The sequence below is a fragment of the Euleptes europaea genome, chromosome 17 (genome assembly GCF_029931775.1).
Source record: "Euleptes europaea isolate rEulEur1 chromosome 17, rEulEur1.hap1, whole genome shotgun sequence".
Lineage (NCBI taxonomy): Eukaryota > Metazoa > Chordata > Lepidosauria > Squamata > Sphaerodactylidae > Euleptes > Euleptes europaea.
In genome coordinates, this window is record NC_079328.1 from 17,325,853 (window position 1) to 17,470,031 (window position 144,179).

Genomic DNA, 144,179 nt, shown 5'->3' on the forward strand with positions numbered 1-144,179 from the left:
TCTTGTATTTGGAGGCAAAGTTTCACATTCTAAATAAGACATTTCCTATTTCAGTGTTAAATGGCGAAATTGGAGGTTTCAGCAAGTTTCAAATATTTCTTTTTTTTTTTTACTTCACTATTATTAGAAAGATGTAAGGAAGCCCAGTGGAAGAAGGATGTTAATATATATGCAGCAATCCCACTAGAATAAATTTCTGCGTTGTCATTTTTTCCTGTGAGCTTCATAATAGTTTAGACTATTGCTGGGCAGAGATAACATGCCCCGAATCCATCTAGGCTTCATTGGGTCCAAGCCCCATTGAAATCATTAGGAAGAATTTTCTAACAGTTAGAGCGGTTCCTCAGTGGAACAGGCTTCCTCGGGAGGTGGGGAGCGCTCCTTCCCTGGAGGTTTTTAAGCAGAGGCTAGATGGCCATCTGTCAGCAATGCTGATTCTATGACCTTAGGCAGATCATGAGAGGGAGGGCATCTTGGCCATCTTCTGGACATGGAGTAGGGGTCACTGGGGGTGTGGAGGGAGATAGTTGTGAATTTCCTGCATTGTGCAGGGGGCTGGACTAGATGACCCTGGTGGTCTCTTCCAACTCTATGATTCTATGAACAAGTAAGGCATGCCTAACCTAAGTCCCATTTTTAATGGGTCTCACTTTCAGGCCTTTTATGCATGGCTGTTTCCCTCACGGTCACCCCTCTGACAGCTTGAGGTCTTTGTTTTGATTATACATGCTGTTTCCAACTATCAGACGTCACCTCGGTCTCCCCCTACGTTTCCCCACATTTTGCCTGCATTTTCAAATTTGAGATAAAACAGGTCCCTGAAAATGCGGGCAAAAGGTGGGGAAATGCAAGGGGAGAGCAAGGCGAGTTCTGACGGTTGGAAATGGCATGCATAATCAACCTAAAGACCCGAAGTCGTCAAAGGCGTGATGGCGAGTGAAACAGCCACGCATAAAAGACCTCAGATAACTTTAGCTGGGATGGACAAATATGTTCTAAGGATAGATTTGCTTATACATGGGCATATGCTCAACAAATTCCTCAGACAGGTTTGATATACATTGGGGCTGTTAATCTCTTTAAAAGTGTTTTCATGTGTGAACATGAGACTGGGTTATTGTGAGACCATGCAGGTGCCAATAAATGGCTTGCAGCAATCAGTGTTTGGGCTCTGGAAGATTTGTGTACTCTTAATCAACATGGCAATTATTAGTTGTATGTTGTCACAGTTATGCAAAGAGGCTTTCTTTGCATAACTGAGAGCCAGTGTGGTGTAGTGTTTAAGAGCGGTGGTTCGGAGCGGTGGAATCTGATCTGGAGAACCGGGTTTGATTCCCTGCTCCTCCACATGAGCGGCGGAGGCTAATCTGGTGAACTGGATTTGTTTCCCCACTCCTACACATGAAGCCGACTGGGTGATCCTGGGCTAGTCACAGCTCTCTCAGCCCCACCTAACTCACCGGGTGCCTGTTGTGGGGAAGGGAAGGTGATTGTAAGCCGGTTTGATTCTTCCTTAAGTGGTAGAGAAAGTCGGCATATAAAAACCAACTCTTCTTCTTCTTCTTATACTGGCTCCTCGTTGTTCTCTTGCTCTGCATTTTGTCATATTCTGTAAAGGGCTGCAGACCCTTGACCTAAGCAGTTAGTAATAATGGACCACTCAAAGGCAGGAAGCGCAGTTCAGACGCACCAACGGTTCCCTCTTTGAGTGGTCCAACAGGTGGAGCTGTAGGAACGCTCTTCAGGTGTGTGAAGTCCCTTCCCCCTCCTCCCACCAACCAAGTCAGCCAGGCTTGATCACTGAAGATGTGATGCCTCTAACTGTGATTCAGTGGGGAGCCTGCTGCCAGACATGGAGCTGATGGCTCAAATATTTGGTTGACGGTGGTTTGAGCTTTCCTCCCAAGCAATATCTGTTATTGCTAGCCTTTCCCCAACTTTTCTTTCCCTCCTCAGTTGGCCAGGCATAGTTGCAGCAACATTTTTGATCCTTGGCATTTGTCTGGGTGTTTTCTACTCCGCCGATTTTGAAACTGATCGAAACAAACGACTTCACTTTTTTTGTTTATACTGCACCAAACCGAAGGTTTAGAAACGGTACGAATCCCGCTTCATGGGGTATGGGATTGGTCTGAAAAAGTATGAAAGCCAAAGGGTATAATGCTCTCACTTGTCACTGACTGCCCCTATGAAAAAGGAGAGGAGACAAAGTTGAAAGAAGGAAAGAAGCAAGGTAAGAACAACGATGAAACGGGGCATGTGAGAAGGCACTTGGTTCAGAAGGGCTTAACTAGCTTGGTGCAAGAGCTCTAGTTCTCCCCTCCTTCTGTCTGGCACATTTCCCCTTACATCTCCACCAAGCAAGGAGTCTAGAGGTGTTTACTCTTTTTCTAAAATGAAAGCTGGGAATCCAGTGGGGGAATGGCATATTTCTAAGTGGGCATTGCCCCCACATGACCCCTGTTTAATTGGGCCTTATTAATTCTGACAGAACAGAAGTGGTTGACGTCTAGGGTTGCCAACCTCCAGGTGGGACCTCGGGATCCCCCAGAATTACGGCTCATCTCCATAAGAACATAAGAAAGGCCATGCTGGATCAGACCAAGGTCCATCAACAAGGTTGCCAACCTCCAGGTACTAGCAGGCGATCTCCTGCAATTACAACTGATTTCCAGCCGATAGAGATCAGTTCCCCTGGAGAAAATGGCCGCTTTGGCAATTGGACTCTATGGCATTGAAGTCCCTCCCCTCCCCAAACCCCAACCTCCTAAGGCTCCGCCTCAAAAACCTCCCGCTGGTGGCAAAGAGGGACCTGGCAACCCTATCCATCAAGTCCAGCAGTCTGTTCACACAGTGGCCAACCAGGGCCCTCTAGGAAGCCCACAAACAAGACCACTGCAGCAGCATTATCCTGCCTGTGTTCCAGTGCACCTAATATAATAGGCATGCTCTTCTGTTCCTGGAGAGAATAGGTATGCATCATGACTAGTATCCGTTTTAGTGCTTATATCCCTCAAACACTAGAATTAAAATTATGCTGCTCAAGATCAATTGGCTCAAGGAGCTTCTAAGAGATAAAGGAAAGTATCCATTTTTACTAATAGCAATTAATAGCCCTCTCCTCCATGAACATGACCAATACAGAGATCAGTTCCCCTGGAGAAAATGGAGGCTTTGGAGGGTGAACTCTATGGAATTGTACTTCACTGAGGTCCCTGTCCTCCCCAGTCTCCATCCCCAAATCTCCAGGAGTTTCCCAGCCACTTGAATCTGGCAACCCGACCCCCCATCCCCCACCAGTGGCCAGGGGGACCTGGCAACCCTACTGACATCTCTCTGCCTACCAGCCCATTCCTTTCCTTGCTTTCACCAGTTTTAGTGTGGGGTTGAATCAAAGTCCCACTTCCTTCAATAGACAAGGGAGAAGTATGAACAACAGGATCCTGGAAGGAGCAGAGCTAGGGTTGCCGGGCCCCTCTTTGCCACCGGCGGGAGGGTTTTCGGGCAGAGCCTGTGAGGGAACGTCATATTGTAAACTTGTCTGAGCAACTATATGAATTGGATATCCTATTATTGGAATCATTAATGTGAAAAGACACCTGTGGTTGCTATTTATATCCTGTAAAAGGATTAAGAATTGTATGAAGAAAGATTGAAGCTATATCAGCTTATATTGAAAAATAACAAACATAGATGATTAAACGGGACTGAGGAAGAATTCATATAATTGAAACGATCGTATCCCAGTTTACTTTTCTGCTCATTGAAGACTTCAACCTCAGAGTGAATTGTAACTGTACTTGTATATTGCCACTACCTGGCATTTTAATTGGCTGAATGCAACTTGTTATTGTGAATATAGATTTGTTATAATGTGCTATCAGTAGCATTTTCAGCTATTTTCTGTACTTTCTTTCTAACCTTGGGAATAGGTACAGAGGCGTTTATTTGGATTGCTTAGTGCCTGGAGGTTGGCAACCCTAAGCAGAGCAGCTCTCCTGTTGGCATTGCTACCCTGAACGGGAAAAGCTGATCATCCGGTTTGCAACCTGGCAACTAAATGTGATCTGTGTGCTTTCTAAGTAAGAAAGAGACGCTTAAAATGTAGGTTGGTATATATACAAACACAGAGAAGTCAAAATAGAAGACAAATCTTTTAAGAGCAGAGATCAAGAGGAGGGAAAACCAGAACTTGTCAACAATGTATATGTAGTGTTTTTGAAACATCCAGTGTAGAACTATGATGGCCAATTATGGAAGTGCAAAGTGTTCCTCGGTTTGAAATGGTTTGGGGAGGGGGAGAAAGATCAAAAATATCCCATTAAAGAGAAGCCAATTCATTATTTCTTTCCTTTACAAACAAAAGGGCTGGGGGAAGAAAAGCGTTCTCGTGAGAAACTGTATGCTTTTCTTTAAGAGGGTACACTTTAGATCAAGGATAGACTAAAGTCTGTATGATGTTGGGGTTACTAAGGTAACAATGCATTTTTATGAATACCAAAGCAAACAGATGAATAAACTTCCAGTCAATCATTAATTCATATTGCTACTTTTTTAGTTTTGCTAGAATGATTTAGGTACCACACTTCCTCTTCATTTGATATTACAAATGGTGTTATTTGATTTAAAAGCAAACACTTAACGTTGCCTTTAATACACCCCCCAATACCATTGCTTTTCTTCGCATATTACACGGCTTTTGGAAGGTAAATTTACTGATCAACATTTTTTAAAAATTACTAAAAATAGTTTGTGATTCAATACAGCATTGGCAGTTGACGAGAGGATAATAAACTTTCCCCTTAAATTATTACTGGACCAAATGCAAGCTCTGAATGAATGATGTAGTTATATTCTAACAAAAGAGCAAATGTTGCCTTGCAATTTAGTCACATCACATGAGATCAAATACGTTTTCACGGATACTTAATTTATTTTTTTGCCATCAAGTCACAGCTGACTTATGGTGACCCTGTAGGGTTTTCAAGACAAGAGCCCTTTGGAGGTCATTTGCCATTGCCTGCCTCCACATCATGACCCTGGTATTCCTTGGAGGTCTCACATCCAAATATGAGCCAGGGTCAAGGCTGAGAGTGTGTGAGTGGCCCAAGGTCACCCAGCAAGCTTCCATGGCATGAGTGGAGATTTTAACGTGGATTTCCCAGGTCCTAGTCCGACACCTTAACCACTACACCATGCTAGTTCTCAATTTTTAAATGTTTAAATACTGCTGATAAATAAGATAAAATTGGAACACTCATCTATGGCGGTATACACTAAGGACATAAGACATAAGAAAAGCCCTGCTGGATCAGACCAAGGCCCATCAAGTCCAGCAGTCTGTTCACACAGTGGCCAACCAGGTGCCTCTAGGAAGCCCACAAACAAGACTACTGACGGCAGCATTATCCTGCCTGTGTTCCACAGCACCTAATATAATAAGCATGCTCCTCTGATACTAGAGAGAGTAGGTATGCATCATGACTAGTATTCATTTTGACTAGTAGCATTGGATAGCTCTATCTTCCAGGAACATGTCCACTCCCCTCTTAAAGCCTTCCAAGTTGGCAGCCATCACCACATCCCGGGGCAGAGAGTTCCACAATTTAACTATGTGTTGTGTGAAGAAATACTTCCTCTTATCTGTTTTGAATGTCTCGCCCTCCAGCTTCAGCAGATGACCCCACGTTCTGGTTTTATGAGACGATCAAAGACTGCATTCCCAGAAGCTGTGTCAAATTATGTTGTTTCAAATTTGCGCTCAACGGTATAAGACGTGGAAAGTATTAAAGTAATATAAAGTTGCCCTTTGCAATGGAATAGTGAAAAGAGCAGTGTAGGGAAAGTTCGATGAATTAATGACATTTTATTCTGTGTCCTCAGAATGGGGCAAGCTGTTTAACGGCCTGCTGTCAGGAAGTGATTGTGATATCATGTAATGGGTTGTGCCCAAATTAGGGGTATGCAATCAAATAGTGCTGACTCGGGTTGCCAACTTCCAGGTACTAGCTGGAGATCTGCTATTACAACTGATCTCCAGCCGACAGAGATCAGTTCGCCTGGAGAAAACGGCCGCTTTGGCAATTGGACTCTATGGCATTGAAGTCACATTCCCAAACCCTGATCTCCTTAAGCTCCATCTCAAAAACCTCCCGCCGGTTGCGAAGAGGGACCTGGCAACCCTAAAATAGCACCTAAAAGACTAACAAAATCTCTGGCAGGGTATGAGTTTCATGAGTCACAGTTCACTTCTTCAGATACTCACGAAAGCTCATACCCTGCTAGAAATTTTGTTGTCTTTAAGGTGCTACTGGACTCTTGCTCTTTTCTACTGCTACAGACAACTAACGCAGCTACCCATCATGATCTTTTATGTGTGGTAAATGAGCCTCTGTCTGGGATGGGGTGGGGAGGAGGGATTTGGGTAAGATGAGATAAGGCAGGTGCGTTTTCATCCAGTGTTGTAGGTGTGTGTCCTGTGATGTAGCCCTGTGGCATGCGTGGTGCCACAATTCACCTTGTCTTTAATGCGGAAAGGAGGAATGAGTAATATGAAGTTGCCGGTGCACCTGACCTGGCCCCTTTCCATGCCTTGCTTCTCCGTGTATGTATATTTTGGAACAGATTGATGAGTGGTTACAACCCTACTCCCCAAAGCTGTAAAAACTAAGAAGACACATTCAGATAAAAGTCTGGCAAAAAAATGAGCAGAAAGGAGATAGGAAAGTACTCATTCATCTCCACAGAGCAAAAGCTCCCAAGCCTTGCATGGTATCTTTGCTGTACTGTGTCAGTATTAGTAGTTCCTTGGATAGATTTTTCCATGAGTAATTAACCCTCCAGTTGCATGAATGGGCTAGTTTTCCATCAAGAGACTATATTTTAGCTGACAAATTCTCTCAGGCAATGGCTATGCAGCTCTGTGGTTCAGCATTTAAACACATGATTTATAACAGAGTCCTGTTTTCTGGGTCCTCTTTTCCCCCCAAGGAATGAAACCCTTACTGTGTCTTAGATCTCCTAATTTACGTGGTAATTCCTGTGACTGGATGTTTAAAACATGCATGCGGTATGCAGTGAGAGACACTGCACAGAAACAGAAAAAGAGTCCCCCAAAAAGTGAACTTCTGCTATTCAATTAAAAACTGTCATTGGTGGTTATTGTCTATGGAAACAGAGTGGTGTATCACTTTCTCTGTGCTGTATTCAAGTCCAGTAACACCTTAGAGACCAACAAGATTTTGAGGGTATAAGCTTTTGACAGTAGGGTTGCCAACCTCCAGGTACTAAGCAAATATAGACACTTCTGTGTACAATGTAGTTACAATCCAAAAAAACAGAGTCAAATTTAGTTATAACCCCAGTATTCAAGGTAACAACTATATTAATACAATCTCCACACATGTAGAAAAAACATCATGCAGAAAAAGCCAACAATAGTGAGAGACTACTATTTCCTATAACAGGTAAGAATATATAGCATACAATATTACACAACGTAATGATCTTAAATATGTCTTCTTCCAGATGTCAGGCAGAAGAGGAAGACGATCGTTTCAGTTCTTCTTCAGTTCCTCCTCTGACACCTATCATGAAACAATATTATCACCCATCTGCCTATTAATCTCAAGTTTAAATATTTTTAAGTGCTTATTTAATTTCTTTTTAAATTGTTAAATCTTAAATAAAAGTAACTTCAAAATTCCGTTGGTATTATTTTGTAATAGTCTAATTTTCATGAGCTCCTTATGGGTAGTAACAGTTACCTATAATATAAAAACATTCACAACTATTTATTAAACCATTTCTATTGCCTATACTTATCAAACTAAACACATTCTGTTTGTTGGGAGTAACACTTACATCTTATCTGCCATCCACTGGCTAGTCGGATTTCATAAGGATATAGGGTTCCCCTTCGGGATACCTGCTTATCCTAGTCAACTAGTTAGGTATATAGAGCTGCTCCTAACTATCCTCAGGTGTATAATGTTACCTCTATTTCCTCAAGTCCCTCCAGTGTTCAATATTACCAAACCTCACTACCTAATCACCTACGTAGCAAGAGAGATCGTTTTCCATATTCAATCCTTGAGGTGCAATTGACTGGAATAGATGGATTAAAAAAAGCTTCCTTCTGCTTTAGGATTCTTTCAACATTAATCCTATCAATTGCCTTAGAACGTAGATGCCAAATAACAAAATATTGGAGATCGTTTTCAGAGTGCCTGGAATTGCAAAAGTGCTCCACTAGGGGGGGCTCAAATATTTTTGCCCTAAATCTCGATCTGTGCTCTAAAATACGGCTTTTAACTGCATGTATGCTGGTCCCAATATAAATTTTATTGCAAGGACACAAGATACAATAAAAATTCTTCATGTGTTGCAGTTCGTTAATTTTTTTAATTTAAATGTGACGTTCGAATCAGCCTTCTTGAATTCTTTCACTTGTAAGCATAAGGAACAAGCAGCACAATTGTTGCACCGGAAGGGTCCTACTGGTTTATTGTCTGGTGCTCTCATTCTAAAATCAGCTTGTACCCATTGGTCCCTTAGGGAACGGGTCTTTCTAAGACCTATTCGCAGTAGTGCATGGCATTCCAAGATATTTTCCACCACATGCCAGTGTTTTTTTTAATAATTTGAATAATATGATGGGAGAAATGTGTATACTGGAGAGCAAAATTTAAACCTCTCCGTGGTTCTCTTCTCCATTTTTTTAGGAGTGTGGCTCTCTCCACTCTTTCTGCCTTGGCTAACTTATCGCTTGGATATCCTCTGTCTCTCAAAGATTTACTTAACCCATTGGCTGCCTGTTTGTAATGTGCATCCTCAGTCGAATTACGTTTGAGGAGCAAAAACTGTCCAAAGGGGAGATTCCGTCTCATATGGACAGGGGTGAAAAGATCCAAAATGTAAAAGCGAGTTACGATCTGTTGGTTTTTTATAGGTTCTAACATAATGAACACCTAGCTGTTAGAATCCTAACATAATGAAAACCTAGCTGGAGGTTGGCAACCCTACCCAGCAAGCAGGCAGGTCCGAAGACATGAACAGTTGCCAAGTCAAGGCTGCCTGCTGGGACCTTGTTTTGGGCTGCCCTTGTCACCAGGATCTTTTGTTGCAGGCATCTGTGCAAAAAACAACAACAACACTTGCTATGGGCTGAGAGTTTAATTGGCACAAGCTGCTCTGCTTTTCATCTGCCTAGGTTTTCCTCTGTTCAGTCTCAATTGCTGCATGAGATGTTTGTGCCATGTAGTGGCCATTGTGAGTGGACACTGAAAATAATACACCCCATGCCGCCGCTTTCCTCAGCCAGCCCCTTTCCCAGGGGAAACCTGTTTGAATGTCTCACAATTCAAGTGACATCAAGGTTGATTTTATAAAGAGTAGGTTCAAGAGAGCCAGCGTGGTGTCGTGGTTAAGAGCAGTGGTTTGGAGCGGTGGAGTCTGATTGGGAGAACTGGATTTGATTCCCCCCTCCTCCACATGAGCGTCGGAGGCTAATCTGGTGAACTGGGTTTGTTTCCCCACTCCTACACATGAAGCCAGCTGGGTGACCTTGGGCTAGTCACAGAGCTCTCAGCCCCACCTACCTCACAGGGTGTCTGTTGTGGGGAGGGGAAGGGAAGGTGATTGTAAGCCGGTTTGATTCTTCCTTATGTGACAGAGAAAGTCAGCATATAAAAACCAACTCCTCCTCCTCCTCCTCCAAATGGGTCCTGACCTGGATGGCCCAGGCAAGCCTGATCTCATCAGATATCAGAAGCAAAATGGGGAGATCAGTTGTAATAGCAGGAGATCTCCAGCCACCACCTGGAGGCTGGAAGGAAAGATACACCTATGCTATAACGTAGCGGTTGGCAAGAAAAAACAGCACAAAGCTCTATATGTTTCTCAATTACAAAAACTATAATAAATTGAAAATGCTATACATGACAAACAATGTGACAAATGTGAAAACCACCAATAGTGTACAGACAATACAAACATGAAAGGTCATCTCTCAATTTACATCAAAAGGATTATACTTTCTTCTTTGCACTTAGCATCGTTGCAAAGTTCTTTAAGTAGTGCTTCAATTACAATTTTCTTCTTTTCGCCTATAAGGCTCCAGAGGTGAAATTAAACAAGCTTCTCAAGAAGTCTTCGCACCCAGAAAGGAAAATAGGAACGCCTTCCGGATTGTTTTGAACGTTTTCGCCACTAGAGGGCTTCATCAGCGTGTCTACAGCACAAATCGCCCGTAGGGCTTGTCGTTTTGACACTGCCTCTCAGAGCTGGTTCTATTAGCAAATCAAAGCTTGTAATCAAATCAAAGCTTGTAATCACCACCTGGAGGCTGGCAACCCTACCTCCACCCTATGCAAGAGGATGCCCTGCTCATTGTCCAACCTAGCCACCATCCTCTTCCTTGTCTTCTTTGTCTGCCACTTTATTTCTCCCTTGCTTGGCAACTGGGTTTGTCTGCAGGACCTCCTCTCTCCTTTCCGCACTGCCAGAACAGGATGGCTGCCTTTAAGGAGAAGAAGAGTTGGTTTTTATATGCCGACTTTCTCTACCACTTAAGGCAGAATCAAACCGGATTACAATCACCTTCCCTTCCCCACAACAGACACCCTGTGAGGTGGGTGGGGCTGAGAGAGCTCTAACAGAGCTGTAACTTGCCCAAGGTCACCCAGCTGGCTTCATATGTAGGGAAACAAATACAGTGGGGGAACAAATACTGTGCTCCAGATTAGCCTCCACCACTCATGTGGAGGAGTGGGGAATCAAACCCGGTTCTCCAGATCAGACCCCATTGCTCCAAACCACTGCTCTTAACCACTACACCACGCTGTGTATGTGTTTAGTTATGCCAAGTCCCAAGCGTGCCCTGATCAACAGTCCACATCTCACAAGGCAAATTTTCTTTCTCCATTTTCCATGGCAGAGGAAATGCAACCTGCGACATAACACCACAGAAGCAGCCCCCATTCTTCTTCTGATACTTGCATCACTGGTCTAACAGGAACCTTTCCCTGTATTGCCTACAGCACTTTACAGCTGCTCCCCCCCTTCCAAATAGTCATGCCATAGAAAGAAAAAGATTGTTTTCACTGTGAGTGTAGCAGGAAGAAATAGGGCTGCTGTCAGTGTTGGGAGGGGCGATCCCTTGTAAAGAAGAGATGGGGAATTTTCCCCATACATTTGATTGTGTAGATAGTTCCCTAATGTGAAATCCTATCTCCATTGTGAAGAAGTTCTCTTGCATCAAACTGGCCTGTATGTAGATAACATCCAGAAAAGTCCCATCCTAAGCCAACATTTTGATCCTTATCTGCATCTGACAGCAACATGACCTGAATGACTTCTTGTGTTAATAAAATACAATCAAAGTTTAATTTTATGGAACAAGCGGGGAGAGCGCTGTGATGTGGAACGGCTGAAGGGAAAGAGGATGGGGAAAGAGTGGGGCGAGGCACACTGATGAGAAAATCCAGGAGTGAAGTCACTGTGGATCATGTTAAAACAACCAGGAGATATTTTCAGCTTGAGTGTGGGAGAGGCAGCATCTGTGAAATGTGTGGAATGTCACTTACCAGAAAGGTGTGGGTGGGAAGAATTATGCATATGAATGAGATTGTTGTACAAGTGAGGCCATAGGCTGTCTACCTGCCAGCGTGGTGTAGGGGTTAAGAGCGGTGGTTTGGAGTGGTGGAGTCTGATCCGGAGAACCGGGTTTGATTCCCCGCTCCTCCACATGAGTGGCGGACGCTAATCTGGGGAACCGGGTTGTTTTCCCCACTCCTACACATGAAGCCAGCTGAGTGACCTTGGGCTAGTCACAGCTCTCTTAGAGTTCTCTCAGTCCCACCTGCCTCACTGGTGTCTGTTGTGGGGAGGGGAAGGGAAAGGTGATTGTAAGCTGGTTTGATTCTCCCATAAGTAGTAGAGGAAGTCGACATATAAAAACCAACTCCTCTTTTTCCTCCTACTCTGAATGCCAAGGGGTTCTCCAAGGACTCAGGAGGAGGCCTTTCCCAGTCCTGCTACCTGAGCTCCTTCTAACTGTAGATGCAACCTAAGACCTTTTGTGCATTTGCATTTATTTATATCCCGGTTTTCTCCCCAGCTGAGACTCAAAGCAGCCTTTAGAACACTGGTCTGCCCTCATCCATTTTGTGAGGTAGGCCAGGCTGAGAGTTTTGTGATGGACCCAAGGGTCACGTGAGCTTCCATGGTAGAAGTGGGGATTCAAACCCGGCTTGCCCAGGGTCCTAGTACGCTGCTGTATCCACCAAAACCCTCTGGTTCTCCTGCTTTGTGTGCAAAATAGATGCTCTACCACAGCGGTTCCCAAACTTTTTGAGTCATGGGAGTTTTCAGGAGAGAAATTAATCACGGACCACTTTCACCTAGCACCTATAGGGCCAATATGATGGGTGACAGATGGCTAACTTTGAGTTTGGCACAATGAACGCTGACTAGCCCTTTATAGTTACTGCTTCACAGCACCCTGCATGAGCTAAATGATTTCTACTCGATACTTACCTACACACAGTTCATGGCAGCAAAAATTCAATTTTGAGAACTTGTCACATTTATTTTTCTTTCCAATCTATTCACAAGAAAATGTTCACGGAGTACCAAGTGCTCAATAGAGCACTTTGAGAACCACTGCTCTACCACTTGGCTGTGGCTCCTTGGTGCTCCTAGATTTGGTGTTGCAGGTAGTTGCTGTGATGATCTTTCACCCCCTTTCCTGCTCTCCTTCCCCAAGAGGTGGTGGGGAATCTACGTGTGTGAGGGCTTGCATTTCCCCCTCAACCCCCCCCGTCAGGTAGCCCCCACCACTTACACCCTACCCTTTCATTTGCTGTGTTTTGAGGCAGAGATAGAGGCTATACGCCTGTGTGAGCTGCTACAAGCCTCCTCTTCTCCTGCATGCTAATGGACCTTAGCCCAGTCAAGAGTTTTTGGTCTATGCGTGAACAAGTAGCCAGAGGACCCCAGGTGAGATCTTTGAACACAGTTTCAGATCTTTAGAAGAAGAAAATAATTTTATTTGCTAAAACACACTGTATTCACTAGTGCACAGGAGCACTGAAGAACTATATCAAAACACTATAGGGGTGTTACAGAACTAAGAGAAAGAAATAAAACACGAGGCTAACTACGTTCTACAAGTCACAAGTTTTATTTTGGCATTCTGTTTCGAGGAATAGACACAAGCAAAGCTGGAACTTTGAAATAGGCAAACTTCACTGGATTTCTTCCATTCCCAGATTCTCGGCTTGCCTGCTTCCAGGGAAGTGTTAAGTTTTTTTTTTTTTTAACTCTTATTCTCCCAGCTGGATTTCTCCCTGACCAATCCTAGAATTGGGTTTGAGTTCCCACGTATGTTGCCTTGCACCCTTCTTCATTCATACTAAGGCACACATCCCCATACTTTTATTGCCCTAACTCAGGAGATCCAATTTTGTTTTTTTCTGGCAGGTGGGCAAATGGTTCTGTTGACCTCACTGTTTGTCACCACAAACAGGGAACAACCTCCTCCCTGTCTGAAACCCAAGGCGTTTACGACTTTGCAGGGCCTCTCTAATGTTGATCAAGCCATCCTGCATTCCTTCGTTGTAACTGTTGCTACTGGAACAAACCCCAGGAAGCTCCTGTATTCTAAAAATGAGATTAAAGCTTTGTACAGCTCAAGAATGAGGTGTAAAAAATGGTATATTGAGAGAAAGGGAAAAAAAAGTAGAGAACATTTTGCTCATACTGATACATATCTTCAAAGAACTAGCTAAAAGATGGTAATGGAGGAGCATAATAGGCACAGTGGTTCCGGAGGTTTGTGGGTCCTTAGCCATGAAGGGCTTTCTAGGTGATAACCAATAGAACTAGCTGCATATTTGGATAGTGAGTTGGAACTTTTATCACACTGAAAATATTGTACTTCTCAATTTCATACTATCATCATGCAAATTACAGAATATTGTGGAAAAAGTCACACTTAACAAGAAGTGTATCTCTAACGATATGTTGCCCGTGTCTGTAGTATATACAGGAAAACAAAGCAGAAATGTATTCCAGCATCAGCTTTCATGTACTGATGTACTGATTCCCATGCAAAGGACGGGCCCTCTGTTGGGCCTGATCTCTGTACCCAACAGAGCTGTCAACACAAAATGCACGGGAGGTTTTGCCTTGAAGTTGCCGATCTCTAGATGCACATTTCCTCCATCCAAATTCTCAAATCTCTGCACGGGGGCTTATTATGGGGGCTGAATTATGCATTATGCACGGGAGGTTTTGCCTTAAACTTGCCGATCTCTAGATGCACATTTCCTCCATCCAAATTCTCAAATCTCTGCACGGGGGCTTATTATGGGGGCTGAATTATGCATTATGCACGGGAGGTTTTGCCTTAAACTTGCCGCTGTCTAGATGCACATTTCCTCCATCCAAATTCTCAAAACTCTGCACGGGGGCATATTATGGGGGCTGAATTATGCATTATGCACGGGAGGTTTTGCCTTAAACTTGCCGATCTCTAGATGCACATTTCCCCCATCCAAATTCTCAAAACTCTGCATGGGAGCTTATTATGGGGGCTGAATTATGCATTATGCACGGGAGGTTTTGCCTTGAAGTTGCCGCTGTCTAGATGCAAATCCCCCCCATCCAAATTCCCAAAACTCTGCGCGGGGGGCTTATTGCCGAGTTCTGAGAATTTGGATGGAGAAAACGCGCCTCCAGAGAGCGGCAAATCCAAGGCCAAACCTCCCATGCACGAAATAGGAGGAAAGTCGGCGCAATAGGAGGAAAGTCGGTGCATGAGTGTTTATGTGGGGGAGGGGGGGGGTCCTGTACCCTGCGTGGGGGGCGGGGCTTATTTGGGCGTTCGGAGAACTTGAGCGTGCCTCGAGACAGCGGCACGACGTCCCGCGCGTAAAGGGCCAAACGCAGCAGGCCCGGGCGGCCCCGGCCCCTCAGGGCGGAGCAGGGACGGCAGACCCGGGTTCGATTCCCCTTCCCGGCCTCGCCTACCGCGCAGGGGTGTTGAGAAGGCAAAACGGTGGCCTGCGCCGAGGAAGCCAGGCCTACGCCGGAAGGCTTCCCCCTTACCAGCCCCGCCGCGTCCGAGGCCCGGGCCGCAGAAGGGCCTCCTCGGCCCAGTCCCCGCCTCCCCTCGGCCCAGTCCCCGCCCGCCCCGGGGCGGAGCCTCACGGAGGCGGCCGGCGCGGCTGCGATGGCGGAGCCGGCCGGGGAGGCGCTGGGCGGCCTGGCGGCGCGGCTGGGCCAGGCCGCGGCGCCCTCGGGTTGCCTGGCAACGGCGCGGCGGCTGACGGGACTCTTCCGGGAGGCGCGCCACAGGTAGGCGCGCGACGGCGCCGCGACGCGCGTCCCCTCGGCCTCCGCCCAAGGTGGCGGCTGCGGGCCAGGCCCGCGCGGTCTTCCCCCAGTCGCCAGGCCCTGGGCGGGAGGAGACACTCTGGAAGGGGGTGGTGGCGGTCGCCAGGGGGAGGGCGGCGTGTTTCCTTTGTGGTCTCAAAGATCCCGGAGGGCCTTCAGGGACAGGTGCGTAAGAACAGAAGAAAGGCCCTGCTGGATCAGACCCAGGCCCATCCAGTCCAGCAGCCCGTTCACACAGTGGCCAACCAGGTGCCTCTAGGAAGCCCCCAAACAAGACGACTGCAGCAGCACCATCCTGCCCGTGTTCCACCACACCCAAAATAATAGGCATGCTCCTCTGTTACTAGAGAGAATAGGTACGCATCATGACTAGTATCAGTTTGGACCAGTAGCCATGGATAGCCCCACGCTCCATAAGAACATAGGGAAAGCACTGCTGGATCAGACCAAGGCCCATTAAGTCCAGCAGTCTGTTCACACAGTGGCCAACCAGGTGCCTCTAGGAAGCCCCCAAACAAGACGGCTGCAACAACACCATCCTGCCTGTGTTCCATGGCACCTAAGATAATAGGCATGCTCCTATGATCCTGGAGAGAATAGGTATGCATCATGACTAATATCCATTTTGACTAGTAGTTATGGATAGCCCCATCCTCCATAAGAACAGAAGAAAGGCCCTGCTGGATCAGACCAAGGCCCATCAAGTCCAGCAGCCTGTTCGCACAGTGGCCCAACCAGGGGCCTCCAAGAAGCCCAAAGTCCATGGGTGCGATAATGAGGAAGGGTTGTTGCAGCCCGTGCCTCTGATCTCAAATACTACCCAATCAGAACCCAAATTTTAATGATTTATAGCCCATCCATCTTCCAAGCCACTCACGGCAGAAGAGCTGACCCATTATTTGGGTTGTGTGAAAGTGCCTGACTGTCATCCTTCCTGTGAACTTTCCCCTTTCTGCCTGCATCTATCCCTACACTGGCTGCCCATGGTGATCTGTCTGTATACAAAGTTGTTCATGCAGTTCAGGGAGTCCAAAGATGGTTGTTTACTGTATACAAAGTTGTAGACAGGAGCAAGAGTTGTAGAAAAGAGTAAGAGTCCAGTAACACCTTTAAAGACTAACAGCATTCATGACAGGGCTCACTTTTGTGAGCTGTGACTCATGAAAGCTCCTACCCTGCCAGAAATTTTGTTAGTCTTTAAAGGCGTTACTGGACTCTTGCTGTTTCCTACTGCTAGTGGCAGACCAACATGGCTATCCATCGTGATCTATCTGCATACAAAGTTGTTGATGCTCCCATAGTGGAAGTGGATATTAGCTAGTCTGGACTTTCTTGTTGGATTGGATAGCGATGAAATGGGCGGTGAACCAGGGGGAGCATTAGGGTTGCCAACTTCCAGGTAGTTATACCAAAAAATCAGCACGAGGGCTCTGCTTTTAAACATAAGATTATATTCACCAATTGCCAGTTGTAAGTTTCTCTTATTTAAGTAACACTATATACATTGAAATCAAAATAAACATTTAAACAAGATAATACAAAGTGTTCAGTCACACCATTCAATTTCAGAATCAGTTACTCAAGTGTAAGCTGTAAAAGAGTCCGTTACTCAAGTGTAAACTACTAGAGCAGGGGTGGGGAACCTTTTTCCTGCCAAGGATCATTTGCACATTTATGACATCATTCAGGGGCCATACCAGGTGTCGATCCCCCGGTGGGGGGGGGGAGAGGCTAGGGTTGCCAGGTCTCCAGCCACCACCTGGAGTTTGGCAACCCCAGGGGAAGCCACACAGAGAAGGCCTGCAGGGTGCCCCCCCTCCCCCCTCCCAGGCGGAAGGGCAGCCAGCAGTGCGCCCAAGCAAATGAGGTGCCAGGGGGGCACAGCCCACAGTTGATCGGCAAGGGAGGAAGGAAAACAGAGAAAGAGGAAAAGGGAGGAAGGGAGAGAAAGGGAGAAAGAAATGGAGAGAGAAGGAGAAAGAAAGAAAAGGATGAAGGGAGACAAAGAAAAGGACGGAGGGAGACAAAGAAAGAGACAGAAAAAGAGGGAGAGAAAGGAGAAAGAGTGACAGAAAAAGGAAGAAAAGAGAGAAAAGCCTTCCCCCCCCACACACACACGCTGGCCCTGCGTGACCGGGCCCCAGCCTCCCCTGCCCACACACACACCCGGCGGCGCACAGAGCCCCACGCGACTGGGCCCCAGTCTCCATGCCCTTTCCTCCCCAGAGTCCACAAAAGCCCCCCCCCCAGAAGCCCAATTGGCTCCTGCATGCATGCTCTGCCGCTGGAAGCCGCCAGCCTCTTTCCCCCTTCCTCTCGCTGCTCAACAGCCGACAGTCGGCGAGAGGAGGTCCAAAGGGCACCGCAGCACCACTGTAAGCCGTGGCACCAAGAACACCCTCTGGGAGGGCCGCCCTGCGCCCCGCCTCTGCAGCAGGGCCCCGGAGCTCCTGAGGGCCGCAAAAAATGTCCTCGGGGGCCGCATACGGCCCCCGGGCCTGAGGTTCCCCACCTCTGTACTAGAGAGTCCAAATGAAATTCAAAAACAAACCAAGGTATAAATCATGCTGTGGCTGTCTTCTTGCAGCCAAAAGTCAAACCAAGGTGTAAATCACGCTGCGGCTGCCTTCCTGCAGCCAAAAGTCAGGGATTCTGTATGGCTTGTGAGCATCAAAGTTCAAAACAAAAAGTCATACCGGAGTTCTCCCGGTCAAGAACACAACACTTGTATTATCTTGTTTAAATCTTTATTTTGATTTCAATGTATATAGTGTTACTTAAATAAGGGAAACTTACAACTGGCAATTGGTGAATATACAGTAATTTTATGTTTAAAAGCAGAGCCCTCGTGCTGATTTTTGGGTATAACTGTGGTTAATACAGCATAGATCCATTGTTTACATAAACTTCCAGGTAGTAGCTGGAGATGTCCTGCTATTACAACTGATCTCCAGCCTACAGAGATCAGTTCCCCTGGAGAAAATGGCCGTTTTGGCAATTGGGCTCTATGGCATTCAAGTCCCTCCCCTCCCCAAACCCCACCCTCAGGCTCTGCCCCAAAAACCTCCCGCTGGTGGTGAAGAGGGACCTGGCAATCCTAGGGAGCATAGCGCAGGCTGGTGGCAGCCCCGACACAGAGGAGCCACAGATCCTCTGGCCACTGGGGCTGACAGAGATCCTTGAAGCAAGGATTACTTAAGCAGGAGAGCAGCACTAGGCCACGGGACTGGATCTCCCAGGCTTTGCCTCGAGTTTGAATGAGGGTGAAGATGAGGAAGAAGCAGGGCATCCTTTGCTCTTCACCTCTTGCAGTAAATAGTAGCAACATCACGTCAATTTTCAGACTAGCTTCAATGATGACAGTGAAAAGATGCAGTTCAGCGAGTCCAAAGATGGTTGTTTACTGTATACAAAGTTGTAGAAAAGAGCAGGAGTCCAGTAACACCTTAAGGACTAACAAAATTTATGGCAGGGTATGAGTTTTCTTGAGCCACAGGTCACTTCCTCAGATTTCTATTGCTAGTGACAGACTAACATGGCTACCCATCGTGATCTTATCTGTACACAAAGTTGTACATGCTTCCATAGTGGAAGCGGAAATAGTCTAGTCTGGCCTTTCCTGTTTGATTGGATAACCATGAAATGTTTGACAAGATTAGGACGCTGGGTTTGTAAATAAATAATTTTATTTGTGGCTAGTATGAAAGCTGGACAGTGAAGAAAGCTGACAGGAAGAAAGTATACTTCTTTGAAATGTGGTGTTGGAGGAGAGTGTTACGGATTCTGTGGACTGCCAAAAAAATCAGTGGGTTATAGATCAAATCATGCCTGAACTGACCCTAGAAGCTAAAATGACTAAAGTGAGGCTATTGTATTTTGGTCTCATTATGAGAAGGCAAGAGTCGCTAGAAAAGACAGTCATGCTAGGAAAAGTTGATGGCAGCAGGAAAAGAGGAAGACCCAACAAGAGATGGATCAACTCAATAAAGGAAGCCACAGCCCTCGATTTGCAAGATCTGAGCAAGGCTGTCAAAGATAGGACATTTTGGAGGACTTTCATTCATAGGGTTGCCATGAGTTGGAAGTGACTTGACGGCACTTAACAAACACACAGTATGCCAGATAAGCTGGGTTTGTATTTTGTATTTTGCTTGTATTTTGGTGCTGCTGGATTTGTTTATGTTTGATTTTGCCCTGTTTGTGCATAGCCTAATGCCTGGCTTCTAAAAAATGTTGGGTATTTCTGGCAAGAAATAACTAATGGAGAGTACTTAAAGGACAGGAGGTCCTTTAAGTGGTCAACTCAGTTGGTTCCATTTTGCAACATGATTTCCAGATTCTGTAGTCCCACCATGTTCTTAATTAGGATTGAGTCTCTCAAATCACTGTTCATAGCATGCATATCTGGACTGGGGTTGTCATGGCTGTGCACCTGCCGAGGCCCTTTGTTACATATTTAGGGTGCCGCTGGACTCCTGTTTTATTTTTCTGCAATTGACTAACATGGCTACCACCTGGAATTATTGTGTCCTAGTCAGAGAGGTGCAAGTGAGAGTAGAACAGCGACTCTTTCAGGCTCTTTTCAGCCCTTCTGTCTCCCACCTCACAGCACTTAGAGTGTGCGAGGTTATGAGGGGAGGTGGATGGAATGGCACAGATGAGGAAGTGGAGGTTCAGTAGTGGGGAGCTTAAAGTACCAGTCCACAGAGGAGTCTACTCACTGTTCTCTGCATGATATACTGATCTGACCCTGTTTCCTTCCTGCTGGTCTCTTGGGAGCAGGTAATTTTTCTGTGTTTCTGCATGGGGTATGGTTGAATCTGGAATTATCCCTAAAAGCAACAGCACTAACTACCCTCAGAAGAGGTACACCTTGAAAAATGACTTGGGCAAAAAACACCAGGTGAGGGCTGCCTTGCTGGCATCTAATTGTTATTTTGCACTCAAAAATAAATCTCTTGAAGTGCGTTTCCAATTTTTATTTGGAAAAACTGTGCTTCAGCTGTGACCATAAGTTTGGGAAATGCTGATAATACGAAACACATTTCTTATTTAAATTATAATACCAGATCTTGAAAAGCTCCTATCCAGGCCCTCTTGAAGCCTGAGAAATTTCTTGAGTTCCTGGATACCTACGTATCCTTTCATCTGTTGTCTTTCCTCTCCTGCCCAAGTCAAAACAACTTGGATTTTAAACATTTATTTTAACAAGGACCTGTGTCTGGTACAAACAGCATTATCCGCCTTTGATGCAGATGTTTTATCGCTGTGTGGATAATATTCTTTCTTTTTTATTTTATTTTTTAATTTCAGAGAAAAAGCCACAAAGAGTGTGTTCCAAAATCTCCTGCAAATTTTGAGGAAAGTGGCCAGTGAAGTCGATGTGGCCTGCAAGGACGTCAGAGCGCTGGATCATCTGGATGACCATTTGTTGCTGCTCTCAGAATGCTTCCGATGCCTGCGGAATGCCTGTGTTCAGTGCACCAGTAATCAGAACATGATGAGGTATAGTCGTGAGCAAGGCTTAAGAAGGTTTTTTTAGTACTTAAGTCAGCAGTTACCAAACTGTGCTCCACAGAGCACTTGGTGCTCCATGAAACATCTCTGTGAAGAGATTGGAAAGAAAAATACTACTGTCATTTGGTTTAGTATATAGGTGCTAGGTGAAAATGAGTGCTCTACGACAAATTTATCTCCTGAAAAGTGTTCCGTGATTCAAAAAGTTTGGGAAACTCTGATTTAAAGCATTTCTCTGCTGCCTTTCCAACCAGGTATGGTCCCTGAGGTAGCAGACATCAGATATTTAAAAAATTCAACATTTATTTAAAATAAAGGCTAGCCTAGTCTTGTCAGATCTCGGAAGCTAAGCAGGGTTGGCCATGGTTAGTATTTGGATGGCAGACCACCAAGAAATACCAGGGTTGCTACTCAGAGGCAGGCAATGGCAAACCACCTCAAAGTCTCTTGCCTTGAAAACTCCATGTGAGTGGGGAATCACAAAAGTCAGCTGCGACTTGATGGTTAAAAAACACACACACACATACAAACACAAAATAATTCAAAACCCAAATAAACAGACATAACACCAAAAATCATGGCGGAGTCCAATAGCAGTTATTGGGGGTATACCAAACAGAACAAAAAGGTCTTCACCTGCTGGTGGAAGACAACAGTGGAGGGAGGCAGATGAATCTCCCTGGAGAAGGAGTTAAGTTTTGTCACCACAACCAAGAAGGCCCGTTCTTGGGTTGCTATCTATGTGGCTTCAGATGGCAGGGGTACCTGAAGCAGGGAGTTTACAAGTAGGTTCATAAGAAGAAGAAGAGTTGGTTTTTATATGCCGACTTTCTCTACCACTTAACGAAGAATCAAACCAGCTTATAACCACCTTACCTTTCCCTCCCCACAACAGACACCCTGTGAGGTAGGTGGGGCTGAGAGAGCTGTGACTAGCCCAAGGTCACCACGCTGGCTTCATGTGGAGGAGTGGGAAATCAAACCCGGTTCTCCAGATTTGAGTCCACTGCTCCACACCACCACTTTTAATCACTACACCATGCTGGCTCCCTGGAGAAGGTGGTCCCTGGAGTGATATGGTGCCTACAACCTACTCCAGTCAACATTCTGGCTGCAACATTGTGTACCAGCTATAGCTTCCAGACAGTTTGCAAGGCAAGAAGCACATAGAGCACATTGCAATAATTTAGTCTAGATGTTACCAGGGCGTGCAACACAATAGCAAGGTCTCCCCAGGAAAGGCTGCAGCTGGCTCACTAGCCGAAGCTGGTGAAAGGAACCCCTGGCCACTCTTGCCACATATTTATCCAACAGGAGGCCTGGGTCCAGGAACACCCCCAAGCTATGAACCTGCTCCTTTATGGAGAGTGCAACCCTATCCAGAACAGGAGATATCCCAGTTCCTGGGTTAGACCTTCTCCCCACCAGTAGCACCTCTGTTTTGTCGGGATCAAGTTTCAGTTTCTTAGCCCTCATCCATTCTAAAATTGCCTCCAGGCATCTATTCACAGTTTCCACTGGCCCCCTGGGATCCGCTGGAAACATAAGATAGAGATGAGTGTTATCTCTGTGTTGGTGGTAACTCAGCCCAAATCACCAGATGACCCCTCTCCCAGAGGCTTTACACAGATGTTGAAAAGCACAGGGGACAAGATGAAACCTTGGGGAACCCTGTAGGCCCTAGGCCAAGGGACAGAGCAGCATTTCCCCAGAATCACACTCTGAAACCTGCCTTTGATTCAGGACCGGAACCACCACAGAACAGTGCCTCCCAATCCCAAAAGGCGGTCCAGGAGGATACCATGACTAAGAGTATCAAAAGCCACCGAGAGGTCCAGGAGAATGAATAGGGTCACACTTCTCCTGTCCATCTCCCAGTGTAGATCATCCATCAGGGCAACCAAGGCCATTTCAGAAGTTAGCTGCAATAATTATTCAACTGTCCTGGGTCTAGAGTAGGTTTCTTTAGGAGTGGATGCACCACTGCCCACTTCAAATGAGCATCGACCACTCCATCTCTCAGGGAGTCGTTAACTATCTCCCAAATCCAACCTGCCAGCCCCCCTTTCTGGCAGAAGACTTACTCCAGTCTAAGCCCAATGAAATGAATGGGCTTAGACTTGAGTAACTCTCTTCAGGATTGCACTGTTAACTAGCCAGCAGTGGCACGGGTTGTAGAAGCAGGTGGTAGAGGTCTCAGACTTCCAGGAATCCTGTCCAAAAAATGGGCAGATCAACACCCTGGAATAATTTGATCCTGTCACTGCTAATGTAGAGTCCAAGCCGGAATAGATGCAAGAGATTTTATCTGCAAAGTGCTTATCAAAAGTATTGCAGCAGGCTGCAGAGCAGTCCAGCTTTTTCTGTAGGCTGGAACCCAATAGGCCCATGACTTCCATTAAGAGTTCCACAGGTCTACACTATGCCATGGTGATGGAGAAATATTGTTTCTTTGCTGCCATCACCACCATGGATTAGGCTTTAGAATGAGCTCTAACCCATGCCTAGTTGGATTCATCCTGACTCTCCTCTGTTACTCAAGGTGTCTCCCTTGTCTTTTCATCGTCCATAGCCCCTCAGTAAACCAAGAGTCTGCCCAGGGTCTTAGACCTGAGAGAGGGCACCTAGGTGCGATTGTGTCCATTGCCTGAGTCATTTCCTCGTTCTAGAGGTCAACCGGGGCATTGACAGGAGCAGCAGCCATATCAACAGGAAAATCCCCTAATGCCATCTGAAAACCAATTGGATCCATCAGGCTACAGGGGTGGATCATCTTAGCTGATCCTCCATGCTTGTGGTGTTTTGGTGGTTTATCTAGAGACTGGTCAGTGATCATGATTATCATTGTTTATTATATCACAGTCTGGTTGGATGGTTAGATTATTTTAATCCTTTATTTTAAGGTCCCCCCTGTGCAAGCATCGGGTCATTCCTGACCCATGGGGTGACGTCACATCCCGACGTTTACTAGGCAGACTTTGTTTACGGGGTGGTTTGCCATTGCCTTCCCCAGTCATCTTTCCTTTACCCCCAGCAAACTGGGTACTCATTTTTACTGACCTCGGAAGGATGGAAGGCTGAGTCAACCTTGAGCCGGCTACCTGAAACCAATTTCCATTGGAATCGAGCTCAGGTCGTGAGCAGAGCTTGGACTGCAGTACTGCAGCTTACCACTCTGTGTCACGGGGGTCTTTATTTTAACCTTTTGTTTAATCCCAAAATATGGTACATTTTATATATTTCATACTTAATTGTATTGTATACTCTGTAGGGGCCCTGGTTTGTTCATCAGGGATTTGTGTGATCTGTTTTCAATTGTGAGAATCTGTATGAGCTGTCTTTTGTACTATGCCTATTAAAGGTTATTGAATTGAATTGGTGTTTCGGTTCTCCTTTGGCCTGTGGTTAGGAGAGGTGGGTCTAATACTCTGTCACTGGAAAATAGACCATCAGTGAGAAGGAATTGGCTCTGGCTGCCCTGATGTATTACTGTTGTGTGCACAAGGTCAGCCCTGGTTAGTATTTGGATGGGAGCCCTCCAAGGAATACCAGGGTTGTGACATGGAGGCAGGCCATGGCAAACCCCCTCTGAAGGTCTCTTGCCTTGAAAACCCTACGGGGTCACTGTGACTCAACAGCACTTTCTACCACCACCTAAAGAAGTATTTCCTTTTGTCTGCCCTCATCCTATTTCCCAACAACTTCATTAGGTGCCTACTCTGTCACTCTAGACATCAGGGAAGCTGAGCCAATCATTGTCAGAAAACTTTTAGTATACAACAATATGCCTTCACGTAGTGATACAGCCATAGCTTTGTAGAAAATGGTGGTTTCTCTGTTGTTGTTTTGATTAGATGGGCTTTATTATTAAAATTGGCTTTTCATAACAGGAGCTTGGGTCTGATTGATGTGTCTGTCCACCTGATCCAGTTGCTTCAAAAATTAGAAACTGACCTGGAGTCATCATTGACAGGTAAGATATTGGAGCAGGGTGGTGTTGTTTGTGAAGGAATGGTAGCACAAGTCCCTGTCTGAGGTTGGGCTTTCTCTTACTCTAGCGGAAATGGAATGTGCTCCCATCTCTGTTTTTATTCTCAGTTAATGACAAAAGGGAGGCACTCAGTGATCCGATTTCATACAGTTTTGTTTATTGAGGTATTACTGGAAGCTGCATTACCCTTTTCGGACTCACGATGCTATTGATCGGAATCTGTTGGCCGTTGTTTCCCCCTTCTTGATTTATGCCTCTACAAATAAAGACAGATGCGTCTAATGATTTAAAAACTGCAACTTTTTTTTTTTTTTTTTTTTTTTTTTGAAACCACAACCTCAGACTCCTTTAAATAAAGGATGGCTACTGGCTTGGATGGATTTAAAATGGGGGTGGGACAGGTTTATGGAAAATAGATCTCTTGTTGGTTGTTAGCCATGACAGCTAAATGAGGCCTCTGGGTTCAAAGGCAAAGTGTCTGGTTGTCAGGTGTCGGAGAGTAATTGGCAGGGGAAGGTTTGTTATCCGTGGACCCTGCTTGTGGGCTTCTCTGTGGCAGCTGCCTGGTCAATGTTGGAAACAAGGTGCTGGCCTAGCTGGTGTGTGTGTGTGTGTGTGTGTGTGTGAAATGCCTTCAAGTCGCAGCCGACTTATGGCGACCCCTTTTGGGGTTTTCATGGCAAGAGACTAACAGAGGTAGTTTGCCAGTGCCTTCCTCTGCATAGCAACCCTGGTATTTCTTGGTGGTCTCCCATCCAAATACTAACCAGGGCTGACCTTGCTTAGCGTCTGAGATCTGATGAGATCAGGCTATCCTGGGCCATCCAGGTGAGGGCAGCCTAGCTGATAGTGGTACTTAAAGCACATGTATACAGAAAAAATACCACTATGCAACTGAATGTGACAAATTATATAATTTCAAAAAGGTGATTTATAATATAATATAATTCGAAATACCTATGTCCAAACAATGCAAACTGTACAACAAAATCGTGAAACCTTGTTGTATAGTTTGCATTGTTTTGGACATAAGTATTTTGAATGCATAGTTTGCATTGTTTGGACATAAATATTTCAAATATTATAAGTCTATATGAGGAATTTTATAGTTTGCATTGCTGGGATGTAAGTATTTTGAATATTATAACTCTATGTGGTATTATAAATTACCTTTTTGAAATTATATAATTTGTCACATTCAGTCGCATAGTGGTATTTTTTCTGTATACATGTGATATCATCTAGCAAAGATGCTCCTGTGTTGAAGATCTCATGATGGCAATGACAAGAATTCAGGCTCTAACATACCTAAATGTTCTCTGTTTGTATTAATTTGGAAATTGCATATGTTCTAACCAGGAAGGGAAGAGAGGGAACACTTGGAAAAAATGAAATCAGAAATATTTATTAAGTCGGTTATCTTGACGAGGATGTGTGCGTTCTCTCTAATTTCATCCAGTAGCATCTATTTTAAGTGCTCGTTGTGGTGTTGGTAAAGTGGGTAGGAAAGTCCAGAACGTCCAACAGTTTGGAACTGGTTTAAAAAAAAATGTGGTGTGTCTTGTGTGCCTGGCAGATGCTTTTACCGCATGTGGCCGGGTTGTGGAGAGGAGTTTATTTTTAACGGCGTATTAATGAATAAAGCAGCAAAAAAGGAAATGCCATGCAAAGTGCTGGGTCTTAAATAACTGGTCTTAAGATTGTTTAGATTAAACTTCCATTTGTGCCCCATCTTCTGTGCAATGTGACATGACTTTTTTAGTATAAGTGAGCACAAACCATTCTGACAGGCCCTGGTTTTCCTGTAGTCACAGCTTCCTTATTTCGTTAGTTAACATTTATAACCCACTACCCACTCTTCAAAGCCTTTTATATATAACCTCACATCTCTTTTCTGCAGATCGAATCCTGCTCCAGGCAAGGCCCTCCCCTCCCCCATTAGCACAGTGTGGTTTGGGCCCTGCTCTAGGATGGATGTACTTAAAGGGCTTTGATGGTAAATTTCCAAGAAAAAAGTGTTTTAAATCAAGCTTCCAATTTTCTGATTAATGTACTTTTCTGAACAAATGTGCATATTAATGGATCGCGATAGCACAGCAGAAAGTTTATATGGAACTAAACAGACTTCTTATCTAGGAGCCTAATCTAAAATTTTTGCTCATACAGACTTTTTTGTGTGCCTTTTCAACTATGGAATGTCATAATTGCTTGGGGAAGTAATTTTGACATTAGGGCTTCTTGCTCTTAGCACAGGTGATTCCACCCAGTGGGTCAGGAGGCAGCTCCTGGCTTTAACTTCTCGTCTCCACTGGAAGGAGGCACCCTCCTCTTTTGGGTTTCTTCTGCCTAGGAAAGGTGTGTCCTTCATCAAGCCCTTCTACCCCACTGTTCTAATAGCTTATACTTTGCTTATTTGTCTCATCGTTCTCTGTCTGCTTGCAGTTCCACCCACCTTTTTTCCCCTTTCTCTTTTCTTGCCTTTGCACTTCAGCCAAGGCAGGGGAAACAAAATGCCTTGGAGGCCTAGGGTCGCTGCTTGTCCTCTGTGGATACAGCAGCCATATCCGTGCTCCCCAGAGGCAGGGGAGATGGGATGCCCTGCGCAGCAGGATCGGTCAGCATGGCTCTTCTGAGTCCTGGCTAGCAAACATGGGCTGGGGAAGGCTGCTGTCCGAATTAGAGGCCGAGCAAAATTTCCTTTATTCTGTTCTTTATGCTCGCGGACCAACAGGTCATGAGCAAAACGAATTCAATAAAGTCAATAATACAGAAAGAACCAAACATACAAAAATACAATATGTGAGCAGGACAGTTAAAAGGAGGTATCATTAAAAACCCTAGATAAAATTTTGCCACTGTGAAGGTTACATTCGGATCAGTATCTGCCAATAGCTTTGCAACTATCTCTTGCTTTAGGGCAGGTCCCCACCTCTCAATGTATACTGTGATCCATTTGTCTCTGGCGAGATCATGCTTTTTACAGTCAACAAAAAAATGCCAAACAGTGTCCAAACTCCCTGACCACAATCACAAAATGGCTCGGAAAAGGGGACCCCTGAAAACCTGCCTGCTAACTCCCCCAATGGCAGTGCATTTAATCTGGCCTTGGAGAAAAGCACTCTGTATTTGGGAGGAGTTAAAAATTGACAATAAGCAGGTAGAATCCTTGGAATGGGGAGGCCCAGATGGTACAAGGAGCTCCATTTGTCAAGTTATAACACTCCAGAGAGGCCAAGTACTGGCATACATTTGAAGGGGAGAGTGACAGTGTCCTGTACCATGTCTCAGAGAGCTGGCGTGGTGTAGTGGTTAAGAGCAGTAGACTCTCGTCTGGAGAACCGGGTTTGATTCCCCACTCCTCCACATGAACGGCGAACTCTCATGTGGTGAACCAGGTTGGTTTCCCCACTCCTACACATGAAGCCCCCTGGGTGACCTTGGACTAGTCACAGTTCTCTCCAAAATCTCTCAGCCCCACCTACCTCACAAGGTGTCTGTTGTGGGGAGAGGAAGGGAAGGCGGTTGTAAGCCGCTTTGAGACTCCTTAAAGGTAGAGAAAAGTGGGGTAAACAAACCAGCTCTTCTTTTTCTTCTTCAGTGCATCCACACAGGACCTGTCCCCTGTTGTCCCTAGGAATCAGTGTGCTCCACAGAGGTCAGAAATGTAAAATTTGGGGGACCCCAGTCGTATGCCCGGGTTCCCCCTGGAGTTGTCGGATGGCTGTAGAGTTAATTAGTCTGAACAGGCTCAATCCAAGCCAGTCGCCAGAGGGCGCAAGCGTTTTAGGTAGACGTTCTCTCCCCCACTCTTTGCAAAAAATCTGGCGTGAAATAACAGGCAGAGGCAAAGGAGCCCTGCAAATGCCGGCCAGGCAGCTCAGACCACAGCAAGTGCTTTTCATATTACGAGAAGCCTTGGGTAAAAAGAGATGTGTCTACAGCAGTGCCATGCCTGAAAGAATGTGGGTTTCTCCTCAGCGAAGAAGAGTTGGTTTTTATATGCTGACTTCCTCTACCACCTAAGGAAGAATCAAACCGGCTTACAATCACTTTCCCTTCCCCTCCCCACAACAGATACCCTGTGAGGTAGGTAGGGCTGAGAGAACTGTGACTAGTCCAAGGACACCCAGCTGGCTTCACGTGGAGGAGTGGGGAAACAAATCCAGTTCACCAGATTAGCCTCCGCTGCTCATGTGGAGGAGTGGGGAATCAAACCCGGTTCTCCAGATCAGAGTCCACTGCTCCGAACCACCACTTTTAACCACTACACCACGTTGGCTGTCATGCTGCTGACGCATTCATCAGAGGTTGGCTGTGCTGGTGCTGAGATCAAAATTGGCCCATGATGTTCTTAGCACACCTCTGGGGCTTTGATAGTGTGCATGTGGTCTGTTCCATGGACATGTTCCATGCAGGAACATTGTGCGGGGGTGGGGGGCTCTGCTACCATCTCAGTACAAGATCACAGAGAAGCGCAGCCTGCTGTGAAGGCCCCCCCCCCCCCCGGTCGCATACTCTTGAGCCAAATAGGGCCCTGGCACTCTTGGAAGTCGTAGATTCCCAGTATCATATATTTTGGCATGGTTGGGGGAATTCTAACTCAACTTGTGTCGCAGGTAATGTGTTATATGATCATAAATAATCAACTGTGAGAAGCAGGGCTGTTCTTGTAAACCCCTGAAGGTGTCGGGACGTCATCCCTGAAGAGGTCTAGAAATATTGTTCGCTTTTTGTCTTTTGAGAGCAAACGTGGTATAGTGGTTAAAAGTGGCAGACGCCAATCTGGTGAACCAGGTTTGATTCCCCACTCCTCCAAGTGAGTGGAGGACTCTAACCTGGCGAACTGGGTTTGTTTCCCTGCTCCTCCACCTGAAGCCTGCTGGGTGACCTTGGGCCAGTCAGTTCTTTCCGAACTCTCTCAGCCCCACCTACCTCACAAGGTGTCTGTTGTGGGGAGAGGAAGGGAAGGCGATTGTAAGCTGCTTTGAGACTCCTTATGGTACAGAAAATCGGGTATAAAAACCAACTCTTCTTCTTTTGAATAAGGTGCAAACATTATTTTAGATCTAAACTGGGGGTGCAAATTTAGTTTAAAAAGTAATCATAATGACTAAAAATGATTCCGTTTACACATTCATAAATTCAAAAGCTTTCTTGTGAATTGGCTCCTTCTTCCATGCTCCGTCTCAAAGACTCTGTATGTGTCATGGGGGAAAGGCCATCCTACACTAAAGAACGAGGAGTGTGTGTGTGTGGGTCCACCTTCTCACCACTCTTCCTCCAAGAGCGACAGCCAGGAAAGTTGTCTGGATGCCTGGGATGCAGCTCTGTCTGTGCATTTGCCTCCGTTCCAGGCTTTCTGCCTTCCTGCACCTTTTAACATTTACAGGCAGATGAAAATGGTAAAATAATCCTCGTTGTTTCCTCTTTTACATCCCTAACTGATATTAGTCATTGTGAGAAACACAGGATTCAGATAGTCTAAATCAGTGGTTCTCAACCTGGGGCCATATGCCCCCCGGGGTCCCACAGGTGAAAATTGCATAAATGGGGGGCCACAGAGGGAAGTGAGAAGTGAAGAAAACTGAAACACATGAAAACCTAACACATGACTTTCTTCATTGCACTTCTATGCATCGTTTGCAACTGTGGATTTTTGTATCGCTGTGCAATGGTGGTAGAGACTTTGTTCTCCCTTGTATGTGAACATTGTTGTTTATTAGCGTGTTGTATTCCCTTTTTGTGGGGTATTTTTTTGTAAATTTCAGTTTCCCAACGAACTGCATATGTGCATTTTGTGTGGCTGTTTATGCTTCTTTGTTCCTTGGCTATTTGCAAACAAAACATTAAAAAGCTACCTTTCTACTGGTAGGACAGGGGGGACACAGGAAGGAAACAAGGTCAGAAGGGAGCCACGGTTGAAAAAAGGTTGAGAACCACTGGTCTAAACGAGACGCAACGGCAGTGAAGACCTCAAATCAGATTTTGCAGGATGTGATTGATGAGGCAGATGTGCTGTAGCAGCTCATTGAGCTTGTTCCAAAGCCTTGGGGCAGCACAAAGGAGGCCCTGCTTGTATGTGACACATTGGCATTGACTTCCTCTCGTATTCGCAGTCCATTTTATAAGGAGATTTGTGCTAAATTTATTCTGCCCTGGCTCAATAAACTTCCAGGCTGCTCAGATGAACAGTGGGCTAAAAGGCTGCTCACAGATGAAAATCCTGGGGTCTCTGTTGACACTGCTAAGTTTTGTGCCGCCGCTATTAAAATCCGACAAAATTTGTTCGGTAAAGTGGCTACAAATAACTTTTTGATAAACTAAAAACTGATTTTTCATAGCAAGTGTTTTAAGGAACAATTTGTGTAGCTTTGTTGTGGGATCACTCTTGTTTTATTGTATTTGTATTTGTTTGGGCTGTTGGAAATCATTGTTTATATATTCTTCTGTATATATTTGGCTGTTAGCCGTATTTTTTAATAAAGAAAGAAAGCATTGACTTCTTCTGCAGAAAGTCTTTCCCCTTCCTCTTTTGACAAAAACCTATTTCCTGCTGCAAAATGCATCTGGGAAGCCCTCTTGGGCTGACATACTTCCTTACCTTGCTCTACCCTGCTACAGATTTTTGCTCTACTGCAATACTATTGTTGTTCCTGATTGTTCCTAACCCTTCTGTGGTGTGGTGTGAAAATTACTTTTGGTCACCCTGCTCGCCCATTGAGGGTTTGTGGGAGCAGGCCGCCTCGTAGTGGCTCCCATGTTGCAAAAGTCATGGTTATATCTCCCCGAGGACCTCTCTGTACCTAATCAACATTCCTTGCTTGGATGAACTGTGAACTTAGGGGAGAGGCCGTGGCTCAGAGGTAGAGCATCTGTTTGGCATGCAGAAGGCCCCAGGTTCAATCCCTGGCATCTCCCGCTAAAGGGACCAGGCAAGCAGGTGATGTGAAAGACCTCTGCCTGAGACCCTGGAGAGCCGCTGCCGGTCTGAGTAGACAATACTGACTTTGATGGACTGAGGGTCTGATTCAGTATAAGGCAGCTTCCTGTGTTCATGTGTGTTCAACTTTTAACTGTTTTTGATAAAATGCCCCAAAAATAGTGGGATTAATTTTAGTTATTGCATGGAATGTTGGAAGAGAGGCTTAACTGCATGAAATTAAATCCCCAACGGTTGCTGCAAGTAAGCCAGTTCAATATTTTCCTCTTCTGTAGGTTTTCTTTTTGAACTTGGGATCTCCTTCTGGCTGGTCAGTGGTTCAGTTGGTTACCTGTCTGGCAGGCAAAGTTATTGCAATATTGGTTTATGGAGGGTTTTCTTAGTTACAAAAGAACCTGATATTCTTTGGTTTAAAAGTTAGTTATTTCCAGCATTGCTTTGTCTCGCTCTGCTCCTAAGACAGGGAATTGGTGCCAGTACTTTTCTACCACGGTTGAAGCAGAAACTGTAATTACACTGTCAAAATAATATTTACAGTATTTTTTTCTGGGAATAATTGCAGGAGGATGACGAATATATTATATTCATCAAAATTTTACGTAAACATATGGATGCATTTTTTTATGATATTGGTGGCGTGTTTGGGACCCGCCTTTTCCACTCTGTACAATAGTACCTCTATGGCAGTTTAATGTTGGTAGCGCTATGAAATATCTGGCATAAGTAAACTGTGACTACTGCTATTGGCAATATTCATTCTGTGTTTTCCTTTGTATTTTCTGCTAATTGCTGTATTATAAAGCTGAGTGAAATGTCCAAGTTTTTTGTTTTTGGATATAATTGGATCAGCATGCTCTTGAAACAGTTATTACATTAGCATGTCGGTGTATTTATGTAGAAGCTGAAAGTTATCATTAGAGCTTGCAAGAAGTCAGCTGAGTAGACTTTAAAAGCCTAACAAACCTGCAAGAATACAAAAATGTACATCTTTGTGCAGCAGTTTGCATCTGGATGAACATCTGGCAGGATATGTCTCTTGATATGGAAGCATGTTCCCATCTGAGGCCACTGTTTGTTGCTTATCCAGGGGCTAAATTAGGGTCGTAAATGTTTTGGAGTTATTGTTTGGCGGGTGAATACTATATTGTGTTTGGAGCCGGGAGTTCTGGGTTCAAATTTTGTCTCAGCTGGAGATTTGCTTGTTGGCCTTTTTGTGGAAGTCACCGCTGGCCTTCCCTTCCCTATGTAAATGACTGCAATTCCATGTATTGAAATGTTTTTAACCTGCTTTATCTTACCAAATGTGAGGAAGGTTAAAACATTGTAATATTCACCTTAAAATATAAATTAGTTCTTTGTTAAACAATATATAAAAGCAGCAATTAAAGGAGTTCCACACTCCTTGTTTTCTGCAAAGTAAGTGCAGCTCCTTGGGTGATTTATATAGCCAGCTTTTTCAGTGTTTTTCAACCTTTTGCAGTTTTGCAGATTTTTTCTACAGGCTATTGAGCTGTTTTTTTGTTTTTTTTAATTGTCCCCTGCAACTCTTTGTCTTGGCTCTTAGGGTAACTTTTGACATTAAGATAATAAAAGCAGTCATCAATAAAAATGTGTGTGTGTGTGCGTAAAGTGCGGTTGTCGCAGCTGACTTATAGCGAGCCCTGGTGGGGTTTGCCATTGCAGAAGTGGTTTGCCATTGCCTTCCTCTGCAGAGTCTTCCGTTGCAAATTGAGATTGAGAAGTATGAAATGACATGGAAGTTCAGTCTGTGGTGTGTGTGTATGAATGGGTTGTCAAAGAACAAGTTACCATTTGGTTTTGCAGTTACCAAGCAGGGTGTGCGTGTGTGAACATAAGAATATAAAAGGCCATGCTGGATCAGACCATGGTCCATCAAGTCCAGCAGTCTGTTCACACAGTGGCCAACCAGGTGCCTCTAGGAAGCCCCCAAACAAGACGACTGCAGCAGCATTATCCTGCCTGTGTTCCAGAGCACCTAATGTAAAAGGCATGCTCGTCTGATCCTGGAGATCAGATGAGTGTGTGAAGTAGACCTCACATTCTTCTACAGTGGAACATGGGATAGCCTTTGCCTTCCCTTATCCTAGAAAGTAATTATAGAGCATTGTGAAGATCCAGGTTGAAGCTGCAGATATATTTGTATAAAAATGCTACACTTCTGACATACTAGATCACTTAACCCACTCTTAGGGCTGGCAGCATGCAGAGTGGTTGGTACCTTTGAAAGACTGGTTCCTTGCTTTCTGAAAGCAGTGTGGAGCTGTGTGCTACAAAGCCTGCACCACCATTTGCACCAGGGTCATGTGTTCCTGTGCTGGTGAAGGGCCCAGGCATGATAAACTGGCTCCGTTGTCTCCTCGCTTTGCTTCCGTTCCCCTTGACCTATTCTCCGCAGTGGCCCCTGGAAGCCTTTGGTACAGTTGCAGTGGGCAACTATGTTTTTTAAAAGCCCCTGTTTTCAACTAATTAAAGATATGAGCCCCCATCTTCAGTTTGTAACTGGATGAGCAGCGCAAAATTCCTCAGTTTCACGGAAGACTGACTTGCTGTAGCTGCTAAGACTTCATAGTCCTGGGAATGAAGCCCAGCAGGCGAGCCCACCCAGATTATTCTAGGAATCCATCTAGGTTTTTAACGTTGACTACACCCTGTGAACTGGTCTGCCATATGGCCATGTGCTATGGTGGACGGGCACCATGAATAACTCATAGTGGGTGGTCAGTCCCGTTCACTATTTTTCTTGGTCATCCCGTATAGTTGAAGTTCAGGCTAAGTCTTGGAGGCACTTTATTTCTGCTGATCTTACGCAAATATTTTTCAAAGGGGCACTGTTGTTTTGGCTATATGCTTAAAAGGAGCTAGTTGAGGGTTTTGGGGTTTCTTTTGCTTGCTGATTATTTAATATTAATTGAACTTAAATACAAGAAAGCACCACAGAGCATTGTTCATTAAAGTGCCAAGTGTACTGATAGTGATTAAGTAAAAATACATATTTTTTGGCCACTGAGGTTTTCGTAACGAGAACACTGATTTCTTTATGGGGGTATTTAACTGTTGGGAGCAGCCTATAGAAACTTCTAGCGATCCAAAATGACTAATTTATTTACGACAGTTTCATGCTTTAGATCCTCATCAGTAAAGAGAATCTTGAAGTAGACATATTCACTGGTTGAAACAGTCTCCTGTCTAACAATCTTAAGTGATAACCTTAAAGCTGTGGTGACCAACCTTTGCCTAGATGAGGGAGGCTGTTGTAGTCTCCAGGCTGTGATGTAGGGGTAGGATTGTATCAAGATGCTCAAACTGGTGACTGATCAGACTTCATTCAAAGTTTGCTACGGCAAAGGAGGGGAGGGGCCATGGCTCAGTGGTAGAGCATCTGCTTGGCATGCAGAAGGTCCCAGGTTCAATCTCCGGCATCTCCAGTTAAAGGGACTAGGCAAGTAGGTTGATGTGAAAGACCTCTACCTGAGACCCTGGAGAGACGCTGCCGGTCTGAGTAGACAATAGACAATTGTAGACAATTTGATGGACCAAGGGTCTGGTTCAGTATAAGGCAGCTTCATTTGTTCATGAGAGATGCAACACTATTGTGGGTGAGAGAAAATTATTTCAGAGCCTGAATTTAATCTAGCTACCAGTTGGCTGGCAAAAAGTAAATTCAAGAATAATTTTGAAATTGGCTGCAGGAGAGTAAATTCAAAGGGAAGGTGGTTGGGCACTGACAGAGTAAGAAATGTTTCAACAGGGACATTCTGTTTGTTTGTAGATTGCATGTTGCCAAACTGCGGTATAGTAGTTAGAATGATAGATTAGAATTGGGAATATTTTAGTCCAAACTCCACTCATCCCTGACACTCACTGAATGATTGTGGTCCAGTCATTCCCTCAACCCTCCTTATAGGGAGGGAAGGCGGCATGGTATAGCCCGTTCTCGTCAGATCTCGGATGCTTAGCAGGGTCAGTACTTGGAAGGGAGCCCACCAAGGAAGGCTCTGCAGAGGAAGGCAATGGCAAACCACCTCTGCTTCTCACTTGCCTTGAAATCCCCTTGCTGGGGTTGCCATAAGTCAGCTACGACTTGACTGCACTTTAAACACACAACCCTCCTTACAGGCTTGTGGTGAGGATAGGATGGACGGGGAGATAATGATGTATAACCCTATGCATTTTGGTGGAGGAAGGACAGGATAAATTCGTGATCAATAGAAATGGTATATTGTCCCACATTCAGTTATCTGGACTTCTTCGTTTCTAGGTACTGCTGTACTAAATGTAATCGAGTTCCTCTTTTGACATGATCTATGAAAATGTGTAGCAGCATAAAAATGTGCCAGTTACTAGGATGCTCAGAACAATATATTTTGAGCTCTAGCAGCATTCATGTTTTTGCTTTATTTGCATGAAAATATTTTTTGTTTATTTAAAATATTTGTTTCCCACATTATTTACTTAGACTCAGAGTGCCTAACAGTGCAACAGCAACGTGGAAAACTCAAAAAATCCAGAAGAGTCCATTAATGAAATAACAATGCAGAGATTTATGAATAGGGTCCAAGTCAGTTTAAAAAATATGGACGTTTTAGTGTATAGCAAGTGGAACAATGTTTTTATATTTATCGTACTTGTGAGTTATTTTTTGCCAGAAGCTCTCAAGAGTGATGTATATCTCATAAAAAACCATAAAACATAAATCTTAGAAAATACTTCTGTAGGTCAAAAAACCAGCAAGCAAAAAAACAGAGGCAACTCTGAGATAAAGTTTTCTACTTTTTGGTAAGGTTTAAGCGAGCGTGCTTGATTTTCACAGAGGTCTGATATATTTGAGCATTTGGAGGCACTTAGAATCATAGAATCAAAGAATCAGAGTTGGAAGGGACCACCAGGGTCATCTAGTCCAACCCCCTGGAGGAGATTCACAACTACCTCCCCCACACACCCCCAGTGACCCCTACTCCATGCCCAGAAGATGCCCTCCCTCTCATGATCTGCCTAAGGTCATAGAATCAGCATTGCTGACAGATGGCCATCTAACCTCTGCTTAAAAATCTCCACTGTTCACTGCTTAAAAACCTCCACTGTTCACTGTTAGGAGCATGTGGTTGCTTCTGACCTGGTGTGACCATGGGCAGGGTGGGCAGATTTGCAAATCACAGCAACTCAGAAAGGCCCACCACCATAATGCAAATCCAAACAGTTGTATGCGCCCATTTCCTACGTGGAGCAACCAGCCAGCATGATGTAGTGGTTAAGAGAAGGTGATTTGGAGCAGTGGATTCTGATCTGGAGAACCGGGTTTGATTCCCCACTCCTCCACATGAGCAGCAAAGGCTAATCTGATGAACTGGGTTTGTTTCCCCACTCCTACACACGAAGCCAACGGGGTGACTTTGGGCTAGTCACTGCTCTGATAGAGCTCTCTCAGCCCCACCTACCTCACTGGGTGTCTTGTGGGAAGGGGAAGGGAAGATGATTGTAAGCCGGTTTGATTCTTCGTTAAGTGGTAGAGGAAGTCGGCATATAAAAACCAACGCTTCTGCTTCTTCTGCTTCTGCTTCTTCTGCTTCTGCTGCTGCCGCCCTAGGTGTGCTGTTTTATACAGTATTTTTTAAGTGACACTTCACTGGATCCAGCTAAACTTTGACCCACGAGAAACATGTGATCAGTCAACATAATTTTACTGTTCATTGCCTGTCTTAAATTGGTATTAGCAGAGCTTGGAGCATGTTGTGCTAACAATCCTTAAGGCAGTCGATTCACCATGACCTAATCAGTCAGCCTTCCTCCAGGTTCAGAGCTCTAGTTTTATCAGGGTACATATCATTCTGCTATCATAACAATTCTCATAATAATAATAATTTCTGATGCAGAACAGTTACTTTTCTTTTGGGAATAAAGTAGTAAGCACCTGAAGTCACTGTTGTTCTTACTTCACTGGCAATAAAAATGGTACAGTGTTCCACATTTCAGCAAGCATAGAACATTCAATGAGGCCTTTCGATTGTGTGTAAAAAGGTTCTTCCTTAAAGCTGAATTCCCCGGGCCCGTACACATCTGACACAGGTTTTGCTCTAATTGACTCTAGATTAGTTTTCCAAGGCATCTTCTAGTAAGGTGTGATAATTGGATCAGTTTGTAAAACAACCTTACTGTTGTTGGCGGGGTGTGTGTGTTAAGTGCCGCCAAGTTGCTTCCGACTCATGGCGACCCTATGAATCAGTGTCCTCCAAAATGTCCTGTCTTTGACAGCCTTGCTCAGATCTTGCAAATTGAGAGCTGTGGCTTCCTTTATTGAGTCAATCTATCTCTTGCTGGGTCTTCCTCTTTTCCTGCTGCCCTCAACTTTTCCTGGCATGACTGTCTTTTCCAGTGACTCTTGTCTTCTCATAATGTGACCAAAATACGATAGCCTCAGTTGGCGGTACACAAGGCGAATGCATCTCTAACAGTGCAATCCTGAGTGGGGGGTGGTGGTTAGAGAGCGTCCAGGGACGGTGCATTCGCAACCGTGCTGAGCGGCTTTCTGCCAGGGGCAGCAAGCTGAAAAGGCTGTTTTGTAGAATACCCTGTGAAACCGCTCCATCGGGTTTCATGGGGCTGCGACATCAATTCTGCAGGCGCCAGTTGGCACCTGCAAAAGGGAGTGTTCCCAGGGCAAAAGGGCATAGGGAGCTGACTAAAGTCAGCTATGTCCCTGGGAACGCCCCCTTTGGTGCGAGCCCTTGCACCAGGGAAACACTGCTGGCGAGGCTGTGCCGGCGCCCGAGCCTCATGCTGCTGTGCTGCTCCCTGGAGCTGGTGCAAGTGGCCCTGCGCTGGCGTTAGTGCCAGTTTAGTTGGCACAAATGGCACTAACATCGGCGCAGTGGTCACGCTGGCTCCTGTTCCCTTTCGGGGGTGGGGGGCTTGTAGGTTGCTCGACTCTTAGTTCTTTTTTTAAAATAATTTTTTTTATTATTTTCCTTCATTTAATACATCCACGTAAAGTCAACTTTCAACACTAAGAGTTAATAAAGGTAATAAAAAATCTATAATAAACATATAATGACTCCCCCCTCACTCTCTTCCACCTACAAATAGTGTATATACTTTTGCTAATTAAAATAATCCCCCTATTTATTTAATAGATATATATTTATCTCATCTTATCTAATCTTGTCTTGTCTTATCTAATATTATTAATTTGGTACCTTAATATAATCATAATATAAAGTATATTTGAGAGATTAAATCAAAGAATATCCTTTAAATGGTCCCATCAAAAAATGATTTTCACAATAAATTCAACACGCCTCCCATTCCCCCCAAAATAGTACATTATCATTCTGATTTATCAAAGCTGTAAGTTTCGCCATCTCCGTCAATTCCAGCATCTTATTTATCCAGTCTTTTCTAGTCGGTACCTCGTCCATCTTCCACTTAGCTGCATATATCACACGTGCAGCCATGGTGGCATATATCAAAAAAGTCCGATGAGTAAAAATAGTGTCCGGTATCATACTCAATAGCATCATTTCAGGTGTTTTGGGAATGTTTTGATGTAAAATCAACCTTATTTCATTGTATATCATCTCCCAACATTTCTTAGCTTTTTCACAAGTCCACCAAATATGATGAAATGATCCAACTTCATTATTACATTTCCAACAATTTGGTGACATCAAGGGAAATGATTTTGCTAATTTCTTCGGTGTTAAATACCATTTGTACATCATTTTATATACATTTTCTCTTAATAATTGTGAGGATATAAGTTTCAGATATCTTGTCCATAGTCTTTCCCATTTTTGCACCATTATATCATGACCCAACATTTGCGCCCAGCTAATCATAGTTGGTTTTATTCGATCTTGTTCACAATAGAGTTCTAGCAGTAGTTTATACATTTTAGATATTAGATGATCATTTGTATCCAATAAGAGTTTCTGTAGAGTTGATTTAGTTTTTAAAAATCCTGTTTTCAAGTCTTGTTGAAAGACCGAGTTTATTTGATGATACTGGAACCAAGTCAATAAATCTCTAACTTCTTCATACTCTTTAAGTGAGCATTTTGTACCTTCCCATTTCAAAAGATTTTGGTAGGTTAGGCAGGTCTTAGTGGGCGTAGAGTTAACATTTCTTGTGATGAAATCCATAACGGAGTTTTTACTTCTAGTAGATGTTTATATCTGATCCATATCCTATAAAGAGAAGATTTAACCATATGTTGTTGAAATGATGCATGAGATTTAACTTTATTGTACCATAAATAGCCATGCCATCCACTTCTGTTGTCATATCCCTCTAGATCCAATAATCGTATGTTTTTTAAGTTCATCCAGTCTTTCAACCATACTAAAGCAGCCGCTTCAGCATATACCGTAATTTAAAATTAGGAAGTGCAAGTCCACCTCTCTCTTTCAAATCAATCAAGTATTTGTATGCAATCTTTGGTTTTTTACCTTGCCAAATAAAATTCATTAAATCTTTTTCCAGGTATTAAAGTACTTTACTTAGGATATAATAGGAAGATTTTGAAACAGAAATAATAATCTTGGTAACACATTCATCTGTATTGTTGAAATGCGGCCTAACAGAGAGAGAGAGACTCTTAGTTCTGAGAGACTTTACCGGTGGAGATGATGGCTATCGGAAACACCTCTCCCTCAGCGCCCTTTTTGAAAACATCCAGCCTGAAGAAACGTGCTGGAGAACTCACAGACATGCACACTGTTCTGTATAGTTTTAGTTGGTCCTAATAAAAAGGCATTACGTTGCTTTTTGGTTCTGGATTTTGCTGTCATGAGTAGAGTCAGCTTAGCGGGCATTGACTAGCAGACTTGCCACTAGAGAGAGCTGTGAGGCATTCCTTGGGAACAGGTTATGCGAGCTAAAGGCTGCCTTTGCCCAGAGACATCCCTACAGCTTGGAACGCTGAGGCTTTTTCAAGGTGACTAAACTGAAAGAGGATGCATTGAGATGTATTTTATATGACTGTAGATGTGACTTTTAAAGAACTATTACTGAAGCATGTTCAGTCAAGCCAAAACAGGTGTCTGTATTCCCCCCCCCCCATGTAAACTAGTCGAATCATTTCTCCCTCCCCCAGTTGGAGGTTGTGACTATACTACAGCTGGGAAACCTCAAGGACAGATTTTTGTCTTTCTGTGCTTGTTCACAGGGCCAAAAGTCGTGATCATCTGCGTGTTGTGATGGTGGCAGTGCTGCTCAGTGGTTGGTCAAGTTTCTGCATACTTTCATACCGAACTTCTAGTTTTAGGAATGGTCAGCCAAGACATTAACTTTTCTGGAAAAGTGTTTTGTCCCTTTATAATACTTTTAATATCAGGTCAAGGTATATTAGTGAGGTGCTCTTAAAACTAGTTGGTTCTTATGCTTTGATGATTTTTAAATGTACCCTACCCTTTCCTGGCATAGCCGGGCTCAGGGCGGCTAACATCACATCAGTACAGTTTTTAATAGTAAACATTTTTCAAGATCATACTATTGACACAAGAAGTTGGAGATTTTTTTTTTTAGTGAAGTTGGCAGCTGTTTCAAACTGTGGACTTTCCCAAGTCGTCTCCCCCCCTCATAATTATAGAAAAAAAGTTTGGGTAAAGTAATATATTTGGAGCCCCGTGGCACAGAGTGATAAGATGCAGTACTGCAGCCCAAGCTCTGCTCACGACCTGAGTTCAATCCCATCAGAAGTTGGTTTCAGGTAGCCAGCTCAAGGTTGACTTCCATCCTTCTGAGGTTGCCAAAATGAGTACCCAGCTTGCTGGGGGTAAAGGGAAGATAACTGGGGAAGGCACTGGCCAACCACCCCGTAAACAAAGTCTGCCTAGTAAACATCGGGATATGACATCACCCCATGGGTCAGGAATGACCCGGTGCTTGCACAGGGGACCTTTACCTTTGTGTGTGTGTTAAGTGCCGTCAAGTCGCTTCCGACTCATGGCGACCCTATGAATGAAAGTCCTCCAAAATGTCCTATCTTTGACAGCCTTGCTCAGATCTTGCAAATTGAAGGTTGTGGCTTCCTTTATTGAGTCAATCCATCTCTTGTTGGGTCTTCCTCTTTTCCCTTTACCTTTAAAGTTATATATATATATTCATTATGTGTAATATATATAATATAATACATTCACTATATATATATAGTGTGTATATGTGTGTTATTTATAATCTACCTTTTCACTGGGATTTAAGAAGAAGAAAAGTTACTTTTTATATGCCAATTTTCTCTACCTTTTAAGGAGAATCAAACCGGCTTACAATCTCCTTCCCTTCCCCTCCACACAACAGACAGCCTGTGAGGTAGGTTGGGGGCGCTGGGAGAGTTAGGAGAGAACTGTGACTAGGTCATGCGTAGGAGTGGAGAAACCAACCCTGTTCACCAGATTAGAGTCTGCAGCTCATGTGGAGGAGTGGGGAATCAAACCCGTTTCTCCAGATTAAAGTCCACTACTCCTAACCACTATACCACACTGGCAGACAAGGGGTTAATGATAGGTTGATGGCCAAAGAAGGCTGACTGGAGCTTTTAAATTTTCAGAGGGGTGATGATAAATGGTGGCTAGGACTAGAAATGAAATGGCTAAATGAGAGTACAATGCTGTTACAGACCCTTGTATCCAGAGGGGCTGGAAAACGTAATTTTACTGACAGTAAACACATTATTTATTTAGAAAAATTATTTGCCACCTCTCCAGGGATCTGTTCAAGGAGGCCATCCCACAAAAATACATAAAATCATGAAAACAACAAAGTAAATTATCAATATTATAAGCTCAATTTGTGTCTGTGTAAAGTATCATCAAGTTGCAACCGATTTACGGCGACCCCTTATGGGGTTTTCAAGTCAAGAGACTAGCAGAGGTGGTTTGCCATTTCCTTCCTCTGCATAGCGACCCTGGTATTCCTTGGTTGTCTCTCATCCGAGTAGTAGCCAGGACCAACCCTGCTTAGCTTCTGAGATCTGATGAGATCAGGCTAGCCTGGGCCATCTATGTCAGGGCAATTACCAGTACCCTTTATTAGGACCAACCGAAGAACACATAGTGTATGAGCCTTCGAATTCTCCAGAATTTTTCTTCAGGCTGGATGTTACAGGGGGAAAAATAAGAAAGGAAAATGTTTGAGGACATGATGCCAAGTCCTAGTACAGTCTGTGTTTGGATGTTAAATGTAGAAAGAAGCTGGGTGTAACTGGATACTAGCAACATTCAAGACAGCTCAGCATTTAACATGCAACAGACTGGACCAGGACTTAACACCATGTCCTGAAGGTAGGCGTGTGTGTGTGTGTGTGTGTGTGTATAATATCCAGGTTTGAAAGCTTGGGCAAGCCTGATTGGGAGAGATCCTGTTGCTTTTCGAATGGGTGGCACTTTCCATTTTCCAAGCCCGGCAATCTGTGCTTCCTTCTTTTGCAATGAGTGGCTGAACTGTATTTTAATATTGAATTGTATGTTTCTGTGCCAGGCTGTAAACAAAAGAAAATCCTGAAAACTTGTCAGTGTTGCCAGAAGTGCCCTGTATATCTTGTTCTTTTTTTGAATAGTCTCTGGATTTGGGGTGGTTAAATAATGTTGACGTGAGTATTAACAGGGAATGCACATCCTAGATGCATTTAAAATACAGCAGATTCTTGTGACCGACTTCAGTTTTCTACGTGGGTAAAGTCAGGGTGTTTAGTTCCTTGTAGCGGTTTGTCAAGGGAATAGGGAGTATTTTAATGTTTTTTCTTTTGGAATATTTCTATTTTATACTACTGATTAAAACATTTATATCCCACCTTTCTTCTTGGTTCAGAGCATCTCACAATGTACACCATATAGCTTTTATCATATTTTCCCTCCATTTTCCTGGCATTCTCCTCCTAATCTCTTTTGCCTCTTGTTTGAGACTCTATAAAGGTGACTACACGGCAGGTTTAAAATTGAATTCAGTTCACACATTTGGGGGAAAAGTCAAAAATATAATATATTACCTTTTGCTTTCCCTGCCTCCTCCTTTGCCAAATTTTGACAAAATGACTTTTGTATTAACTTACTGCTCCTGCACTCCAGATGGAAAGTTAGCAGGTGGAAGACGGTGTCTAGCTACAGAGAACAAAATAAATTCTATATGCTAATTTTGAATTTTAAGCAAGATCTTTATTAAGGGACGTCCACTGTAACTAGAACTTGGAAAGTGGAACGAACAACTCTAGCATTATTTAAACTTAACATACTAAAGTTAACTTGCATACTTTTGAAGAGCAAGAGTCCAGTAGCACCTTAAAGACTAACAAAAATATTTTCTGGCAGGGTATGAGCTTTCGTTAGCCACAGCTCACTTCTTCAGATACTTGGTATCTGAAGAAGTGAGCTGTGGCTCACGAAAGCTCATACCCTGCCAGAAAATATTTTTGTTAGTCTTTAAGGTGCTACTGGACTCTTGCTCTTTACTACTACTGCAGACAGACTAACACGGCTACCCACTGTGAATTATACTTTTGAAGACTTTGAGTGCAATCTACAAGAGGGGGGCAGAAACCACTCTGGAGGTGGTGTGACCCTAGGGGCAGCGTAACTGCCAATTACACCGGCATAAGGGGCGCATATGCCAAGACACGCTGGCACAAGAACGAGGTGCCGGAGCGCAACACCTTGGCACTGGTGCAGGGCTGGCACTAGCTGGTTCCTGGAGCCCCTTTGGCACAGGAATGCCCATGTCCTGTAGATTATGTACAATCTGTAAAATTGTAGTTTGTTTTTAATTTAATCTGCGACATTCAATAAAGTTTTTGACTATCTTGGGAAGGGGGAAATTATATTCTGAACAATGGTGAAAGGGGGGAATGGAGCAAAAAAGGTTGAGAACCACTGGTGTAGGGCTTGCCTGGTATGTTAAGAACATAAGAAAGGCGCTGCTGGATCAGACCAAGGCCCATCAAGTCCAGCAGTCTGTTCACACAGTGGCCAACCAGGTGCCTCTAGGAAGCCACAATGTTCTTTTAAAGGGGACAGGTTATTAAGTACACATGAACACATGAAGCTGCCTTATACTAAAATAGACCCTCGGTCCATCAAAGTCAGTATTGTCTACTCAGACTGGCAGCGGCTCTCCCGGTTCTCAGGCAGGGGTCTTTCACATCACCTACTTGCCTAGTCCCTTTAGGTGGAGATGCCGGGGATTGAACTTGGGACCTTCTGCATGCCAAGCAGGTTCTCTACCACTGAGCCACGGCCCCTCCCTCTGCGCAAGGTGTTAGGAAGTCAGTCCCATTAGCCTTTACGTAGTGCAGCTGTATTTTCATAAGATCGATCCATCTTGGTAGCATGGCACTGTTGTGACTAACCCTGTCTTGTTTTCTCTTCTAGCTTTTCGTTGTAGTCTCCAGTTTCTTGGAAATATCGCAACAGGAAACACGGATTCCCAGGAAAGAATCTGGAAGCTTGTTTTACCTTTTCTCTTCTTGTAAGCATTAACAGGAAGTTCCCCCTCTCCCCAGCCATAGTCTGACTTTATGAAAGTTATATTTTAATCTTCAATAACAATGTGTGTGTGTGTGTAAAGTGCTGTCATGTCGCAGCCGACTTATGGCGACCCCTTTTTGGGGTTTTCATGGAAAGAGACTAACGAAGGTGATTTGCCATTGCCTTCCTCTGCATAGCAATAACAATACTTGTTAGCATTATAATGTTGGGGGAAGGGACTTAAGGTGTTGGCAATAGTAGTGTCCTCTTGTCCCCTGCACTTGGGTCTCCTCTGTGTGTGTTGGCTCCACCTCCTGTGGTGGCCATTTTGTGGTTGGCTCCACCTCCTGTGGCAGCCATTTTTTGCTTGCACCCACCACCCCATCTCAGAATTCCACATGTGTCATACAGTCATATCTATGGAAAGGGGTGGCCATATCTATGGCTTTATGTATTCATGTCGAGACGTGAACTATCTTCTTGTTTTAAATGTCATTTGAACATGGATTGAGCTTTTGGGGTACCAATTGCAAGAGTATAAAAAAATCCACCAATTTTTTTTAAAAAAAATCATACTATGGCTTATATGTTTAAAACATTCTAAAACACGTGGGTTGTACAAATTTATACAAAGACTGTACTCCCCCACCCCCAGATACATATGTTAGGACTGGAGTTGTCAGCTGACCTTAAGAAAAAAAAACTGCCCTTCCCCTTTAACAGAGGCTTAATTGTGGAAATGGACAGCAGGTGCTTTTCATGGCATGGAGGTAAATAACATCACCTGGTAAATAACATTCCATTAAGCCTCTATTAAAGGGGCAGGACTTCTTTTTCTCCGGACAGTCGGCGACCCTTGTTGGGATTTGTCGACAGATATTTGATCACAAAAGATCTCATAAGAGCTTCTATCAAAAAGATGTGTGAGAACATAAAGAGCAGAGTTTTTAAATACTTAAAAAGTGTCTTCATATTTATTTAGCCCTTGGAAAGGGGTGGCCAAACCTAGAAGCCAGAAGGCATTGTCAGCCACAAGCAAGAAACATAATTGAAATGGGGATATTCAAATTTAACTAGGCAGCTTTCAAAATTCACTTGTACCTACCGAAAATCTTTTTGAGTTATCAGCAAGTCATAGTTTAAGCACTATTAATTCCCCTTGATTTTATTTAAAGATGTGTTAACTTTCATATTGAAATGTTCTTTACTTAGGCTGCTTATAGTTCCTGCTTATAGAAATACATTATAGATAATTAGATTAAAATGATGAATCACCACATATACTTTGAGCAAAGCCACTTTGGTCATTTATGCATAGTCGCTTCACCCTCCTTTATTCCCTGTTTCAGCCAGGATCACATTTTTCAGTATGCACATTATCTCATTCCTTGGAAGCTCAACGCTGTTTCAACTCAAAACGAACCTGGCTTTTCCCATTCCTCTTCTGGCCCGAATTAAACCATTCATCGTGGCTCATTCCGGAATCACAGAGCATGCATACTCTGTTCTCGGGCTGAGCTTCGCCCCACCCTTTTCCAAACTCCTCTTCAAGGCAGCATGCAAATAGCCAAACGGGAAGCACAGAAGATTGGCTTCTCTCAGCCAATCAGAAAACCGTGTGTAAGGAGGCAGGGATTCAAGTGCTTCCTGCTTCCTGGAAGCTCTTTCTGAACAAAAGAAAGGCATTTTTAAAACGAGGCTTGGATTCCCCCCCCTTTCAGATTGCTCTGTTTTTTGGTTTTTGTTCTTAAAATGCTTTTTTATGCGGCAGTTGGGTCTGGGGGGAAGGAAATCTTTCAGGGTGAGTACTTCAAGTCAGCCAATTACAGAGCAGCATTTAAAGGGGTGGGACTTGATTTGAATTTGGGAGACTGCTTTTCTGTATTCATGCCTCCATTAGCACACAGTTTCGTCCCTGATCATTCCATCCAATGCATACAGTTTCCCCCAACCTGGGTTACTTTGATCCTGGCTGAAACGGGGAATAAAGGAGGTTAAAGCGACCATGCATAAATGATCTTTGAGTCTCACAGATTGGGTCAAAAGTGGGAGATAAATATTTTAAATAAAAAGAAATATAGAGCTGGAAGGGTCCTCAAGGTCCTCTAGTCCAAATCCCTGCATAAGAGAGGTGGATGGCCATAATTCGTTTCATATAAATATTTGGACCCATTATCACAAAAAACAACAACAGAGCCCCATGGCGCAGAGTGGTAAGATGCAGTACCGCAGTCCAAACTCTGCTCACGACCTGAGTTCGATCCCAATGGAAGTTGGTTTCAGGTAGCCAGCTCAAGGTTGACTCAGCCTTCCATCCTTCCGAGGTTAGTAAAACGAGTATCCAGTTTGCTGGGGGTAAAGTGTAATCAACTGGGAAAGGCAATGGCAAACTACCCTGTAAGCATAGTCTGCCTAGTAAATGTTGTGATGTGACATTACCCTATGGGTCAGTAATGACCCAGTGCTTGCACAGGAGACTACCTTTACCTTTTACCTATCACAAAATATTGCTTTATTTTTATAATGTACAAATTGATGGGTTAATTGAGGAAATTTCTGAAGTGAGAGCAAATGAGAAGAGAAGGAATGCTTCGTAAGTTTGTTTTGTTGTGAAACACATCAAGCGCTTCAAATCAGCCACTAAAGCAAAACTCTAAACCAAACTTAATTTTTTAAAGGGATTGCTTAAAACATCAAGATGAGAAAATTGTTGAATATTCCTGTATGATTCTTTTCACTTGCCTTAACCCTGAGAGGACGAGAGAGCTACAAGATGAAAACAATTTGAACATTGCTCTTGCAGTTCTGCAAGCCTGTAGAAGGTATCCGGAATCAGAATGGGGGTATGTATTTATTTATCTTTTCAAAATGTTTTGCAAGAACACTTGCTGGGGTCTTAAGAATTTCAAGTGAAGATGCCTCTGGGAAAGATGTGCAGACATAGTCCATATTTTTTGGTCATATCCCAAGATTTGCATGTTTTGGAAGTCTGTGCTGCAATTTGTGCATGGCATGTTAGGTAACTTTTGGTGTGCTGTCGAAAGGGTTTTGTAGATATTTGGGATTGATTTTAAGTTTGTTTATGGCAGCAGAGCTGGTTTTGGCAGCAAACGGGATGAAAACAGCATGTCCACCCATAAACAAATGGCTTAATAAAATCTGGAAAAGACGAATGAGAGCACTTCTAGATCCCTACGTGTTTTGCAATTTGCTTCATCAGGGGACCTTCTATAGAGATTGCTCAGATCCCATCTTGAACAATTAAACTCTCTTGCACCTAGCTCTCCTTCATCTTTTCCTGCCCATTGGTGTGGCCTCAGTTTTTCCTCAATAAAATCTGGTCCATAGCATTTTTTTTAATTATCACATCATCAGAGAGCTAAAAGAAGCCGTTTCCAAGAGGTTGATCTATTTACAAAATGTTGGTTATTGTTTATTGTATCCTGGAAGGTGAAAGTGTGATACAAGACTTTCATTTGCCTTCTATGAACCTTGATAACAGTTTTATTTATTCGTGTCTTTGTATGTTAATTGAAAATGAATAATAATAATAATCAGCCAACTTCTGCTGTCTGATATCAGATTTTTAACGACGGGCCTGTAGCATTCCCTTGTATTAACCTTAAATTGCTGCTTCTGGGGAGACTGTGGGGTATAAATATTTTAAATGAATAGAAAAAGCATTATGAAATCAGGTGTTGTTGGTACTATCCAATCTAAGATTTATCATAATAGACAGAACAAATGCTGGCAATATTTTTAAAAAATATAATGGAGCGCCAAACATATATATATATATATATATATATATATATATATATATATATATATATATATATATATTGGTTCTTGTAGGAACAAAACCTACCCTATTATCAGAAACACTCTCAACCTTCAGTGTTACTCCTCTGAAGATGCCTGCCACAGCTCCAGGCGAAACGTCAGGAAAGAAAATACCAAGACCACAGTTACACAGCCCGGATAACCTACAAGAGCCAATGAACACTGACCGTGAAAACCTTCGACAATATATATATATATATGTTTGGTGCTCCATGATAAAATACTTCTTGGAGAAAATGTTTTACGATTAATCACCAAAATAGAACTTTTTCCTGAACCAGTTCATGTCCTATTAGAGAATATATGGACAATTAAAAACCATCAGAGTTTAATTTGCTGTTTGCTACCAGCAGCAGTTATCCTAATAGCTTCCAAAAGTGGTGTTCTGATGCACAGTCTAGAAGGAAATGTTTTATTGACTTTGGAAGCTAACAGAGCAGTCCAAAATCATTGAGGTTATGCAGTTAAGGAACGCATAGAATGAAATGTAGGCTTTTTATAAGCACTGTTAGTCTTCATAAATTTTTGTAAGCTAATGTTTAATTTTAATCTTTATAAATCCTTTCCCCCCCATCTTACAATTCTTATGTAAGACTTGCTGCTCTGTTTAGGACTGTAGCGTTAGTCTCTTTAACTTTTAAAGTCAGAATAAATTTTGAAAAAAGGGACAACTCAACTCCCTACCCCATTTTGATAAACTAGGTTGTTCTGGCGCCTGTAGCTGTAAATTCATTTTTACCTCCTATTGTTGAAAGTTTACAGGATTGAATCAGTGTTGTTACAGGACTGAATCTGTGCGACCCTGTTTGAGATCTGGGTTGAGAGTGTTTCTGATAATAGGGTAGGTTTTGTTCCTACTCCCAGTTGGCTGTGTTTTACTGTCATAAAGAATAGTTTTGGAATGCTGCATACTTTTTTTAAAAAATCATGACTTTTGCCAGAATGAGAATTTTTTCCTCTCTCAATAAAAACTGTTTGTGTGAGAAGCATTTTTGCCAGTTGTACTCAGGGAACCCGCTACAGATTTCTGCATTGAAATGTGTGAAAATACGGTGTTATCTTTATGAGTTCCAGTATGTGGAATACAGGCAGACAGACAGTGCCTTTTCTAACCTGGAAGCTGCTCTTCTTAAAAGGAACTAAATGCCAATAGTAATTAACATTAAAAACCAAACAGAATAAATATTCGGTAGGGTTGCCAACCTCCAGGTACTATTTAGAAAAACTACAAGTGGTAAGTAACATCATTACAGAAACAAATTATACAACATAATCCTATGTCTACAAAGTCCAATAGTCATTGATGTATGTATCTTGAAGATAAAAAAGCAGAAATAACATTGCTTTTAGAGATGACACGGGGGATACAGCCAGTGTTTGGGGACTGCTGCACTGGCTGTATCCTAAGTGGAATGTGGTGACTATCTTATATCATTAACTGCAGTCAAAAATTACTTGAATCAAGTTATCTTGACGTTTGGGGACTGATGAAGAATTGAATTGAAGAAATTTGAAACGGCCATATCCCCGTGTCATCTCTAAAAGCAATGTTACTTCTGCTTTTTTATCTTCAAGATACATGCATCAGTGACTATTGGACTTTGTAGACATAGGATCATGTTGTATAATTTGTTTCTGTAATGATGTTACTTACCACTTGTAGTTTTTCTAAATAGAACTTTTTTGCACTTTGTAACTGCATTGTTGTGTCGCTCCTGTACTAATTTCCTAATTATTCAGTATCAGTACAGTGGTGTCTCTTTTTTCTAGTGTCTACTAACCTCCAGGTACTATCAGGAGATCTCCCGCTATTACAACTGATCTCCTGCCGATAGAGATCAGTTCACCTGGAGAAAATGGCCGCTTTGGCAATTGGACTCCATGGCATTGAAGTCCCTCCTCTCCCCAAACCCCGCCCTCTTCAGGCTCTGCCCCAAAAATCTCCAGGTATTTCCCAGTCTGGAGCTGGCAACCCTAATATTTGGCACTAATTGGAATAGATGAGGTTGTGCCATTACTCACAATCTCAGTTTTCAGAAGGAGACAGGGTACTTGGCATTTGTGTTGGGGAATGAAAAATTGTGATTCTCTGATGGTTTTTCCTCTGGTGGAAAGAAACATAGATATGAGAGTTCTTCTATAACTTATCAAACTTTAGAGGTCTTCTTCTGCACTTTGTCTAGTAACACTCAGTCCTCCTACCTTGTGAACCTAAACGTGGGTATAAAGTATGATGCTTAGGAAAAGTGTTAACAAGGGAGCTACAACACCTTTCCTGTCTTGACGTAATATGTCAATTATAGTGTGTTCTCACAGTGTATTTATCCACAGTCCTTTATATGGAACCTTGTCCTTTGCAAAGAGCAAATTTGTATTCAGTTCTTAGAAAGTTGGAATTATTCCTTCTGCGGCAGGCTCCAAGTGCAGCTGAGGATTTCAGAGCATTTGCCCACTGGAAAAATGATACTTCAGTCACACTGTAATAGCAGCTACTTAACATCTCTAATGACCCTCCCTGCTCCTTGGTCACTCACACTAAGTGCTGGTAGTATATTGACTTTGTGGGTGGGACTGCAATTTAATTGTCCTTATGTGAGCACCAAGTGACCTGGCTTCCCAAGGATGCCTCTCAAAATAGGCCAAACTCTCCCCTCTGTCTTCTAAAATCTAAGAACACTTGCAGCATGATGTGATGTCATCATGAGCTTCCCTTCCCCTGTTCCAGGGCAGGGCAGATGAACTTACTGCATGCTGATGTCTTGATACCCAGTAAGCAGTTTCTTTGGCTCCCACCTTGATTTGTCATGTGAAACTTGACACTGGTCCCATCTGTTTGTTGACCCTCTTTCTCTTCTACCAGATTTAATTGGTTGTTTATGCATGGAAGTTTTACCTGAGGTTCATTGCTCGCTGGACCCACACTTTCCCATTAATAATCTATGCACCAGCAGTCTCCAAGCCCAAATCAAGTCCCCATCCCTCTAAATGCTCCTTTGTAATTGGTTTACTTTGTAGAGATTACGGTGAGAGAAACACCCCCACCCCAAACCCAATGGCAGTATGAAAAAGCATTTTAAGAATAAAAAATGGAGCAATTGAAAGAAGGGGGAGAAATCCAAGCCTCGGTTTTAAAAAGCCTTTCTTCTGCTCAGAAAGAGCTCAGAGAAAGCAGGAAGCATTTGAATCCCCATCTCTTTACATGCTACTTTGTAATTGGCTGTGAGAGAAAGCAAGCTTTCATGTCCTGCACTTTGCATTATGCACAAGGATTTCACCTGGGATGAGCTCAGGGGAACAAGAATAATCAGGTTAACAGAGGAATGGGAAGTTCCAGGAGTTGTGAGGGTTAGCAGCGAGGTCCTCTGTAATGGACGGAGAACTCATGCAGAACTCCAAGGAACAACCAAGTCAGACCGGGGGCGAACGTGAGTGAAAGTACCTATGCATAAACGACCAATTGTGTGTATCCAATGATATGTGTAGAGTCCAGTTGAGCACTTTTCTTGCTCAGTGGCAGCGCAGCTCATCTGGCAATCCTACTGCATTTCATGCAGGTGAATCTCCATATTTGCAGTGAATTCTCAATCTAACTCCAGATTGTTGATGCAGTTTAAACAAATGATTATTTAATTGCCAACAATGGGAGTCCTGCACTTGTACAAGCAGAAGTCCCCGGTTTTTATGCTGAACACTCTGCCACCAGTAAAAGCATTCACTTCTGCTAGTACAACAGCAGTTCTGCTAGCCAAAGTGAACCAAAAAATAAATGCCAGTACCTGTAAAAAAGGGGGGAAATCTTGCTTAAGTAGGGTTTTTGATTAAGTTAGAGCAGGGGGAAATAAAACTTTGGTTAATCCTGTATGTTGGACTGCCGTTGCCTGCTGTTTCCATCTAACTTAACATTCAGAACACTTTAGAAAACCTAAAATTCCATAGGATTGCCCCTAGAAATTTGAAGCATCCCCCCCTTCCCGGAAATCTGCAGAAGACTGAAATTTGGAATTCGTGTGGGATTGTGTGTAGAAAGCCACAGGTTGGAGATCTTTGTTATTTTTGTAGTTACCTTGCAAAGTCTGTGGACTAATTCACAGGATTTAAAATATATATGTTTTTCTAAATTCTGTTAACTCTCTAGGATGTGTCCTGTCCTCTTTCTGTGACCATCAGTAAGTTAAGCATTGTTTGAAATTGTAAGTTTGATACATTAACAGTGCATTCCTAAGGAGAGTTACTCCAGTCTATCCCCATTCATTTCAATGGGCTTAGACTGGAGTAACTTTCCTTAGGAATGCACTGTAAGGCATCTCAGTATGACAGATGAATTAACCTCTTGTCTTCTGGTGAGTCAAATGATATGGATTATACATTTCTACTTTTCTTTATAGTTTATTTTAGGGTAAAGGTTGCCTAAACAAATCAAATGGTTAAAAAAAGAGAGATGTGCTATTTAATCTTATCCAGTAACTAAATGTAGGTTGGTTTGATCCCTTACTAATTAGTGAACGTCACACTCTCCCTTTTGAAATTCCAGTTTGTAAGATTTATCTCTCTTAGAAGGTATTGGAACAAACATCATTTAGTTCGGCAGCCGGTTATTGTAAAGTCCCAGTATAAATATGAACTCCAGTGCAGAATAACTGTGCAGTTTTTTCATACCAACAGCAGTTTGTCTTTGTTTCCCTTCCCCTTCTTTCAGGTTCCTGATTGTTACCAACCATTTACTGAAGTGCCCAGAGTTGGTCAAAGCTATGTATGCCACACTGAGCAATCAAGAAAGGTAACCCGAAAAACCAATGTGGGTTTTAGCATTTAGCATTCCATATAGAGTATCCTGTTCGCATGATTCGAAAAAAACTGTGTGGTTTCATAGTTGGCACAGAATCTCTAAATGCATGTTTCTATGTCAGTAATGGTTTTAAATTGGTTGGTTAACATTACAATTTAGCCGCAACTGGCAGGGATTTAGATAGGAGTTGCAGAATCCAGGTTGGCGCCCTTCCTCTGTAAAGAAAGGCAGAGTGAGAGAGAGACAAAATGAAGGCAAGGTTTCATGCTTGTGCCTCGATTTCATCAGTGCGCCGCACCCTGTGGCATTGTGTGGTTCAACATGTACTATCGTTCAGTTGCTAGGAGAGGGGGAAAAGTCTAGCAAAGCCAGTCTGCACCAAATGTACTTAGGCTTCTCTCTAGAAGTGCAGCAAAGTGAGCACTTCTTATGCTACTGGGTCTTTTTAAAAAGAAAACAACAACAACAAGAAATGTATTGTGGAGCAAGGAGCAAGGATACTAATCTTGAAAAAGAAGGAGTGGGCTAGGTACAACAACATAAGGATTTTGTTAGTGTCACTGTGTTTCCAGCTAATCTGCCCCATCAAAGCCATAGCATTTAGTCATGGCTAGTGCTAACCATGGTTTGTTGCTCTAGTCTTGATTAAGATGAGGAAGAAGAGTTGGTTTTTATATGCCGACTTTCTCTACCACTTAAGGAAGAATCAGTCCAGCTTACAATCACCTTCCCTTCCTCTCCCCACAACAGACACCCTGTGAGGTAGGTGGGTCTGAGAGAGCTCTAAGAGAGCTGTGTCTAGCCCAAGGTCACCCAGCTGGCTTCATGTGTAGGAGTGGGGAAACCAACCTGGTCCACCAGATTAGCATCCGCTGCTCATGTGGAAGAGTGGGGAATAAAACATGATTCTTCAGATTAGAGTCCACTGCTCCAAACCACCGCTCTTAACCACTACACCACCCTGGCTCTAAGATACTAAGCCTCCAGTGAAACCATGGTATGGCTTGCAGAGCCACATTTTTCCTTGTGCAGGTTGCATATAGGGAGACAGCAGTGAGGCTGAATGGGAGAGGGAACCAAACTATGGTGTCTTCAGTGAAGATTAGCACTTAGCCATGGTTTGCACACTAATTAAAAACCATGTTTTTATTAGGATATTTTGTTAATATAGCAGACTTTGCCCAGTCGTGGAATCACAATATTGAGTGCAGTAAATTAATCTCTCAAGAAGTATGTATGTTGCAAAAAGTAAAACTTACATTTACCGTGTAATCCTGAAAGGGGAGGGTTATAGCTGTTCAGGAGCCGGTGTGACCTCTACGCTGGTAGAAGTGCCACTTGCGATGACTAAGTGGCATGGACACTGGCGCAGGGGAGCACTGGCTCTGGGGAGCTGCTCATCAGCGCGAGCCTCGGGCACCAGCACTTCTGGCATCGATGGTGGCGTTCCTGGGGGCAGATGCCCCTTTTTGCAGGCAGCTACTTGCACCTGCAAAATAGCTGGTGTAGCCCAAACTCTATGGAGAGTTTCACGGGGCTTGGGAGGAATTGTATTTTCTTTTATCCCTTGCGCCCCTGCAAGCCGCACAGGAGGCAGCATGGCTGCGCTGTCCCCGGGCGCTTCGTAGCTACCCCCCCTTCAGGATTGGGCTGTTATTCAAGTAGATTCTGTTCACACTCAGGTTGCAGTCAAAAGGAAGAGTATGTTTCCCTGTCACAAGTGGCCAGCTGATCCGCCATCATGTGTATGGGAGTATGAGGCATTGTTTCTACAGGAGAGACCTGTAGATACGTGTGACTCCATGAAAAGCCATGTGGAGAGTGGGTGGAACAATGGACATAGAAAGAGAGGTGGGGTCAGAGGGCAGCTCCCAGGTTAAGACCAAGAGAGGAAAATCCCATTCAAGGAGAAAACACTTATGCACAGAGTGATCTAGCTCCCCCCCCCCAATGAACACATGAAGCTGCCTTCTACTGAATCAGACCCTTGGTCAATCAAAGTCAGTCTTCTCAGACCAGCAGCGGCTCTCCAGGGTCTCAGGCAGAGGTCTTTCACATCACCTACCTGCCTAGTCCCTTTAACTGGAGATGCCTTGGATTGAACCTGGGACCTTCTGCATGCCAAGCAGATGTTCTACCACTGAGCCACAGCCCCTCACAGTGTCCAGGCATGCTGAGTTGCTCACCCCAACAATTTTCACATCGAGTGGAAATCCAATTCTAAATTGTCTTGAAATTAAGATGTTATGCAAACAGACAAACCATCAGTACGTGTTATGTTGGTAGAAGATCTTACTGTTCCAACTTTTTTTTTAAAGTATACACCATGAAAAGTACTAGCAGACCAGAATACTGTGTTCAGGAATGTTCTGAAGGCATGTGACAGGGTTTTTACTTTTGAAACTGTACACTCGGTAGACTGTTTCTGTGAGCAGTGATCAAGATAAAAAATGGGCATCGTGCCAGTAAATTGCATGCATGAAGATCAGTTGACCCAAAACACAGCTTTGGAAACTAGATCATTGGAGACTCGTCTCATTCTGAGGCAGTAAAGGGATACCTTTCACCTCAAGGGCGGCATCCTTACAGTGATTAAGTCATGGGGTGGAAGAGCAAAAAGATGTCGTAAGCTGCATCTTGCAAGCTTTTTTTGTAAATGAAATTGTAGTGGTTTCCATCATTAAAGGATTGGCGGTTATCTAACTAATTGCCTTTTAGGGGTAGCTATCATCAACATATTGCTTTCAAAACATGCCCCGAGGCCAAAGGCTCATCCAGATTTTGATGATGCATGGTTAATTGTTCCAAAGAATTGCTGTTTGTATGTTACCTGGACATAATACAGTGAAATTGGATAGCACATGCCAGAATAGGGTTGCCAGGTCCCTCTTTGCCACTGGCAGGAAGTTTCTGGGGCAGAGCCTGGGGAGGGTGGGGTTTGGGGAGGGACTTCAATGCCATAGAGTCCAATTGCCTAAGTGGCCATTTTCTCCAGGGGAACTGATCTCTATCTGCTGGAGATCAGTTGTAATAGCAGGAGATCTCCTGCCACCACCTGGAGGTTAGCAACCCTAGGCCAGAACCATTTGAAAAGCTATACCTTGGTATATTTTCTAGTGTCCTGAGAACAGGAATGACCAGGAGGAGGTTTAAGGCCTGTATTACTGGTGTTTGTCCCCTTTAACTTTTGAAATCTACCAATAGAATTTTAGAGGTTAGATATAAGGTTTTCTTGTCTATTACCTTGGGATGTTGTTTTGCACAGTGTGTTCTATTTGTGTCCCTGATTATTTACAGAAAGGAACACCTCTCCTTCTCATAGTTTAACATGTTTGGGAAAATAAATACGTACATGAAATGCAAATTTACCATTTAAATGTCAAACCTCATATCTGAATTACAGTTATTGAGGTGGCAGGAAATGCTGAGAAGGCCCTGAGTGTTCTCTGTTAAGAGAGGTTTGTAAGAGCCAAAATAATTACAGAAGAACCTTACTTCATTTTTATCGGGAGCATTGGAATGCTATACTAGAAGTGCAGAGTACAAAAGCTTGCTAGTTTAAAATACAATTGTAAAAAAAAAAAAAGAACATCAGTTTTTTTTAACGAAGCAATCCAACTGAACACTAATAAGGAATCCATACTTAAATTGTCTTGTTTTAAACTTCACAGTGGCAAATTAATAGTTGGCCAGACTTTTAATTTTTTTATAACATCCATTACATTATTGTCGAAGGCTTTCACGGTCAGAGTTCATTGGTTCTTGTAGGTTATCCGGGCTGTGTAACCGTGGTCTTGGAATTTTCTTTCCTGACGTTTCGCCAGCAACTGTGGCAGGCATCTTCAGAGTAGTAACACTGAAGGACAGTGTCTCTCAGTGTCAAGGGTGTAGGAAGAGTAATATATAGTCAGAAAGGGGTTGGGTTTGAGCTGAGTATTGTCCTGCAAAAGTATTGTCCTGTAAGTATCAAGATAATGTGCTAATGAGGGTATGGTATGTTGATATGGAACCATTGTATCCTGAAGTGATCTGTTAATGTGTGTAATCCAAAACTAATCTGTATGGCTATTGTTGAATGTTGTCTTTGTCTGGAGGTTTTTCAGGCTTGGCTTCCTGCCCTGAATAAATCCAGTATAAATCCAATTTGATAAAATAAACATTAGAACAACAGATATAAAAATGTTAAAAGCCAATCTAAAAACACCTTCTGCCCCCACCAGCAGCATCCTTCCCCTTTGCTCAATCTTCCCCAAAAGTTCTCAGGAATAGCTGTTTTGCAGCCAAGCCAGAAAAGCAGGGGCCATCTTGACCTCATTGGGGAGGCTGTTCCAGAGGTATAGAGCAGCCAAATGTATTTATTATCTAAAATAGATATATGGCTACTTTTCTCCCTTGACCCAAGGCAGGGAACAGCAATGTAAAAATAATATAAAACAATTGAATAAAACATTAAAAAGAAACGACACATGAAAAGGCTCAATCCCAGACTATTTATGGGTATGCCTTAGACAAGGGGAGTCTGACAGTAGACGTTACTGGGAAGAACAAAGCTGCCGCCCAGGAGAGGCAACCATTCAAATATGTGGGCCCGAGGTCATAAAGGACTGCTAAGGTTAAGACCAACACCTCGAATTGGGTCCGGGAATCAACCCTGTTAAAATACCTACTAGAAGATCCCTACTGGACTGACCGTTCTGAATGGACAATCAAGATAAAAAAGAAAATTGCCCAGACAGGCATCGACCTGGACTCCCTGCTTCTGTCCAGTGAGAGTAATATCCTAAGTCTAATAAAACAAAGACTAGCCGATCAGGAGTTCCAGCGCAAATTTCCTTTAACGCCGCCAGTTTGCTCACTTCAATACTTTGGACTTCCACCTAATTTCCATTTAAACTACCTGGACCGTCTTGACAATCCTAAACTCAGGAAAGTCTTTATGCAAGCTAGGACTAATTCATTGCCTTCAGCGATCCTCCGTGGCAGATTCCTGAAAACACCTTACACTGAAAGAGTCTGCAGATGTGGTGCAGGATGTCCTGACTCCCTGTCTCATATTCTTTTGGACTTGCATCTTTATGATTCCCCAAGAGGAAACCTCATAAAACCTATAGTTTTGAACTTCTCCTCAAATAATATGAAAATACTTTACAAACTATTAGCTGATAAGGATCCTGAGATAACAGAAAACGTGGCAGAATTTCTGGCGATAGTAGTCAACCAATGGGAATCTAGTCGAAAGTAGAATCACAACATTAAGGAATGATTTATATTAATTTTATTTTACTCTAACTTTTATCCTTTTATATACTGCAGATTGTACTATGCCAATAAAGGTAATTGAAATTTGAAAAAATTGAAATTTGAATTGGGTCCAGAAATTAATTGGCAGCCAGTGAAGCCCCCTCAAAATAGGAATGATGGTTGCATTATAATTCCGACCCTACTAGTCTTACCTACCAAATGCTTGAAGATTACAAATCCTCTAATTGTTTAGTTTATATTGACGAGAAAATTAGATCAGCTGGTCTGTCTCCCAACTTGTTCTTTATGCTCTCAGCCGCAGAGGCATTCCAAATGATAGAACAGATTTTTGGAGATTGAACACCAAAATCTCAATAGTCCAGCAAATAAAACCTGCTCTCCTCTTAACTTGGGGGTCTCCCTGGAAGGAGGCCAACCATCCTCTAATTTCTCCCTCCTGCAAGTTCTGCAGCAATGCAGAGCATTCTCCCTTGCGAGATTTTATGTCTTGCCATCTTTAATTTTGTACGGGAGATTTTGACATTTACCCTTCTCAGCAAGGAATTGTGGGAAGAGCTGTGTTGAAACTATTTCACATATGCTCTTCTGTTGCTCCTACTATGATGAAATTCAATCAACGTTTTTAACACCCATCTTGGTAAACAAGACTAGATTATTTGATTCTGTAAAGGTGCCTTTTTTCTTGAATAATCACTATCCTATCATAATTGAGAAAGTGGCTAAATTCTTTCAGAACGTCATAAAAGTACTACACGACAAAACTCAGGGATGAATATTGTTTACGATTGTGACATAATTTGATCTACATGTAATATATTTTTATTGTTTAATTTTAGTTTTTATGCCATTAAGGGTTTTGGTATTGGTACTGATGTGGTCTCAGCAGCTACCCTCCCGATAATTCTGCGGCTATTTTCTACTGGTTGCAGCTTCTGTACCATCTTCAAGGGTAGCCCTATGCAGTGCATATTACAGTAATCTAGTCTCAGGGTTGCTGAAGCATGGACCAACATGGTCAGAGCAAAATCTGCAAATAGAGAGCCAGCTTCTAACTGGATGTAGCTGGTAAAAAGCATTTTTCTCTGTGATGGACACCTGCTTCTCCAACAGGAGACCAGGGTCCAGCAAGGCTCCAGAATTCTTAACAAAGTCTTTAAGCAGAAGCCGCACACCATCGATGGTAGGATGAACAGTTAAAGTAGTGGTCCCTTCCAGCCAGCATCATCTGTCTCTTACCAAGATTCAGCTTCAGTTTGACCACCGTGTTTGGACACTATGCCAGTTTTTCCTCTGTCCCAAAAATGCACACATGAAAAAGCACAGTAAATAGTATTTAAAAGGCATGCTATTAAAGATTTTAAGCACATTGAACAACTTCAAAGAATAACTTCCTGTTGCGGTTCATGTAGAAGAATGCTGACACTGTAATTATCTTTTAGCAAAAGGAAGGGGAGGGGCTGTGGCTCAGTGACAGAGCATCTGCTTGGCACGCAGAAGGTCCCAGGTTCAATCCCCGGCATCTCCAGTTAAAGGGACTAGGCAAGTAGGTGATGTGAAAGACCTCCGCCTGAGACCCTGGAGAGCCGCTGCCAGTCTGAGTAGACCAGTCATGTCCAAAGTCCGGCCCGGGGGCCAAATGTGGCCCCTGGGCCGGTTTAATACGGCCCCCCAGCCTGTTTTGCAGAGAGAGAAAAGGGGGCGCGTGGGGGCTGCGCCTGTGCTTTGCATCCCCGACCAAAGGGGCAACGCTTGGGTGGAGGGTCGCCTTGATTGGCTGTCTCAGCCCCACCCCCCCGGAATGAAGGCCAGCGAGTCTGAAACCCTAGAGAGGCCACTTCCTTCTTACCCAGAGCCCGCGCGTGGGGACGGGGCCTTTGTTGTTCTGACACATGGAAAAGCAGCAGCAGCTCCTCCCGAGTGGGTCAAGGGGGATCCTGAGGATGGGTTGGGGGGGGACTCGAGGGTGGGAAAGGTGGCGGGGAAAGGGAAATGCAAGGGAGGTCAGAGGCTGGCCCCAATCCGGGAGAGGAAAGACACCCCCCCACACACACACACAAACACCGAAAAGCCTGGGAGTGGGGGGCTGCTCCGTCTGGCTCTCCTTTTTCCTCCTTCCTCTCTGCAGAAGGCTGGGGTGGAGGGGAGATGCAGCCCCTTCCCTGCATTGCGGAGGCCTCCCGAGGGATCCAGATTTGCAGGGTGGGTGGAGGAGGGGAGAGACTGGATGGGTCTTGAGTGGGGGGATTATGAGTCAAGGAAAGGCAGGGGGAGAGGGGGCTGGATTTGGGGGCAGGAAGTGTTTGGAATCAGAACCCCCCCCCCCCCCCCAGCAGGTTCTCTCCAAGGCAAGTGGCTGCTTCGAAAGAAGGGATGGGTTGGGGGAAATAAATGACTCCTGGCATGTATCGTGTTTGGAAACGAGGCACGTTCAGACAGGGCCGAGTCTACAGAGGACACCCGTGTTCATTCCGGAGGTCAAAGCCCCGAGCAGAGAGCAAAGAGGTCAGAAGGAAAGAAGAAGAGAAGGGTTGGTTTTTATATGCCCACTTTCTCTACCATTTAAGGGTGGCTTACAATCGCCTTCCCCTTCCCCTCCCCACAACAGATACCCTGTGTGGTAGGTAAGGCTAAGAGAGCTGTGACTAGCCCAAGGTCACCCAGCTGGCTTCGTGTGTAGGAACGGGAGAAACAAACCCAGCTCACCAGATTAGCCTCCACCGCTCATGTGGAGGAGTGGGGGAATCAGACCCGGTTCTCCAGATCAGACTCCACCGCTCTTAACCACTACACCACGCTGGCTCTCATGGGGAGAAAAACTCCACATTCCTCCCTGCACGGGAGATGTCAGAGTGTTTGAATCTTGGACTCCATGAGAATGAAAATCAGTTTATTTCCTGGCTCAGATGAGGGGAGGACAGAATACCCCCAGCATGGTTGAAGGGAGAGAGTCGACAGTCCCAGAGAGGCACATGAGCTAGGGGTGGGGAGGAAGAGTTCCTGCTCCCTCCCTACAGAAGGAAGGTTGGAGATTTAGAAGTTGGGGGGGGGGCGTCCGGTGAGCTTAAAGGGGTTTTGGGGAAAGGAAGGAATGTAGCCATGGTTTTTGTGGTGCAGTGTGTGGTTATGGGCATAATAAGTATGCCGTTTGTAATAAACCTTGCATAAAGTAGTTAATTTGCATTTAATTAATTTAATTAAGAATGTCAAGCAAAATGGTCGGCCCTCACGCATGTTCGCTTCATCAAATCTGGCTTTCTTTGAAAAAAGTTTGGACACCCCTGGAGTAGACGATACTGATTTTTATGGACCAAGGGTCTGATTCAGTATAAGGCAGCTTCATGTGTTCAAGAAGGGGTGAGAAAATATAACAATTTTGCCTAAAAAATGAAAAGGTGTCTCCATGCTACAAGTTGAGGTTAAAGGTGGGTCTGTGTGTAGAAAGGTAAAGGTCAGATTATTTTACTGTTCCAATCTTATATCCACATATGCCGACTGCTCCCCTATTGAACATGTGAAGCTGCTGTGGATATTGCATTTACACGGAGATACACTAGTTTGGAAACTCTTAGGTTTCATAGCTGGAGAGCTACACTTGCTCCCTTGCTGAGGCCTGATGGCTTTAATACAGTTATTTATTTTACGATATTCAAACACGGTTTTTCAGTACAAGAGTTCTTGAATGGATTTGTGTATATAAATTCTTTTTTAAAATGTACATTTAATATTTCTGCCACAACGGGGCATCGAAGTTGGCTTCAAATGGTTTAAAAAGTTGAACTGGTTTTACGGATTTTGGTTTTTCTGTTCATGCAGTCCACTGTTATCCTGACCTCCATCACTGTAAATAAGTAATGCTTTTTTCCCCATTCCAGGACTATGTTGTTAGACATGGTATTGTCAGAAATAAGCCACAAGAATTCAGCTGTTTGCCAGGAAATTGACACATTTCTTGCAAGTTGCTTCCAGGAGAAATGTCAGTCTGTACTCAGATTGGCTTCTGCAGAAAATATTGAAGATGAGGTAAGATTTTTGAGCGCTAGAATCTGATGTTGGAGCCTTGATGAACCATTTATTGATCTAGACCCCTAACATTCCATTTACATGCCTAGCTCTCATGCATGTAAGTTTCCCATTCATCTCAATGGATAGATCGGTTCTATGCATAACCTTCAATCTGTCCTGAGTGCCTTCAGCAGTTGTTCTCAACCTTTTTTGCTCCCCTTTCGCCATTGTTCAGAATATAATTCCCCTCTTCCTAAGATAGTCTAACTCAAAAAAACAAACTACAATTTTACAGATTGTACATAATCTACAGGACATCACACTTTGCTGAATAGTGGTCCCAATTCCCCCCCTGGAACCCTAAAATTCCCCCCCGGGGGGGGGAATTCCCCCCTTGTTGAGAACCCATGCTTTAGAGCAGTGGTTCTCAACCTTTTTCTGACCGTGGCCCCCTTCCGACCTTGCTTCCTTCCTGTGGCCCCCTTGTCCTACCGGTAGAAAGGTAGCTATTTAAATATCTTGTTTGTAAATAGCCAAGGAACAAAGAAGCATAAACAGCCACACAAAATGCACACATGCATTTGTTATTGGGAAACTGAAATTTACAAAAAATACCCCACAAAAAGAGAATACAACACGCTAATCAACAACAATGTTCACATACAAGGGAGAACAAAGCCTCTACCACTGTTTTCTATTTTCTTCACTTCTCTATTTTCAGAGAAGAGCCAGCATGGTGTAGTGGTTAAGAACCGTGGTTTGGAGCGGTGGAGTCTGATCTGGAGAACTGGGTTTAATTCCCCACTCCTCCACATGAGTGGCAGAGGCTAATCTGGTGAACTGGATTTGTTTCCCTACTCCTACACACGAAGCCAACTGGGTGACCTCGGGCAAGTTACGCTCTCTCAGCCTCACCTACCTCACAGGGTGTCTGTTGTGGGCAGGGGAAGGGAAGGTGATTGTGAGCCGGTTTGATTCCCCCTTAAGTGGCAGAGAAAGTCGGCATATAAAAGCCAACTCTTCTTCTTCTTTTCTTTTCTGTTTTATTTTCTTGGCCATTTCTGTTTTCTTCTCACTTCCCTCTGTGGCTCCCTAGCCTCGTGCCGTGGCCCCCCAATTATGCAATTTTCAACTGTGGCCCCCTTGGAATATCCTGGGGGCCCGCGGGGGGCCATATGGCCCCAGGTTGAGAACCACTGCTTTAAACGGTAGAATTTTAAAGGGTAGAATGACAGAAAATCATTTTTTTAAAAATGTGCTTGTGTCTCTGCTCTTTCAGCCCTGAAATGAATAAGGATCCCCACTGGGTAAAGGAACTTGGTGCATTATCCCATTGGTCTAAGTGAGAGGAAAGTGCCCAAACCTTTGGGCTGGTGTTCTGTAGACATGCTTGCAGCACTGTGCGTTCCTGTGACAGTTGTGTAGCATTGCCAACAAAGTCATGTTTGGTCATTGTGCTGAAGTAGTGGATACAGTTCTTCCTAAACACTGGAGGCTAATCTACATAAGCAGCAGATCACATGATGACTTTACTGCTTAATTTGTACCTCTTCAGGCTGCAAATGGGGGCAGCCTTGGAATTGTGGGGACCAATGTCCAGGTACTAAAGCTTCACTGGTTGGTGCGTTGGCTTTTTGGTCCCAAGAGCAATTCTTAACTGGTTTAGGAAGGGCATGACATACTCTTTGTGGAGAGTGATGTCAGTTCAGACTTGGTTGCATTTCAGATTTTTTTTTTTTTTGCAAATCTCTTTTTTTCAGATGGTGACTTGTAGTTGGCACATATCAATCTGCCTGGAGATAGACAATGCCAAGAAATAGTTACCCAGTTGAATAAATAATATGCAAATATGAATCTTTTGCCTAACCAAAAATACTGTTTATAATCCCAAATGAATAATTATTGAAGTTTAATGTAAACTATCATAGGTAGGTTGTCTCACCACAGAATCTTATAATAAGTCTGTGGTTAACAGGTTGGGTGTTGGAAATGGTGTTTTTATCTCTGGATTATTTGAAACAGAGCAAAACATTATATGATAAATAACTGGGCTAGCAATTTTCTTTAGTTTTGTTATGTTTTTTTAATTTTCAGTTTATTATTCTGTCTTGGATAGGATTTTTGCCAACACCTGTGGATGTATTGCAAGACCTGTGCTGTAAAAATTCAGTACCTGGGAAGGGTCTGATCAGGGCTGTGTGTGCTTTAAAAATAAATTCTGCTCAAAGGTCATCCAAGGTCATTTGCGGGCTTGAAAGTGAAAGCTGCCCTTGTGAAAATTCTGTTCTGTGCCTGGTACAGGTTGAGTATCCCTTATCCGGACAGCTTGGGACCAGAAGTGTATTTAGGATCTTTCCGTATTTTGGAATATTTGCATATTTTTGTATAAAGTGTTTTATATACACTTTATACTCATAGCCTGAATGTAATTTTAAACAATATCTTTAATAATTTTGTGTACACTGAACCATCAGAAAGCAAATTGGCATGCTGCTAAGGGCCTGTGAGTAATGCCTGCATGCCGGTTAAAAACGTCTGGTTTTCAGGTCAGTCCGGATATCAGATGACCGGCTAAGGGATACTCAACCTGTACTTTATGCTGCACTTCTCAGAGCTCCTGCTGCATAAATGCAGGTAAGATGCAGCTCCAGCCATCATTAATGAGGAGGCAGATTTTTAAATGGAAGTTTCGAAACCTGGACTTTTCATTAGCATTTTGTGTTTGTTGGGAGGGGGAAAAGCCCTTTATGCTTAGTGATGGCACAAAAATTTGAATGGGGGCTTGTATCAGCAAACCTACAAGTCTCCTCCCCACCCCCACCACCATTGAACCTAGCTGCTTGGTCCAGCACCATAACTATTTTAAACCAGGTGTGTAAGCAGCCCTGGGCACCTGCAGCTTCCATAGGCCCTGTAATCCATTATGAAGATCCAGGCATTTCTTGGGTTCCATGACAACTGAGTTCCTGCCATTGCAGCCCTCAGAGATACTTGGGAGGGAGGAGGAGAGGCCTCCTGTGAGAAGGGGGCAGTGGGACAGAGTTCAGGGCTTGAGAGGGCAAGTGGGATGGAGGCATTGGGCCCCATGGCCTTTCTGGCTATGTCATTTGGAGCCCAAGATCTAAAAAATTCTCCAAAAGAACCCAAGTTCTTGAGAGGGGGTTGTAAAGGTACCCTGTGCAAGCACCGGGTCATTCCTGACCCATGGGGTGACGTCACATCCCGACGTTTCCTAGGCAGACTTTGTTCATGGAGTGGTTTGCCGTTGCCTTCCCTAGTCGTCTTCCCTTTACCCCCAGCAAGCTGGGTCCTCATTTGACCGACCTCGGAAGGATGGAAGGCTGAGTCGACCTTGAGCTGGCTACCTGAAATCAACTTCCGTCAGGATCGAACTCAGGTCGTGAGCAGAGTTTGGACTGCAGTACTGCAGTGTACCACTCTGCACCACGGGGCTCTTCACTGAGAGGGGGTTACCCAACCTCTTTTCTGAACTTAGGCACGGGAGTGGATCCAGCGCTGTCAGTGTTCTTAATTTCAAACTTGTAATAACCTGTTTCCTCTAGGAAGCCCTGGTTACACTTCGGCTTCTTGATGTTCTTTGTGAAATGACATCCAATGAGGGGCAACTGGATCGTCTGCAAGCTTGTCCTGGTTTGCTTGAGACAGCTGTCAGTAAGTAGGAAATCCACACTTCCAAAAATTGGATAATTGAATGATAGAATTGCTTTGTATTTTGCTTGAAAAACATAGATCTTACGATACAATATAATACGATGAAGTGTATTGTTTGCAATCGAAGGCCATTCCACTGTATAATCCATCTTTAATTTTGGTGAGAAAAACAGGCTATAAATACAAGATAGTTTGTGACAGTTCTGTTGTTCCCTTTCAGGAAGAGTTCAAATTTTATTCATTTTATTTTATAATACGGGCCTGCCATTTATTAAACTTGATTCAAGTAACAATAAAACAAGACATATTTCTCCCCCGGCCCCAACATCAGCAAGTCTGCTTTGTCTTAGTAGGCCTGTGAGATTTTGTTCAGGCAAATCTCAGACAAGTCCATTCAGATCCTACCCAATTTTCTAAGCCATTAGCTTGCAGGCAAAATTTGAGATAACTGAGCATTTTGTATAGCGTTCTAAATAGCCTGGGTCCTGTACATATACAAAACTTCCTTATACTGCATGAGACCCATTGGTCTGTTAAGATCAATACTGTCTATTCTGAATAGTAGTAGCTCTCCAGGATCTCGAGTAAGAGGTGACATCTCCTGCCACTTGATCCTTTTAACTGGTGATACTGAGGATTGGGCCTAGGATGCCCTGCCATACCCCAGATTTAAAGACCTTGTGTAAGCATTACAGGGTGAAAATCTGTACCCCCATATATGCTGCCAGATCTCCCCTCCCCCACAGTGTTTACAAGCCAAAATATACATTTGAACAGTTTTTACACAGAATGTTGTTCATGCTTTCATTTTACAACTCTGCAGCAGGTAAAATCCATTGGTAAAGCAGTCTTAAAATAGTTTGAGAAATGTTTGGGGGCCCCCAAACTACCTTTAAAAGAGAATTTCTTTGTATGAAGATAAATTCTCTAAATATGGTTCTTGTAGGTTATCCGGGCTGTGTGACCGTGGTCTTGGTATTTTCTTTCCTGACGTTTCGCCAGCAGCTGTGGCAGGCATCTTCAGAGGAGTAACACTGAAGGACAGTGTCTCTCAGTGTTACTCCTCTGAAGATGCCTGCCACAGCTGCTGGCGAAACGTCAGGAAAGAAAATACCAAGACCACGGTCACACAGCCCGGATAACCCACAAGAACCAATGAACTCTGACCGTGAAAGCCTTCGACAATATCTCTAAATATGTTTTTTGATTATATTGTGAATGGCAGTGTAAGCTAGTATGATACATTGTTTATTTGTAAGAGCTTTTCAAAGACAAAGGATGAACTGGCAATAGATGTAAAGGATTTGTTTTCAGCATCATATGATTAATTTAATGAGAACCAGCGTGGTGTAGGGTTAAGAGTGGCAGACTCTAATCTGGAAAAATGGGTTTGATTCCCCACTCCTCCACATGAAGCCTGCTTGGGTGACCTTGGGCCAGTCATATTTCCGAGCCAGACACATTTCTGTGACTGGCCCATGGTCAAAGTGCTGGTTATTACGCTAAAATCCTAAGCAGTTTAGAACTCAGGGAACTCAGGGAGCGTCATAGGAATTATGCTGTTCATCTTTCTGAAGAATGATGTGTTGACACAAGGCACAGGGCCTTTTTAGTTGCGGTGCCCCAACTACGGAATTCTCTCATCCAGTTGCCTGGCACTGAGGCATCAATGCTTGGTTAAGATCTCTCTTTTCTCTCATGCATTTGGGTGTTTTTTTTTTTTTTTGCCGTTCCTTCCCTCTGCTCCATGTTCTTTGCCTTCTGATGAGGGTGTTATTGCATAAAATACATCTGTTTTTAAACATTACCAATGCCAAGAATAATTTTTATCAAAGTGATGGACAGTATGAAGTTGGAATCCAGAAGTGGTTTATGTCACAGTAGCTAATGATGCACACATGATAATGCTTACAATCAATTCTGAAACTTAAGGCGAGTTCTGCTGCAACTGGAAATTCATTTCTGTGCCGTAACTTATGTTGTATTTTGCAACTTCGTTAACAGGCAACTCAGTCATATGATGGGATATTTTGTTTAATATAGTCTTCCGTGAATGATTCAAAGGATTTCCCCCTAGATATCAATCCTACTAACATTACTCCTCTCCTGAGGAGGAGGCCAGAGGTACCCCTGTGCTCCAGTCGTTTCCCCCTTTCCTTTAGCTGAGTCCGGTGATCTAGTCAGGGCAATTTAAAGGAAAATTTGGAACTCCACCATGGTTTGTGATTTCAATATGTACATTATGTACAACAGAGGTTTCCAAACTTTTTGAGTCATGGAGTACTCTTTAGGAGAGAAATTCAAGACAGAGCACTAATTTTCACCTAGTACCTATATACTAACTGAATGACAGTAGTATTTTTCTTTCCATTCTCTTCACGGAGCACTAGTGCTCCTTGGAGCCCAGTTTGGGAACCTCTGATGTACAATATGGAAATTTAGCCAGGATGGAATCAGACAGTGCACATCTAGGTAGGAAGGTGGTCTTTGGTAACACTCCCCCACACCCATTGCTAAAGATGAAATGAAAGAAGAAGAAGAATTTGTTTTTATATGCTGACCTTCTCTACCACTTAAGGCAGAATCAAAATGGCTTATAATCGCCTTCCCGTCCCCTCCCCACAACAGACACCCTGTGAGGTAGGTGGGTCTGAGAGAGCTTAGGAGAACTGTGACTAGCCCAAGGTCACTCAGCTGGCTTCATGTGGAGGAGTGGGGAAACCAACCTGGTTCACCAGATTAGCATTCACTCCTCTTGTGCAGGAGTGAGGAATTGAACCTGGTTCTCCAGATCAGAGTCCACCGCTCCAAACCACAGCTCTTAAACATTGCACCACGCTGGCTCTCACGCTGAATATGGGACCATTTCTATCTCTAAGGCAGGGCCAGCAGATTACACAATAATAATGCAATTATTAGTATCCCATCCATGAAGGCAACCCATAATTTTACCTGGAGTACTGTGTGCAGTTCTGGAGGCCTCTCTTTAAAAAGGATGTGGACAGAATGGAACAGGTGCAGATCGATGAAGGTGATCAGGGGCCAGGAGACCAAGCCCTATGACGAGAGGTTGAGGGACTTGGAAATGTTCAGTATGGAGAAGAGGTGGTTGAAGGGAGACATGATTGCTCTTTTTTAAAGTATTTGAAAGATTATCACTTAGAGGAGAACAGGGAGATGTTCCTATGGCAGCACGGGATAGGACTCACAATAATGGGTATAAATTGCGAGCAGAAAGGTACCAGCTAGACATTGGGAATTTTTTTTTTTTACAGTAAGAGTAGTGGAATCGGCTACCTAGGGAGGTGGTGAGGTCCCTCTCATTGGCTGTCTTCAAGCAGCGGCTGGACGAACACTTGTCAGAGATGCTTTAGGTTGATCCTGCGTGGAGCAGGGTGTTGGACTAAATGGCCTGTATGGCCCATTCCAACTCTATGATTCAGTGATTCGTCTTGTGTGGCTGCAACACACCTGTGCAATCTGTGAGGAATGTCTTTCGTGAGAGAAGGAGAAATGGGACCTCTGGATCACACCTGGGGTTCGAGAGGAATCTAGCTAGTCACAATGTTATCAGTCACTGGTTACCGAATATAACATAGCTTTCGAATTATTTGAATTTTTGAACTTGAACCAGTGTTTGTTTAGAACGACACACTTCTGTTTCAATTTAGGTTTTTTGTTGAAAAATGAAAACCCCACTTTCTACCACCTCTGGCCCTGAGACTGCTGCTGTTCCTCCATAGGCCACCCTCCTGCTTTCTTTCTTGAATTAGAAAAACCTACCAAAACAGACTGTCCCAGAGGGCCCTTTCCCATTGCAGTGATACTTACTGAACTTCCTTACTGAATAGAACTAGCACCTGCAAAATGAAACTAATTTATTGCTGTAATAGGCAGTCCAAATGCTTGACCCAAGGCATGCCTTTTCTCTGTTGTCCAGGTACAATGCAGCTTGCCCATCTTTCTGGAAAGCAGACGACCAACGTTTTCACTGCAGCTCATTTTGCAACAGGGCAGGAGGAAATCTCTCACCCAGCAACGGGTTTCAAATCACACCTGATTCGTTTGATTGCAAATTTGTGTTACAGGAATAAAGCTAATCAAGACAAGGTAAGAGCACTTAACAGGGCACAAGTAAAACTAAACTGTATAAAGAAATTACGTCAGATTCTCTTAAGTGGGGATGATCTCCTTTCTTTCTATGCCTCACTGAACTAGTTCAGTTTTCTGGGGCACTCAGGCTGCTGGTCTTTTAAAAAGGGAGGTTAGTATGCTTCACAACAATAATGATCATCTAGATTGTTGTAGATCATACATGCTGTATTTAAATTCAGTCCCATTAATTACAGTGTTAAATTTTTCAATGTTGGTGTCGTGTAAAAACGGACCACAGGTAAGTGGTTTTGTGGTAGCAACCATGCTACAAAGGTCACGTGTAAACCGGACCAAAGCATTCTGACACTGAATATATGTGGCTACCTCAGTGTAGAATGGATGAAAAGAAAATGTATGCAATTAAGCAAGCAGTACTTACCTAAAAGATGTGTTGGTTTTTGTGACGAGAATAAAGGGTTGATGTATTTAATAAAACTTGAACATTTCAACAGCTTTCCGTATGCTTAAAGAGGATCATTTCTGAATTGACAAGGAAACTTGGCAGAGGAGAAAGATTTCTTTTCAGTGTCATCCTTCTTGGTCTGAGGGGTACAAGAGATTGTGATGGTTAGTTCTGATGGGGAGGCCAGATTTCTACCCTTTTGCTTTTTTAAAGTTTCTTCATGTACGAGTTCCAAAGAAGATGCTGATTAACTTTAAGCGCTACAGATTAGGACCTCAAGGATTTGAAGTTGTTAGTCACTGTGGTTATGGGTATTATTATATGATCTTAAATGTGCCAACAAGGTGTGTGCTTGCCTGGAGAAATTGATTTCAACACCAGCCTACAAATCACTTTTTGAGATGGTTATGAAATGCTGACAGTCACTGAGTGATAGGATGAAGAGCGAAAAACAACCTGTAAACAAGTTCATAAACCAAAGCTAGTATACTCTTACCTGAAGCCACCTTTGCCCCACCTCTGTAAGGGCTTCCATGGATGTGGCCCATGGGGACACCAGTTCCATCTCTGAAGGAATTGATTCCTCCCAAGCCCCAGTGAGAAAAGAAGTGCCATTTAAAAATGTAATGCAGCTTGTGTACAGAGAGCATATGCTCTAAAAATACAACTGTGTTGTGGACGGGGAGTTACGAATGTGGAGTTGAGTCTCTCTGTTTGTTTTTTTAATCTTGTCATATTGTATTGGAATTATTTTCTTTATTTTGCATTTTAAATTACTACTCTGAATCCACATGCAGCTGTTTGCATGGGCAAGGGGATTCGTTATGAATCTTGATGAGAAATTCATTAATCTTATATTAATCATATATGCACGAACCACATTTGAAAGCACAAACCTCGAACAAATCAAATATCCTAGATTCCATTTTCTTATCCCCCCTCCAATCTCAAACTGAGTGCTTTTCAGAGAGGTTGGTTCTCCTGTTTTACTGTGAGTCATCCAGTGCTGAGAAAAGGAATCTTAGGGTAGTTAAGAGAAAATTTGTTAGTTATCCAGAAATCCTTTTCTTTTCCACTTTTTTAGGAATTTGGAGTCAGTTTCTAATAAATTCTTTTTTTATTAGAAAGAAATTTGAATAGAGGGAGGGGCAGGATAGGAAAGTCTGCAAAATTTCAGAATTTAACTCTGTAGATGCTCAGAGGTAGTTAATGTCTTCCCAAACCTTCCTACCTGCTAGAGTACCAACCACTCTGTTGTTTGCAACATAAAACAACTTCAAAAGCTCAAATTACAAAAGGGTGCATTGATTTCTCTTCCAACGAGAAACGAAAGAGAAACCCCTCATTTAAAATAAAATAAAATAAGAATGAGTGTGTGTAAGTGCCGTCAAGTTGCTTCCGACTCATGGCGACCCTATGAATCAATGTCCTCCAAAAGGTCCTATCTTTAACAGCCTTGCTCAGGTCTTGCAAACTGAGGGCTGTGGCTTCCTTTATAGAGTCAATCCATCTCTTGTTGGGTTTTCCTTTTTTCCTGCTGCCTTCAACTTTTCCTAGCATGATTGGCTTTTTCAGTGACTCCTGTCTTTTCATAATGTGACCAAGAGGAATATGGATGACTGTATTTGAAAAAATGAATTTCAGAAAAAGAAATACCCCTCTCATAACCCTAGTGAATCTCATATGCATGTCTGAATTTGTACAGCTCACAGAGTAGGTTTTAGGATTTTTATTCTTTTGTTTTTACCTGGGCCAGCTTCTTTGTGTATATGCCAGAAAGGAAACAAACCTGTAAAAATGGAGATGTTTTTAAAAGTGAGACATTTTAGAAGGAGTGGCTGAACAAACTTCAGTATGAACTGCAGTAAATAAGTTTTTACATATTTTGCAGAGTTGTTTTTCTGGTGTGAAAACTTGGTTCTTGTGCATCCCTTTTAGGTTTCTTTCATTGTTGCTAGGCTGCCAGCATCTAAGTAAGCAAACAGACCATGAAAAAATCTTGGTAGCTATAAGTTTGACTTAAGAAAGTAGTCTGTGATCGCCTAATGCGTAGCTTCATGTGTCGTCTTGTCCAGAAGAGCCCAAGGCATCAGCCGTTGCTATGCTGTAACGCTCAGTGCTGCAACAGATGCATACCTTTAGTTATTGTATTCTCTTGTGGTAAATATATGGCTTTCATAGACCTATAAATCATGACAGCAAGTTACAGGTTTATACAAATTTGAGTCGTGTTAACTTTAACAAACCTGGCTGATGAGTGTATGTTTCTAAAGTCGGATCCATGCAGTTGAACCCTGTAACGGGGACAGGTCTGAAGGCAGGAAATACACCAGGTATGAGTGGAGTGGAGTTGACTGTACTTTCAGAGGACATAATGACTGGACATAATGACTAGAACTTTGGACATAATGACTAGGAGCCCCGTGGAGCAGAGTGGTAAGCTGTAGTACTGCAGTCCAAGCTCTGCTCATGACCTGAATTCGATCCTGACGGAAGTTGGTTTCAGGTAGCCGGCTCAAGGTTGACTCAGCCTTCCATCCTTCCGAGGTCGGTAAAATGAGTACCCAGCTTGCTGGGGGTAAAGTGTAGACAACTGGGGAAGGCAATGCCAAACCACCCCGTAAACAAAGTCTGCCTAAGAAACGTCTGGATGTGACATTACCCCATGGGTCAGGAATGACCCAGTGCTTGCACAAGGGGACCTTTACCTTTAATGTCTGGGACTGTGGTCAAAGCATTAAGCCAATCCAGTAGAGTACATATATCAGCAGTTCCAAGTGGGCTAGATAGTTGCTAGCATCACTTCTAGGTATCCTACGTTGGTAGGCCAACTTTCTGTGCATGAGCTTCTTCACTTGCTAATTACCGCATTTTTACCATTCTCTCTTTTACCCCTGCAGTACGGAAATACTCTCATGAAAGTTGCTGCAGGAAGCAATTTCACATATGTATAATTCACAATATGATGATTTTTATCTATGCAGCAAGTGTACTATTTCTTTTTAGCTTGAGGTGTAGGGTATTTTCTGTATAGTATTGGTGAGATGAATTAACTTCTCGAGATACTGTTTTTACAGAAAATAAGCTTAAGGCAATGTTCTCAGCCCCGTTAAAAATATTTAAACAAGCAAATCCTGAGAATATGACTATTCTGCTTATGAGTTAGATAATTATAAGTGGGGGGCCTGCAAAACTCATGGGGGGGATCCCCCATCACTCCAGGCCTCTTTCCTCCCCCCAGCCCCGCTCTCTTGCCGGCTCGCCCGGCGCTGCGCTGGTCAAGCGCAGCCAGGCCACCCCTCCCCCCACTTAGCTAAAGACTGGCCGCCGCAGAGAGCCAGGCTCAGACGCCTACGGAGCAGCCCAATACTTCCTCTCCTAGTGTGGGAGGAGAATCCCTCGGCTTAGGGTTGCCAACCTCCAGGTTCTAGCAAGCAAAAAAACAGCACAACAAAATATATAAACATGAAAAACTATATTTAAAGTGACAGAAGTGAATAAGACACCAAGACAAAAAACATACAAGGTGAAACAATTGGAACTATATACAATATGCACAAATGTATAGAAAGTATCAGCCTGTGTGTTGAATAAACAACAAAGTATCAATCTTTACAGTAATGTATCAATCTTCACACATTGACTAGAGTCAATATAATACAAAAGATATTCTTTTTTTCTTTTTTATAAAGGTAAGTCACAGGCTTGAAAGGATATTCTCCAAGTCATTCCATAGCCATGCAGAGAAAGGACGTCCCGTCTAGATCATGTGACCACGTTTCGGTATGGGCTTCATCAGCTACATAATGATATGAGAAGAAATAAACTTAGTAAGTGCTATATTGCAGTGGACCATACGGTTCTTCTCAAAACCTCAAAGAGCAGAGTCTTTGGGACGTCCTTTCTCTGCATGGCTATGGAATGACTTGGAGAATATCCTTTCAAGCCTGTGAATTACCTTTATAAAAAAGAAAAAGAAAAAAAGATTATCTTTTGTATTATATTGACTCTAGTCAATGTGTGAAGATTGATACATTACTGTAAAGATTGATACTTTGTTGTTTATTCAACACACAGGCTGATACTTTCTATACATTTGTGCATATTGTATATAGTTCCAATTGTTTCACTTTGTATGTTTTTTGTCTTGGTGTCTTATTTACTTCTGTCACTTTAAATATAGTTTTTCATGTTTATATAATATATTTTTTTGTGCTGTTTTTTTGCTTGCTACTAACTATACAGCACAGAGCCTTTCTTTTTTGTGGTGAATCTCCAGGTACTAACTGGAGATCTCCTGCTATTACAACTGATCTCCAAGCGATAGAGATCAGTGCCCCTGGAGAAAATGGCTGCATTGGCAATTGGACTCTATGGCATTGAAGTGCCTCCCCTCTCAAAACCCCGCCCTCCTCAGGCTCTGGCCCAAAAACCTCCCACCAGTGGCGAACAGGGACCTGGCAACCCTATCTTGGCTGGGCCCAGCTCTTGGCAGCGGCCACCACCATTTTTAAAGAGTGTGATCTGCCCACGCACACGCTTTCAAAAATTGAGGGGATTTACCCCCCCCTTATATATATATTTTAATGTTCAGATTTTTCTGCAGATCAGGGGGTCCCCTGAGTTTGCAGAAAAAACCTGTTGGGGGTCAGTCTGCCCCCTATCTGTGGATTTAAGTATCAGCAAGGAGGGGGCAGAGTTGGGAATTAGATACATAGATTTAAGAAATATATTTCCCTGTACTGTGGCAATTTCATATAATTCTCCCCAGAAATTTCTCTGTATAATTCCAATAACAACTTATTGAACAATGGTTGTGTTTGTGCATGTGTAGGTTGTACCAGCACACCTGAATGTTAATTATATTTTCTGTGTTTCCCATAAATAGTGTGTAAGGGCAGGGCAGAGTTGATGCTGGTCTTAACAGTCCAAGGCCCTGCATATCTGAGGCAACATAAGTAACCTTTTAAGCTAGAAATATCTCATTTTATGTTGCCATAGTGACTGCTGATGTTCAAAAATAACAATTTAGAAATGTTAAAATGCATTCCAGCTGTGTGGATGAAGGTAGATTTTACTGTCCTGCAACCTAAAATCATAATAACTGTACAAACACCATAGAACATAAGATACTATAACTGTAAAGCCTGGACAGTAAAGTCACGGCACATCCCCATAACAGCAGGTAATATTGGCTTTTCTAGACTCAAAGTGGTTAGGGGTTAGGGTTTAGGGCAAGGTCCAAGACTATTGTTCTGGCCAGCAATCTTCATTTAATGGGAAAGTGAAACTTCTCGCTTTTCTGCATCTTGTCAGCCTGAGGTGGAAAGGAATGGAGACCACTGCTTGGCAGTTGTGGACTCCTACCCAGTGGTAGCCTTGGATAACTACTGGTCAGCCCTCTGGGTTTACTCCTGCGAGGTGCAAAGTTCCATTTTACTCCTAGTGCTTTGATATTTATATGTGCCTGCTGGTAGAGATACTTCAGCAATACTTCAGCAATTCACTCAGATGTTGACACCCAGCTCAGTTTTTCATTTTTACCAAATCAGTCCCTGAATAAAGACATGAATGGAGCTGTTGGTCAGCTGAGACCTAAGGTAAAGCTTCATCCAAACAAGACTGACATTGTGATGTGGGCTAACCTAGATCTGGAGGACTGATGACTAGATCAGCTGATGAATCAGATGTAGTTGATAGAAGGTGTGTTTATCTCCTGTGCCAACCTGTTTGGGGCCTGTTTTAGGCTGGGCCTAATAGCACCCCTAAACTTTTCCATTCTTTGTAAATGACCGTCATATTCCATGTAGGGGAAGCAGATTTATGTTTATGTTTGCCTTTCTTTCAAGCATCTCAGGACACAAACTGGGGTCTTAAAAACTCATCCTTACCATCATCTTCTCCATCTTGTCTGGAGTAATCTGCTGCCTTTTCTGCCTCAGCCACTTGACCTCAGCCTCTAGGTACCAGTTGATGATTGAGACAGCAGTTTCTGCAGGCTTGGAGCTCAGTGTCATCAGCATATTCCTGACCCCTGACCCCAAAGTGCTGGACGGTTTCTTTAAATGGGTTGTTAATGGTAAAGAGCTTCTGTAACACACTGATCCTTCAATACACATACTGGCGATCTGCCTTGAGCATATCAGTTAATAAATAAGCCAATGGATTCGTTTGTAAGGTGCTGACATCGTATGTCTCTTTGGTTTCTGCAGAAATTTGCAGCAAATTTTTAGGCCCTAATTTGTCAAAAAAGTCAAACTTTCTTGATTGTCTTAATGCTCTTTTCTTTCTGAATAATCACTCTCCTGCTATGCTTGAGAAAGTAGTACAATTTCTGAGACTTGCTATGAACGTTCGTCAGCAAGTTAAGTAGAGGGCTTTTATTAATTCCGCCATCCTTTTATTTATTGTTCTTTATCCTTGTCAGAAATGCTTAACTGCAACAATTCTATGTTACTATGCAGACACCCCATGTTTTGAATTTATGCCAATAAAGGAGATTGTTATTGTATTGTTGTCTCTTTGGTTGCAGCATAAATATGCAGTTGTCACTTGAGCTGCTAGACGAGGGAAGTAGTTTTTGTTATTCATGTTGATGATCATGGCAGGGCATCCCTTCTTTCTGGTATCAATGGAAGAGGAGCTGAAAGTGAGCATACCGAGTTGCTTATTATTTAAGTTTGCTACTGCCTTGCCTTGTTATGAGATGTACCTGTGTGACACTGTTCATAAACATCCCTTCTTTTACTCCTCTAAAGAATGCAAAGTGATGGGAAATTTACTGAAACTACAGCTTGTTTTGGTTTATTTTTTTGTACAAGAAGCTACTGTTCAGCTGTCAAATTATATATTTTCAGCAATGACACTGCAGACAGCTTTCTGTGGTTCCCTTGCGGAAACTGTAATAAAGCCCACTCTTAATTGCAATAGGGTGTAGGGTGTGTCGTTCTGGGAAATTGCCACCACTTGGGTGGTTGTGGTGCTCCCATCTCTGCTTCTAGCCTGCAAGCAAAAATTGGGAATTGAAACCTCAGCATGAGATGGTGTTATTCCTTAGACAGAGGTCACCAGCCTCAGAAATGTCGTCTCCATTTTCTATACAATTCTTACAGATACATCAGCTTTTCTCATCTGAATATTTATGATTACTATTCGCACCTGTTTACTAAGGTGTTATGCCTTAGACAGAGGTCACCAGCCTCAGAAATGTCATCTGCAATTTCTATATAATTCTTACAGATACATCAGCTTTGCTCATCTGAATATTTCTGATTACTATTTGCATCTGATTACTATTCGCACTGTGGAAAATATAGGGCATGTCCCCACACTGTAGTGGCTGGTTTTGGGAAGGGAGTTTGAAGAACGGAGCCGAATTTAGGTTATGAGAGATAAAGTTCTAGGACTGCCGGGCAAACTGAAACTAATAATGCTGCTAAAATCAGCCTCTGTGGCAGATAACTGGAAAGTAGCGAATGTCGCCCTGATTTTAAAAAGGGGCTGAGGGAGTAATTAATAGAAACGATCATTGCAGAGAGAATTTGCAAAGCAAACGTCTGGCTCACCAACTTTTTGGAGTTCTTTGAGTAGGTTAACAAGCATTTGGACAAGAGTAATTCAGTAGACATTTTATACTTTGACTTTCAAAACACTTTTGACAAGATACCTCACCAAAGACTCCTGAATAAGGTTAGTCCTGGGATAAGGAGACAGGTAAATGGAAGCAGGTAGGGAGTAGGAATAAATGGACAGTTCTCACAATGAAGGGAAGAAAGCAGTGGAGATCTCACAAAGATCAGCATTAGGACTGATGCTATTTTAATTTGTTCATAAATGTTTTGGAATTGGAGTAAACAGTGTAGTGGCTGAGTCTACAGATGAGACCAAATTATTTGGGATGGTGGCTCAGTGGTAGAGCCTGTTTGGCATACAGAAGGTCCCAGGTTCAATCCCCAGCACCTCCAGTTAAAGGGACCTGGCAAGTAGGTGATGTGTCTGCCTGAGACCCTGGAGAGTCACTGCTGGTCGGAGTAGACAAGACTGACTTTGATGGACCTTGATGGCCTGATTCAGTATAAGGCAGCTTCACGTGTTCAAGATGATTTGTGAAGAGCTACAGGAGAATCTCTCTAAATTGGGTGAGCTGGCAACAGTGTGGCAAATGAAGGCGAGTGTAAGGTAAGTGTACACTGCTTTTCGTGCTCGTCGTGTCTGTTCATCCCAGTTCTTTGGAATACCCCCTCCACGTGGTCTGCCTGCCTATACATATTATCTAACAACTCCTCGTCTCTGTAGAGCTTTTTGCTTGGCTAGATTGAATGCTAACCCTTCTATGGTAATGCAGGGCAGAATTCTGAATATACCATACTCAAGGACAGGATCTGCCCTTGCTCTTCTGGCTCTATTGACTCATTAGCCCATGCCCTTTTGGAATGCCGCTTTTACGAGGAACTTCGATCGCACTATATTTCCCCCCTTTTAATATACAAATCAAGTGCCTCTGTGACTGACATAATGCCTTTTTTACTAAGTGATAGGGACCCCAAGGCTACATTGTCAGTGGCAAGATTTGTTTCAGTCCTTATATCCCTCCAACACTAGATGTATGCTGTTCAAGATCAATTGATCAAGGAGCTTCTAAGGGATAAAAGGAAAGGAAACGTAAGGTAAGTGTAAGGTGATTCACATCGGAACAAAAAACTTAACTTCTAATATATGCTGACAACACCTGAACTGGCTGAGACTGAGATTCAAAGAGTTCTTGAGGTTGTAGTGGAAAGCTCAGTGAAAATGTTGACTCAGTGTGCGGCAGCAATGAAAAAGGCAAACTCCAGGTTAGGAATCATTAGGAAAGAGGTTGAAAATAAAGTGGTCAATAACATAATGTCCCTATATATAGCTATGGTGCAGCCTCCTTTGGAATAATTTGTACCGTTCTGGTTGCCTTACCTGAAAAATGATACCGCAGAGCTGGAAAAAGTGCAGAAGAGGTCAACCAAATTGATGGACAGGTTGGAGCAGCTTTCCTATGACAAAAGACTAGAGAGTCTGGGACTTTTCAGTCAAGAAAAGTGAAGACTAAAGACATGATAGAGGTTCATAAAATTATATATGGAGCAGGGGAAATTGATATCAAAAAGCTTTTCTCCCTTCCATAATACTAGAGCTTGGGTACACTCAATGAAGTTGATGGGCAGTTTGTTCAGTACAGACAATAGGAAATAGTTCTTTTCCCAATGAGTAATCAAACTGTGGAATTCACTGCTGCTGGATGTATTTTTTATTTTTTTATTTTACAAAATTTCTCATTTTTCTGCCCTAATAAGGGTCACCAAGGTGGCTAACAATTTTTTTAAAAAGCATTCATAGTAAAATCACATCTTAAAACCAATAAAAACACACAATTAAAACAACTAAAATCAGAGCTAAAATACATGCAAAAACACCAAACGAATTAAAACATTGGGCAGGAAAAGAGAGAGGGATCACCGAAGGAATACCAAACAGGGGAAAAAAAGTCTTTATCTGTTGGCAGAAGATAGCAACAGAACGGGGTGACACATTTTTCTGGGGAGAAGAAGAGTTGGTTTTTATACCCCGCTTTTACTCTACCTTTAAGGAGTCTCAAAGTGGCTTACTATCACCTTCCCTTCCTATCCCCGTAACAGGCACCTTGTGAGGTACATGAGGCTGAGAAAGTTCAAAGAGAACTGTGGGGTAACCCAAGGTCACCCAGCAGGCTTCACGTGGAGGAGCAGGGAAACAAACTCCAGAGAGTTCTAGAGTAGTGATCACCATGAGCGCAGGTGCCTTTATAAGGGGGTTAGACAGATTCATGGAAGCCATATCCATCCATGGCTCTGAGTAAAGGCAAGTGGAGAGCCGGTGGGCATGGTGGAGGGTGGCCAGGCTAGATTGTACCAGAAGGAAAGGAGAGAGAAAAGGCACGGGAGATCTTTTCTAGGGCAAGGGACTCCGAACCTGCCTGTGCTCAATAGCGACCTCACCCTGTGAATTAGTGTTTAATTCCATTTATGTTCACAAAAGGTTGTCGGTGCAAAATGCTAGTTGAATTGTGTTTGGTAGACAGGAGTTCCATCTGATGGTTTCAGGAAAGGAAGACCAGCATTCTGTTTATATCTGTTGCAAGAAATCATAAGAACATAAGAAAGGCCATGCTGGATCAGACCAAGGTCCATCAAGTCCAGCAGTCTGTTCACACAGTGGCCAATCTGGCTGTGGTGTTCTGGCTAATGCTGTAAAAATAAATTCATACATTCACAACGGCCAACCAAGTGCCTCTGGGAAGCCCACAAACAAGGCAACTGCAGCAGCATTGTCCTGCCTGTGTTCCAAACCACCTAATATAATAGGCATGCTCCTCTGATCCTGGAGAGAATAGATATGCATCTTGACTAGTATCCATTTTTACTAGTAGCCATGAATAGCCCTCCATGAACATGTCCACCCCCCTCTTAAAGCCCTCCATGCTGGCAGCCATCACCACCTCCTGGGGCAGAGAGTTCCACAATTTAACTATGTGTTCTGTGAAGAAATACTTCCTTTTATCAGTTTTGAATCTCTCACCCTCCAGCTTCAGCAGATGACCCCACGTTCTAGTATTATGAGAGAAGGAGAAAAGCTTCTCCCTGTCCACTCTCTCCATACCATGCATAATTTTATAGACCTCTGTCACGTCTCCCCTTAACCGCCTTCTTTCCAAGCTAAACAGCCCTAAGCGTTTTAACTGCTCCTCATAGAGCAGATCAAATCTTTTCTATTATGTCATGTGTTCACATCTGAAGTTTTTATACTGTCAGGAGAGTTACATGATCCTTAGCAATCAAATGGGTGCAGTGATCATAGTTGGACTTGGAAAAGGTGGCCAGGGTGTGGGACATCCTGGTGTGGCCACAACAGGATCTGATCTTTTCCTTACGCCATCCATCTCATCAGGGAAATGAACGTCCCGTCAGAGTCTTTGCCATTCCAGCGTACATCCTGAGGAAAGGAGCCTCCGTCCACAAGTCTTTCAGCAGATTTTCAGGATGTGGTGGCTTCCAATAATAGACTTGTTTGCCACAAGCCACAGTTGCGTCTATTATAAGCCAGAGGGCCTCTATCATAGGTTCTGAGATCTATGAATGATAGGGGATAAATGACTTATCTTTCTGTGAACCTTGCTGTGTAGGTACTTTTGTTTGGAGAGTTTGGGTTTTTTTTACATATAAACTTCACTTTCCCCCCCTTTATTCTTTCCTTTATTCTGTTCTTTATGCTCGCGGACCAACAGGTCGTGAGCAAAACAAATTCAATAAATTCAATAATACAGAAATAAACAAGCAGGAATACAAATTCTGAGCAGTACAGTTAAAAGGAGGTATCATTAAAAACCATAGATAAATTTTTTGCTGCAGTGAGGGTTATATTTGGATCAGTTTCAGCAGATACCGTTGCAACTATCTCTTGCTTTAGGGCAAGTCCCCCCCCCCTCTGAATGTATACTGTGATCCATGTGTCATGCTTTATACAATCAACAACAACAAAAATGCCAAACGGTGTCCAAACTCCCTGATCCACAATCACAAAATCGCCCGGAAAGGGGGACCCCTGAAAACCTGCCTGCTAACTCCCCCAATGGCAGTGCATTTAATCTGGCCTTGAAGAAAAGCACTCTGTATTTGGGAACAGCTAAAAATTGACAATGAGCAGGTAGGATCTTTGGAATGGGGAGGCCCAGATGGTACCAGGAGCATACCCTGTGCGCTCTGCAGCCAGTGCTCCATTTGTCAAGTTACCACACTCTAGATCTGACTAATTCACATGCAGAGGGATATTCCATTTGCTGTAGCAAATAAACTTCACTTCAGCAGCTCCCTTTCTTTTATAATCTGGTCAGTCGCTGTGCTTTGTGAGAGGTTCACAGCTGATGAGCTGGGCCATTTCTGAGAGATACGCGCTGCTGTGACCAGCATCTATGTAAACTCTTTTTTTATAGCAATCTTTTTGCAGAGATGGGCTTGAATAAGAAGATCCCTAGATCAGAGAGGTTTTGTCGGTGTGGAACAGGGGACATTGAAACTATCGAACATGCACTGATATGTTGCCCATTCTACCACGAAGTTAGATCAAAGCTTATCTCCCCCCTACTTGGTAAATTCCCTGATGAGTCAGTTGAGCTTTTGGCAAAGAAGCTCTTATTAGGAGAGGACCCTCCGCTTACGCTCCAAACTGCCAAGTTCTGCCCTGTTGCTATTAAAATACTCTTTATTAGAGCTTTATTAGAGAATGATTGTTAGAATATGTTACAATTTTATCAATTTTAATGTGATAATTTCAACCAGGGTTTGCTTTTATTGACCTTACACCTTTATATGTACAGGCAGTCTGTGATTCTGCGGTGCAGAACTATTGTGTCTGGAAATTTTGATATGTTGGCACGTGATTGGTCAATTGACCATATTAATAAACTTGACTTGACAGAGATGGGCTTGTGTTAACTCCCCAGAATTGAGAGGTTTGAGACCTTTTGAGTTAAGTGGCATGCAAAAATGTATGCATATATGGAGATGTGAGTAACAGTATGGATTATGGCATTCTTGTTCCTTCTGCAAATGCTAATTCAGAAAAGAAAATCTGCTTCGAAGGGAGGATGTAAGTTTAGTCACTCACCCTCTTTTTTTGTACTCTTTTATTTTCTTTATTTTTTATTTTTTTACTCTATGGGGGATTCTGTCAGGGCAGCAATAATATGCAGCATATTTCTAGTAAAAAGCTTATCTTGTAGCATATCTTGCAAATTTCCAAGTTCTTGGTAGATGTAGAGGCTGAGGCATTGTGATGCCTTTATGGATGATATTGGTATGGTTGTTAATATTTTGTCTCCATGATGGCCTCCTTGGAGCCAGAAAAGGAAGACAAGCGATTTCCTACAGGAAGGAGGAAAGTGTGTACTCTCCCTCCTGTGTGGTTCCTGGTTTTTAATAGTCTCCTGATAGACTTTTGCAGAATATCTCTATGGAGGTTTACAGCAGGACCAGCTAGACTTTACTACATCTGCAAAATCAAACTAAGTCCCATGCCAAGATGCTCCAGAAGGATCTCTACATACTGGAAGAATGGGCATTAAAATGGCAAATGAGATTCAATGTAAGTGTAAAGTGATGCATATTGGGGCAAAAAATCCCAACTTCACATATACACTGATGGGATCTGTGCTGGCAGCGACAGACCAAGAAAGGGATCTTGGGGTGGTAGTGGATAGTTCGATGAAGATGCCAACCCAGTGTGCGGCTGCTGTAAAAAAGGAAAATTCCATGCTGGCCATAATTAGACAAGGAATAGAGAATAAAACTGCTGATATCATACTGCTCTTATACAAATCTATGGTGAGACCATACTTGGAATACTGTGTACAGTCACCACACCTAAAAAAAGAATATTACAGAGCTTGAGAAGGTGCAGAAACGAGCAACCAAAATGATTAGGGGACTAGAGCAACTGTCCTATGGGGAGCTGTTAAGACGCTTAGGGCTGTTTAGCTTGGAAAGAAGGCGGCTAAGGAGAGACATGATAGAGGTCTATAAAATTATGCAGGGTTTGGAGAGAGTGGACAGGGAGACGTTTTTCTCCCTCTCCCATAATACTAGAACACGGGGTCATCTGCTGAAGCTGGAAGGTGAGAGATTCAAAACAGATAAAAGGAAGTATTTTTTCACACAACGCATAGTTAAATTGTGGAACTCCCTGCCCCAGGATGTGGTGATGGCTTCCAGCTTGGAGGGCTTTAAGAGGGGAGTAGACATATTCATGGAGGAAAGGGGTATTCATGGCTATTAGTTAGAATGGATACTAGTCATGCTGCATACCTATTCTCTCTAGTATCAGACGAGCATGCCTATTATTTTGGGTGCGGTGGAACACAGGCAGGATGGTGCTGCTGCAGTCGTCTTGTTTGTGGCTTCCTAGAGGCACTTGGTTGGCCATTGTGTGAACAGACTGCTGGACTTGATGGGCCTTGGTCTGATCCAGTAGGGCCTTTCTTATGTACCATTTCAGCATATCTGTATCGTCCTTTTGCATAACTTCCTCTGTTTTAGGACTGACTTTGCAAAGTAGTCCTGGATTTTGTTTTTCAAGAATGATAGGTGCAGATCAGGAGAAAATGAAGCAAAGGCTTTGGGGCTTATAACTTCCTCTGTTTTAGGACTGACTTTGCAAAGTAGTCCTGGATTTTGTTTTTCAGGAATGATAGGTGCAGATCAGGAGAAAATGAAGCAAAGGCTTTGGGGCTTATAACAACATTCAGTGTTTTTGCATCACTTGTCCTAAAAGCTCAAAGTGCTTCATATACATTGGGCAGGTGCAAGCGACCTGGAGATGAAAATATCCTGTCCCTTTAATAGCAGCTTCATGTGTGGAAATGTGCAAATGGCACTTCTCATGGCATGGAGGTAAATGACATCGCCTGGTCTACAGTATCCCAGTAAGCGGCTGTTAAAGGGACAGGACATTTTTCCCCAGGTTGTTGGCAACCTTAGGCACACATGCGGAAGTAAGTTGTCTGGGTTGGGAATGAGCTGTGGCACTTGCCCCCCCCCCTCCTTGCATTGGTCAGACTGTTGCAAGCCCTGGTTCAGGGATTACTAGTCCTGGTTCACAGGAACTCTGGAAGTCCAGGTTCACCACCACTTGTTTAGGTAAGTTATTGTTATTTTCTCCATGTTACTTATGGGGAGTAGAGTCCTGAGACCAGTAGTCACTTTCCTAAAGCTGTCCAGTGATTAGGTGAGTCTTGGTCTGGGAGCTTCCTGGCTCACAGGTTAGTCTCTTAGCTGTAAACAATTTCAAAATAAGATCTTAAATGAGGATTGGTCCTTAGTGTTTAAGGACGCAAATCGTAAATGTTCACCTTGCTTCTTCCAGATACCCTTCAACAGAACTTTCTCCTTGCCAGACTATTTCCACTGCTTAGAAATTCATAAGTTCAGACGAGCTTTCTTATTCGCAAGATGTAATGTCCTAGACTCAGCCGAGACACAAGGGTGATACAAGAAAATTACTGCAGAAGAACGAAAATGACCATTTGTCTGGATCAAATAGACTCCCTAGCCCACATTGTTTTAGCATGTCCACAAAATAATATGGCACTAAATAAATAGATCACTCCCTGGATAAAACAGCTAAAGACACTTTCTGAGAAGCGGATACTGCGATATCTGCTGTTAAATAGATCGGTCAATTGCGTGAGAGATGTGGCAACTTTTCTCTTTATAGCGTCAAGGAAAAATTAAATTTCATCTCCCCATTTTAAAGTGTTGAATTGGTTGATGGATAGCCAGAGGCTGTTAAATCTAGGGAAAGAAAGTCTCTTAACTGTTGTGCTGTATTTGCTGGGTGAGGGGCTATCCTTCCTAACTGTGTCCCATACCGACTTCTGAGTCCACAGCTCCCCTCACATTCTATGAGCTGTTCTTTGCAGTGACCAAAGGTCAAAAGTGGCTTTATTGTTTCCAGTTAATGCTGATATTATCAGGACTGCAAATCATGAGCTGAATCTTCAGACATATGAAAGGCACTCAAGCCTTGTAGTGTGCATTTTCTGTTGGTGCTGAACTTCCCATCAGAAATTAGCTTGATGTATACCTTCTGGAATGAAAACTGTCTGAATATCTCAGTAATTACAGTGTCAAAGAGAGAGCTTTACATTCTGTGTTGGCATGCCCAGACATCTCCAAATATTTTAAACAAATATATTCTAGACTGTATTTTCTCAATTGGTATATTGAGATATGATATAAGATAGCTGAAAATTGGGTTTTTATTGTGCATGCAATTGGATTGTTTTGATTTTGGGAGCTTTTGTACATCTGAAATCTATAGTTTACAAAAACCTCAGCTAAACAATGATTGGGATCATCTGACATGTAAAAATCCCTGTGCTTAAAATGAACAATCTTACTTCAGCTTTCTCACAGATAAATCGAATTAAATGTAGACTTGGAACATGTATCTGAAAATGTTTAGGGATATTGTTATCTGAGGTATAGTTGAGTAGACTACCTACCCACATTCTGGGGCACCAGTGTTGTGAGTTTTAATATGAAATAAATTAAATGGGCTATAATAAAAGTACCGTTTAGTTGTGCTTCTGCAAATTCTGTTACAAACTGATCTCAGGCTACAGTGTGAGGGGTGCAATCATGTACTGCCTCAAAAATGGCTCTGAGCTTGGGAATGGGCCATAGGTCTGTATGTTCTGTCAGAAGGAGAAGAGTTGGTTTTTATACCCCGCTTTTCTCTACCATAAGGAGTCTCAGAGTGGCTTACAATCACCTTCCCTTTACCCCACCCCCAACAGGCACCTTGTGAGGTAGGTGGGCCTAAGAGCATTCTGAGAGAGTTCTGAAAGAACTGTGACTGGCCCAAGGTCACCCAGCAGGCTTCATGAGGAGTGGGGAATCGAACCTGGTTCCCCAGATTAGAGTCCGCTGCTCACGTGAGGGAGTGGGGAGTCAAACCTAGTTCTCCAGATTAGAGTCTGCTGCTCTTAACCACTACACCACGCTGGCACCATCACACTCAATGGTTTTGTTCCTAACCAGGAATTGGCTTGCAAATTCTGATTAAGTGCGGTCCTCAGTAGCTCTAACGAAGCCATACTTCTAAACCATTGTTAATGCAGTTGAGAGAGGGGAGGGAGAAATGCATGCCAGAGAGGAAAGGGGCAAAGGTGAGAAATCACCTGAGCTCACAGCCCATTCCTAATACCTTAACCATGGTTTATTTAATTTAATTTGGCTTATTTATAGCCCGCCTTTCTCACTGAGATTCCAGCCATGTGGCAGAATTAAAAAAAAGAGAGAAATGTAATGATACAATATGGGATGTCCAATGAACAATGCAGTAAGACTAGGAGTGCAAAATTTGAAGAAAATGTGAGCAAAAATATGAATAGCAAACTGTCTGAGGCAATGGTATTGTGTGAGCAATGCAGAATGTGGGATTACCAGGGAAAGACTATACAGTAAAAGCCAGATTATACTAGCAATAATAGATGATGATAGTAATCATTGCAGTGACGGTGTCTTCCTGGACTATTCTATCTTAATACAGTTCTGATTCTGTTATAAGAATGTCCACCTGAGGAATCAGAAAGCTTCCCCTAAGATAGGATCGAACTCAGGTCGTGAACAGAGCTTGGACTGCAGTACTGCAGCTTACCTCTCTGTGCCACGGGAGCCCTATGTACTCCATCCTAAATTCCTTAGTGGGAGTGTTATAGACAAATTGGAAGAGTAACCATTCTCTGTTTTTGTGGCGGCAACTACAAAGAAGCTTACCTGATTGGTGTCTATTTATACGGTGGCCCCAAAGTTGAGAATGCTAACAGAAATGAATTGGTTAGGATCTGTTATTTTCCAGAGATGTGCAGACAAGAATAAACTAATTCAATTACTTTACTATTAGCTTGCATTCAGATTTTTAAAAAAATAATAATAAAAAAATGAATAAAAATAAAAGAGATCTACATTTTAGTGAAGTTAACTGCTTACCCCCAAAATAATGATATTAATAGTGTAGACCTCTTATGGACAAGAACGATCCAAAGAATAGAAAAGTCTATTTTGTAATAAGATATGGTTTTGGTTATGAGAGAAGGAATTACTGATGTAGAGCTGTAAAGTATTTGACGTGATTTAATGTGATTATGCGACTCTGTATTTAGTTTATGTATATATCTATTGTTGATTATCTATTAAAAGTATATTTTTTAAAAAAGAATTTTTAAAAAAGCATGTCCACCTGAACTGTTTCTCTTTTGCACATTTTGTGGAATGATATAAATGTGGAGACCTTCTGACCTCTTCATTCAGGCCATTTCGCATGGTGGGAGCTGGTCCAGAGACTGCATGAGAGCGTGCATGGTTCTTAATACTTTAACCACGGTTAAGATATTGGCAGCATTACTTTTGCACTGAACCAAAGTGGCACCCAATTGCTGTTTGGCTCTTCTCGTCGGCTTATAATCCGTCATTCCACTCTCTCGCCTTTGCCTTTTTGCTGAGGATAAGTTGAACTGGCTCAAGAGGGGCTGGGAATACTTTCAGGTGATCCGCCACATCTTTTTTCCCCTAAGCCTCTCACCATGTGTTAAAAGCCCCTTGTGCAGGGAATGCACAAGCACATCCTCATGCCAGAGCCAACAGTTTGGGTGGTCCCTGTCAGGATCAGGCATCTGTCCCTAGCATCCCATAAGCAAACGCATCCAGGCAGGTAGCTCTGAAGCAGTAATACTTTATTAGGAGCAAAAAGACAGATTAAAGGACTGACTGCCTACATTCAGGTGAGGCTGGTAATGGCGAAACATAGGCAGGTTACATGTTTAAAAGCACTACAGGCTGTGAAGGTAAACATGGCTAAGCAACCCCGAGATAAGCGATTCCCAGGAAGGAAGACTAAACATTAGAGTGCAGCTGTGGAAAACAGGATGAGCGAAACTGTACACAGAGTTTACAGGCATGAGAACCAAGGACTTGACGTGTAGCCAGAAACTGGCCTACTCATGTCAAGAGCCTTTACTCCTGCTAACAGCAAAGGCCTACAGTCCCCTTGCAAGGACATCTGTGCCCATAGCAGAGCGCAGGAATCTGTGGAACTCCTTATAGCTGGAAGTGCAAGGCATCTCCAATTTTGCCTACAGCTAAACTTGGACCTTTTACTCAAAGTACATTTTCTTTATGCTAGGCCTTAAATAGGTGGGTGATGGGAGAGTCATCTTTTAGTACCAGGGGTGTGTGTCACTTTCATGATCTCAATTCACCATCCTCAGAAGGAAATAGCCAGGTGCCTATATGGTATCTCCATTTTTCCTGCAAGGCAAATAGTGTGGAGTGGGGGGTTGAGGTTATGAAAGTGATGCAGGGAGAAAAGATGGGGATCTGCTTGGTTTCCTGTCATAATTAGTTAAGGCAGTATACATTTAGTTTACTTCATAAGGCAGACAGCACCAATATCTGCCAGGAGAAACATTTTTTTTAAGTGTTTTATAGACAAGACAGCCAGCATGGTATAGTGGTTAAGAGTGGTGGACTCTAATGTGGAGAACCGGGTGTGTTTCCCTGCTCCTCCACATGAAGCCTGCTGGGTGACCTTGGGCTAGTCACAGTTCTATCAAAACTCTCTCAGCTCCACCTGCCTCGAAAGGTGGGGTGGAAGGGAAGGCAATTGTAAGCTGCTTTGAGTCTTCTTATGGTAGAGAAAAGTGGGGGTATAAAAACCAACTCTTCTTCTTCTACAAGAGGAATGTGCCTAGATGTCCTTCTGTCAGTCTTATGCTGTTACATAAGACTGTGCATTGCCTTAATGGACAGAACACATTTTTATAGTAAAATGAACCATTAAAACAATATATGTAGCTCTTGGGCTGGGTGCATTGGTGTTTTTTTTATTAAATAGTTTTATTGATTTTCAACGATAAATAGGGGTACAAAAAGGAAAAAGGGATAGGGAGAAGGAAAGAAAAAAAACATCAATAAGTTATTAAAATAGTATTTAGCGGTGCGACGCCTAGTACTACCCCCTTACATCTTTTATTAATACAATTATTTTTCTAGCAGGGTGGATTTAAGCTCCACCTTTAACCTACTGTGGCTCTTGGAGTCTAATTTATTTTTTAGTTGTAATGTATTCATAGAAAGGTGTCCATTTGTCTTTATTTTGTTTTTGATTGTTCATTTGTAATATTTCAGTCAGTTGTGCCATTGTTATATATTCATAGGATTTATCCATCCAGATCTCTATGGTCGGGATTCTGTTTGGTGCATTGGTATTAAATGTTGTTTGTTGCAGAAATCTTTCCAAATGTATGTTTAATAGTGCAATCCTATGCAGTGTTACTCCATTGTAAGCCTATTGAAATCAATTGGCTTAGATTGGAGTAACTACGTTTGCACTGCTTGTCACGATTTAGATTGGAGATAATAACAGAGATGTACAATTTTAGAAATTTTGAGGCCATTGAGGAGAAAATGTGGGTTTCTTGGGTGAGGGATGTGTCATGTTGGGGAGAAACAAATATGTAGAATACTTTCTTACAAACCTCAACTTATTTTACTGCTGTTAATAATATAAAAGTATCATAATATAGCATATATAATTGTACTATTTGACATAATTATGGAATTTAATTTAGAGTTTCGGTATTTTCTGCATTTTCATGTTTTTTGCCATATGCGAGGTAATGGGGTGTTGAAAACAGAAAAAAACAAATTCCGTAGTAAACAAAAGAAACTATTTTATTTTGAGAAAAACCATCTCAGGAATATTGGAATATCTAGTTAAAGTTTACAACACTGGCAACATTTAACTCTTCTATCTTCATCGTACACATTACGGCATGGCAACTGTGGACAAAATTCGTTATTTAAATGATTAATGTATCTTTGAGAATGTGTTGTATATGTGTATAGTATGCACAGAAATTATAATTATCTTGCATATTCTTACATAACCATCTTCATATTAAACGTTTTGAGTAACATCTTGTCTTGAAAAGGATGTTGCTCATTCCAAAAGGAAAAAAAATTCAAATGAATTTTTCTCATTGTGCCCCAACATTTCTGGTTTTCCCCCCATTGAAATTGAAAAATACTGCAGGAAAAAATAGTGTCCTCTCTTCCCCCCTTAAGCTTTCACACCTTTAGACACCAGTGAAAACTGCCTCTCTCGTAGCAAGCAGAAAGGCTGGAGAAGCAGGGAATAGCTTAGTACAGCTATAAATAACTACGCATAAATAACTGCGGTTAATGCAAATCATAGTGTTCAAACCCACTTCCAGCCACGGTTTTGCATCCTGCTCTTCAGATAACCATGGTTATATCTGATTATGGCTGTATAGAGTTAGGGTTAGGGTTGTGTATGGGTTAGGATTGTGGATTTTTATCGCCTTCTAACCAAAGAGAAATATTTTACTAAATGCTTTTCTTCTCTTTTATTACAGGTTTATGAGCTAGATGGCATTCCCCTGATACTGGATAACTGCAGCATTGATGACAATAATCCTTGTATCCTTTTAGTAATGTTCTAAGCTTGTAAAGAATTTATTCTAGCATAAATGGCAATGGGAGTGCGAGGTAATACATGTGAATGTTTCTTAGTGGGAGGCATGTAGAGCTGTTCTGTTGTCTTGAGAAAGGTCTCAAGGGCAAAGTCCAAGGAGAGGTTAATTTATCAGTTTCAAAGAGACTAACCCAAATAGAATTGAAAGTTTAAATGTTTTAAAGATCCCACTGTTGCCCACCAGCTCCAGTGTTGTGATGTACTAATTTATCACTAATAAACCTACCTTATCATGCTAACAGTGATCTTCAGAAAAAAAATTACACTTTGCTTTACCTTTTGTTCAAAACCTAAATTTTTTGTGCATTTGGGGATTATTTTAAAAAATTCTTTCCCCCCTTTTTAATAAAAAACTTTATTACATACATAAAATTCACAGAATTGGGGGAAAGAAAAAAAATCAATCAGAATTACATAACGTTATAGATAAAAGTAATAATAGTAAAAGAGAACGAACTCAGCTACGCATATTAAAGCCAGCAAAAACATTACATGTCTTCCTCTCCACATTCTAGATTTTTTTTAAAATTCTTATCATGTACATTAGTTGTCTTTCTGTTCTGAATTCTATTTTTAATAATATATGATTGTTTAATGGAAAATTATGAGCTGTAGAATAGCATCCATGCAAATACATTGGAGGCCAAAGAAAAGTTCAAAAGGAAACGAATGCTATTTCTTGTTTTTAGCACGTCTATAATCTGTTTGACCAACATTTAAATCTCATCATCTCATGCTAAAATGGGCTTTACTGATGCTTCTTTTGAAGGGTAGTAATCAGGTGAAGAATTTACGTATCCTTGGAGTGTCTTGAAATAAATGGGGCTGTTCCAACTTTGTTCTATCTTGTTCTCTCGCATTCTGAATAGCCGAGAATCAGTGTTGTCCCTTTGGATTAGGGTTTGCAACAGAGTCGAACCAAACTTGGTCATTGTAGCTGGTCGTGGAGCTTTGCCTTCAACTCCCATCTGATCGGTCAGCTGAAATAAACAGGTAGGGAGGCTAGGAATCAGCTCATCAACTCGGCATACTTTATGGAGTTTGACCAGTGGAAAAAATATATATTTTCGGCTCATGTATCTGGTGATTTTCTAATGAATGAACAATAGAGGATTCTGTTGTTGGGACTGATGGATGAATTCCAGTAGAAATACCTCAGTGTAAGACTGCTGTTAGGAGCCCCCTGGCGCAGAGTGGTAAGCTGCAGTACTGCAGTCCAAGCTCTGCTCACGACCTGAGTTCGATACCAACAGAAGTTGGTTTCAGGTAGCCGGCTCAAGGTTGACTCAGCCTTCCATCCTTCCGAGGTCGGTAAAATGAGTACCCAGCTTGCTGGGGGTAAAGGGAAGATGACTGGGGAAGGCACTGGCAAACCACCCCGCAAACAAAGTCTGCCTAGAAAACGTTGGGATTTGACGTCATCCCATGGGTCAGGAATGACCTGGTGCTTGCACAGGGAACCTTTATTTTTACTTAAGACTGCTGTTAATTTTAAAACTTCTTCTTACAAAGCGTATTCATTCTAAAATCCAGTGATACCTAAGTTCGGGAGGATGAGAAGATTTAAAGAAGGAGGGGGAGCAAGCTTGATTTACCCACCAGGCCTCCCCCGGCCCCCTAGTGACTCTGGCTTACTTTCCCTCCTTTGGGTCCACAGGCAAGGGTTGAGAGGCAAGTGTGGTGTAGTAGTTAGTGTTGGACTACACATGAACATCAAGCTGCCTTATACTGAATCAGACCCTTGGTCCATCAAAGTCAGTCTTGCCTACTCAGACCAGCAGTGGCTCTCCAGGGTCTCAGGCAGAGGTCTTTCACATCACCTACTTGCCTAGTCCCTTTAACTGGAGGTGTTGGGGATTGAACCTAGGACCTTCTGCTTTCTAAGCAGATTCTCTACCACTGAGTCACAGCCCATATGACTAGGATCTGAGAAAGCCAGATTTGAATCCTCACTCTGCCATGAAAGCTGGGTGACCTTGGGCCAGTCACACACTCACAGCCTAACCTACCTCACAGGGTTATTGAGAGGATAAAATGGAGGAGGAGAGAACAGTGCAAGCCATTTTGGGCTCCCATTGGGGAAAACGGCAGGACATAAAAGAAGTAAATATGGTAAGAGAAGGAGATTTTGTTACACATGCATGTGCACACATATGCACATATGTGCGTGCACACCCCAGTCCTTGCAGGCCCCAATCTTATAAAATTTACAAGGCAGGTAAAAAAGGGAGGGGGAGGCTTTCTGGTTAAATATACTGTGTAGTTTTAGAAGAGTATAACTAGTAACTAGCAAGTAAAACCTTTGTCTTTGCATCTGTGGCATTTTTCAAGGGCTTGTTAGGCAAGTCAAGGCTTGATGATTGATCCCATAAGAAAGGGGAGGCAGTAGATAGGCATGATAAAAAGAGATAATGATGTAACGGAAAGGAATTACTGCCTTGAAATATGTAATGTAGCTTCCCTTGACGTCCCTCAGATATTCTGTTTAAGGGGGAACCCCAAAATTTGCTTCAAACGTTGCTTATGAAATTGCTTATGGAATTGGAGGCTGGGGGAGAACCTGAAAAGTTTTGGACATTTTTCAAGACTCTTGTTGGCTTTCCCTCAGAGTTTCTCCTTTTGGCCTTAGGAGGAATCCTCAGAACGGTTTTGAGTGGAATTATGGTGGCAAGTCTAGTAAGATTTAATTCCAGTACAGGTTCTACCAGGATGGGAGATTCTTTACTGTAATTGTTAAATAGGGTGACAGAACCATGGTAATGGTACCACTGATGTGATGTGTGAATAAATGCTAACTAGGAGATCATGGGAGAGTCGTCCTACAATTCTGGCATGAATTGGTACTTTGGGGGGTTAGGTTAGAGAGGTACCCCTCTGGCTACATTTGTATGAAAATCTGACAGCTAGAGTTGATCAGTCTTCATGATTTGACGATTGCTTTTACATTTGCCTTATGAGCCAGCATGGTATACTGGATAAGAGGAGATGTTTGGAGCGATTGACTCTAATCTGGAGAACCAGGTTTGATTCCCCGCTCCTCCACATGAGCTGCAAACCCTAATCTGGTGAACCGGGTTGGTTTCTCCACTCTTCCACATGAAGGCAGCTGGGTGACCTTGGGCTAATCACAGCTCTCTTAGAGCTCTCTCAGCCCCACCTGCCTCACAGGGTGTCTGTTGTGGGGAGGGGAAGGGAAGGTTTGATTCTTCCTTAAGTGGTAGAGAAAGTCGGCATTTAAAAACCAACTCTTCTTCCTCTTCTTCTTCCTCTTCTTCCTCTGATTCTTCCACTTCTTCCTCCTCCTCTTCTTCATCTTCCTCTTCTTCTGTCTAAACAATTCATATTGATTGAGACTGTGCCTTCCCTGTGAACTTGGATATTCTAATGCACACCATATATACTAAACATATACTTTGTGGATAGCTTCTTCCCATTGGGAAAACTCTATTCATTTGTCATTGATAACTGTAACTGAGGCTACAGCTTAAACCATGCTGTTTTGTACCACACAAGGCTAATTCGCATAATGCATCCAGCCTGGGAGCCATGGTTGGTAAGAAATTGTCTTAGGAGCTAAGGAAGGTACGGCCTTAGAAAGTGGATCCTCTTCTCTGTCAGAAATCAGTAAAGAGCTTATCTGCTAAGATTTCCATCTAGTCCCAATCAATTAGTGATTCAGTGTTGGTGAAATATTGAATTTAGTAGCAACTTTCTGTCAGTTTCATTTGTGCTTGGGAGGGAGAAGCAACTGTAGTGTAGCCACATGGAAGTCTCTGGAACCACTTCAGAATAAGCGGTTTCAGGACTGCAGCCAGAGCAATCTTATTCTTCAGCTGCACTCAGTTCTTGCACACATGTTTTTGTGTTGTCGGTCGCAAAAGGTTCGGAGGATGGTGTGTCATTGAACGCTGGCCTGATTAAAATGAGTCGAAAGACCTGTACAGCAAAGCTTCTGTGTTGCATTAACATCCATCTGGCAGCCATCCCCATAACCAAAACGCTGGTGATGTTTGAAGGGAGAAGCCCATCCTGCCATTCTGGGATAACGTGCAGCCCCCTTGCTTGAGAGGAGCCAAAGTTGGCAGCATTTTGTGAAAGGAAAACCTGTGGTTTTCTTCTTTGCTCTCTTATTACAATAGTTGTTGTGGATCCACACATAACTGAGCCTTTAGTTTGGATAAAATATTGAAAGCATAAACACAAGCTAATTTTTACATACACCCACTTGAAGAAAATTTTCTGTCATTATGTTCGGTTGGACCGTCATTTCAGAGGTAGATTCTAAATACTTTTTGACCTCATGGCAGAAGCTAGTATAATTGTGGTTCATGAAACCTCAGGATAAATCGAGTAGAAACCCGGTTGCTATGGTCCATAACAATGGCAGTTTGTTGTGGGGGAGCAGATCGGCATCGCCTCGTGAAAGAGGAGCCCAGACTAGGCTCCATGCTGTGAAAACAGGCCGCACTGCTGAGGAGAGCAGAAGCAAGAGAGGTAGGAGGGTAAAAAGAGGTTTTTCTTCAGCCGGCTGGGACAGGAGAATGGCTTGAAATGGGTGGCCAAGTGCACAACTTGTGGCTCCTTTTATTTATGTTCAGTTGGTGGCAGAAAAACAAAATGGCCGTATTTTCATAGGCTTGCATTTAGGGTTGCCAACCTCCAGGTAATAGCAGAAGATCTCCTGCTGTTACAACGGATCTCCAGCCGATAAAGATCAGTTCTGCTGGAGAAAATGGCCACTTTGGCAATCGGAGTCTATGGCATTGAAGTCCCTCCCCAAACCCCACCCTCCTCAGGCTCAGCCCCAAAAATCTCCCGCCGGTTGCAAAAAGGGACCTGGCAACCCTACTTGCACTAGAGAAAACAGTTATGGTGGAATGGCAATGTAATGAATTAGCTGTTCCCGTAGAAGGTAGTGGTAACAGAAACTAGGCTTTTTTTGTTTCCCTTTGTTTATTTGTTCATACATACCCTATAGTTCTCCCCAGTGGAGACCCAAAATGGCTATATTTTAACATTTAACATAAGGGCAGGCCTGCAAAATTTGTGACCTGTAAACTCAAACACATGTGTGGTGTCTACCAGAGGCTCCAGGGTTTCTTCTTGGGTTTGGCAGTGATCCTTTTCTCCAGTCCAGGAGGCAGGCACGGAGCTCGGGGAAGGAGGGCCCGAGGCAGGGGGGGAGGGAGGGAGTGCTGCGTGCACTGGAGCCAGGCACCGGGGCAGAGACAAACGTGCTGGCCGGGGTGCGCGGCGGCCAACCCCGCAGGAACAAAAAGAGAAGGAGAGCAGTGGCTGGGAGGGCGGCGCGCACATCAGCCAGGCCGCTGGGGGGCAGCTGTGCCCATGCCGCAGCATTTCTACATACCTGCCCATGCCTGCGCTCCTCATGCCTGTGCTGGCGCCCCCTCTCCTTGCACTGGGGGCAAGTGCCCCTGCCAGACCCCCCCAGATCCGGCCCTGCCAGGAGGTGCAGTATAACCGTGAATTCTTATCTGTTGAAGCCAGAGGAAAAATTCCCTCCACCCTTCACTTAGCTGGCTGTGGTGGCAGGTGGTGATGGATTAATGAAGAGAAGAGTTCTCTGTCTCTCTCTGTCTTCCCACTAGCTCCTTTGAACAGTTTATGCAGTAGCCAAGGAGCTTTGGAGATGTAGTTCCCTAGGACAGTTGCTATCCCATTGCCTGGGATCCTGCCAAAGCTACATTCAGAGGGTAGGAGAAAGACTGGCCCTCCTCCACACCTGGGATTTCTGCAGGGTGCGGTTCAAAGGGTCTGGGAGAAGTTCATAAACCAAGTCCATTATCAGGAGCACCGTGATACCGTTGAATTGAGCTCCCTCCCCCAAAAAAGCGGCTTTGCTGCTATTTCAGCAAAATTGTTTCACTGAACTCCATTCCAAAGCTGGCTGAAAGGAGGGGGGTATCCCTTCCTTTCCTGGCAAGGCAGGAGAGTTGTTAAGCACTTGGCAGGTCAAAATGCATTGACTGCGGGGCTGCATTTGGCTTGGTAGGTCACGAGTTCTGGCCAGCCTTTCTGCGGAAGGAGAAGAACAAGCCTGTCCCTTGGCCCCTCCTGTCCAGGCTCCATCCGAGGCCAGCCATCTGCAGAGGGGAGGGAGGGAGGCCAGCAGCAGCACCACTGGGGTGGAAAACTGAGCTGCTTACAGTTTATTAGCTTGGCAGGGATGAGATCAATATCCTCCCCAATTGATTTTCCCCCCTCTGATCCCCCCACCCATTAGTCCCGGATGCTGTAAGCTATTCTGACTGCTTTGAGACTCAAAGTGTGTGTGGAAGAAGGAGATAAGTAAGTCCTAACAGGCTTTATCTCTCGAACACACTCTTCCGTCTGATCTTTAGGGTGCAAAAGGTCCCCCTAATAACTTACCTTGGAATGAGGAAATGTTGAAAACGGAGAACATAAGCTCTGCTGGATCAGACCAGTGGTCCATCCAGTCCAGCATCCTATCTAACACACTTGCCAACCAGTTCCTCTGGAGGGCCAACAACAGGGCATAGTGGTCAAGGCCTTCCCCTGACGTTGCCTTCTGGCACTGGTGTTCAGAGGTTTACTGCCTCTGGGCGCTTTCACACATACTGAATAATCAGTCCACTTTCAATGCACTTTAATGATCGGTTGCAAGTGGATTTTGCCATTTCACACAGTAAAATCCAGCTGTAAAAGTGCATTGAAAGTGGATTGAAAGTGCATTATTTGGCATTATTTGCAGCAGGGGGAGGGATGGGTATCCCCTTCCTGTGTTGTGCTGCTGAGCTTCCTGCTTCCCTTACTCTCTACGCCCGCAGTCAGGGCACTTATGTGGAGGGGGGCATGCCTAATGCTAGACTGCTGAGATTTGCAAGGCTAGGAAGCTGCATTTCTTGCACCCCCCCAATTCCTTGCATACCCCCTCAGTTTGTAATGACGTGTTTTTTTTTTAAATGTGCATTTCACATAACTGAGAAATAGTTGTTGAAATATCTTCTTTTTTAATGTATAGAATTTTTGGACAAAGTTCTCTAGAATATTAAAGAGGGGATGGTTGAAATAAAAGCAGCTTTTAAAACTGAGAATCATAACCACAGAACATTTGGCTTCACATTGTCCAAGAGTGTGATTTTTTCTTCTCCCTTTGTAAAACCAAAGGATTTATAGTTAAATTATAGGTTTCTATTAAAATGTCACTTAAAAATATGCAGCAAGAACGCCTGTACCCTATTTTTGGCTTTAAGCTAACATTATACATTAGGGTTTAGGGAAAATAAAGGCAGGACTTTTTTCCCCTTTCAGTTTTGTAAATCTGAAACACCGTCAAATAAATACTGATGGCCTCTGCAGGTTTTGATTTAATTAACCATTTTACAACCATTTTATAATGAAGCGTTCTTTCAAATTATTTTTTAAAGTATTTTAATAGTCCCTATTTAGAGATAACACTTTTTCAGGACCAAAAGAGAGCAGCCGCTGCGTTTCTCTTTATTTTTTTTATTTTTTTTATTTTTTTGCATTTCTCTTTATTGATTGAAGATTAAAACTATTTGAATGTAAAATCAGATGGGAACAAGATCTGGGAATTTTTATATCAAGAGAAAGGTGGGGGAAATCACCTAAAGGAATTTCAAATATTTCTCTTAATGTGGGAATTAGACAGCACATTCCTGAGCCTGAAGGACAAAAGCCTTTAGGAGGCCAGGAAGGCGTCACGGCTGAGCCAGTTACGCCAGTGTTAGTGGCCTGAACGCTGGCCGGAAGACCCAGGCACTGGGTGCCGGCCGCTGCAGCAGCAGTGCCATCCTGGGACACCGACAGGGCCTTCTGCCAGCATCCCATTGCTGTAAAAGCCCGTGCTGGCGTCCCGGGAGGCATTCCCAGGGCGTTCCAGCACCAAGCTGGGGGAGGCCTTTAGGCGGCCTCCAAAGCCCTTTCAGGCCGGGAACTCCCCTTTTTAATTTTGATGAGATACGCCACCTTTTAGGTGGTGTATCTCCTGTGCAACCCTACGAAGGGTTTCACGGATTTTTCACGCCGCAGGGAGGTTTCGGGGGGGGGGGCGAAACCTCCTTTGGAGGCAGCACAGCCTTCCTCTCAGGAATGCACTGAGAGAATCATTCTAAGATGCACTTTCAGTGGTACTTTACGGTGATCAGACTAGCCAAAATCTCCAGAGATTCTGATAGTTCACTCCTATGCAGAGTTACTCCAGTTTGCATAAGACTGCACTGTGACATGTGTTGGAAGTAATGGAAAATAAGAAGAGCTCTGTTTCATTTGTGGTGGGAATGCGAGTTAATTCAGTGTTACTGAAATATGGTGCATTAAGAAATTGTAAATAAGAGAGGCCATTATTTTAAACCAATTCCAATGATATATTAAATAAAAATTTAAAAAATCTGGAACTTTGGTAAAGCATCTGCTGATGGCTTCTAGAGTGTCACTTATAGGGCTGTCAATTCGGTTCGGCCCGAACTGAAAATCAGCCGAATTTCCCTTGATTCGGCGGTTTTTAGTTCGGGAGGAACCGAACTCAAAACTGGCGGGCAACCGGGGGGGGCGAATTCAGCGAGTTCGGGAGTTCGCGAATAAATTCGGCCAATTCGGGGCCGTCAGTAAGCAGCATAACCTTCAGTAAGCAGCATTCTCCTCCCCCGGCCAATCGGTGGCCAAGCTGGGTCTTCTTCTGGCCAATCAGTCAGGATTGAGTACTGGAGGAATCAGCTGATGTGCGGCCGGCCGGGGAAAGAGAGAGAGAGAGGGAAATCCTCATGTGTGTGTGAGGGGGTGCTTGTGCACATTCGCTCCTTTCCGTGGCTGCAGGGGGTGCATTTTTTGGGGTACAGACCCCATACTTTCAGGGGATATTCAGACAAGTTTTCTTAAGAGACCACCCAAGTTTTGTAAACATTGGGTCAGGGGGTCCCGAGATATGGGCTCCCCCCCTTTTTCTTTCCATGGCTGCAGAGGGCGCATTTTGGGGTGTGTCGACCCCAAACTTTCAGCGGAGCATCAGACAAGGCTTCTTAAGATACCCCCCAAGTTTTGTAAACATTGGGTCAGGGGGTCCCGAGATATGGGCTCCACCCCTTTTTCCTCTCCCCCCTTTTCCATTTTCGTGGCTGCAGGGGGCGCTTTTTTGGGGGTGCAGCCCCCAAACTTTTATCATAGCTTCAGACAATCCCTCTTAAGAGACCACCCAAGTTTTGTAAAGATGGGTTCAGTGGGGGCTGAAATATCGGCTCCCCCCCTTTTCTCTTTCCGTGGCTGCAGGGGGCGCATTTTTGGGTGTGCCGACCCCAAACTTTCAGCGGAGCTTCAGACAAGGCTTTTTAAGACACCACCCAAGTTTTGTAAACATTGGGTCAGGGCCCCCCGAGATATGGGCTTTCCCCTTTTCCCTATTGGGATGAATGGATCACCCTCGAGAGATGCATACATATGGATCTTATATTGGATACAAATGGAATCATATTGGATTACCCAGCCTCCCAGCCCCTCCTGCTGGAACAGAAGACAGCCACAGTAAGACCCCTTTGGGGGCTTTAATCTATATTTTTTCTTTTCTGTGTGTGTGTGTGGGGGAAAGCAGAGTCTGTGTGTGTGTGTGGGGAGGGAGCAGTTTCTGTGGGTGGGGGGGGGAAGCCAAAGGGGGCTTTTGCCGGTTCTGCCTGGGGTGTGTGTTCCCCCTCCAGTCTCTCTCTCCCTGGTTTGAGGGGGGGCTTCATTTTTATTCTTCAGGTTTTTCCTCATTCATAAGATCAGTTAGGTTATTTTGATGCTTGCTCAAAACTGGTTTTCAAATGGTGACTTAAAGAATGCATCTGCCTGGTCCCAAGTCCAATGCAAAAGGAGAAATTCCACCCCCTCCTGCTCATTATGCATAGCTAGCTGCCTCTGTCCCTTTCCATGGTATGCAAACTCCCAGGTGTCAGGTGTTGCTTTGCACTGTTGCAAAGGTGTTGCATTGCGTGCTTGTGTTGCTTTGCAGTTGTATTGTTTTGCAAAATTCTTCACACCTGCCCCGCCCTTTGCATGTTTGCAAAGGTGTTGCTTTTCAGTTGTGTTGCTTTGCAAAGTTCTTAGCACCTGCCCCACCCTTGCTCTCATCAGCTGTTTGTCGGGGCTGGGAGCTTTGTGCGTGGGCGGCAAGCTCTGCTGAGAGATGCACATTAAGGGTGGGGGGGACCCCTTTCAGGGCCCATATCTCAGCCCCCCCTGACCCAATCTTTACAAAACTTGGGGAGTCTTTCAATATACGTCCTTTGAAGCTCTGCTAAAAGTTTGGGACCTCTAAGCCCAAAAATGCCCCCCCCAAGCCGCGGAAAGGCGCGATTGTGTTTTTAATGGCTTTATTCAGCCGAATTTTTTTTCCGAACTTTGAATTCCCGCCGAATTGAACGGATCCGAAGTGGGGAAGTTCGGACTTCGGCACGTACCGAACCCACAAGGGCCAAATTCGGCCGAATCCGAACTGTACCGAATTTTTTTTTTGACAGCCCTAGTCACTTACATGATTCTGAAAACAGCAAATAATCCTGACCAAACAACATGAGTTGGAAAAGGTCTGGTTTGATGTGATAGTGAATAAAATTAGAATGTGCAAATATATGTGGTTGGGAAAACTCTGGTCAGTCAAAAATTTTGTGAAAGTTTGGCCACCCTTTATACAATGTTGGAATCAACATAATTTGTTTATGTTTGGAGATATTAAAACGCATATAGCATAATGGGTGGTAACTGCACTATTAAAATGGGTTTTATATTCTATATTTTGTTAAGAATAGGAATTGAAGATTTATTTTAGTTATTAAAACATTTATACTCCCCCTTGCCTCGGGCTTCAATGTGGCTTACGATAAGGCCTAGATAGCTTGTGGGGGGTCTTAGTTTTTTCTTTTTTAACATCAATACACAACTGAGGAAACTGAAGCAGTGTAGTATCTGAGCTCTTTATATCCCATTGCCAAACCAACAGCAACCTATTTCCTTTCTAGGTTGTTTCGATGGCCTTTTATGCAGGGACGTTTCCCCGCAGTCACACCCGCTAACTGCTTCCGGGCTTCCTTTTGATTATGCATGCCTTTTCCACCCGTCAGAGGTCTCCTCAATTTCCCTGCACATTTTGCCCACATTTTCCAGATTCTGGCTAAAACAGCATCTGGAAAACATGAGCAAAACGTGCAGGGAGGGAAAGGCAACCTGTGACGGGCGGAAAAGGCATGCATAATCAAAAGGAAGCACCGAAGCAGTCAGCGGGGGTGACGGGGGGAAACATCCCTGCATAAAAGGCCTATATCTTATTACCTTAGCATTTCTAAGACTTCAAAATTTTTATGTCATTGAGACCAGTATGTGGTGCCTTTAAATGTAAGAGTAAAGTTATGTAGGGTGCTGTGGATTTAACATAGCTAATAGGCTTCAGATGCAGGCTGATGATCTTAGTATCCAGGGGAAGAGTCTCTCATACATACACTATAGGGAAAACAATCGAGCCTTGTAACTTCAAGGTATATTGTTAGGATGGAAACACACACACACACACACACAAGGTGTTAGGATGCACACATTTGCACAAGTATCTTCAGGTGCAGAGTTTTGAGACTAGGTAAATATTAACATATGTCAGCTGGCCAAAATTATGTTCCCATGCTTGTGCTTTTCCCATGTTTGGGGGGAGCAGTATTAAGACCAAATTGATGGTTCAGAGAGAGAGTTCTTATCCTTCCTGTGACCATCATAATGATGGCCCTGAGTTTTGTGACGGCTCTCTGGTTGACGTTTCTCTCATGGTTCCTCCATGCAAAGAAACTGCAGGCATCCTTTCCCCGATGATGATAATCCCATGACATAGAAATATTGCTACTGAAAATTGATGCCTTTTTTGCGTTAATTGGGCATAAATGATACAATAGAAACAAATGAAAATGGCAAGTTTGCCCCCAGAAACGACAGTACGAAAATTTTCCTGACCATGCTCGAAAATTAAAACAAGCCGAAAAATGCATTCTTAGTTCCCTGATTTCTCCCCCTTCCCCTGTGCAGATCTCCCTCCATCAACGGTTTTCCTCCTGAACAAGGTTGAGCTGGTCTCAGAGTTCAACTGGGGAACAATGGATTAGAAATTGCCTGGGGTGGCATTTTCAGAGCGAGATCAGACAGGCAAACATTTAAGCACTCACACGCTAACCCACATGTTTGAGTGAGGCGAATGCAAGGTTGGTTCGGTTTTGTTGTATGTGGTTTGGTCCTCATTCTCAGAAAAAGAAAACCTTCATAGAGTAGTATCACGTCGAGAACAATGGTCTGTACTACTTAACAACATCACATGTAGCAGAGATCTGCAAATGTTCTATTTTGTGTAAATAAAGCTCAATGTAATGATATAAAATTGGAGTGGGAGGAGGGTATTTTCCTGTTTGTGTGGGGAAGGAACGAGGTTTTTTAAAAAACAGAAAACAGTTATCTTGACATAGTATTAGCAAAAGGCACCCAAATGTGTTGTTGCATGCTGGTGGCGGTGGTTTAAAGACTCTTAAAACAAATATGCAAAATCAGAGCTCCTACGATTGCTGTGTTTTTTGTCATTGGGCAACAAATAGGTTCATGCTCTTATCTGTAGTAACTATGGAAACGTTAGAAGCATTCTTTTCAAAGCTGAGCCTACAATAAAGTGCTGAAAGTGTTGGTCGGATTATGGACTTCAGAATATGTTCAATTTTCTGTCTGTCTTTGGGGACAAGCAAGAGGGCAATGTGAATATTAACTGGGGGCTTGCTTTAATCTCCTGTGACACTTAAGTCTGTATAGGTCTGCTTCCAGCCATCCAGAAGTCTCGGGCTCACTCAGCATGTTAAGAAGGGTCATGTATATTCATGAACCTGAATTGGAAGTGTTATGTTAGACGAGGAAGCGGGGAGCACAGCTGCACCATCCAGCTGCTTACTGGCTTCGTACGGTTTCATAACTGTTCTGCCTACCCTTATTTTCATGCCAACTATGAGACAAATGACAATTAGTGACACTTTCACTTAATTCATGGCCACTCTGTCGTGCTTTAGCTATATGCTTACATCATTCCACCTGCGGCATCAGTGATTATCACACATTTATGTTCAGCAGCATTTTAATGACAATTTGTAATTTGGACGCCTGACTTTGCAGATACCTGAAAATAGTTTTGTATTCTCTGCCCCTTTCTTCGCTGGAGGGCCAATTCATGCAGCCAGTGACCCCGTACACTGTGATCTGGGGGTAGGCAGGGCTGGCATTCCCAATCACACACTTGCACCCCCACGTTAGGGATGGATGCATGGCCATCAGGATATATATGAAAAGTAAGGCTGAGTCCAAAGTCCATTGGCAGCCCTGCATGGTCACAGATCAGTTTTGTGGAGGTAAAATACGGACTCTTTGTTATGTTTAATATGAACATTAAAGTTCTGTATTAACATGATAACAGTCTTCAGTGACCATAAGGCAATAGTGATTTCTTTTCTGGTTCCATATTTGGTAACAAATCATCAATAAAGTGACGTAACTGCATTACGCGGGCATGCCTATCTTGGGTAGCCCATGTACTTCTATCGCCTTGGTGGATTTGACAGGCTTCCTTAGAATTGTTTTGCAATATCTTTGTGCAACATGATATCGAAGCAGACGTTCTTGTGAAAATGTGCAAAGTCCTCCTTCAAAGCTGATCTTGAAGTTGCCAAAACAGAGCTGTGCTATCCAAGCTGTGGCTGAACATTGGCTGCTTTGGTCTCTCTGTGCGCTTTGAGTCCACCCTCTCTCTCATCTTGTTCATCTTCGTGGCCTCTGTGCAGTCCCACATGGGATCTGCATATGTACAGGCCGGCCTGCGCATGCGCAGATCCCATGTGTGCCTACAGAGAAGACATGAAGATGAACAACAGTTGCAGGTAAGCAACATTGTTTTCTTTGGCCTGAGACGCATAGGCTTCTGTGGTGCTCCATGCACAAACTAAGGTGGTTTGGAGAACTGAACCAGCACAAATGTGTAGTCCAGGAGGCTTAAAGATCCCATTTTGAATTCACGGGACTGTGTGTTCTTCGTTGACTTTGACAGTGATGTGCAGCCATCGTGCGTATCGACCAATCTCTCTTCCGTACTTTCCACAGGCTGTATTGTTTTGATTGGCATTCTTGCCCAACCCAGACTCCCCTCCAGGCAAAAAGGCCATATGAGACTTTAACATAGCAGAAAAATATGAGGAAAATGAGCAAATGCCGCATAGCTTTCTTCTGGATGTGAAGCTACATGCTTCGAATAATTGGTGCCCTGCAGGCCCCTTTGCTGTTGCATGGCATGAGTCAGAATACTCATCTCTCCTGGTTGGGTAGTAGGGGTAATTATGTTTTTGTATCACAACATCTTGTTTGCAGCCTTTGAGTGAATATTTTATGGAACGCGAGAGTGTAATTTATCGATGATGAAAATTATTAAATTCCGGGTCTCTCGTTTGCCTTAAGGTTTGCTTGTAGGGGGACCACCGTGAGAGAGGACTGGGTGGCTGTAGCCTGCTTCGGTCCTTTGCTTCTAACAAGAACAATGTAACACCACAATCTGTGGGAATTACTTTTTTAAAGTAATTTGATTTCACATTATACAGAAACACAGTCTCACAGTACAACTCTATCTATCTGTCTGTCTGTCTGTCTGTCTGTCTATCTATCCTACCTATCTATCCTACCTACCTACCTACCTACCTACCTACCTACCTACCTACCTACCTGATCCAGCCAGGAATTATGTTATATAATAATAGATGAGAGAATAAGAGAGGCAGGATATAAATGTACTGAATAAATATTTAAGTGGAAAAATATGAAATTAGATAATTATAAGAAAAAAAACATCATCCAGATCTTAATACTTTGTCTAGGTAGGTACGTTTTGTTTTCTGATATCATGGCTTCTTCTGTTTAGGCTGTAGAGTATCAGCATTATATTCACTTACGCAATCCATCTTTAAACAGAAATTTCTTAACTTAATGCCACAGTTATAAGCCAGTGGGCAGTGTATGCAATCCACAACCTCACTGAACAGAATGAAAGAAACCAAGAGCTTATTTCCCAGATGGAACAACAGGGACTGGTTGATAGTTCCTTCCTTGAGAAGAGAGGACTGAAAGTTGAGAAGGAAGATCAAAAGTTAATTCTGAGATCTGTCAGAAAGGTGCCGGATCTCTAAGTAACTAAAATGTAAAGTTTTTTCCCCCTGCTTGTTACAAACACTGTTTTGTGAACCCTTACGAAATTTTCCAACCAGCTCATTAGAGTTATTGTTCTCAAAGAATAAAAGCCAAAGATTAAATCATCACTTAACTCTTTATAAACTGAATAAACTGTAAGTGTGAAGTAAACTGTGAGTTCCAGGTGATGGTTATTTATTCCATTAGGAATGCTTCAGCCCTTTCAGTTTCACTAATGAAAAATGCGGTTTATCCAGCAAACTGATTTATAGCCACAGATTCTGGATATTCAAAATGTGGCACAGGCGTCATGACTGACCAACACTGCTCCCATTGCTGATGACACATTTTGCATGGGATCTCACATGGGGAAATGTGCCTTTTTCCCACCTGGGGACAGAGTCTGCCTCTCTCAGCCTTTGCACAGGACTCAGGTGGGGATGAGTTGTGTGAGAAAGGAAGTGTGAGTTGCTTACCCTTCTGGCGCTTCTGACAGTTAACACCCAAAGACACCCTCTGGAGAACTGCGGATTGAAATTTGCTGCCATATCACTTAACTGTTAGAATCCCTCGCTTTGATTTTTGCTAACAAGTTGTTCATCAGATATCAATGTATTGTTATAAAAAAAAACCAACGTTTGTATTACCATTAGTAAATAGAACAGGAACTTGCATTTCTTACATCTGTCCTTTTTCTCTCTCTCTTGTTTTGTAAAGAGAAATTGAAAAAGGAATTAAAACTGCTAAATAGTAGGCTGATAGGCTTTGGGGCTGGTCTCTGTTTCTGGAGAACTGGATGTCTGAATTTTATTTGTTCCCTTGGTAAGTCCATCTGCTTTCCCTTCTATTTATTTATTTATTTTATTTATTTGTGTGTGTGTTTTGCTTCTCATGGACTTTTTCTGAACTCTGAAGTACTTAAGAGGTAGTTTCTCACTGTGATTAATTCTAGCAGTTTCTTTTCATTCCTTTGCCTTTCCAAAACATTGACAAAACTCATTTCCAGTTAATTAATTCAAGAGAGGCTGAATAATGGAAGACGGCCTCTCTATTTTGGATACCCTTCTGTATTGTTGTTGAACTCTGCCACTGTGGAATGTAGCATGAATTAGATGGGAGGAGGAGAAACACTGGTCAATTAACTCCCCATGCCCTGAACTAGCTGCCTTAAGTATTAAAAAGAAGAAAAGAACACTATTTTAAAGAAAATTTCCATATATACTGTATAATTGTCAAAATATGTGAATAATTGTGTCCCCAAAATGGAGTCTTTATGGGAGAAAAAAGTTGTTCTGTGCTAGAATAGTTCCAAAAATTTGTGCAATAAAATTATGCTTGCCTTAAATTTGTATATTTAAATGCTAAGTTGCATAGTATTAAAATTGAGTATCCTCTCTCCGCAAAAAAAGTACAAAAGGTATATGATTTATCGAACACAGAAACCAACATTGATATTTTTATTTCAGGCTATTTGGCAGAGAGTACAAGGAAGCTCCATTTAACAATTTGTCGTTGAAACTTTCACGGCTGGTAGTGTGTAGCCTCTAGCAGTGTGTAGATAGTCAATGTCTGTGCCTCATGACCTCTTGGACAGATGGCGAAAAGTAGTGTCTGGGGAAACCAAAGGGGTTGAGCTAAAGACTATCTATCATAACAAAAAATACACTTATTTTATTATATATTGTGCACAATTGTAGTTAAAAACACAGGGACTAAAACAAGGCTTCTTAAAAAGCAGAGAAATGTTTACAAATATTACCAACACATATACAGTTGATGTTAATACATACAATGACCAAAATAAGATCAGACTCATTTCAGCCATTTAAAGGCCTTCTTCAGTGGTCATACATGCGTAATTTTACAATACACATCCTGACATTTATACAGACATAATGCAAGATAAAAATATATATAAAAGCTTATTATTCTGTGTATTCACATTTGTTGGTTTAATACATATCCTGAAATGCTGGATATACTTACAAGGTATGAGCCATGTTTTAAGTCACATAGACTAAACATTTTCATATAAAGGCACACAGAATAATAGGCTTTTATATTTTTTTTACCTTGTATTACGTCTGTGTAAATATCAGGATGTGTTTTGTAAAATTATGCATGTATGACCACTGAAGAAGGCCTTTAAAGGGCTGAAATGTTTCTGGTCTTATTTAGGTCATTGTATGTACTAACATCAACTGTATGTGTGTTGGTAATATTTGTAAACATACTTTTTAGGAAGTCTTATTTTAGGCCCTGTGTTTTTAAATACAGTTGTACTTAATATATAATAAAATACCGTATTGTCCGGCGTATAAGACGACTTTTTAACCCAGGAAAATCTTCTCAAAAGTCGGGTGTCGTCTTATACGCCGGGTGTCGTCTTATAGGGCGGGTGCTGAATTCCGAGCCGGACTGGAGAATCTGCCTGGGGAGCCGCCTCCGCTCTGTCCATGTCCGCCGGAGGAAGGAGGGGAGGTGAGCCCGGTGAGGGCACTCGCTGCCCAGCTGGGAGTCGGAGCCAGGTGCGCCGGGGCGCATGGAGGGAAGCACTCGGCCGCGCTCCGGCGGCAGTGCAAGGCAGGCAGGCGGCTGGCTGGCCGGCTGGCTGGGGCTGGGGCGGCCGCTCTCCCCACGTCCTTCTCCGCCTCCTGGCTCCTGCCCACCTGCTCCGGCGTCGCGACTGCAGCTGCGCCGCGCTCCAGCCCAGACTGAGGGTGGTTCGGGGCTGAGCGAATGCGGGCGGGCGGGCTGCGCGCTCCTCCTCCTCCTCGGCCCCCCTGCCTCCCTCCCTCCCTCCCTCCCTGCCTGCGCGTTGGTGCGTCTGGCTCCGCTCTTGCAGCGTGGCCAAGAATGTGACCAACTCCCCAGGCGGGGCTCTTCCAGGAACAGGCGCCGCCTCCCCCCTGCTCGGCTCCCAGCCCTTGTGCAAAAGGCGAGCGAAGGGGGGCGGCAGGGGAGCGCGCGAGGGGCGGGCCTCGGCTGCGGAGGAGTATATCCCAAACTATATTTTAAATGGAAAAGTTGGGGGTCGTCTTATACGCCCAGTCGTCTTATACGCCAGACAATACGGTAAATGTATTTTGTTTTGTTATAGTAGATAGTGTTTATCTCAACCCCTTTGGTTTCCTCGAACTTTTAGGTTGAATTTCTTTTTTTCACCTTTTTTCTTCAATTGTTTTTGGAAGTAGTGTCTGCCCAGGATCTACTTCCCAGCAGTATGAGTATGCTATGTGGAAAAGGCCACCGTATATTTAGCCTTCTGTCCTTGATTGAAGGAAAACCATCATTCCAATGAGGAGTTAAACGTCTGTGGGTGGATGTGCGCATGCATACCAATGTTTGGGTCTCAGCCACATTTATAAGCATTAAAATTAAAGGGTCTGTTGTGTTCACAAAAAGAAGGTATGTTTACTGGCTTAAAGGATTACTTCTCTCAATTTATACCTAGCACATGGTGCTCTCACCAAATAAAATTAATCATAATTTCGTTTATTGGTGGTTTTAATCACTTTCAAGAAAGCTCCACAATAATTTAATTAAGAATTTGCTTATTTTAAAACGCATGTGTTGCTAAAACAAAAATGTAAAACAGTGACAGATTAATTTTTTTTAATCTCAGAAAAGGAATCGAAGTCCCTTTCTCATTCCCTCACCTTTGGGTCTGCCTTGCCGGTGCCTACCAGTGGGGATACAAGCCCATGAAAATGAGACAATACAAACACAGTCAAGTCAAGTTTATTAATACGGTCGACTGATCAATCACGTGCCAACACATCAAAGTTTCCAGACACAATCGTTTTGCACCGCAGAATCACAGACTGCCCGTACGTATAAAGGTGTAAGGTCAATAAAAGCAACCCCTGGTTAAAATTATCATATTAAAATTGATTAAATTGTAAAATATTCTAACATTCTCTAATAAAGCGCTGTGTATTTTAATAGCAACAGTGCAGAACTTGACAGTTTGGAGCGTAAGCTGAGGGTCAGATATGTAGTAGTGTTTTCTGTGTGTGTGTGGAGAATGCATAATGGAATAAGGGGTTTGAATCGTAAATGGGAAATGTAGGGCTTTCATTGTGGAAAACATGCCGATTACTGTATTGAGGATGGCTGTCTTTTGATTTCCTGAGATGGATTAGTTCTCCGAGGACAACACCTTCCCTGTCTCTCTCCAGTGGTCTTCTGTCTTCTAAGGGGCATGTTTGGATGGGAGAGGATTAATACAGCACATCCACTGGTAATAAAAAAAGCAGGCTTTTCTTGCGTGTGAAAAGAGATGGAGGATCAAGTCCCGTGGCCCTCACACTGCTTTCAAGAGCCGGTAAACAAAAGAGATCAGTTTTTCTCCCCTTTTCTTTAAAAGCAAATGAGGGGTTGGATTTTCATGATAATGGGTGACTGAATTCTAGCAGTTTTTTTTTTTAAGAGATAGGAAAGTATGGATTCATTCTGACTGAATTGCATGCTGTGCCTTTTAGTAGCTCTTAGATTGCGGTGGGCTTTTGTGTATGTCATAGAGACAGAAATACTTCCAAATGGCGCCCCCTCACCCACACACAGTTATACGGACCTCACTGCTGAATCCTCGTACAACAGGCAACATTTGATCACTCTGGCAGGGTAAATTTCTAATTAAACACACCACTGCAACCTAGCTAAAGTGCAAAACGCTAACCACAAAAAGAAGATTTTGACTTCAGTGAAATACACAGAATCTTTAAAAATCTGAAGTAAAATCATCAGATTTCCGCAGTTCCTGCAGTGCTGTCCAAGGTTCTGATAAAAACACTTTTCTGAAGATGTTTTTTCCCCCCCTTTGTAATGCTTAAAGCTTTAAAGAATCTTTGGCAAAACTCCTCTTTTCTTGGCATACTGTTGAAGTGAAGTCTGCCGAATCTCCTTTGCTGCCCCATATGCCTAGATCTGTACCCCACTCCATCTGCGTGAGGCCATCTCTCCCCTTCAGCCCATCTTTCCACAAAACCTCTGTCTTAATCTCGCCGTCTTCATCACTGACTCAAAGTCTTAATGTACGCTTGCGTTGAAGTCAAGCGTTTGCTCAGGTTCACCTCTCCCGTTCAGCCATCTTCAACGTGTTTTCTCCCGTGTAGAAATTTAGATTGCGAATTCCTTGGGGGCAAGACTCTGTCTTCTGGAATGCAGTATGTACACTGATGAGGATGAAAGAATGAGTGAATGTGAGCCAGCCCAAATTAAGCATTCTTCTATCCCGTTAATTTTGAGGGTTGTGGTGAAGTGTGCGCTTAAGTATCCCATTGACACAAATGCTTCTTAAAATGCTTACCTTTTGCCTGGATTTTGATCATCTTTTTCATATTATACGTTCGGCTTAGAACATTTGAAGTGACACTCTTTTACTATATTCACATAACACAGAATTTTGTGGGTTAAACTTGTAATTTGATATAAGAACAAGCTCTCATTATCTTTTGTCCCCCCTTTTCCTGTTTGGGACCTTAAGCTTTCTAGTTAAGCCATTGTGGGGGCTGCGGAACAGGTGCTTGCTCCACAGAGGGCCTTATTCTGTAGTTCCCACTGGAGCCCGTGGCCTTGTGAACTCCCCTTTGCTACTTCTTCCCCCTCAATAATTTTTTATGAATGATAGCTTTTCAACACCCTGGGAACTGCTTGTTGGGAAAAACTGCTCTTCACAGGGTGCAGTCAAATCCTACACATTTCATCAAGAAGGAACCATGAAAGGAGTAACACTGTGCTTACAGGTATGACGTATTCTTTGGGGCCCTTTTCCTCCTTCTCTCTCCACCTCTCCTTTTATGAACCACTCCTAAATATGTTCTTTTTTATATTAATTCCAATTGGCTGGCTGGTTTTCTCTCTCTCTCCCCCACCCCCCGCTTCTCAATTAAACTCTTGTTTGTTTAAAAACTTGAGTCTTGTTTGGTAGATCCCCTGGGGAGATTCCAAGGATAGGTGGCAAAATAGAAACCCCAGAATCTGGAGGCCTGCTTTGACAAGGCTGTTGTGTGGTTATTAGAGGGCAGTGACACTTCTTAGAGGATGCTGGGAATGCTTTGACAAGTGTGAGCAGCTGAGGCTTGTAGAAAGCTGCACTTGGAGTGACTGGGCCCTGACTCTTTCTTTCAGGTTTTGGTGCCATGGAGAGCGATACGCTTTTTCTCTCCTTTGCCTTCTTGAATCCCTCGGCACATTCAAAGCTCCTTTAATCACGTGCAACAGAAAAGGCTTGAGGACTCCGTCTGCCGCGTGTTGCTGTGTCAATTCCACTTCCACCAAAGATGGACCGTGGCTGTATTCCCAGGGGCTGCTGGGTGATCAGGGAGCTAGAAGGGTACTTTGTGCAAAGTCAGCCCCTGGCCAAGTCATCAGACCCCATAAGACAGCCGGTGCAACCAAACAGTAAGAGCACAGCAGAAGACTGTCTTGCTTCTTCACAAATCTTTGTTCAGTGTTGCGATGGTTTGATTCTACAACTAGGATCTTTGCATCACAATGTTTTCTTTTTTTAAAAAAAATCATATGGTTGATATCTGTAATACTGTACATCTGTCTGTTAAGTGCCGTCAAGTCGCTTCCGACTCATGGTGGCCCTATGAATCAAAGTCCTCCAAAATGTCCTATCTTTGACAGCCTTGCTCAGATCTTGCAAATTGAGGGCTGTGGCTTCCTTGATAGAGTCAATCCATCTCTTGTTGGGTCTTCCTCTTTTCCTGCTGCCCTCAACTTTTCCTAGCATGACTGTCTTTTCCAGTGACTCTTGTCTTCTCATAATGTGACCAAAATAAGATAGCTTCAGTTTAGTCATTTTAGCTTCTAGGGTCAGTTCAGGCTTGATTTGTAATAGGTAAAGTACCTAAAATATAATCTCCGAGCTCCCAGTTGGGTTTATAACTTTAGGCAGTGTTGGGGGAGCACATTATGGATACCGTGGACTGCCAAAAAAACAAAGTGGGTTATAGATCAAATCAAGCCTGAACTGACCCTAGAAGCTAAAATGACTAAACTGAGGCTATTGTACTTTGGTCACATTATGGATCGGGAAGCAGGAAATTCCCCTGCAGCCTTCAAGAGCGGTTTGGACTCCCATATTCTCTGAGAGAGCTTTTATTAAGCCTCTCTTAGACTTGGAAGTTGTCCCCGCCGGCACATAGGGGCCACCATTGCCACGGACGACTCTTTGGATTATAGGCTTTGACCTTCTCTATACATTAACATCAAATAATCTATGAAAAGAACAAGAAGCCTCACCTTTGGAAGTCATAGTGAGTAAAAAGACACTTTTTGCCTTTATCTTGATTGAGAAGACCTGAATGACGATACAAACACCTACGAAAACCGGCGACTCCCTGCCCAGCGTAACGAGACTTTTAAAATAAACAAATGCCATTAAATGAACTGACTAAGACCTTATCAACTTGATCAGTGAGTAGACGCAATAAAAGGGACTTTTGAATGACTACAACTACCAATTAAATGCTTTGAGGGGAGGGAGGGAGACGAAAACCTTCCCCCCCCCCCACTTCCGGCTTTCTTTGATTCAATGTCCAGCCACGTCGCCTCTTAAGACCGGAAGATAATAAGAAGGGCTTTGTTACCATCGAAAAGACAGGGCAGATTGGAAGACTTGAAGTGAATCTCCCCGGTGTAACCATCAAATCGTTCCTACCACTTAACCACCGAGAGGAGATGACGCAGGGTCTATGATACTGCAGTTTCCTGTCTACTTTCTTTTCTTTATCTGTGCTGCTTTGAAGCGTAATTGAGGATATCTTGAAAATTACAAAGCCTGCTTCTATATAAGAATACAAGCAGATATGTCAAACAAGAGGATGGAAGAGATGTTACTCAAACAAATGGACATGTTTGCAGTGCAACAAGATTTAGTCTTTGAAAAACAACAAGCGCTCTCACATCAAGTATTTCAACTAGCTGAGGTGATGAATATCCTATTTAAATCAATTAATGGAAAACTGGACACAATTATTGAGGAGATCCACGATATGAAGACCCAAGATATGACAACAATTATGTCAATGGAAAAAAATGACAATGAATTAGAACAATTTATTTTTAAAGAGGTAGCTGCAAGTGACCAGCTGGCAATGAGAGAGAGCAACATGAGAGAACTCAATACCTCTACAATCTACTTGTCTGAGTTACTGCTGACAGGAGGAACATTATTATCTCAAGAAAACACTTCCTGGCAGCCAGCGATGGAGGGAGACATGACGAAGGATTTTACCAAGAAGCTGCTGGAAATTTTAACAAGAAGCCAATGGATACAATCACTGGGATCTTTTTTTACATTTTCAGAGGCCAGAATTGCAGCTACTATATTGAAAAACGGGGGGGGGGGGATTGGGAAATAAAGAAGGACTGGCAGATCCCCTCCCAAAACAAGATAATGGCTAAAATGATGCTTATTTTTGGGGTGTAAGGGAGCCACGGTGAATTTACTTTGATGAATTTCTAATGGGAAAATTTGTTTATGTATTGATCTAATCCCTTTATTATAGAATAATAGAATGTTATATAGAGACAATGATGATAATATTATAACTAGGTAGGACTTGAAATTGCTTATAGAAGTAGTATAGATGGCTTAAAGCAAGCCTGTATGAGAGAAAATAAGGATTAGAAATTAATTTGAAATGCAAAAGTGTTAACCAGTAGAATTAGTGACTGAAGAAGATGCGGGGAAGTCACATATAGTAGATAGCATTGAATATTATAGATAACATATTCTCAGTAATAGCAATGAATTTTTTTTGTTACAAGCAGTTACAACTGAATATATTGTTGAGATATGTTTATTTTTGTTGAATTGTAGAAAATAATAAAAATAATTTAAAAAAAAACATTATGAGACGACAAGAGTCACTGGAAAAGATGATTGTGTTAGGAAAAGTTGAAGGCAGCAGGAAAAGAGGAAGACCCAACAAGAGATGGATTGACTCTATAAAGGAATCCACAGCCCTCAGTTTTCAAGACCTGAGCAAGGCTGTTAAAGATAGGACTTTTGGAGGACATTGATTCATGGGGTCACCATGAGTTGGAAGCAACTTGATGGCACTTAACACACACACACAGTGGTCATTTTTTCACGGAGGTTTGCAGCGGTTTCACTTTTGTTTTGCCACGCTGCTAATTGTTTATTTTTCATGACTGCTTCGAATTTGAGGGGGAAAACCGCTTCATCCCCTCATCAAGTCAAACCTGTTTTGGTCCGTTCTTTACTTTTGCTACGCGGTTTTTGGCTCAGATCTCCATGAAAAACTCCCTGGGGTCAGATGTATTCTCCCCGCCCAGGCAGGCAAATTTCTCCTCCCTCCCCGGCACACGAACGGTGATTGGACAAGAGGGGTTTTGTGCTCCGACAAGTATCGCAGGCCGCCATTCCACCTCCGCAGAAGTCTTTCGGCTGGAGATATGTGCGTTTCCTCTTCATTGGAGTGCCGGGTGGCACATAGCTGCTGCAGATCACACTCTTTGTTCTTCGGAGAGCGAGTGCTGCAGCTTTGCTTGCTGGGGGGGGTATGTTTAGGGGATCGGGCCCGGGGGACAGCCTCCCTCCAAGGCAGGACGGATCGGCATGTTGCAAAGGGAAGGGAGAGTGTTTGGTCATTTATGCATGGGAGGTTTTGCCTTGGGTTTGCCACTCTTTAGATGTACATTTCCCCATTCAAATGCTCAAAACTCTGCTTTGGGAGCTTATTATTGAGTTTTGAGAATTCGGAGGGGAAAATGTGCATCCTGAGAGTGGCAAATCCAAAGCAAAACTCCCGTCACCCTTCTGAGGAGGGGCGGCCGGTCTGCTCTGGGTCTCCCTCCTCTCCCCTCCCCATGCATCCTGTGCATCCCCAACCTGGTAAAAGAACAGAACAAAGGAACTATGGAAATCTTGGGAAAGTGTGCGGATCGGCATGCTGCAAAGGGAAGGGAAGGGAGAGTGTGCATCCAGAGAGTGGCAAAGACAAGGCAAAACTCCCCATACATTCGGTTGCATGAAAGTGGAGTCGAGCGGTTTGGTCTCCTGACCGCTCGCCACCAAGGCTCGCCCCCAAGGCTGCCAGCCCTCTTGGATGGAAGTTCCTGGCACTGGATGGCCAGAGCTGTACTGGGGGGGGGGGCACAATGATGACCGTCTGTCAAAGTCTGGGAAAGGGGGGGAGCGTCGCCAAGTATGGGGGTGGGGGAAATGGGGAGCATGTAAATAGAAAAATTATATAAGAAAATGAGGGACTGGTGCTTGTTTTTCTGCGCTGTGGTTGTGTCCACAGAGGTGAACCGCACAAGGTAATCCGCTGGGTGGAGTTGGAGCGGAGTTGGGGGCAGGCTTAAACAATGAGCTTATCAGAAGGGGAGGGCTCCAGCAAAGGGGCAGACCAAACCGTTGTAGAATACTGCCTGCTTTGTTCCCATGAAAAACCAAAACTACTTCGGAATTGACGAGGACCATCCATTGCCATGAAAAAAAAATTTAAATAGGTTTTTTTTTTTTTTTTTGCTCCCCGGAGAGCAAAAAGAGAGCAGCAAAATCGTCCATGAAAATTTGGCCAGTGATTGATAACCCTTGAGGGATTTAAGTATAGTTTTGACCCTGCAACATAACTGCTGAAATTCACAGGTCTCAGACTGTTCTGTGTCAAAAATTCTTGTCTTCATCTCCTGCTGGGTTTTGCTGTCCAATGAGCAGCTGCTGCCTGTGGTGATAGCTGCCATTTCTTTCTCCTCTACCAATCTTATCCAGTTGCTAACCAGGCTGATCTGGGGGAGGCTGTAGGTGCAGGGCCAATGGGCAGCTGAAATGGGGTCACATGGCATGGCCTGCTTCCCTCTCCGAGCCAGCTGGAACAGTTACCGGGATTTTGTCTACCATCTGACCATTGGGGTCAGGAAACCAGCGTGGTGTAGTGGTTAAGAGCGGTGGTTTGGAATGGTGAACTCTGATCTAGATAACTGGGTTTGATTTCCCACTCCTCCTCATGAGCGGCAGAGGCTAATTTGGTGAACTGGATTTGTTTCCCCACTCGTACACACGAAGCCAGCTGGGTGACCTTGGGCAGGTTGCTGCTCGGTTAGAGCTCTCTCAGTCCCACCTACCTCACAGGGTGTCTGTTGTGGGGAGGGGAAGGGAATTGTAAGCCTGTTAGAGTCTTCCTTAAGTGGTAGAGAAAGTTGGCATATAAAAACCAACTCTTCTTCCTCCTCCTCCAGGCCAGATTGGCCAGGGATCCTGGAGGGTTTCCCCCCATCTTTTGGGCATGGAGTAGGGATCACTGAGGGTGTGGGGGGAGGTAGTTATGAATTTCCTGCATTGTGCAGGGGGTTGGACTAAATGACCCTGGTGGTCCCTTCCAACTCTATGATTCTGTGATCTTCGTAGCATATCGAATTATTTGGCACGAAAAAGAAAATATTTTTTATATAACTATCAATATCTTTTCTGGCACTTTATTCCTGCTCTGCTTTTTGTCTGGGTAAATGCCTTTGTCTTTCCATTCTCATTGCACTATTTACAATGTTGATAGCAGTTTTTTTTTTTTTTTTTGGCATCTTGCTTTATATGGCTGACGATGAATCTTTATGCCTTCTGAAGAAACTTCGGAGAGTGACGGGTGGTGGTGTCCTGAGAGCTTTCTTCAACAGTTAAATGCTTGGCCTAACAATAAATATTCTGTTTTCTGGAAGTTTCTTTAAAGTTCTGAACGTGAAATGTTTTTGTGAATGCTGCATTCATAGACTCTCACCCCCCCCCCTTTTGACATGCATCTTTTTTGGCACAGTCTTCACAGCAGAGAACAACCCACATCTGTTTTGTTTGTGCCACCTTTGAAATTTCTGCGGGCAGCCACAAGAACCACTTGGCAAGAATCAATCACGACGGTGGTAGAGCGTCTCACCCACCTGTCACTGGGCAGCAATTTCAAAATCGTAGTCGTAAACAGTGAGAAGGGGGGAGCTAACCTTTATGGAGCAGCACAAATACAAAGTGCGTAATTTTTCAGGCATGTTCTAACCCTCTGCACTGTTTTGAATGGATGCTTGGCATTCATTGCAATACACATTTTATAAACAACTTGACATTTTTAAGCCTCATTGCCTTACCTTCACCTTATGTAGAAGCTGTGCCCAAAGATGCCTGGCAGATTCTGAGCAGTTGGATACAACCGTTTGCTTGTCAATATTTTTGGTGCAATGAAAGGTACCAGAGGCTTCTTTTTAGAAGTTAGGATTTAGTCAAGCTAAAAAGTGAATTAAAAGGTAAAGGCAGTCCCCTGTGGAAGCACTAGGTCATTCCTGACCCATGGGGTGATGTCACATCCTGACGTTTACTAGGCAGATTCTATTTACGGGGTGGTTTGGTAGTGCCTTCCCCAGTCATCTTCCCTTTACCCCCAGCAAGCTGGGTCCTCATTTTACCAACCTTGGAAGAATAGAAGGTTGACTCAACCTTGAGCCGGTTACCTGAACCTGACTTCCATTGGGCTCGAACTCAGGTCGTGAGCAGAGCTTGGACTGCAGTACTGCAGCTTACCACTCTGCACCACGGGGCTCTTCCTATAAGCAATTCTTTGAATCAGCAGGTTTTGTATATCTTCAGGGAAACCTTTCCACCTCATTTGTTTAGGGAGGAGTCCCTGGATTTTTCAGAGAATTCTAAGATACATTTTAAAATACACAATCTGTTCTGACAAAGCACACCACATATATTCAAACAGCCTGGAAACTGAGAGAACGCATTAGAGCAGGGGTCTGCAACCTTGATCTCTTCCTCTGAATTTTGACAGTGTTTGGCTCAGTGCTTATAAAAGGTTGCTGATCCCTACGTTATTTATATATTTAGATACTTATACCCCACTGTTAGGAGATAGATTGACTCAATCAAGGAAGCCACGGCCCTCAGTCTGCAAGACCAGAGCAAGGCTGTCAACGATAGGATGTTTTGGCTCAATCAAGGAAGCCACTGCCGTCAGTTTAAGAAGCCCTGCTCTAAAGGACATAAGAGGTTATTATTAAATACTGTAGTGATTGGAGGGGGGGAAATATACACCTTGGCTGGAGGACCCCTAGATTTCGAGGCCCTAGGCTTCAGCCTAAGAGCTCCGTGGCGCAGAGTGTTAAGCTGCCCTACTGCTGTCCAAGCTCTGCTCATGACCTGAGTTCGATCCTGACGGAGGTCAGTTTCAGGTAGCCGGCTCAAGGTTGACTCAGCCTTCCATCCTTCCGAGGTCGGTCAAATGAGTACCCAGCTTGCTGGGGGTAAAGGGAAGATGACTGGGGAAGGCACTGGCAAACCACCCCGTAAACAAAGTCTGCCTAGTAAACGTCGGGAGGTGACGTCACCCCATGGGTCAGGAATGACCCGGTGCTTGCACAGGGGACCTTTACCTTTAAGCTTCAGCCTGCCAAGCCTATAGGTAAATCTGACACTGCTGGTCAGGGGTCATTTCTCAATGGCATCGAATTTCCACACTCCAGATCTGTCCCAGAAATGTTAAGACAGATTCTTCAGTCTTCAGTAGTCCTGATCCTGGGGTTGTTGTCTGGAAGCACTTCTGACTGCCGGAGGTTGACTCTGTTCTGGGAGGACGTGCGTGTGGCTTCCTTCTGCCAGACAGAACATTCCTTTTGGAAGTTACACCACACTTGTTTCCTACTCCTGCAGACACCAGAGGCTTTCTGGATAAGGCAGATGGCAATAGTGGTAACCCGGCTTTCTGAGGGAAGGAGAGCCTCAGGGAGATGTTGGGGGCATTTGTACCCTTTGAGGATTTTTGTATTCCTGAATTGCAGTCAGTGCCTTGATTGGAAACACTGCAGCGTTTTCAAGTGGTTTCTTGGGTTTTGTTTTATTTTCTTCCACATGTTTGCGCTGCTCAGTTTGCCTTCACTTATGGTGAGGCGAAGTTAGGTTGGCCAGATTATTTTTTTTTCCTTTAAAAAGCCTCACGACATCGCGGGGAATGCCAGCGGACTTCACCAAGTGGAAAGAGGGGTCAGGCCGGGGACGCGCGTTTCTCAAGGGCGTGTGCCTGCTGGGCTGAGGAGGAGGAAGAGGATGTGGAGACTGCTGTGGAGACCCGGTCGGAGAGAGTGAGTGTCTTCCAGCTGCAGCCTTCCTTGCTCATTTAGCTCCTTACCTTCGGTTTCCAGCCCACAAACATGAAGTGACTTCACTTTCTCATGTGTAGCCAGTCCCCAGCTGTTCCAAGCTGGCTTAAGAGTCACAAGCCCGGAGGAGGCTGAGCATATCAGGGCAGGCAGGCTTGCTCTTTGGCAGCTGGACTCAGCAAGGACACATGAAGCTGCCTTACACTGAATCAGACTATCGGTCCATCAAAGTCAATACTGTCTACTCAGACCGGCAGCGGCTCTCCGGGGTCTCAGGCAGTCTTTCACAGCACTTACTCAGAGAGCCAGCATGGTGTAGTGGTTAAGAGTGGTGGTTTGGAGCGGTGGAGTCTGATCTGGAGAGCCAGGTTTGATTCCCCACTCCTCCACGTGAGCGGCGGAGGCTAATCCGGTGAATTGGATTTGTTTCCCCATTCCTACACATGAAGCCAGCGGGGTGACCTTGGGCTAGTCACACTCTCTCAGCCCCACCTACCTCAGAGGGTGTCTGTTGTGGGGAGGGGAAGGGAAGGGGATTGTAACGCATGTTTGATTCTGCCTGAAGTGGTAGAGATAGTCAGCATGTAAAAACCAACTCTTCTTCTTCTTACTCGCCTAGTCCCTTTAACTGGAGATGCTGGGGAATGTGCCTGGGACCTTCTGCATGCCAAGCAGATGCTCTACCACTGAGCCACAGCCCCTCCCCTGAGGGTTGCCAACTCTGGGTTGGGAAATTCCTGGAGATTTAGGGGTAGAGTCTGGTGAGGGGATAACACCACAGAGGCCACCCTCCAAAGCAGCCATTTCCTCCAGTGGAACTGATCTCTTTTGTCTGGAGATCAGTTGTAATTCCAGGAGATCTCCAAGCTCCAACTGGATGTTGGCAACCATATCAGCAAGGGTGGGCCAGGCTTGCTGTTGGTTTTCCTATGCCATCATCCAAATGAGTGGTAGCCTCTTGTGTAGGAGAGAGTAGAGCGCTGCCTTTCCCTTGATCAGAGGGAGCCTGGGCCTGGCAGAGAGGGATCGCAGCCGCTGGTACCTGTGTGCAGAACTGTGCCCCGGTCCCTTTCAATATACAGACCTTCTTCTTACACACCCATGCAGGGCCAGATCTAGGGGGGGAAGGGGGGCAGCTGCCCTGGACAGCACTCAGCTCGGAGGCAGCTTGTGGGCCTTGGGGGGGCGGCTGTGGCACGAAAGGCTTGGGGTCTAATCCATGCGGGGCTGCCTAGCCCCCTCTTCCGTCTTGCTGGCTCCAGACTGCTGCAGGGGTTCCCTCCCCCCCCACACACATACGTGGGGGCTGCCCTGCCTCCTCTCCCTTTTTGCCTTATCATTGGTCACTTTCTAGTAAAGGCTCCAGGATCGTCCAAATGAATCGCAAGATGTCATTTGAAAGCTTGTGCCATAAATGTGACCCTGTGCTGTTTGATTTAACACAGAGTTGAAATGCTGAATGAATGGTTGCCCCTATTTCCTTTGCGTCTGTCAGCAGCCATGATAGTTAATGGGCTGCCATATTTGCAAGCAGTATATTTCTGATTATCAGATGCTAGACAAGCCCAAAAGGAAAGCCGTCTCCTTCATATCCTGGTTAGGGGCTTTCATTGACATCTGGCTGTGCACTATTGAAAAAAGAGCTGGACTAACACTGGACTTTGCTGGGATATTGTGGTAGACCTAAGAATAGAAGAAGAAGAAGAGTTGGTTTTTATATGCCGACTTTCTCTACCACTTAAGGAAGAATCAAACTGGCTTACAATCGCCTTCCCCTCCCCACAAGAGAAACCCTGGGAGGAAGGTGAGGCTGAGAGAGTTCAGAGAGAACTGTGACTATACAGTGTGGGAAGAAAGAAGCCAATAAGGTAATGAAAAATGATGCTTCTTACTAGGCAACATTCAGAACTTTTAAGAGATTTTAATAGTATTGATAGTAAAATAATTAGCACTGGGGGTATGGTAAAAGTCCAAACTTTGAACAACAAGGGAATAATTTTGTTATTGGGCAAAAATGAGATTTGTAAAGAAATTAAACAAACATAAAAGGGAAAAAAAGATAAAAATGTCCCATTTATTTGAGGGTCGGTTCCCAGTTTTTACATTATTGGAATGAAAAATTCCCTGAGCACAATCCATACTCAGGCACAGCTGCACACATGGGGAAGGGGGTGCCATGGGGCCCAGCCAAGCCCTTTTCTAACCTTTCCTCTCCTTGGTTGGCCCATCATTATCCACCAGCCATCACTATATCCACAGGAAATCTGTGCCCCTCTGGTATGAGCAACAGCATCCTGTTGACCAAGAATGACTGGGTAGAGGCAAAAGGATTCCATAAATACTCAGGGGGATCACTTCCCAGGTTTGTGTGGGTCAGGAGGTGGACTGTGTCTCAAATATCTTCTGATATTTCACGGTCTTCTGATCAAGATGGGCACATTTCTGGACATGTGTGATGGTGGTCCTCAGCCTGAAAAATGTCTGGCTGTCTTCAACCAGGGCCAGGGCATTTTTGGCCCTGGCCCCGGCCTGGTGGAACTCTCTCCCTATTGAGATCAGGGCCCTACTGGACCTTGCTCAGTAAGAGTGAGACGTTCCGCCAGGCCTTCTTTCGAGGACAGCAATGTTATCCACCATTGTTGGCCTCCCTTCCCCATCTTTCTTAAATTTCCATGTCATATTGGGGATTCTGACTGGGTTTGCTGTAGATCCCCGAGACAGGTTTAGTGCCAACAGGTTTATTAGTAATTACTTTATTGCATTTGATGGGTTTTAATTTATATATGTGTGTATGTTATGTTTTTAATGACTATTAGCCGCTCTGAGCCCATCTCCGGCCAGGACAACGAGCGGGATATAAAGCTAATAATAATACTAATAATTCAAAGATTTCTTTGAAATGTGGTGTTGGAGGAGAGTGTTATGGATACCATGGACTGCCAAAAAAAAAAAAAATCAGTGGCTTATAAATCAAGCCTGAACTGACCCTAGAAGCTAAAATGACTAAACTGAGGCTGTCGTACTTTGGTCGCAGTTGCTGAGAAGACAAGAGTCACTGAAAAAGACAATCATGCTAGGAAAAGTCGAAGGCAGCAGGAAAAGAGGAAGACCCAACAAGAGATGGGTCAACTCCATAAAGGAAGCCACGACCCTCAATTTGCAAGATCTGAGCAAGGCTGTTAAGGATAGGATGTTTTGGAGGACATTGATTCCTAGGGTCGCCATGAGTCTGAAGCGACTTGACAGCACTTAACACACACACACAAATACGTACGTACATACATATAAGTATGTATGTATGTATATTGTGCAGGTTTTATTGGGGCTTCCTACATGCCATCTTTTTTTTCCTCAATAGAAATGCCATGAGGAATGCAATCTTTTAGGGACCCGGCCAGCGTGCCTTTATCGTTTGAGGCTGCTATTTCTTTCATCCAGATGTGCCATCTGGCATATTAAGCAAGCAGAGCTTTTCTTAGAAGAGGAGCCCCTGGTTTTGCCATGTAATGCAAAACACTGATGGAATCACTACACAAGCAAAATGCCAGGAACGGGATAGCGGTCCAGCCACAAGCAATGGCTAATTTTCTTTGATTTTTTCCCAGTGTGTCATCTGTAGTACTGGGTTTTCTTTCCGGGTTGTGGGGTTTGGTCTTTGGCAGCAAATCTTAAAAGTACACGTTTCTACTTTTAAAAAAAACAACAACAACCTTATTGCTCTAGAATCTGATAACTTTTAATGACTCTGTTTCATTTGTTAGGAAGTAAAAACCACCTACAACTTGTAGGATTGGACCATGCTTCTATAGATTGAATTTTTTAGAAGTCGTTTTGTCCCCTCTTACCAGCCTCCAATGGCCCCCTGAAGTGGTTTGTGAGATATAAACAATAACACCACAATAGAATGAATGTTATCCAGCTGAAAGACAGAGGCAGCCTTAGAAATAAGAACCAGACACATTCCAGCTATCTGAAAACTCTCCTCGAGAGGAAAATCTTAAACTCCTCATCTACAGCCAGTCATTGCAAACTTGGGGGGCTCTCACGGATTCCTTGAATTTTGGGCTCCTCTGTGCAGTACCCTTTCCCCTTCCCCAAATCCCTAAGCGTCTGCTGCAGTCGGCATGAGAAGGGGGGGCACCAGCAGCGCACCCCCACGGAGGTCATAGGACTCCACTCACTGGCCCGGTGCCTCCCCCTTGGTATGTCTCAGGCCCCTGGGAGTGAGTTGAGCCCTGCAATGCTGCACGGTCACCGGGAGAAAAACCGTCCTTTCCTGCTTGCCCTTTCCCCTCCAGAATGGCTGGTCTGGCCAGGTCTCTGGTCATGAGGAATGTTTGTGCCCTGGCATGCCCCTGCCGTGTCACTACTACTAGTGACAGCGTGGGAGCCAGCGTGGCGTAGTGGTTAAGAGCAGTGGTTTGGAGGGTGGACTCTGATCTGGAGAACCAGGTTCGATTCCCCACTCCTCCACATGAGTGGTGGACACTAATCTGGTGAACTGGATTTGTTTCCCCACTCCTCCACCTGAAGCCAGCTGGGTGACCCTGGGCTACTCACAGCTCTCTTGGTGCTCTCTCAGCCCCACCTACCTCACAGGGGGTCTGTTGTGGGGAGGGGAAAGGAAGGGGATTGTAAGCTGGCTTGATTCTTCCTTAAGTGCTAGAGAAAGTCAGCATATAAAAACCAACTCTTCTTCCGTTTTGCTGGTTTAGTAGCTGCCGCGTGTTTTCAATTTTTGCTTTAAAGATGTATTTTTTTCTGGTCTGTTTGTATGGTTTGGAGGTTGTTTTTATTATTGTTGTTCCCATGTACCACCTTCTGGAAGAGAAGCAGCACATAAATGTTTAAAATGAAATAAACATGTGCTCCAGCTTCAGCCTCAACAGTGTGAGCTGAGAGAAGAAGAGTTGGTTTTTATACCCCGATTTACTCTACCTTTAAGGAGACTCAAACTGGCTTACAATTGCCTTCCCACAGCAGATATCTTGTGAAGTAGGAGGGGATGAGAAGGTTTGGAGAGAACTGTAACTGGCCCAAGGTCACCCAGCAGGCTTCATGTGGAGGAGTGGGGAAACAAACCCGGTTCTCCAGATTAGAGTCCACCTGCTCTTAACCACTACACCACACTGGCTCTTCTGCTCCTGCTTCAAATACCACAGCAGCTGCAAACTCATAAAATGGCTTTGCAAAGCCAGACAACTTACTCAGTGAGACCTTTCCACAATTAAGCCAAAAGCACCTTAACTGAGTCAGCATACTTATTTAAAAACATAGAACTTGCCTGGCAGGATCAAACCAAGGGCAGTATTCTTTGCAAGAAACTCAGCAAATGTTAGGCACCAGGACGCTTCTGGGGACTGGCCCGGTGGTCCATGTCAGGACTGGGTTCTACCTTCTGCTCATCCCTGCTGCTGCTTTCTCACCTTCTGCTCCACATCTCTGGAGATAAGGGGACTGGCCTATGTTATAGGGAGGCTGTAAAAGTGGCTAAGATAATGTGCTTACTCAAACACTGAAATACACTAAATCAATGCACAGTATAAGGTCGTTTATGCATGGGTACTTTCACTCATGTTCACCCCTGTCGGTCTCAGTTGTTCCTTGGAGTTATGCATGAGTTTTCCTTCCATTAGAGATGACCTCGCTGCCAGCCCTCACAAATCCTGAACCTTCCCATTCCTCTGTTAACCCGATTCTTCTCTCTCCCCTAGGTGAAATCTCCATGCATAAGGTAAAGTGCGGGACATGCAAGCTTAGTTTCACAGCCAATTACAAAGCAGCATGTCCAGAATCGGCGATTAAAATACTTCCTGCTTCCTCGGAGTTCTTTCTGAGCAGAAGAAAGGCTTTTAAAAACCAAGGCTTGGATTCCCCCCCTTCTTTTCAGATTACTCCGTTTTTGTTGTTTTATGTTCTTAAAATGCTTTTTTAGGTGTCAATTAGGTTTGGGGGAGGGAACTTTTTTCTCACTACAGCCAATTACAAAGCAGCATTTCAAGGGGCAGAGATTCAAATACTTCCTCATTTGAGCTTGGAGACTGCTGGTGCATAGACTCCCAACAGGAAAGTGTGGGTCCAGAGAGCAACCAACCTCAGGTAAAACTCCCATGCATAAACAACCTTACTGTTACTACTACTATTTATTCTTCAAGTTAATATTTTGCTTCTATGCCAATAAAGGTTTGGATGATGGATACTCTTCAAGAGAGAGTATTTGGAGATTGATAGTGCAACCTTTTGACTTGGTTGTATCAAGTACTGAATAATCAACCCAATCTTGAGAAGGCCCATTGTGGGGTGGGTAGGTGGGTGCACCTCACTGGGATCCAAGGGGATCCTTAACCCAATAGATAATGGACAGAGGGTTGCTAAGTCCCTCTTTGCTACCAGCGGGAAGTTTTTGGGGTGGAGCCTGAGGAGGGTGGGGTTTGGGGAGGGGAGGGACTTCAATGCCATAGAGTCTAATTGCCGAAGTGGCCATTTTCTCCAGGGGAAGTGATCTCTATCGGCTGGAGATCAGTTGTAATAGCAGGAGATCTCCAGCTAGTACCTGGAAGTTGGCAACCCTAGATGGACATCATTTCAGAAGTGTCTATTCTTTGCATATTCCATCCCCAGTTGTTTTGCTTGTATTGACTGTTCTGATCCTTAGGAGAGATATAAATTCCCTGACTTCTGTATTCAGGGTTTATTGAAGGCATTTACGTTCTGGTTTCCCAATACCTTACAGTGCCTCAACACTGATTAATGTCATCAAATAATGAGAATTACATCCCAGGAAACTGTAGATTTCCATGAACCCATATTGTGCTATAGGAACCGCTCAGGTTGAGGTAGAGGAACTACAGCTTGGTTGGGGTTACAAATTCCCTTCAAACTGAGGACCTCAATCTAAGGCCAAGTTGTGGAGGGCTGCAAAATGTTGTATATTGTATACAATTCTCATTCATTCTTTTCCCCACAAAAGAGATTACAAATACTGGTTCCAATTTCAATGCTTGAGGCTAGGGTTGCCAACCTCCAGGAGGTGGCTGGAGATCTCCTGCTATAACAACTGGTCTCCAGCCGATAGAGATCAGTTCACCTGGAGAAAATGGCTGCTTTGGCAATTGGACTCTATGGCATTGAAGTCCCTCCCCTCTCCAAACCCTGCCCTCCTCAGGCTCCGTCCCAAAAATCTCCAGGTATTTCCCAACCTGGAGCTGCCAACTCTACTTTAGGCTGAATGTTGGATTTTTGACACCAAAATGTGACATTTGAAAACTTTACATAACATTTGAAAACTTTAAACTTCAACATGCTTGCAAAATTTTGTTTCAGCTCTGGCTTCATTAAAGATCTTAGAGCATGAGTAGCGTGCGAGAATGGCCTTTCAAGTGCCTTGGACCTGTGCCTCTTGGGACTTTAGAGATCACCACGAGCGCTTTGCAAGTGATAAGAATGTGTGTCTGAATCGGCTCCGGGGGCAGTTGAGGATTTTGAGCAGCGCACGAGTTTTGATTACGGAGTTTCGTTGTCAGACACGCCGTTTTCTGTAATATTTGAATGTTGACACTGGTATATATTGATGTCTGTGTCACAGCCCATGGGAATTGAACAATGTGGGGTCTTTGCAAACTGGATGGATCCACCTTGCAAAGTGCCTGTAGGGGAAACAGGTGTGTCTGTAACACAGTTTCTGCTTCGTTGGTGTATCCATGACTCCCCTCAGTTTGATTATGTCTTGGGCAATGTGTTAATAACGGTGGGGTGTGGCAACGAAGCGTTTGTGTTTATTGAGTAGCTTTCTGCTTTCCCATGAATGAATAGAACGCAGGAAGAGAAGGGAGTTGTGTTGGGTGGGAATTCTCTCCTCCAGCATGTGGCCAGGCCTTACATTTTTAAGCCCCCAGGAGGTGAGTGTCAAACAGTTGGTTATTTTCTCTGTGGGCTTGAAAGGTTATCGCAAACACTAGAGTGCTCTGAAAGGAGATTAGGCCCTGTTCTTTTGCAGGCTTCGAGAGGGAGGCGGACCAAAGACTTCGAGCCACCGCAGGCCCCCCCCTTTTTTCTTTAAAGAACAGAAAGATCTCGGACAACAGCGGGGACGGAGGATTACAGCGAAGAGGAGTGCCCAGAGAGGAAAGACACCTCCAGTCAGTCTGCCATCATTAGCTGGTTTGGGAAAGAAATGGAAGCTCAGGAATGCCCTGTTCTCTCTAAACTGTCACCTTTTATACCTGGATGACCAGAATATTCATTTAATTGAATGAATGAATGAATGAAAAACCTTTAATGGCATAAGTAATATTACAATTGTTACAGAAGGTACATAAAATATGCAGTCATTAAGATAAAAACATAGGCCAGTAAATTCCAACAATAGAAATTACAAACTTTGGGCTTTTGAACTTTCATCCCATCCACTAGAAAATTGGCAACATCTACAGTAACCTCCGGATCGGAATCATTTAATAAAAATTGACGTTTTGCTTGGGGAGATAGGTGATATTTGGAAAGAAGCCAATTTTTTAACCATTTCCCACGGGGTGTTTCATATAGAGGGCAGACCAACAGAATATGATCAATTGAGTCCAGGGAATGGGTATCACAGGGACAAGTCCTTTCCTGGATTGGTATTTGTTGATACCTTCCATATAGCATCCTTGAAGGAAAGGCATTCACCCTAGCGAGAGAGAAGGCTCTGCGGAGGGGTGGGATGTCCAGAGTGTGAAAATAATGGGGGATATTGTTGGTTAAATTCTTGAGACCTAACATTGCTGGGGAGTATTCATTTAATTAATTTGGGAGAGGGGGGGAGACAAGCCCATTGCTAGAGAATCTGCTTTGCATGAAGAAGGAGGCTTTTCTAGAGGTTTTTTTTTTACCTCCCTAGCCCATCTCAGTTTCTGAGGTGAGAATCAAACATCAAGAAAATTTTGTCGAAGGCTTTCACGGTCAGAGTTCATTGGTTCTTGTAGGTTATCCGGGCTGTGTAACCGTGGTCTTGGAATTTTCTTTCCTGACGTTTCGCCAGCAACTGTGGCAGGCATCTTCAGAGTAGTAACACTGAAGGACAGTGTCTCTCAGTGTCAAGGGTGTAGAAAGAGTAATATATAGTCAGAAAGGGGTTGGGTTTGAGCTGAGTATTGTCCTGCAAAAGTATTGTCCTGTAAGTATCAAGATAATGTGCTAATGAGGATATGGTATGTTAATATGGAACCATTGTATCCTGAAGTGATCTGTTAATGTGTGTAATCCAAAACTAATCTGTATGGCTATTGTTGAATGTTGTCTTTGTCTGGAGGTTTTTCAGGGCAGGAAGCCAAGCCTTATTCATTCTTAAACTCTCCTCTTTTCTGTTAAAGTTGTGCTGATGTTTGTGAATTTCAATGGCTTCTCTGTGCAATCTGACAAAATAGTTGGTAGAACTGTCCAGTCTTTCAGTGTCTTGGAATAAGACCCTGTGTCCTGTTTGTGTCAGTCCATGCTGAGAAATCAGCAGTGGCTGAACATGGACTGACACAAACAGGACACAGGGTCTTATTCCAAGACACTGAAAGACTGGACAGTTCTACCAACTATTTTGTCAGATTGCACAGAGAAGCCATTGAAATTCACAAACATCAGCACAACTTTAACAGAAAAGAGGAGAGTTTAAGAATGAATAAGGCTTGGCTTCCTGCCCTGAAAAACCTCCAGACAAAGACAACATTCAACAATAGCCATACAGATTAGTTTTGGATTACACACATTAACAGATCACTTCAGGATACAATGGTTCCATATTAACATACCATATCCTCATTAGCACATTATCTTGATACTTACAGGACAATACTTTTGCAGGACAATACTCAGCTCAAACCCAACCCCTTTCTGACTATATATTACTCTTTCTACACCCTTGACACTGAGAGACACTGTCCTTCAGTGTTACTACTCTGAAGATGCCTGCCACAGTTGCTGGCGAAACGTCAGGAAAGAAAATTCCAAGACCACGGTTACACAGCCCGGATAACCTACAAGAACCAATCAAGAAAATTTGTTTCAGTGATTTTTTTTTTAATTAAAATGCTCTCTCTTCACTTATACAAAAGATGAAGAAGAAGAGTTGGGGTTTTTTTTTTTTTATGCCGACTTCCTCTACCACTTAAGGAAGAATCAAACTGGCTTACAATCACCTTCCCTTCCCCACAACAGACACCCTGTGAGGAAGGTGGGGCCGAGAGAGCTCTAAGAGAGCTGTGACTAGCCCAAGGTCACCCAGCTGGATTCATGTGGAGGAGTGGGGAAACGAATCCAGTTCACCAGACAAGCCTCCGCCGCTCATATGTAAGAATGGGGAATCAAACCTGGTTCTCCAGATCAAAGTCCACTGCTCCAAACCACCGCTCTTAACCATTATACCACCACGCTGGCTCGCTGATGGATGTAGTCTTCCATTTTAGCATTTCACCTTAGTCGTGAATCATAGCTGTGTGAATGTTTCTGGAGACAATTCACAGATCTGTACGGAAAAGGGCGCACCACCAAAAATAAACATGCGTCTGATGAACTACTCCAAGTCTCATACAGTTAAAAATACATTCTCACAATATATCTGCAACCAAGGAAATTGTACGACTGCATTTAAAATATTTACCGTATATTCCACCATTTTTGACCTAGCAAGGCAATTTACAATAATATAAAACCATATACAATATAAACCTAAAATCCAACAACAAGAAAACCACCAAACTAGAAAACAAAGACTGTGTGTGAGGGGGAAACACCACATTTGCTCAGTAAAAAATGAGGTGACTAACAAACCTGAACCTAATGAAACAAAACCGTCTTCAGCTGCTTCCTGAAAGGACATACATGAAACGTCTCCCTCCAGAGGGTACTCCATAACTTTGGTTCCACCACTGAGAGGACCCTGTCTTGTCTTGCCACCCAGCAAACCTCAGATAATTCAGTATATATGAGGCAAGACTCTTCAGATTACTTGAGTGTTCAGAAAGCAGTTCTGAAGGTACCTTGGCCCTCGACCGTTTAGGGCTTGAAAAATCATCACTGTGGAGCGGACCCAGGAACCAACTGGGAGTGAAAACATTTGTTTCAAAACAAGCAGCCACATTCTGGACTAGTTATTGTGTTCAAACATTTTTCAGACACATAATATAGGGTTGCCAACCTTCAGGTAATAGCTGGAGATCTCCTTCTATTACAACTGATCTCCAGCTGATAGAGATCAGTTCACCAGGATGAAGTGGCTGCTTTGGCAATTGGACTCTATGGCATTGAAGTCCCTCCCCAAACCCTGCCCTCCTCAGGCTCCGCCCCCCAAACCTCCCACCAGTAGCGAAGAGGGACCTGGCAACCCTAGTAGAGTAGCAGTCCAATCTGGAAAGCACTTGGTCATGTGTAACCGTGGCAGGGAAAAGCACAGTTGGCAGATCAGCTTTAGGTTATACAATGAATTCCTGGTCACCTAAAGGGATTCCTGAATGAAATGGATTGTTTGGATCTATTCCACTCTGGTTTCAAGCTTGGTCACTGAACTGAAATGGCCTTGGTCACCCTGGTGGATAACCCGCACCAAGAGATGGACAGAGGGAGTGCAACTCTGCTAATTCTTCTGGCCTCTCAGTGGCTTTTGGTACCATCAGCCATGGTATCCTTCTGGGCTGCATTTTGGGATTGGGACTGGAAGGCACTGTTCTGCTGTGGTTTTGGACCTACCTAGAAGGTAAGTTTCAGAGTGTGGTGATGGGGGACTTCTGCTTTGCCGCTTGGCCTCTGGCCTACTTGGTCCTGCAAGGTTCTATCTTGTTCCCCAGGCTTTTCAACATCAATATAAAGCTGTTGGGAGAGGTCTTATAGAAATCTGGACTGAGTTGCCATTAATAGGAGGGACTGTGGCTCAGTGGTGGAGCATCTGCTTGGCATGTAGAAGGTCCCAGGTTCAATCCCCGGCATCTCCAGTTAAAGGGATTAGGCAAATAGGTAACATCTAGATTAGATTACTGCTATGCACTGTACGAGGGGTTGCTCTTCAGAAGTGTTTGGAAACTTCAACTGGAACATTAGAACATAAAGGTCATGTTGCATCAGACCAAGGTCCATCAAGTCCAGCAGTCTGTTCACACAGTGGCCAACCAGGTGCCTCTAGGAAGCCCACAAACAAGATTACTGCAGCAGCATTGTCCTGCCTGTGTTCCAAAGCACCTAACATAATAGGCTTGCTCCTCTCATCCTGGAGAGAATAGGTGCAGCCAGGATGTTGTCTGGAGTGGGTCATAGGGACCACATCATTCCAGGCTTGGCTCATCTACACTGGCCCCCAATTTGTTTTTGGGCACAATTCAAGGAACTTTAAAGCCCTATATGGCTTTGAATCAATGTGCCTTAAGGGCTACCTTCTCTCATATTAACCTACCCATCTACTCTGGCCATTATTGGTGGCCCTACTTCACATGTCCCCTCCATCTGAGGCTAAATGGGTGACAACCCAAGAAGGGTCTTATTGGTCATGGCACCAAAACATTGGAATTCCCTCCCCAGGGATATCTGTCTGTCTCCTTGTATTATTGACTTCTTCCAGCAGGTGAAGAGTTTTCTATTTTGTTTGGTGTATCTCTATAACTCTTATTAGTCCTCCTCCCTTACTGCGTTGATATGTGTGTTTGTGTGTTTGTATGTGCATATTGAATTGTTTACTTTATATATACTTGATTTTCAATGCTGCTTTAACGTTGAAATGTTTAGATCTTTGGCAATTGGAATCTATAGCATTGAAGTCCCTCCCCTCCCCAAACCCCTCCCTCCTCAGGCTCCGCCCCAAAAACCTTATATTAGATGAGGCAGCAAAGTAAACAAAAGAGGGGGGAAAGAAGAAGGAAGGAGGGAAGGCAATACAATAAAAAAGGCTTCTCGGGTAATTCAATTAAGATTTATGTTTTTGTAAACAACGCAAAACAGATGCAAATACTGTCAATGTAAACATACAGATCTGTAAATGAGGATCAAATGTCCAGGTAAGTGTTCTTTCTATCTCTTGCTTTGAAAAGACAAGTTCTTCAGTTTATGGTCCTCTGTCTTTGACGAGCTTGGCAAAAGCTTTATATGGGAGACCTGGAAGATGGTTGCGCAGATGACTGGGGCATCTCCTGTCTCTGATTTGATACAGAAGAAGAAGAAGAGTTGGTTTTTATATGCTGACTTTCTCTACCACTTATACTGTCCAAAAGAGATGTTTTCACATGTCTCCGGCCTGGTTCACTTGCACCTCCAAACCTCGTTCCTTCCGTACAAAATCACTCTCACCCTTTTTTCCATGGGTCCATGCTGCCAATGCCTGTGAAAGCCTCTCTTGGCATGCACATTAGGGGCCTTTGAATCGGTTAATTTGGGCGGTTATGAATATTCAGCTTGGTGAACGAGGCCTCTGAAAGCAATCACGCAGCACAATGGCCACCAGCAACATCGGAGGCCAAAGACAGAGGGAGGGAACATGTGAGAAACATCCTAATGAACCGGTCTGAGCATGCGGCTCCATTTGATTAGAAGGCTTCTTCCAGAGACACCGAGGGGAGTGACCTCACCCGATCTTGATTCACAGAAGCCAACTTGGCCGTCACTCTGCAACCTCTTTTGGAATTGCTTTCTGCATGAGTAGAAGGAAACAATGCATCCATCCCAGGAGCTCCAACACAGGCGCCTTCATTTCCTCCACATGATGTACAGTCGTGTCTCATTTGTTGCCTTTTATTTATTAATAAAAGCCCATTGAAATCCATCCAGTTCGGCCCAAACAATCTTCTGCTATTTGCTGGGTGGGGTTGGCATTTCCGTGGTCTTAAACAGCTTGGCATTTGATCTTGGCAGTATTGTTTCCTGGACAACAGCCTTTCTTCAGTGCATAGGCTGAGTCAAGAAAGGCCATTGCTGGGATCCCAAATGCATTTGGAGGATCATAAAATACAAACTGAAGGGGATGGGAAAAGACTATGAGCTTCTGTGTTCTGAAAGTCAGTTCTGGCAGAGGCTGATTTGGAAGCTAAAGGTGTAACTAAGTTTTGGCAAAATGCTTCTGCAGGGAAAATTCTATCTCGGAACTCTTCTTGGCTGGTCCTGGTTGGGTCTGACCCCAATGCAGAAGGTCCCAGGTTCAATCCCCAGCATCTTCAGTTAAAGGGACTAGGCAAGTAGGTGATGTGAAAGACCCCTGCCTGAGACCTTGGAGAGCCACTGCTGGTCTGAGTAGATAATACTGACTTTGATGGACCAAGGCAGCTTCATGTGTTCATGTGTTCACAGAAGCATGTCAGACAGAGCTGATATGATTTGCTCTCCAAAATTCTACCCAGCAAATGTAATGACCAACATTTTCCAGATTGTCTCTGAATACTCAAATACCTGACAAATATTGACAAGCTTTTAATATCATGTACAATAAGCTTTTAGTAGTTGATATTACCTTCCAGCTACCAAATGCAGTTATATAAGATTTGTACTTGATGGTGTTGGATAGGTCATATGAAATGTTATTCAGCACCTGACTGCATCAGACAGGACATGCAATGGCATTTATCCTTTGATCGCTGACGGCCATGCCTGCCAAAACAGCCGAGAGAGACCTGCGAGCAGAAAGCCCAGACATTCAGATTGTTGAGGTAAAATTTCATATTCAAGGTTGGAGTGGCAGAACTAGGAATTTACACCCATTGGCACTATTCGCAAATCTCCAAAGATCTTTTCCCAAAGACAATGTATTCCTTTCTTACAAGAAAGCTCTCGCTGTTTAAAGGCTGATAACTGAAGCAGGGAGCTGATGGAGCAAATGTTGGTATTAATTAAATCCAGGTACCTAATCACAGGGGTTTTTTTCACGGAGGTCTGCGGCGGTTTCACGTCTGTTTTACCGTGCTGTTAATTTTTGATTTTTCATGACCGCTTTGGATTTTGCCAAAAAAATCGCATCATCCCCGCGTCTTCTCAAACCTGTGTTGGTGTGATCTTTGATTTTTCAGCGCGGTTTTTGCCACAGGGCTCCATGAAAATTTTTCCCTGGTTCGAACTTTGAATCAATTTTCCCTGCCCATACCGGTTAATTTCTCCTCCCCTGTGAATGGTGATTGGCCAGGGGAGTTGGGCACTTGGACAAGAATACTCCCCCTTTTGCTGCCTGCCTGCGTGGAGTCGTGGCACATCTCTCCGTCCCGGAGGCAGGCAGGCGGGCAGGCGGCACACCTTCCCCGCGCCTCGCCCGGGATGGGCCTTGGAGCCGGGCCCACACCTCCAAGCCCAGGGGGACACTAGACGGCTGGCTCCAGGGGGAGGCCAGTGGGGCCACGCCATGTGTGCCTCATGTGCCGGGGGTGGGGTGGGGGCAGCTTGATCTAGGGCAGCTGGACCCGTGGGGGTTGTTCAAGGGAAGGGTTGGCCCCCCTACCCCAGTGGGGAGGGGGGATTTTTGAGAATTCGGATGAGAAAAATGTGCATCCTGAGAGCGGAAAACCCAAGGCAAAACTCCCTCCCATCACCCTCCTGAAGAGGGGCGGCCAGTCTGCTTTGGGTCTTCCTCCTCTCTCTTTCTCGATGCACTGGGGCCAAATTGGGGCCGGCACGCAAGCCAGGGGCCTTCTTTCCTCTCCCCCTCCCATGCACATGGGCTGGATCGGGACCGGCACGCCAGCCAGGAACCGTCTCTCCTCTCTCGATGCACTGGGAAACCAGAGGGACTGGTGGGTTGTTGTTTTTTTTTTGTATATTGTGGGGGGGGGGACATACTCTGGGAAATCGCCGGATCGGGGCCGGCGCACAAGCAAGGGGCCTTCTTTCCTCTCCCTCTCCCATGCACACAGGCTGGATCGGGACCGGCACGCCAGCCAGGAGCCCTCTCTCCTCTCTCTCGATGCACTGGGGCCGGATCGGGGATGGCGCGCAAGCCAGGGGCCTTCTTTCCTCTCCCCCCCAATGCATCCTGTGCATCCCCAACCTGGTAAAAGAATAGAACAAAGGAACTATGGAAATCTTGGAAAAGGGAGAGAGCAATGTGTGTGGATCGGCATGCTGTGAAGGGAAGGCAAGGGAGGGTGTTTGGCCATTTATGCATGGGAGCATGGTAAATAGAAAAATTATATAAGGAAACCAGAGAGACTGGTGGGGCTTTTTTTTGTATATTGGGGAGGGGGGGGGACATACTCTGGGAAATCGCTTTAATGCAAGAAGTTTACAGTGGCCATTTATGCATGGGAGGTTTTGCCTTGGATTTGCCACTCTATAGATGCACATTTTCCCCATCCAGATTCTCAAAACTCAACAATCCAGGCAGAGTTTTGAGAATTCGGATGGGGAAAATGTGCATCTAGAGAGCGGCAAATCCAAGGCACTCCTCTTGAATTGGCACAGGTTGGAGCTGCTCCATTCCCACTTTCAGCTAAACACTTCTCTGGGCACATGGATGCAATTCCTGCCCCCCCCCCCCAATCCTGTCTATCATTAAAGAGCAATGGGTTCCACACCTATAGAAAATAGAGGGAAGCTTTGAGGAAAGCGCTGCCTTGCCCCCCCCCCCCCAATTTGGAATCTGACTGTTCCAAAAGCAGAACAGAGCGAGGGTGGAAGAAAAATGGAGGAGACCAGAGGGACTGGTGCTTGTTTTTTGTGCTGGGGCCGTGCCCACAGAGGTGAACCGCATGAGGTCATCTGCTGGAGGGAGTTGGGGCGGAGTTGGGGGCAGGCATAAACAATGAGCTTGCGGGAAGGGGAGGCCTCCTGCAAAGGGGACAGACCAAACTGTTGTCGAATACAGCGTGCTTTGTTCCCATGAAAAACCAAAACTAGTTCGGGATTGACGGGGATAAATTGCGGCCATGAAAAGAAAATTTAAATCGCTTTTTTTTTTTTTGCTCCGTGGCAAGAGAGCATCAAAATTGTCCATGAAAAGTTGGCCACAGAGAGCCAGCGTGGTGTAGCGGTTAAGAGCAGCAAAGAACCAGGTTCAATTCCCCACTCCTCCATATGAAGCCTGCTGGGTGACCTTGGGCCAGTCGCAGTTCTCTCAGAACTCTCTCAGCCCACGTGGAGGCAGGCAATGGCAAACCACCTCTGAATGTCTCTTGCCTCGAAAACCTATGGGGTCACCATAAGCCAGCTGTGATTTAACAGCACTTTCCATAAGCACGAAAAACAAGTGTAAATCTCTAAAGTTCTTTCTCCCCCCCTTTAATCCTTTAACAACCCCTTTAACATTCTTTAACACACGCACACACACACACATCTATCAGAGTTTATCCCACCCTTCTTCCATACAGCTCAGGGGGTCACTCCTGATTCTCTCCCCTCCTCTTCCTCACAGTTTTCCTGTGAGGTAGGTTAAGGGGAGAGTGACAGAGCCAAAGTCATAGTTTAGTTTGTTGCAGTGTAGGGATTTGAACCCAGCTCTCTGCTGTCTCCATTTGGCTCAGCACCCATAAGGGAGCAGTTTGATGAAGATGTCAACCCTTCTCCATGCCTTCCAAGGGCACTTTTTGCACCAGCACAACAACGCAACACAACACACACTTCTATTGGCATATAAAAAGGAAGCGCCTACATTAAAATAAATCTGAGTACAAATTAATAAAATGTATTATCCCAAATCAGCCGTTAAGGAAAGCTGCACACCATTCACGATATCTGATTGCTAACTGTAAGAACCTTGCAACGGATTCAATTATTTTTGGATGTTGTGTGGTCATGAGATAGGATGCCCTGATTTCCTCAGAAAGCCATTCACTGTGTACAAACAGCAGGTCAATGAACTGGTTCCGGCTACAAGCATCAAAGGAGCAATCAAAAAGGATATGCATAAGTGATTCAGTTTCACCATTCCCGCAAGGGCAAACTCTATCCGCAAATAGGATTTTATGAAATCTTCCATATAACAAGGCGGAGGGTAGTGCATTGAGCCTGGCAAGCAGATATGCTCTGCACTGTTGCGGTTGCACCAACAGTTTCTTGGGCGTCTTTGGGAACTCCCCAGAAGCTTGCTGGGTCGATAGGCTGGGCTCCCCGAGGGTGGATGAGGGCTCTGAAGGCCTAGATCTCCTCTGGAGGGGTTCCCTTGAGAGGATGCTTGGCACTTCAGCGGTGTCTGAACAGCATCCCTGGCCTGACAGTTCTGTTTGTTCTTTCATCCACGCAAAGTAGCCAAAGCAAACACGCAAACCAAATGGCTTCCTGTGGTCAGAAAGAAACAATTTGTTTTGATGGAAGGCTCAGGGGCGCAGAAAGGCACATGGCTCTAGTGCAGCTGCCTAGGAAAGGCTGTGGTGCAACCCCAGGCCCACCAGTCTGTCGCAACCGATGCCCTCATGACAGAAAGCACTATGGTTTCTGACTGGGGAGAAGTAAGGTTGCCAACCTCCAGGTATCTTGTCATTATTATCCATTATTGGGGCGTTGGCCCAGATTTTGGGCATCAAGGCAATCGCATGAGTCGCTTTTGTTAAGAAAATCACATCTTGGGAGGCACGGAGCAGTAAAGCACAGGCTTTGAAGAAGCGATGTTCTGACTGGACATACAAATCCAGTTGACTCGGAAGCAAGAGCTTTTTCGGTGTGGAGCGTAGGATCCACGCATCCACAACGGAGTTATTTCTTGGAACGTTTTGACAAGTTTGGCTTTTATATACAGTTAGAATTCAATACAGGACGTTGTTCTACTGAATAATATGAAGTAGCAACAGTGATGTATCTGTGTATATACATTATCCTCTTTAAAGAATCAACAGCTTTCTAACATATTGTATAAAAAGTGTACATGATGGTTATCTTGTAAAATAAGTATATATTTGAATGCATGAAGGTTTTTCCTCTTGAAAGTAAAAGAATTAAGTATGTTGGTGGCTGCGTACTGAATAATTCCTTAACCGTTTGCCAAATCTCCAGGTACTAGCTGGAGATCTCCTGCTATTACAACTCATCTCCGGACAATAGAGATCAGTTCACCTGGAGAAAATGGCCGCTTTGGCCTTTAAACTCTATGGCATTGAAGTCCCTCCCCTTCCCAAACCCCGCCCTCCTCAGGCTCCGCCCCAAAAACCTCCCTCCGGTGGCGAAGAGGGACCTGGCAACCCTAGGGAGAAGGCATAGCCCAGGAAGGACAGGACAGAATTGTGAAGGAGCCTTTTCAGTGTGCAATTGAATTGAAGGTCTGTACATACGGCGCAAATTCAATACATTAGGTAGTTGAATAAACTACAAATAAACAAAAACAATCTTATGGTTATTTTTAAAGAGGCAAAGGACTGCGGTAACAAAACCGCAGTGGAAAGTCAATTTCAACAGTCCGGTAAGTTGGTCTTGTGCAGTACGAATATAGATGTAATCCAATAATTGGAGTGATGGCAGACATGTGCAATGGAGTTGTTGAAGGTAAGTCCAAATTCCGGAAGAGAACAGTCGTGCGCAGTACGAAAAAGGACGTTTCAGATGTATTGAGTTCATTATTGCAAAATAAAAATAGCCAAAATGATATACATGTTACACATAGCCATAAGATCGCTAGAACGTGAAATCTAGAGATTATCACATTTCGCTTGAGTACTTCTTCAGCCTCAAGAAAATAAGGGCGTACAAGAAATTTACTTAATGTGACTAAATACAAGATGAGTAAAAACTAACATACATATACATGAATATAAAGCATTAGAACATGCCAACTTCTTCGCCTACCAATATTCAATCAGTATTATCAGACAGTGCTGTATTCTATTCGACCAGCAAGCAGGTTCAAAAGACAATCATGAGATCTCTAACAATGTATGTCTGACCTGATTATATAGGATGGTGGATATCTGTGATTTGCGTGTACTCTTAAAGGAACAGAGTGATATTTTATGAACAAGACATTTTACAAAAAACACGAAAGGTCCATTTCAGTATTCAGACCATGTGGAGACATTGTTTTGAACATATGAAGAAATTTACATTCCTGTTGCAGTAATATACTTTTCATATCTGTCAAATTGTAAGGATGAGGTTTAAATTGCCATATTACAAAGCAATTAAAGTCACTGTCACCATGGCCTTTCTCCCAAAAATGTGAGACCAAGGGAGCCTCTCTAATACGTGTCCTGATAACACGTGTCGTAGAACCAATGTTCATCAAACGGCAGCTGTACATTGGTTCTATGACACGTGTTATCAGGACACGTCCTGGAGAACACCGCTCTCAGATCAGAGGGAAAATTAGACCAACTCACTGGACTGTTGAAATTGACTTTTGCACTGCGGTTTTCTTATCGCGGTCCTTTGCCTGCCTCTTTAAAAATAACCATAAGATTGTTTTTGTTTATTTGTAATTTATTCAACTACATAATGTATTGAATTTGTGCCGTATGTACAGTTTAGTATAATACAACTTTTGGTGTGCTTTGCATACTTTTTCGATTATATCATTGTATTTCTATATATAGAGCTCGTGCTGTTTTTCCCCTGCTTGCAAGTTCTTGTTATACAACCTCCAAGTACTAGCTGGAGATCTCCTGCTATAACAACTGATCTACAGCCAATAGAGATCAGTTCCCCTGGAGAAAATGGCCGCTTTGGCCATTGGGCTCTATGGCATTGAAGTCCCTCCCCTCCCCACACCCCAGCCTCCTCAGGCTCCTCCCCAAAAACTTCCTGCTGTGGCGAAGAGGGACCTGGCAACCCTACCCCTACCAGTGGCTGGGGGGAACCTGGTAATCCTACCCCTTTTCCAGGGCATGGCAATGTTTTGTGTTTGTGGGCATTTGTAGGCACCTTCCCTCTGCAGAGGTGCAATGCAGCATACAGTCAGCTTCAAATCCCATGATGAGTTGTCTGAATTACCCCCTCACCTTGCAAGAGGTTACAGTTCCTTGCATTTACCTCCAAGCAGTGTGCATAGAAAACTGGACTGCAGCCCAACCGTCCAATTCTGCTGAACATTTAATTAATTTTAGTCCGAAGTGTGTTGACAGACAGATTCCAGTACTGTGAGAAGCTAGGTATGATTGAGGCTCTGCTGCTCTTTCTAACTGCTAGCTTTTACAATTTGAATCCATGTTAATTAAGGTAGTCCTCAGGTACAAGGAAGTTATCCCTGGTGAACTTTTTATTTTGTTTTATGTTTTAACAGCATGGTGTAGGGGTTAAGAGTGGTGGTTTGGAGTGGTGGACTCTGATCTGGAGAAACGGGTCTGATTCCCCACTCCTCCACATGTGCGGCGGAGGCTAATCTGGTGAACTGGATTTGTTTCCCTGCTCCTACACACGAAGCCAGCTGGGTGACCTTGGGCTAGTCACACTCTCTCCGCCCCACATATTTCGCAGGGTGTTTGTTGGGGGGAGGGGAAGGGAAGGTGATTTTAAGCCGGTTTGATTCTTCCTTAAGTGGGAGAGGAAGTTGGCATATAAAAACCAACTCTTCTTCTTCTTCCTCCTCCTCCTTGTATTATCACAACCTGGTCTTGCATCGTTAGTCACCTGGAGTCTAAGGAGATAAGGACGGATCCAAATGTTTTAGATAAATAACTAGAAATGCTTCTGGGTATGTTTAGCCTGAAGAGGAGAAGACTGAGAGGGGATATGTTGATAGCCATGTTCAAGTCCTTGAGGGGCTGTCATATAGAGGATGGTGCTGAGTTTTTTTCTGTTGCCCAAGAAGGTCGGACCAGAACCAACAGGTTGAAATTAAATCAAAAGTGTTTCTGTCTAGACATTAGGAAGAATTTTCTAACAGTTAGAGCGGTTCCTCAGTGGAACAGGCTTCCTCGGAAGGTGGTAAGCTCTCCTTCTATGGAGGTTTTTAAGGTTAGATGGCCATCTGTCAGCAATGCTGATTCTGTGACCTTAGGCAGATTATGAGAGGGAGGGCATCTTAGCCATCTTCTGGTCACTGGGTGTGTGTGTGGTGGGGGGGAGGTAGGTGTGAATTCCTGCATTGTGCAGGGGGTTGGACTTGATGACCCTGGTGGTCCCTTCCAACTCTATGTTTCTGTGGGGTCTTTGTTGGTGTTGGGCGATTCTTGGCATTTACTGCTCTTTCCTAGGGAGGCTGTGGTTGCAACTCTTGGGTCTGGCGGGGTCTTGCTTCGCTATCTGGGCCGGTTTAGACGACCTCCTTGCTGTAGAGCATCAAACTCTCAGGTTCTAAGCTTCTGTTGCCTCCTTTTCTGCTTGCCTTGCTTCAGCTTAGATTCTCATTTTTTATATATACAAAAGTTTTAGTCCGGATGTATGATCTTTCCCCACCATCAGAGCTTTACACACACACAAAAACCCAACACACAAACCATCTATGGATT

At 43.7% G+C, this 144,179-nt stretch overlaps 1 protein-coding gene across 1 annotated transcript; it reads left to right on the forward strand.

Annotated features, from left to right (window-relative positions):
- The first annotated feature begins 15,235 nt into the window (after positions 1-15,235).
- Positions 15,236-107,780, forward strand: ATXN10 (ataxin 10). Its single transcript, XM_056862722.1, has 11 exons — positions 15,236-15,360; positions 20,713-20,904; positions 24,807-24,889; positions 45,221-45,317; positions 47,995-48,159; positions 53,856-53,936; positions 63,080-63,227; positions 66,773-66,881; positions 70,822-70,991; positions 92,441-92,504; positions 107,578-107,780. The coding sequence occupies exons 1-11, from the start codon at positions 15,236-15,238 to the stop codon at positions 107,766-107,768; spliced, it is 1,425 nt and encodes a 474-aa protein (XP_056718700.1). The 3' UTR covers positions 107,769-107,780.
- Positions 107,781-144,179: the final 36,399 nt, after the last annotated feature.

Coding starts and splice junctions, on each gene's coding strand:
- ATXN10 (XM_056862722.1), top strand. CDS start 15,236: ATGGCGGAGCCGGCCGGGGAGGCGCTGGGCGGCCTGGCGGCGCGGCTG. Junction 63,228..66,772: donor CAGAAAATATTGAAGATGAG/GTAAGATTTTTG, acceptor TGTTTCCTCTAG/GAAGCCCTGGTTACACTTCG. Junction 92,505..107,577: donor CATTGATGACAATAATCCTT/GTATCCTTTTAG, acceptor TTAATGCCACAG/TTATAAGCCAGTGGGCAGTG.